Source organism: Bombina bombina, chromosome 5 (assembly GCF_027579735.1).
Source record: "Bombina bombina isolate aBomBom1 chromosome 5, aBomBom1.pri, whole genome shotgun sequence".
Taxonomy (NCBI): Eukaryota; Metazoa; Chordata; class Amphibia; order Anura; family Bombinatoridae; genus Bombina; species Bombina bombina.
The window spans coordinates 364,181,714-364,325,892 of record NC_069503.1 but is presented as its reverse complement, the minus strand read 5'-3'; the positions used below and the strand labels follow the sequence as shown (position 1 = coordinate 364,325,892).

General features: G+C 38.1%; 1 protein-coding gene across 1 annotated transcript; it reads right to left on the bottom strand.

Annotated features, from left to right (window-relative positions):
* Positions 1-37,380: 37,380 nt before the first annotated feature.
* On the bottom strand, positions 37,381-41,487 carry EVX1 (even-skipped homeobox 1). Its single transcript, XM_053713008.1, has 3 exons — positions 41,113-41,487; positions 38,993-39,231; positions 37,381-37,993 (listed from the first exon to the last, which is right to left on the bottom strand). The coding sequence occupies exons 1-3, from the start codon at positions 41,483-41,485 to the stop codon at positions 37,466-37,468; spliced, it is 1,140 nt and encodes a 379-aa protein (XP_053568983.1). The 5' UTR covers positions 41,486-41,487; the 3' UTR covers positions 37,381-37,465.
* Positions 41,488-144,179: the final 102,692 nt, after the last annotated feature.

Below are 144,179 nucleotides of genomic sequence, written 5' to 3'. Positions count from 1 at the left end.
AGAGTTGGGTAAATCATTTATAAAGCTCAATCCTGGTAAGATGCTACATATTTATGAGTATATTTGGGCATAGCTGGAACCAAATGTGTGGATGCAACCACTTCAGTGTATTATTATTATTTTTTAAGACAGAATTTCCAGAGAGGAGACTACCATAAGCCAACTTTTTTTATGATGCGCTTTGGAAACATAAAGTTCTTGGGAGGATGAGAAAAAATAGATATAAATTAGATATATCATGTTACTAGGAGGCACAGGGTTGTTACAAACATTTTCTTCTGTAGCAAACAGTGGAGAGACAGCATCTGCTTTGGTATTTTTACTGCCATGAATTTAGGAGTGTTTGAAGAGAAACCAAGGGAGTCCCATTAGTGTATTGGGGCAAGGTCATTCCAAGATTAAAGTTCTCCCTTAGATGTTGGATTAATTGTACATGATGGTCTTGTTCAGAGTGAAATGAGGATGTTTGCATAAATCAAAAGAGAGAAGCGCTCAACCTGGGAATGAACATGAGGAAGTTATATACTTATGTGCTGATTAAATTATTAAAATTTTAATGGAAATGTTATTTACATAGTGTTGGAAAACTGCTGGGACCTTAAATTACCTGAATGTAATCACTTGTAAATCTGGTTTTAAACAATTCTTTCCACTTATCTTCCTTTCTAACATGAATAAGATTATAGGTCCTTTATTGATCAAGTTTGTAAACAAACAGGTACAGCAGAGATAATAAAAAGTCCATGATAAATACAAAGAAATGCAGTGTCATAATCTTCCACCCTTCTTTTCCACGAAGAATATCACAGGTTCAGCAGGAGAAGGTTTAACAACTTTTCATGGTTCTCTTTAACTAATTGTTCCAAAGTTTCAATTTCTGGGTGCAGATAGTTTCTGCCTTTAGACTTGGAAGAAGATCAATGTGACAGTCATACGCACTATGGGGGGGGGGGGGGGGTTAGATTTCCGCCTTCTTTTTTTTAAAATCTTAGATACTTAGAGGGCAAGACTGGTAAGGTTTTCAACAAGGCTATGGGCAAGGAGCAATGAAATCTGAATAAGAGGCTTATACATCACCAAAACAGCTGTCACCCCAGGAAGGTAATTTACCCTAGGGCCATGAGTAAGTGGGTTTGTGTATTTGCAGCCATGAATACCTGAGAATAAGGGATATAGTAGGATATGTAACAAGGCTGGAACTTGTGTGTTCCAAGGGCAGTACTCCTACAATACATCTGAGTGGAACAGTCTATTATAGCAAAACTCTATGATTACAGAGTCCAGTCCTTGAACATTGATTGTAAACACTTTAAGTGGTTTGTATTTCTTGATAAAAGGGAAACCTAGACTCCTGGCAAACGTGAAGTCCATGAAAATTCCTCCTTCTGGTCCCAATGAAAAATCTTGACTAGTAGGATTTTTTTTTGTGAAATTAGAGGTTTTGGAAGATTTTTGTTTGAAGGGACACTCTAGACCCAATACATAATTTTGATTATTTATTGTTGAATACAAGAGAAGCATCCTGCAACTGGTCCCACATCTATAAGCTTGTAAGAAGTACATGAAACATTTAAATATTGTTTCTCCAATCACGATCGACTGATTTGTGCATGTGCAATTTGAAATAGCTGAAAAGTAATAAATGTGCACTGCCAAACTGTCATACAAGTAAACAGCTAACTGGACAAGAAGAAAGCTGTGGGCGAGCATGGCAGCCATTTTCGGTTGCTAACAAAACTATGATTGTTTCATGTTATAAGTTTCATGTACTTCTTAAAAACTTATAGATGTGGAACCTGTTGCAAGATGCTTGTCTGGTATATAACAATAAGTAATAAAGAATAAGTAACTTTAAACCCCTTACACGAGTTAAGCCCTGGATGTTCCTGTCCAGGTAAAGCAGTTTCTAAGCAGATGACACTTTAAGCCACAGTATAAACAAAGACTAGTCCATCTCAAATATTTAGCCATAAGCTGAATGGTGCTGACTTCCATGGGTTCATCATTGGTGCGAGGCAATTCATGCTAAGTTCTGGACTGAATCCTGGAGCTAAGTGTATCAGAATATTGCTTGTTTTACTGGTTCTGTCTTTCTCTAAGGCCTCAATTCTATAAAGATCCTTGGGCTGATGAGATTCTATAAGAATGCTCGCCAGCCATTCTATTTCCCTGGTGGAATGATGTAAAGCCATTTTTAACCATGAAATCAGGGTTTCTGCATTTTCCAAATTTTCCTGTGAGAAGGAGATGCATACATTACAAAAATGCACAATAAAATTTTAAATTTAAAAATCTTACAAAACAAATAATTGAACAGTTCACACAAAAAATACGAAGGAAAATGTTTTATTGTTAAGGTGCATCAAAATTCATAATGAAATTGTTCACCAAAAATCATATTTTATAAAAAAACTTGACATTTGTAGGTACAGGAATAAATCTTATTAATTATGCACAGCATAAATCGTAATTTAAGTACACTGTGCAAAAAAGCAAGAAATTTGTACTTAATAGTACAAAATACAAAGCGTAATTGTTTTTGTTTTTTTAAATACGCTGAACATGGGTGTTCCCTGGGTGTATATAAATTTTTCTCTCAAATCCCAGCGTAATTCTATAAACATTTTCTTACTAATTTTTATCACAAGTTAAAAAGTGATGAGTTTCCACCAAAATACTTAATAATTATTCTGAAAGAAAAACCTATGCAAACGAAAATGAAAGAAAATTTAAGGTACAGTGCACTGAAAACAGCGTAATTTGATATGTATTAAAGGACCAGTAAATACAGTAGATTTGCATAACCAACAAATGCATGATAAAAACACAATACAATAATACATTTTGTTCTGACAATTTTTAAAGTTATGTATATTTCCCTTCCTCCTCTATCATGTGACAGCCATCAGCCAATCATAAATGCATATACGTAGAATCTGTGAATTCTTGCACATGCTCAGTAGGAGCTGGTGGCTCAAAAAGTGTAAATCTATAAAGAATGTGCACATTTTGTTAATAAAAGTAAACTGGAAAGTTGATTAAAATTGCATGCTCTATCTGAATCATGAAAGTTTAATTTTGACTTGAGTGTCCCTTTAAGCATAATATTCACATGTTAAAACACACTGGTCTCCCCCTCTGTACTTCACCTTCCATAGCAAAAATTTACCTAGCAGAGAGCTCTCATTATTTGTATGGGAGATATCGGGCCACTCGCAGGGACAGCCTCTTTTTTATAGAATTCCATGAAGGCTGCACCTGTGAGTGTTGGTGTGGAAAACCACATCCTGTCTGGTGAAATTTTTAGAATGTGGGCCTTAGTATAGAGCATCCAACTTAATACATAGGTTAATAAAAGCTTGAAGTGACATTAGGACTTCCCAATACACAATCCTATGCTTGATCATTTCTGTTAGTCTGTTAGGCCTTTTCAAAATGCAGATGTCAAACCTTGCTCATTCCAATCCATTTATGCACCATTTATGGTCTTGAACTCAAAAACATACTGCCTTGGCAGAGGTCCAGAAGTAAGTCTTTAGCTGCAATTCCTTTTCCAGGCTTATCAAACACTGCTTGCTTTGCTATAAGCTGAATTGTGCCGGCTCCCATGGGTTCATCATTGGTTTGAGACAATTTGTGCTTAGTTCTGGATTGAATCTGGGAGCTAAGTGTACCAGAGTTTTGCTTGTTTTATAGGCTCTGTTTTTCTCCAAGTGTCGCTCCATACATTGAGTATCTAACTTAGGGCTAGATTACAAGTGGCGCTCTGTTGCAAGTGAGCAAAAAGCTCTTTGCATTACAAGTTGAAAGTAAATGTGTTTGCTTGAGCGCAATGGAATTTAATGCATGTTGGGATATTGCAACTTCCAAGCTCTGGTTGACCGTTATGCGAGTCAAAAAAGTTGCACAAAACACAACAAAAATATGCGCAACTTGTTGGGTGTTTTTTCTCCACACTTTTCGCACTCCATTGAAGTCTATGGCAGACTACGTTAACGCGGTCAGGATATTCCAAGTTTGTCTTTTTGAGCGTATCGGGTTATTGTTTGTGCGAAAACATTTTACTTTCAACTTGTAATATGCGTCCTACACGATGTGTGCAAAAAGCTTACTTCTAACATTGTTAACACGCAAATGCAAAATACAGCTACACTCGTAATCTAGCCCTTAATGCATATGTTGATAAATACTTCAAGTGACTCTAGGAACTTCACAATTTACAATCCTATGCTTGAGTCTTTCTGTTAGGCCTTTCAAAATTCAGATTTCAAACCTTGCTAATTCTAGTCCATCTCTGCAACTAGGGTCTTCAACTCAGAAGCACACTGCCTTAGCAGAGGTCTGGAAATTGGTTTTTGGCTGCTTACCCAGGCCTAACAAACACCGCTTGAAGGAAGGACAAAAAAGACACTGGTATTTGGATATTTTTACAGAGCTGTGGTTAGACAAAAAGAGTTGGAGAATGAGTAACAAATTTGAGAGTGGTCAGGCTCAGAGAGAGAGTTGGCAGCACATGGGCAATGTAGTCAGGCAATTTTGTGGGCACATTCAAAGCCGCTATATTGTTTTGGAGTTAAAGTGATGTTAAATGTTCCCCTTTGTCTAAACAGATCCGGAATTTTACCAATGTTTTAGATTAAGCTTAATTCTTCAGTTATAATGAAGAGGTGCTATAATTTACTTTTTTAATGTAGCACTGAAATTCAAATACCCGGCACGCTGGCTGCCGACTGCAAAGCTAGTTTTTTTGTTGAGCTAACATTTTTAAATATTCTTCTCTAGAGCGCTTATTGGAGATTATTTCAAACTGTTAGCACACCAAAAAAAAATTAGTTTTAAAGTGGGTGGCCGGAGTGCGGGGTATTTGAATTTCAGCACTACAAAAAAAATTAAAGCGCATCTTCTTTACAACTGATGAATTAAACTCCATCTAAAAATCTATAACATGATAATGTGGGCTTCCCCACATGCGTTACACCGGATGTGACGTAGGGGAACACACGTGGCAGCAGACAGAGATCTAAAGCGGCTGTATTCATGCAGAAAGATACAGCGTGGAACACAGCTCCTGTGTGGAACCAAATTGGCAGCAAGATATCCTCACAAATGGAAGGTCAGTCCGATACGTTGGCCGAGGTGCACTGGTAGCGGCGCAGGGAAACATCCAAATCGGCTGCCAATTCCCTGGGGAAAAAAACACTGCTCAGAAGCAATCCCAATTAGACGCTGACTTTGGTGGTGGCCATGATTGATACGGCTGGTACTTGGTACTTGGTAGAACTAACTGAAATTGCTGTTCCTCTTTCTCCCCTAAGGTCATGGGATTGTGTGTTTTACCAGGCGGTTTCATAGTGACGCACACTCTATTTGGTGCCATTTTGTGAAGCCAGGCTTGAATAAGAGAGCCTTCTGGAGTTGGAGTTTCAACTGTATCCAAGTGGGAAGTCCCTATTAGGCTTTATGTTTGCCCGACTGGCCAAGGGCAATATCCTGATGTGTCTTCAAGTTGTATTCCATTCAGCATTTACAAGTGAGTTAATACAAGTCTGAGTCCCTGGGAAGTGTTGAGAGAGAGGGCTTTGCCTATGAACTGTGAGTACAACATATAGCTTCAGTCAAGAAGTTACAACCTGGGAACCTGTATTTTATGGAAATTGCCCCTGCTGTAGCTGAACTAAATGTGCGTATACAGTGTGTATACAGTGTTATATTGTTCAGCCAGGTTTGCAACCTAAAGTCCTCTGAAAGAAAACGGGTCCTCATATTGACGAGAATATACAGTATGTAAGGGTCTAAGGTCCATAAGCAATACATTGGCAATTGTTTCTTGACTGTTTTGAAATCCCATGTTCTGAACTATCAAGTGGCATTCTACTATCTGCAACCCTCACTTCCTGGGTGCCCTCAGTGAAAATAACTTGTCTATAAAAATCTACAGTTAGCTAAAAGTTAAATATATGTTGAATCTTTTCTATAAAGACTCATATAGTATAAGTAAAAGTTCAATCACAGTTATACCTGAAGTGACTTTCAGTTTATCACCTGTTTTCTTGTTGTTCTCCCTTTTTTGTTTCACTTTTTCTCCCTTGCCTATAACGGGTGTATATAGTATGCATTAATCTATGTAAATAACCTGGGTAATTACCTATAAAGAAAGCCATATGTACTAAATGTGAAATAGAGTCAGCCCGCTAAGAAGAGTTGTGCATTGACATTCTGTATAAATTATTGCTGGCTGTACTATTGTGTTATTCTTCCCAGATTAGAAAATTTGTAAGCGTATTGTCCACTTATTTTTGCTGGCAAAATAGAGACTGTATGTCTATTTGATTACACACTGATGTTGGAAAACATTGCCTTAGAGAAGGATTAATAAAATTAGATATACTTAATGTTAATACTACGTAGAAATTATTTTAAATGTGATATCTACTAGAAAGTCTATTGTATTAGGGAATCAGTATTTCATGATAGCTTGAAATCCATCTCAATTTAACATTTCCTTGTTAATAGTTGGCTTAATAGTAAATATTTGGCTTAATAGTAAATGTAGAGTTCTGGTGAAATTTAGAGTATTATAAATTATTTTCTTTTTTTTTTGCACCTTCACATTTGAGTCATGCTATTCTCTCACGTTCCATCATTTTCCCTTTTTTTTTAGTCCACACTTCAATTTTTACCCTATTCAACTTCTCCATTTCACTTTCATGGGGCATCATACACAAACCCCACTCCACTAGTTGTTGTAACAATCTACACATCACTCCTCTTCCTTGGAAGCTTCCTCTTTTACACACCTTCTTTTCTTTCATGTAACTTGCAAGAGTCCATGAGCTAGTGAGGTATGGGATATACAATTCTACCAGGAAGGGCAAAGTTTCCCAAACCTCAAAATGCCTATAAATACACCCCTCACAACACCCACAATTAAATTTTACAAACTTTGCCTCCTATGGAGGTGGTGAAGTAAGTTTGTGCTTGATTTTCTACGTTGATATGCGCTTCTCAGCATTTTGAAGCCCGATTCCTCTTAGAGTACAGTGAATGTCAGAGGGATGTGAAGGGAGTATCACCTATTGAATGCAATGGTTTTCCCCGCAGGAAATCTATTTCATAGGTTCTCTGTTATCGGTCGTAGAGATTCATCTCCTACCTCCCTTTTTCAGATCGACGATATACTCTCATATTCCATTACCTCTACTGATAACTGTTTCAGTACTGGTTTGGCTAGCTGCTATATGTGGATGGGTGTCTTTCAGTAAGTATGTTTTCATTACTTAAGACACTCTCAGCTATGGTTTAGCACTTTATGTATTAATATAAAGTTCTAAATATATGTATTGTACTTATATTTGCCATGAGTCAGGTTATATATATTTCCTTTTGCAGACTAATCAGTTTCATATTTGGGAAAAAACATATTTAGGGAAATATTTTTCATACCTGGGGTATAGTCTTTTTTTTTCAAATTGATTGCTTTTTCATTAAATTTTAGCGGGCAAAATTAGGCTCACAAGATGCAAAATGCTGATGTTTATTGCGTCATTCTTGGCGTGAGAATTTTTTTGGCATGAAGGTACGTCTGGTGATGCAAGTTCGTCATTTCCGGCTTCTTAGTTGATGCCGAGTTCCTTGCACAAGGTTGCATCTGCAATGACGCGAGTGTGTCACTTCCGGATGTTGATAGCGCCAAAAAATTTCATTTTGCGTTGTGCATCATACTTGGCGCCAAATAATGTAATTATTTAAAACCCCATTCTTATGTGCCTCTTGCCTTTTCTATTCTATTTCAGAGGGCTATGCTGTTTGCATTTTTTTCCCATTTCGGAAATTTGATAATTTTGCTTTATATGTTGTTTTTTCTCTTACATTTGCAAGATGTCTCAATCTGATCCTGACTCAGAAACCACTGTTGGAACCCTGCTGCCTGATAACAGTTCTACCAAAGCTAAGTGTATCTGTAGCTGTGGTATGTAATAGTTGTCATGATAAGCTTTTACATGTAGAGAATGTATCCATCAGTAATAGTACAATGCCTGTTGTTCCTTCAACATCTAATGTACATGATATCCCTGTGAATATAAAAGATTTTGTTGCTGATGCGATTCAGAAGGCTTTGCCTGCTATCCCGCCTTCTAATAAACATAAAAGGTCTTTTAAAACTTCTCATAAAGTTGATGGCATTTCAAATGACTGGCAACATACTGAATTATCCTCCTCTGATGAGGATCTATCTGATTCAGAAGATCCTACCTCAGATATTGACACTGACAAATCTACTTATTTATTTTAAATGGAGTATATTCGTTCCTTGTTAAAAGAGGTGTTGATCACGTTGAATATTGAGGAAACTAGTCCTCTTGATACTAAAACTAGTAAACGTTTAAACTCTGTTTATAAACCTCCTGTGGTTACACCAGAGGTTTTTCCAGTTCCTGATGTTATTTCTGATATGATTTCTAAGGAATTGAATAGGCCTGGTACTTCTTTTATCCCTTCACCAAGGTTTAAAAAATTGTATCCTTTGCCAGCAGTTAGTTTGGAGTTATGGGAAAAGATCCCCAGAGTTGATGGGGCTATTTCTACTCTTGCCAAACGTACTACTATTCCTATGGAAGATAGTATTTCCTTTAAGGACGCTTTAGATAGGAAGCTTGAATCTTATCTAAGGAAAGCTTATTTATATTCTGGCTATCTTCTCAGGCCTGCCATTTCTATGGCTGATGTTGCAGCTGCATCAACTTTTTGGTTGGAAAGTTTAGCGCAACAGGAAACAGATCCTGATTCGTATGGCATTGTTCGCTTGCTTTAACATGCTATTCATTTTATCTGTGATGCCATTTTTTATATCATCAAAATTGATGTTAAATCTATGTATTTATCTATTTTAGCTACAAGAGCTTTGTGGCACAAATATTGGAATGCTGACATGGTATCTAAATCTAGATTACTATCTCTTTCTTTCCAAGGTAATAATTTATTTGGTTCTCAGTTGGATTCGTTTATTTCAACTGTCACTGGGGGGAAGGGAGTTTTTTTTGCCTCAGGATACAAGACCTAAGGGTAAATCTAAAGCTTCCAACCATTTTCGTTCCTTTCGACAAAATAAGGAACAGAAACCCAATCCTTCCCCCAAAGAATCTGGTTCCAATTGGAAACCTTCTTCAAGTTGGAATAAATCAAAGTTATTTAAAAAATCAAAGCCAGCCCCCAAGTCTGCATGAAGGTGCGGCCCTCAATTTATCTCAGCTGGTAGGGGGCAGATTAAGATGCTTCCAAAGTATTTGGGCAGATTCTGTTCAAAATCAATGGATTCAGAGTATTGTCTCTCAAGGGTACCGAATAGGATTCAGAGTAAAACCTCCTCACACATCCCAGCAAATCCAGTAAAGGCTCAGGCTTTTCTGAAGTGTGTTTCAGACCTGGAGCTTTCAGGGGTAATCATACCAGTTCCATTTCAGGAACAGGGTCTGGGGTTGTATTCAAATCTATTCATTGTCCCAAAGAAAGAAAATTCATTCAGGCCAGTTCTGGATCTAAATATTTTGAATTGTTTTGTAAGAGTGCCAACTTTCAAAATGGTGGCTATAAGGACTATTCTGCCTTTTGTTCAGCAAGGTCATTATATGTCCATGATAGACTTACAGGATGCATATCTTCATATTCCGATTCATCCAGACCACTATCAGTTTCTGAGATTCTCTTTTCCAGACAAGCATTACCAATTTGCCGCTCTTCCATTTGGCCTAGTGACAGCTCCAAGAATCTTTTCAAAGGTTCTCAGTGCCCTACTCTCTGTAATCAGAGAACAGGGTATTGCAGTGTTTCCTTATTTGGACAATATCTTGGTACTAGCTCAGTCTTTACATTCGGCAGAATCTCACACAAATCAACTAGTATTGTTTCTTCAAACACATGGTTGGAGGATCAATTTACCAAAAAGATCCTTGATTCTTCAGATATGGGTAACCTTTTTAGGTTTCCAGATAGACTGTATCCATGACTCTGTCTCTAACAGACAAGAGATGATTAAAATTGGTTTCAGCTTGTAGGAACCTTCAGTCTCAATCATTCCCTTCAGTAGCTTTGTGCATGGAAGTTTTAGGTCTCATGACTGCAGCATTGGACGCGATCCCCTTTGCTCATTTTCATATGAGACCTCTCCAGCTTTGTATGCTGAATCAATGGTGCAGGGATTATACAAAGATATCACAATTAATATCCTTAAATCCCAATGTTCGACTCTTTCTGACTTGGTGGTTAGATAACCATCGTATAGTTCAAGGGGCTTCTTTTGTTCGTCCATCCTGGACTGTGATCAGATGCAAGTCTTTCAGGTTGGGGAGCTGTCTGGGGATCTCTGACAGCACAAGGCATTTGGAAATCTCAAGAGGTGAGGTTACCAATCAATATTTAAGAACTCTGTGCTATTTTCAGGGCTCTTCAGGTTTTGCCTCTGTTGAAGAGAGAACCGTTAATTTGTTTTCAGACAGACAATATCACAACTGTGGCATATGTCAATCAGCAGGGTGGGACTCACAGTCCCCAAGCTATGAAAGAAGTATCTCGGATACTTTCTTGGGCGGAATCCAGCTCCTGTCTAATTTCTGTGGTTCATATCCCAGGTGTAGACAATTGGGAAGCGGATTATCTCAGCCGTCAGACTTTACATCCGGGGGAGTGGTCGCTTCATCCAGATGTGTTTTTTTCAGATTGTTCAGATGTGGGATCTTCCAGAAATAGATCTGATGGCTTCCCATCTAAAAAAGAAACTTCCCAGGTACCTGTCCAGGTCCAGGGATCCTCAGGCGGAGACAGTGGATGCTTCAGCAGTTCCTTGTTGTTACCAACGTGCTTATATCTTCCCACCTCTAGTTCTTCTTCCAAGAGTGATTTTCAAGACAATCATGGAACAATCGTTTGTAGACATGTGCATGTCGAAAAAATTTGGTTCGGTTTGGATCGATTCAGATTTTTTTGAAGTTCGGATCGATTCGAATTCGGAAAAATTTGAATCAATTCGGTTCGGATTCCTTTCGGATTTATTCGGATTCGAATAAATTCGGTTCGATCCGGTTCGGAAATTCGGAATTTTGGTAAGTATTAGGTGGGATGTGCTGTGTATTAGACTAGTATTATGTACTGTATATTAGGTGTAACCCATAGCAGAGTGATATAACCTAATATATTGTACAATACTAGTGTAATCCATGGACATCCAAATCTACCAAATAAATCCGAATAAATCCGAACTAATTCAGATTTATTCGGTAGATTCGGCACTATTTTAATTCGGAAATTCGAATAGTTCCGAATCCCGAATTTACCGAATTCGGCCAAATTTCCGAATCGATCCGAAACTAATCGCACATATCTAATCGTCTGTGTTGCTGGTAGATCCAGCATGGCCTCACAGGTTTTGGTATGCGGATTTTGTTCGGATGTCCAGTTGCCAACCTTGGCCACATCCTTTAAGACCAGGCCTTCTGTCTCAAGGTCCGTTTTTCCATCAGGATCTCAAATCATTAAATTTGAAGGTATGGAAATTGAATGCCTAGTGCTTAGTCATAGAGGTTTCTCTTAATCAGTGATTAATACTATGTTACAGGCTCGTAAATCTGTTTCTAGGAAGATTTATTATCGAGTTTGGAAGACTTATATTTCATGGTGTTCTTCTCATAAATTCTCCTGGCATTCTTTTAGAATTCCTAGAATTTTACAGTTTCTTCAAGATAGTTTGGATAAAGGTTTGTCTGCAAGTTCCTTGAAGGGACAAATCTCTGCTCCTTCTGTTTTATTTCACAGAAAGATTGCTAAGCTTCCTGATATTCACTGTTTTGTACAGGCTTTGGTCCGTATCAAGCCTGTCATGAAATCAATCTCTCCTCCGTGGAGTCTTAATTTGGTTTTGAAGGCTTTACAGGCTCCTTATTGCTTTCTTTGGACATTAAACTACTTTCTTGAAGTGTTGTTCCTTTTGGCAATCTCTTCTGCTAAAAGAGTTTCTGAATTATCTGATCTTTCTTGTGAATCTCCTTTTCTGATTTTCCATCAGGATAAGGCAGTTTTGTGGACTTCATTTAAATTTCTACCTAAAGTTGTGAATTCTAACAACATTAATAGAGAAAGTGTTGTTCCTTCTTTGTGTCCTAATCCTAAGAATTCTTTGGAGAGATCCTTACATTCTTTGGATGTTGTAAGTAAGAGCTTTGAAATATTATGTTGAAGCTAATAAAGACTTAATGAAGCCTTCTAGTCTATTTGTTGTCTTTTCTGGTTCTAGGAAAGGTCAGAAGGCTTCTGCTTTTGATTCATCAGGCTTATTTGGAGTCGGGTCAGGCCCCGCCTCAGAGAATTACAGCTCATTCTACTAGATCAGTCTCCACTTCATGGGCTTTTAAGAATGAAGCTTCAGTTGATCAGATTTTAAAAGCAGCAACTTTGTCTTCTTTGCATACATTTACTAAATTCTACCGTTTTGATGTATTTGCTTCTTCGGAAGCAGTTTTTGGTAGAAAAGTTCTTCAGGCAGCTGTTTCAGTTTGATTCCTCTGCTTATGTTTAAGTTTTTTCTTTTCATTTATGAGAATAAACTTATATTTTGGGTTGTGGATTAATTTTTTCAGTGGAAAATGGCTGTTGTTATTTTTATCCCTCCCTCTCTAGTGACTCTTCTGTGGAGTTCCACACCTTGGGTATTACTATCCTATACGTCACTAGCTCATGGACTCTTACCAATTACATGAAAGAAAACATAATTTATGTAAGCACTTACCTGATGAATTAGTTTCTTTCATATTGGCAAGAGTCCATGACACCCACCCTTTTTATGGTGGTTATGATTTTTGTATAAAGCACAATTTTTTCCAATTTCCTTTTTTTGATGCTTTTTACTCCTTTCTTTATCACCCCACTACTTGGCTATCCGTTAACTGAATTGTGGGTGTGGTGAGGGGTGTATTTATAGGCATTATTAGGTTTGGGAAACTTTGCCCCTCCTGGTAGGATTGTATATCCCATACGTCACTAGCTCATGGACTCTTGCCAATATGAAAGAAATGAATTTATCAGGTAAGTTCTTACATAAATTATGTTTTTTTTCATCCTTTTTTTTTTCTTCCATTTTATGGAGAGGTTTGTAACTTCACTTAACCCTAGATCACCAAATATGCCTCTGAAAGCCAAAGGCAATAAAGAGAGAGATAAAAAAAAAAGCCAAAATTAATATTAGTACATCTCAAGAAAGCTCTCTAGACCTTACGGACTCTTCCTTTTCCGCACCTGGTTCACAAAACTTGGCAAGGGAAATCTCCTATTTAGTAGCCCCACAATTTGGATTTTTAAAACAAGAATTAGAATGTATTTGCCCTCAACTTGATAATTTGACTCCAATTTTGTCTCTGGTAGCTGGCGATATACAGAAATTCAATAAAAGAGTGAGGTTGAAGCTCGAGTATCAGAAATAGAAGATAGAGCTAATTTACGTGACAAAGAAAATTTGCAACAAGATTCTCCAGTATTGAAACTACAGGCCACAATTGTTGAACTGGAGAATAAATCAAGAAGAAACAATTTACACTTTATTGGTAATACTGAATCGATTGACTCCTCTGGCTTTTATGATATCATATCTGAGAAATTGCCTGAACTGTTAGAAATGCCAAGTGAAAAAAACACAATAGGAGTGCAAAGAGCTCACAGGATTGGACAGATACAGAAGGTCCAAACAGCAAATCAGGTCTCAAGACCAGTAATAGCAAAACTGTTAAGTTATCAGGATAAGTTGGATATTCTGTTCCATTTAAAAAAAAAAGAAAAAAGAAATAAAGCTGGGAGAGAACAATATTCTTACATTCCAAGATTTTTCATATGAGACCTCTGTAAAAAGAAAAGAGATGGCTGGTATTTGTTCCAAAATAATAGAAACAGGTCTGATAGCATATACTATTTATCCTGCAATACTTACGGTTAAAAAAGAGGGTGAGACCCTCACATTTAATACTGTGAATGAAGCAAAACATTTTCTTAAAAATCTATAAAAGATTAGATACAGTATGTTGTCTGGTAGTTACTTGTGTGTTTTTTTGTTTTCTTCCCCCCTCTCTCACTATCTACAGGCAATGGGAATATATATTTTTTGGTGCTTAACATGGGCATAAGTAGAGTATGGATTACTTAAATTTGATTTCATGGAACATTAGGGGTATTGTAACACCAATAAAGAGGAAACTTATTTTAAAACACTTAGGCAGTCTGAAGTCACATGTGGCACTGTTGCAGGAGACCTATTTGAGAGCTAAAGAGATTTCAAAATTAAAAACAGGTTTGGTTGGGGAAGTAATCGCCACTGTGTGCCCCAAAAAGGAAAAGACGGGTAGCTATTCTCCTACATAAAGAACTCACCTATGAAATAATGAGAAAATATATAGATCCAGACGAGAGATATATCTTACTATCTATTTAAATAGGAAGTCAAACTTATTGGATATGTAACATATATGGTCCAAATACACCAGATAAATTATTCTGGGATAAAATCATTAAAAAACTTTCAGATTATATGAATGATACATTGATAATAGGAGGGGACTTTTTCACAGCTATCAATAGATAGATTAGATAAGAATAACAAATTTCATGGAAATCACTATAGAGGATTTAAAATCCTTAGAAAACTTAGAACATGCCTCAATTTAAAAGATATCTGGAGGAATCAAAACCCACATCAAAGAGAATACACATGTGAATCGAAGTCTAATAAATCTCTAGGATTGACATGTTTCTGATTAACAAAAAATGCTTGGTCATGACCTGAAATTCAAGATTAATTTTATTATAATATCAGACCACAAACCTATTTCATTAAATATCCCTCTACTCCCAATAATAAACCAATGAACTGCTTTTTTCTTCCCAAAATATTTGTTTACTAATATTAAGTTCATAAACTGGCTTGTTTTTGCTTGGCAACAATACAAAAATTTCAATCTAAATTCCATAGAAAAACCCGTATATATTGGGAAGCATACAAAACTGTGCTAAGAGGGGGAATAAAAGCCTATTTAAGTAAATGGGGGAAAAAAATACAATTAGCGAAACATTATGGAATGCTTATAATACATATTTAGTTAAGCCATTAAAACAGAATTGGGACAGATTTGTGAGGACAAAAAAAGAAAGAGAAATCCATCTAGCCCAGTCAACAACTCAAGATTCACTTTGGGCTAGGGCTACATTTTATAGATTAGGGAGGGGGTAAAATGGACAACTATTTAGCTAAAACGACTAAGCAGGTGAGAGGATCTAACATAATAGAGGTTATTGTCAATAAAGGAACAAGATATATAAAAAATGAACAAATCACCATACAATTTCTGGAATATTATAAAAATGTCTATAAAGATGACAAAATAGGTGAACAAAAAAAGAAAGTTTTGGGGTAGCTGTTCTCTTCCTCAAATAGATTCAGACAAGTTACAATACTTATATAGACCAATAGTGATTGACGAAGTGGATAAAGCAATCAAAGAGGCAAGCTTAAATAAAGCCCCTGGCCCAGATGGTCTCCCCTCCGAATATTATAAAATTCTTGCAGATCATATTAATGTCCCATTACTTGACATATTTTATTCTAATTATATTAAGAGGTGAAAAATCTCACATAAATTCACAAAATCTTATGTTACTCTAATCCAGTGTTTCCCAACCGCTGTCCTCAAGTACCACCAACAGTCCTGGTTTTCATTATAGCTGAACTAGAGCACAGGTGAAATAATCAGCTGATGGATGAGAGCAGGTGAGTTACTGATCAGCTGATTACTTCACCTGTGCGCTGGTTCAGCTATAATGAAAACCAAGACTGTTGGGGATACTTGAGGACCGTGGTTGGGAAACACTGCTCTAATCTGTAAAAAGAATAAAGATCCAGAAACTCTCCGCACGGGTCCTTTTCAGGGTATCGAGTGAATACTGAAAAGTCAGATGTCCTCTGGATAAATAAACAACCAAATTCCAGTTGCATATTTAAAGAAGCAAAATCCTACATTAAGTACTTAGGTATTAATATCTCTAGGCCACCAAAAAAATGTGTATGCACTCAATTATACAATAATTATTGGATATAGATATACAAGATAGGAGTGTCATCTTCACAGGAAGAATGGCTTAAGTGCGGCATAGAGATGTATTATGTAAACAAGTGTAAGATTATTTAGGTTACATACAGGGTCTGGCAGTATGTCTGACCATACCCAGATAGAGGTTATGATTTTTTTTTTTTATCAGTGGTAATCAATGATTACAAGAATACGTGCTTAGGAAGCTTAATACAATATAACAAAAGTGTATAAAGAGGTAACACTGTGTTAAAGTAGTGTACAGTGTCCTGAGGATAAATAAGTGGTTTGTGAAATAGAAAGTGACTAATCTTATAGTAAAAACATAATTAGCTACTTATGTATCAAAAAGTAACTTGTATCAAAAAGACAGAAGGAAGAGGAAGTCTTATAGCTACTTTTGTATAGAGGAGTGGCAATGTAAAAATTGCAACACTGTCTGTTGCAGATTGCTACATACGCTAACAAACATTCAGTGTTAAAGAGAGTAGTGAATCATACGTGCTGTAGGGAAAAAAAGGAGTGAAATTACGTGGTGTGTGAAGATTTCAATCTTTGCAATCCTTGCAGATTCAAGATGGAAGTACAATAAGCTATATGATGATTTACTAATAACCTTTTATTTGATGAAATATAAAATGAAATGTTATGTATCTCATATAAACATTTTATACATGGTTAAACGTATTAGAACATAATATCATATATTAACATACTAGAACATGTTAAAATGTGGTGACATATGAATGTTATATTAAAACATGTTACAGGGTAATTGCTGCAGCAATAAAAATGACTCAAAACGAATTATTGAGATAAAGAAAAATGAAAAAAATGAAGAAAAAAAAAAAAATGTTGGGGAATGCTGATGTAGAAATAAAAATGAAAAATGCAAAATAGCAAAAATGCCAAAAAGGCAAATGTGGGGAAAGAAAGCTCTGGATAAATTAGAAGTTTTTGGAAGTACTCCAAATGGTGGAGGTTTCTCTGTAGTGGAAAATCAGAAGAGGTTGAATCCAGATACCTAGAAAAAAACAAAAAATACAACTAAAAATCTACTAATAAAACAGGGCTCTAAATGGAAATGTGCTCACCGTGTGTCAGGTTGGTATGTCGAAATAGAGGGTCTGTGTGTTGTTTGATTACTCCAGATAAACTCACAAAATGGAATCAGGCTAGAACAGTCACATGCTTTAGATGCAGCCTTCCAAGAGCTATGATCACACATTGTTTGGGATTATGTCCAAAAATCAAGAAATTTTGGGTCATGATCAAGCATTAGATCTCTAAAATAATGAATTCCCCTATTCAGATTAATCTATCGAATATATTTTTTCTAAAGGGCCATGAAAAAGGACTCACTAATGTAAAATGTATGAAATTTAATTTTTTTCAAGTTGGAAATCTAAGAGATATCCAAGTTTTAAAAAAATTCAAGGAACTTGTCGAGGATAAAATGATAATTTTGAATAACAATTTGATGCTCAATATAATATAAAGACAGAGATTCCCACTTTTTATAAAAAATGGGGAGACCCCAGAGATACAGAAACCGATAATTTTGCCCTTCCTAGATACAATATACATACAGGAAGCTATCCTAAGAGGAGAGTTTGAGACTGCCTAAGCTTTATAAGAAAATCTTTAAGTGAGAGGGGAAGGGTGGGTAGGGGTTTTCCTCCTTTTTGCTGTTGTTGTTGTTTTGGTTTGTTTTTTCTTTGTTTTGTTTTATTTTATTTAAATTTATCCCAACAGTATACTTGGTCCAAGGAGTAAAATGTTATAATATATATATACTGTATATATATATATATATATATTAAAGATTTTTATTGAGGTTTGAAACATAATATAACAGACATGTGGAGTTTCGAATACTACGTTAATACAAAGAAACAAGAGCATATCAAATATATAGACAAAGATATAAAATCAGTCCATTACATCACAGATAAGTTTAAGCATGTACAAAGTAAACCTTGCATTTTCAATTTTTGTTTTTCATTGCATATGCATCCATAGTAAAACCTGGGTATAGGACTTATTTTCTAATATAAAGAGAAATAAAAGATGCATCGTGTGTACCCATAGTATTGTAAAAGATAAGTAGTAAACTGTGAAACATAATATATAAGAATTATAAATATAATTAGGAATATATATGAGTCACTTAAACCTGAGCATCTAGGTGGGGTATTATATTTAAGTGCGGTATATTTCAAGGGAAATTGTGCAATAAAAAATCTGGTCACAATTAAGAAGTGCCAGAGTTCTATAAAAAAAAGTAGGGGGTTGGTGTCCAGCTAATTAACAGGGTGAATATATACTTAGTAGACCTATTATCAAAAGGGTCACATATAAATTTAGTATAGTTCTAATATAATATGTAAAAGAACCATTATATGAAATAGAAAAAAAAGCTACTAAGATACTTATAAACGTTAACCTTGCCACCTGGGCACGGGCCCTGTACCCAAGGACAGGTAAACCATAGAAGAAGATAAATAATTCTGAATGATAAACCTAGTGAAACACTACTACTTGCGCTTAATCTACATATGCAATATTTCTAATTCCTTAGTAATGTAATAGGAGCGTGTCTTTGAAAATATGAGGAAATGTGCCGACAACTTATTGTTAAGTAATAAAAGTTAGCATGGGTAGCTCTATACCTTGATATGCCGAATTGTAGGACTCATGACAAAGAGTGAAACCCAGAACACATGCCTGTAATAACTAGTTGATAACATGTAAATGCTATTACTAAAAACAGTCATTGTTAACCTTTTTAAAGGAAGCAATTGCTGGCTAATAGGAATCAAGACAAACTCAAACTTAGGTTTAGCAACCAAATGCAATAAAATAAAAAGCCATTACAGGCTTTAAAGTCATAGGTATAAAAAAATGAGCATTAATGTGAGGAAGGTGTGTATACAACCCTTAGGGTTAACCTCAGAGTCTGATGGTAAATTGCTTATTTACAAGACATGACTATAGGGTACTGCTCATCTATGATAGGTAATAAAACAGATATAGACACATTTCAACCTATAAATGAATTGAGTACAAGGATGGCGGTACTGAACACATGGCAATAAACAATTTCGAGAGTAATTAATTTACCAAGCTATTTAAAGTTGCATTGTGTAGCTGGAGCCTTATCTATCTGAGAGACTGGAGTAATAGTGTGTATACTTATTAGAGGAGCTGAAACTGGACCATCATGGTGAACATTATGAGATAGTCTGAACACGGGTCACTTATATAACTTGGCCACAGCAGTCAAATAAGGTTTAACTCCTTGTTATAAAGAAAAAAGAGAGTATATAAACACAATAACCATATAGAAAAGTGCCCCTTTATACTATAATGTCAAGCAATTCAGTGATAAGATGGCAGGAAGGTTGTAAGCAAACCAGATAAACATTGAAGTGGGCATTGTATTCAGCTGGATTAACAACTAGCTACAACATAACTGAAGAGAAACATGAACCTGCAAAAGGAGGAATTTAGTTTACTTCTCCATGTAGATTATACACAATATTAGGCTATACAGGCAAGCATATTATTGGGTTCATACACTTTAATGGATGGGTCTTTAGTGTATTCCCACGGATCATGCTGCATGTAGGACACTTGAATAGCTTCTCAGCATAAAACAGGATAGAAACTGCTTAGGAGAGGTATCACACAGTGGGATAGTTGTCCTCAGTGGTTGCATAGTCATATCCAAGAACAATAAATATAATAATTAATATTTTCTAAATGTGTAACAGTAATGAATATGCATACATAGTACCAGCTATAACAAACATTCTAGGTAACAGTTAGAAGGAAAGTAAGTTCCTTACAGCTAGTAAGTCTATTAAATAACATATGAGCTAGAATATTTTTATGCTTGTCAGCCATAAAGGACATTTATAAAACCATTCAGCTTCTCAGATCAATGGACCTTCATAAGGACACAGTCTAAGGTATTTAAATAGCTGCTCTCATTCTAAAATTTAAAGGATTCCTGTCAGGAGTAAAAAAAAAAGTTACTCACAATACAGCTTATCAGGCATGTGTATGCTGTTAATGTGAGGAAACTAACTAGAGTGTCCAAAGCTTTTATCTCATGCCTGATTTGATTTGAAGCCTATGCCTAGTGTTTGAGGTAATCCAGGGGACTTCTGAGGGGCATGTAGCCATGTGGATCTGCTTCAGTTCATCTTCATGACGGGTGATGAAAAACAGAGTAGCTTCATCCCCGGATCTGTAAATATCTTTGCGGTATGGCTACTTCTGTGTACATCCATTTTATATCTCTCTCTATTTTGCAATCTCCACCACTTCAGCTAAATCCATATAGGAAGGTCGGGTCAACACCTCTGGAACTCCGGGCCCCGGCAGAGTCAGTCTGGTATGTAGTCCCAATCGAGTCGCATACAACATTAACTGCTATATTCACGTTAACTGGAGAGATGAGAGAAGTATTGCCATTTTTGGGATTGTTTGAATTCTCGATCGCCCCAAACATTCTGTGACATGTTGGGCTAATTGGGCAAAATGATCATCCAGCAGAGCCTTCAGTGCCTTTAATAACATTTGAGTAGGTAAGTCCATTTTTTTTTCATTTTGGCTCGATCATCGGCCTGCCAGAGGCCACTGTATTTGGCTAATTGGTAGGGCTGTTGAGTGTGTGGTAGGCCGCCACTGGAAGTCCAATAAGCTAAATCCCTTTATAGGTCAAAATATAAGATAATTTGGATATCATCTGGCAGAGTAGCTTTTTAGCTGTGCATTAGTATTATCTATAAAGTCGGATGTAGATTCAGTATGAAGATAGTTGGCAGATTATCCTCGATGTTTGAGCAGCTACTGATAATGCAGCCTAACATGGCCGCTGCCTGGACACGCCCCCCAATATTATTATATTTAATTTAGAAGTTTTCATCTTTTATAGCCAAAATGATCATTTGGTTGATTTATATTGTACTTATGTTATAGTCTAAGAAGAACCTGGGTGATTCACATTGCTTCTGTACATTCTGTACATTGCTATCAACATGTTTGTATTTATCTGGGACTTAGTCAAGACACCCTTGTCAGGGTTTTTTCCCTGTTGTGTTTGCCATGTGCTGCTGGCAGCCATTTTACTCACCTCTCTTCCTGACTATGGTGCATTGTGGGGGATGCTGCTCAATTCCTGCACTTCCTTTTATGGACAAACTGCTGTGCATCATCCATGTGAGACAGGATGCAGTCTCAGAATTGTGATGTCATCACTTATTATTTAAAGGGCCTCTGTTCAGTATGCTTTGCCTTTGCATTGTCTGAGACCTGTTTGTGAGAGATCCTGTGTATTACCTGGCTGCCTGACGTCCTTCCTGGTTCCTGATCCCTGACTTGTTCCCGACTCTGCTGTTTTCCTTGTTCCTTATTCCGGCTTGTCTGACTATTCGCTTTGGCTCCTGACTCGGCTCGTTTGACTACCAGTTCTGGTTTTGATTCCTGGCTTGTTATTTGACTTGTGGACTTTTTATTATTTTTTGCTATTAATAAAGGTGTGATTATTTTTGCACTTCTCGTCTTAGTCTGATTCCTGGCACCCTGACATTACGCAAAGGCCATGAATCATGATAGTGCTAATAATCCACCTTTACCTGCCATCATTTCCAGGATGGATGTACAGGATCACCGCTTGGATCAATTTGCACTAGCCCTGCAAACCCTGCTGACTCGCACTGCTCATTTGGACCAAAGTGTCCTGCAAGTTATGGCTGTTCCTGTTTCCGCTGCTGCACCTATGCCTACCAGGAGCATGTCCAGTTCTGCACCTCTACCTCAGCGATATGGAGGCGATCCTATTCAGTGCAGAGGGTTTTTGAACCAGGTGGGCATTTACGTTGAGATGTTACGTCAGGCGTTTCCCTCTGACAGAGCTAAGGTGGGATTTCTCATCTTGTTACTCACTGACACAGCTCTTGCCTGGGCTAATCTCTTGTGGCAGACTAATAAACCTGTGATTTCAAATTACCCTGAATTTGTGGCCTCCTTTCGAAGGGTATTTGATGTTCCGGCTCGCTCCTCCTCTGCTGCTAAACAACCCATGTCCATTCAGCAAGGTACAAGATCTGTTGCTCAGTATGCTATTGAGTTCCGTACGCTTGCCGCAGAGGTAGGTTGGAACAATGAAGCCCTTGTTGCCGCCTTCTTTCATGGGCTCTCTGATGCAATTAAAGATGAAGTTGCTGCCAGAGATTTACCAGAGGATCTCGAGGCATTGGTGTCTTTTTTGATCCTAATTGACATCAGACTCAGAGAGAGGCCCTCTTTCAAGGAGCGCTTGCGGAAGCCTCCTGTTCCATTGTCTCCTACGTGTTCGTTCCCACCCATACCTCCCTCTCCTCCCATGCCTCCTGGTCTCGAGTCACCAGGTACTGGAGAGGGCCTTTAGGAGGAGGGAGGGGCTCTGCCTCTATTGTGGGTTACAGGGCAACCTTTTGAGGTCTTGTCCTACACGGCCAGGAAACGCTCACACCTAAGGTCCTGTCGGGGGCAGACCTTGGGTGTTTTATCCTCGTCCCCGGAACCACTTAAGGAAAAACCTTGGGTCACGGTTGTCCTTTCCTGGGTGGACTCCTCCATAGTCACCCAGGCTCTTGTTGACTCCGGTGCTGCGGGCTATTTCATTGACAGTGCTTTTGTATCAAAGCACTCCATTCCTGTTTTGCCTCGGTCTGTTCCGCTTGTGTCAGGTACCTGTCAGCATGCATGTATCTTTAAGCAAACCTTATATAAGGCTACTCCTCCCCCTTCCACCTGCCAATTAATCCGTTTGAGATACTGAACAAGTTACCTTGACACAGCTACTCATTCTACTGGCTAAAGCTAAAATGTACTAACTTTCTGGATTATCTTTCCTGCACAACGTGTTGTGCCTCACCTACAATACCTCGCTATTCCAGGGTCACAGCCCAAACAGTAATTCACCCTTCAAACAACCAAGCAAGCTCCGTTACAAACTACGGTTCCTTCAGCTGTCACCTCTGATTTCCCGGCTTATAGCTCTGAGACCTACGGGCTGAATTTACACCTACGGCTTGTCAACTTCCAGCCGTTTACAAACTTTTACCGCTCCTGTTTGTTTGCCTCCTGTGTGTGCTCAGCATCTCCACAGCCTGTCAGCCGTTCCAGCGTCCTGATTGGACAGATCGCACACACCTCTACAGCCGCTGCTGCTGCAGCTACGAAGCACTCTCTCCCCACAGGCATACAGCTCTGACTTGCAACTCCTCCATTGTGGAACCTTACAGCTTGTAATACCCAAAGCACATTCTAGGATTTTATACTGCCTACTAAAAGAATTATACTGAATCATTCCTTGCTGCCTGATAATAATAAAAGGCATCCTCTGTTGCACTAGTGCGGTTTAGCCATTACATTACCGCCTCTCTTTGCCTTTTCCAGCTTACAAGGACTACCTAAACTACTCCTGTAACAAGTTAGCAGGAGTCTACCTAAAACTAAGCTTGTACTTCCACCTAAAACCTGGGACTGCAGTTGAGATCCACTATATAAGGAATTTTCCCTCCTCATAACCTAACAGCTTGCTATTGAGGCCATTGATGGTAGGCCCCTTCAGCCTACCATCAATGTCTTGTGCACTTCTTCGGTTTCTCAATTGCCAGAGGAGTACCAAGAGTTCCTAGACGTGTTTGACAAGGTGCGTGCTGGTACATTGCCTCCTCACCGGTCCTACGATTGTGCCATAGACCTGTAACCCGGAGCCATTCCTCCTCGGGGCCGGGTGTACCCTCTGTCTGTTGCAGAGAATTGTGCTATGGAGGAGTATGTTGCGATGCTCTGTCGCGGGGGATCATCCGCAAATCCTGCTCTCCTGCAGGGGCTAGCTTCTTCTTTGTGAAGAAAAAAAGGTGGCGAGTTAAGACCATGTATCGATTATAGGGGTCTTTATCGTCTTACCATTAAGAATGCTTACCCTATTCCGCTTATTACGAAACTCTTTGACCACCTCAAGGGAGCTACGGTCTTTACTAAACTTGATTTGAGAGGAGCGTACAATCTCGTTAGGATTAAGGAGGGCCACAAATGGAAAACAGCATTTAACACCAGGAGCGGACATTATGAGTATCTTGTAATGACCTTTGGCCTATGTAATGCTCCTGCTGTTTTTCAGGAATTTATTAATGATGTCCTACGAGATATGTTGCAACAGTGTGTTGTGGTGTACTTAGATGACATCCTCATACACTCACCCACACTTGAGGCTCATCGTTCTGATGTTACATGGGTTCTTCAGAGACTACGTGAGAACGGCCTGTTTTGTAAACTCGAGAAATGTGAGTTCCATCAGACTCAAGTAACCTTCCTAGGTTATGTTATCTCCGTTGCAGGGTTCTCCATGGATCCTGACAAGTTATCTGCAGTTCTGCAGTGGCCTCGCCCAGTTGGTCTTCGGTCTATTCAACATTTTTTGGGTTTTGCCAATTACTATAGAAAGTTTATTAAAAACTTTTCTTCCCTGGTCAAACCTATCACAGACATGACCTGTAAAGAGAATGATCCACTCCATTGGTCACCTACTGCCATTAAGGCCTTTGATAGTCTTAAGACTGCCTTTGCTGCCGCTCCAGTTCTGGCTCATCCTAACCCTGTCCTGCCTTTCGTTCTTGAGGTCGATGCGTCTGAGACTGGAGTAGGTGCCCTCTTGTTTCAACGTCCTACGCCTGACGGTTCCTTGCATCTGTGTGGTTTCTTCTCTAAGAAATTGTCTCCAGCTTAGTGCAATGATGAAATTGGCGACAGGGAATTACTGGCCATAATTTTGGCACTTAAGGAATGGAGGCATCTTCTCGAGGGTACTAGCGTGCCAGTGCTCATTCTTACTGATCACAAGAATTTAACTTATCTATCTGAAGCAAAACGTTTGTCGCCCCGACAGGCCAGATGGGCACTATTTTTGTCTCGGTTTAATTAGGTGGGTTTCCTACCTGCCTGGTAGTAAGAATGTTAGGGCTGATGCCCTCTCTCAACAATTTTCGAGTCTGTACCTACTCCTGTTATACTTCCTGACCATATTTTGGCTACCATACGAACTAATTTGACTTCTCTCTTGGGGGAGGAGATCCTGGCTGCACAAACCAATGCACCTCCTGAGAAACCTAGTGTTAAGTGTTTTGTTCCTGAGAATCTTCGAACTAAACTTTTGCACACTTACCACTATCCTAAAGCCGCAGGTCACCCAGGCAAGAACCAAATGATTTGGTCTGTCACTCGACAATTCTGGTGGCCAGGTCTTCATTCTGATGTTGCTGCGTATGTTGCCTCCAGCTCAGTTTGTGCACAGAATAAGACTCCTCGACGTCTTCCTGTGGGTCTTCTTCAACCTATTGCTAATGGTGAGCGTCCTTGGACACATCTTTCCATGGACTTCATTGTCGAGCTCCCTGTTTCCAATGGCAATACTGTTATCCTTATGGTGGATGACCATTTTTCTAAAATGTCACATTGCATTCCCTTGATTAAGCTGCCTACCGCTCAGGAGCTTGCTTCAATCTTTGCCCGGGAGGTCTTCCATTTACATGGGTTACCCAAGGAGATAGTGTCGGACTGGGGTAGCCAGTTTGTCTCCAGATTTTGTGCTCAAATGGGGATCCAGCTTTCCTTCTCCTCGGCATATCACCCTCAATCCAATGGGACTGCGGAACGGTCTAATCAAGCTCTGGAACAGTTCCTCCGTTGCTATGTCTCAGATCACCACAATAATTGGTCTGAACTGTTACCTTGGGCAGAGTTTGCTCGTAATAGTGCTATTAATGCTTCCTCCAAGATATCCCCGTTCATGGCGAATTATGGGTTTCAACCATCCTTGTTGCCCGATTCATTCATGTCTCAGGGTATTCTGGCTTTGGAGGAGCATCTCCAGCAACTCCGTTCCATGTGGGTGCAGATTCAGGATTGCCTTCATCGTTCTATGCAGCGCCAAAAGTTCCAGGCTGATCGTAGGCGTCTGCCCACACCTTCCTACCAGGTTGGTGAGAGAGTTTGGCTGTCCTCCCGCAACTTGAACCTTTATGTGCCTTCCAATAAATTGGCTGCCCGTTATGTTGGTCCTTTTCGAATACTCCGACAGGTTAATCCTGTGGCCTACGCTCTTGACCTTCCTCCTGCTATGCGCATCTCCAATGTTTTTCATGTCTCCCTCTTGAAACCATTGGTTTGTAATCGGTTTACCACTGTGTTGCCTCGTCCCCATCCTATCTTTGTTGACAACAATGAGGAGTATGAGGTCAGCAGCATTATTGACTCTCGTATGTCCAGGGGCCGTGTACAGTATTTGGTTCACTGGAGAGGCTACGGTCCGGAGGAGCGTTCTTGGGTTCCCTCCTCTGATGTTCATGCTCCCACCCTCCTCCGTGCCTTCCATGGCCGTTTCCCTAATAAGCCTTTTGTCCTCCCGCGGGGAGGGGTCGTTGAGGGGAGGGTACTGTCAGGGTTTTTTCCCTGTTGTGTTTGCCATGTGCTGCTGGCAGCCATTTTACTCATCTCTCTTCCTGGCTATGGTGCATTGTGGGGGATGCTGCTCAATTCCTGCACTTCCTTTTATGGCCAAACTGCTGTGCATCATCCATGTGAGACAGGATGCAGTCTCAGAATTGTGATGTCATTACTTATTATTTAAAGGGCCTCTGTTCAGTATGCTTTGCCTTTGCGTTGTCTGAGACCTGTTTGTGAGAGTTCCTGTGTATTACCTGGCTGCCTGACGTCCTTCCTGGTTCCTGATCCCTGGCTTGTTCCCGACTCTGCTGTTTTCCTTGTTCCTGATTTCGGCTCGTCTGACTATTCGCTTTGGCTCCTGACTCGGCTCGTCTGACTACCAGTTCTGGTTTTGATTCCTGGCTTGTTATTTGACTTGTGGACTTTTTATTATTTTTTGCTATTAATAAAGGTGTAATTATTTTTGCACTTCTTGTCTCAGTCTGATTCCTGGCACCCTGACAACCCTGTGAGGAGTATTTGAAAATGCAAATGTGAACTGCTATTTTGTTTACACTGTTGGAACATAAGTAAAGATTTAAAAAAAATAAAAAAATAAAAAATATATATATATATATATATATATATATATATATATATATATATATATATATATATATATATATATATATATATATATAATATTCCGGGTCTGTTTAGACAGAGGGGAAAGTTTACCATCACTTTCAGTGTTGAAAATTTGTGGTTTTTTTACATTTCCTGAAACACTGAAATAAATAACCTGACCTACAGAAAAAAAACCCTGCATTAATGTTTCTGAAATTTGGCATTTGAGCCATTTGAAAACAGAATTCCTGTGTTTAAGAAAAATTCCCCTTTACTGTTACTATCAGAGACTCTAGCTTGTTACTTCTTGCATTTACTGTATTCATTACACCCACATTTATTTATGTACTACTGAACTTTTATGTAGGCATTTGCCCAGGGACCCTGCACCCAGAATAGACATTTACCCTGGAGCCCTGTACCAGGAATATGCATTTACCCAGAGGCCCTCACGCCTTGAGCCCAGAATAGGCATTTGTTTAGGTGCACCGCACACAGAATAGGATTTATCCTGCTGTCCCAAACCTGGAATAAGCACCTGCCAAGTAGAAGATGGTTGGAGTGTCAAGAATACTTATTGTGAGGAGAAGGGAATAGAAGGGAGAAAAGGAGGCAGTGTAAAGTACTGCACGGAAGATGAGTTGTGTGTGAGAGTGAATAGGTAATGGTTTGTGGTATAAAAAAGCTGACACTTGGAGCAGAATCTTGTGAGAAATACTTAGTCTGTGTGGAACAGTGCCAGATTGGTCCATCAGGATACTGGGAGTTTTCCCAGTGGGCTGCCAGCACCGCAGGGCCACATCCTTTGGACAGGTAGGTCATGTATCAACCCTTGCACGCATTTGTAGTGCATTTATTTCAGATCACTCCCCTCCTGCTGAGGTTGTGGGGGCCTATGGGGCACATAAGTGGCCCATTAGAACAGAGGACTACGTTGGCAGGCAAGGTAAGGGGGTGGAGGCTGGGCGCGGTTGTGGAGGCTGAGCCCTGTATCAGGCTGTTCTTCAAAAATGTCCATGGCCGGTCTGATTTCACAGTCCAACCTTGGTGAGGAAAGGGTATTTGTTGGAGGGTATGAAAGAGATCTTGCCTTTGAGGGAGAGGTGTGCTGAGAGTGAAGTGATGTCATTGATGATGTCATGCAAAGCTCCCAAGGTGATGGGGGGGGGGGGGTAAATTCTAAATTGCCATGCTTCTCACTGTTTGATTGGGAACATAAACTCTGGCATTAATGTGCTGTACGTTTTTAGCTAATGTTTATTGGATATGTCTGTGTGCCTGGTGCAAAATCATTGCTACAAGTTTGTATAATGTAGTAGTTCTGCTTAACAGAAGTTTACACACCCTGCAAACAATACATATATAAATTATGCACATAGCAGTGCATACATATATCAATATACAATCATAGTTACCATTTTTAATTGTTAAAAAGTAAAGGAAAATTACTTGGTTATTTCTTCTATCTCTACCTTGATAAATGACCTCCCAAGAGAGGCCTGTGTGATATATTAGTTTTCTTGCATACCTCACTGTATATTTCTGTTGCATTATGCATTTTTCTGCATGTCATTCCATATTTTTATTACAGAGTGCTGTATCTAGGGCCTAAGAGCTTTGCATACAAATGCATGTCATATACATTTAATTATACATTCAGTATCTTGTTACAGATTTTGTGCTGGGTGAGCATAATACTGCTCTGTGTGAGCTGCACTAGAAGGTCCGTTAAGGCAACAAACCAGTTAACTCTTTCCTTCCAGAAGGATATAAAAGAGTATAATCACATTTTACTAAGCATATGTGAAGATTATTTTTATATAAAATGTACCTTCTTCTTTTATGGCAAGATCTTTATTATTATCTATAGTAAGCACAGGTGTATTTAAAGCAAAATCATATATCTCAGCAAACCAATATTATTGTAGCTATAATCATTTCTTTGAAAAAAGGAGAGAGAGAGAGAGAGAGAGAGAGAGAGAGAGAGAAAGAGAGAGAGATTAATATTTATTAAAATTAATATTTATTGTTCTGTTCATATGATGTGACTTATTTTACGTTGAAAATAGAGGAGCTTTGTAGACACCCAAACCACTGTCCGAAGCAGTTCAGCGCCATGCAAAAATTATTTTTGGGAGTGCAAAAAGAAAATAAGACAAACATAATATGATCAATGTAAATGTAATCAATCACATTTTTATCATTTTAAGTATCTAGTTAGATAATTAGCAGAGGCCATCCAGATTATGCCATGAAGGTCGTAGGACCCATTTTATTTATCTGAATTTAGTATTTGACAAATTAGATATTTTCCATTTTTGTCACCAAGCACATAACATCTGGAAGGTCGTGTTATCTGTCCTTTGAATGAGGAGCCTCTTCTCTTTTGCATGAGGGTGCATTCTAGATGTATGGATTTAATAGGTGCAAGTAAAGATGTGAAAAGTTTAGCTACACTACCCCCTCTATTATTACTAGAAATCTGGTGTGTAATAGATTATGAAATTAGAATTTGTACACAAACCAAGTGCCATCCCTAATGTTCAGTGAACCTTGTCTTTTAAAGGACCAGTAAATATAACAGATTTGCATAATCAACAAATGCATGATAAAAAAATGATTCAGTAGCACTTAATTTGAACTTCAAATGAGTAGTAGATTCTTTTTCTGACAAATTGTATTTAAGTTATGTCTATTTCCTCCACTCCTGTAGCATGCAACATTAGCCTATCACAAATGCATATACATATGTTCTGAGAATTCTTGCACATGCTCAGTAGGAGCTAGTAACTCAAAAAGTGTAAATATAAAAGATTATAAATATAAATGAAGACACAGCACCTCTGTATTCTTGGCAACCAAATGCTCTTTATTAGGGTGACACAGACATCCCCCAAAAAACATAGATGTTTTGGATCCCAATGAACCCTTAATCATGGGTTCATTGTGACCCAAAACGTTGTTTTTTTGGGGGATGTCACCCTAATAAAGAGCATTTGGTTGCAAAGAATACAGAGGTGCTGTGTCTTCATTCCTTTTATGTGGACTTCTAGATGGGTGAGCAGAGACCCTATCCTTTGACTACACTTGCACTCTGGTAAACATACTACAAGATGGTGCTGTACTCGTTTTCTCTAATTGATATCTTTTACTGTATCCCCATGCTCACACTTGACATATATCCAGGAGAGCTTTGCATTTATGTGGAAGCCCATGTTACCCTAGAATACAGATACAACTAAGATTCTGAGTGGATCATGATTTCAAACTGAAGGCTAGTAGATTCAGGAGTAATTTGGAAGCAATTCTTTACAGAAAGGGTGATCGATTCATGGAATATACTTCCATAAGACGTGATAATGACAATGTGGAGGACTTCATGAATACCTGGGATAACCATAAGGCTATCCTACTAACTAGATAAGTTTATACTTTTTGGAAATATTGGGCAGACTTCTTGGGCCTATGGTTCTTCTCTGCCGTCAAAATCTATCCACACCAAAGGTAAATGTAATAAAAGTATATTTACCAAGTGATTAAAAATTAGTTATCCAAAGTATTAGAACACATTAAAAATAATGTGATAACTTAAATAGGTTATATACTGCTGCCTCTATCACAAAGCCAGTGAGGGGCATGTAGTGTTGCTTAATGGCTTACTGATGGGGATAGAGTACAAATGACAAATGTATGTATACATATATATTAATACTTGCATTTCTGGCTGTAATATAGCAGCCTATTTGAATGCACTAATGATGGAGCGCTGTATACGTTTTACCTTGCATATCTGGCAGTAGATTGTCTTTGTGCAAGACCTGGGTCTGTGCATCCCAGGGGACACCAATTACATGCGCTAATTGGACAGCAATGCATCAAAGTCACTCCAGAGATTGACTCCGTAGAGCTCAAGAAATCTTACCCACCTTTTGTATTTGCCCTCCACACCGTATATATTTTGATAAGTAGTTATTGGAAATATATTATAATAAACCAAGAAACGTGTTGTAAAATAAGTGTTAGTTTTGAAGACTCCATACAGAATGCCATGGTGATCGTTCACTTTTAAACGATCATTTGAACATCTTGTTTTGATTATCGATGATAATCTTCTTAGTAGGCTCGATATTCTTAATTATGTATTCCTAACAGGATGCTTAATATTGTAGCAAAGTGGTCACACTTGAGCAAAGCTAGAAAATGTTATTGTGATACCCAGAAAAAATGTAAAAATGTCCTTATTCATTTACAACCCTTTTAAGTAGGTAAAAGATAAGGAGCTGGTTTAATCCGTGTTCTGCTAAATTTAATTGAATACATTTTGCCAACAGTGTGGAATGATTTTCATCAGAATCCAAATATAGCCAGATAGTATAGTGTTAATAATGTAGATTTTGTTTAAGAAAAATGATTACATGCGTATCTATATTCCAATATATATATGGGGAAGGTAGTTGCACCCCTAAAATGTTATAGATCCTTACTGGTAATGTGATATGAGGCATCGTCTAGAATAAATGTAAACAATTTTCACTATTATGTTTCCATATATGTGGGATGTGTATGAGTAGGTAGATATGCATATTGCAGATTAACAATGAAATGTGTTGTTGGTAATAATATGTATTACATATATCTGTGCCACTATATAAGAGTTTGTATAATCTCTATTAAAAAAATATTTTTTATTTTACAAAACAAATATTAATTGTTCCAAAATATGCCTATCCTTGGAAAGTAGATAGGTTATATAAAAGTGTAGTTAATAAAATGAAACCACGCTGTCAAATAATAAAAACAAATTATAAACCTGGTCATTTTGCACATTTTATTTTCTCTTCTTTACCTGAAGTAGGTAAATTTGTCCACATTTTAGTGATGTGTTTGTCCCATCTCAGGTATCTTTGGATAGGAAGAAGAATGTGCACACAGAATATCTATTATATTCTCTAAATAAGACGCTATTACATATTTGCCAATTGTTTTGATATATACTGTGCCTTACTGCCTTGTATACCCAACGCCCGTTATCTTCGTGTGGTACAGGTGCCATTACACAGCCTTATTACAGTTTGTAACTGTTAACATCAAAGACAATTATTTTATACATTTTTCTAAAAGATAAACATTGAAGTGTTTCATCCTTTACAGCTCCTAAAGACATTTGTTTCCCATTTCAGGCTAGTTCTCCTGTAAGTAATTGTTCCTGTTAACACAATACTTTTCACTGGTCTCTGATGCTCTATAAATAATACCGATTGAGATGTAAGGATATGACTTTCACAAGATTGGACAATTGATTAAATCTGTGACCTGCAATTGCGAATAATTTGGGGAGGCTATTTAAACAGATGAAGGCCTAAATTGCCTTGCTTGTATGTGAATTAATTTCTCATTCATCATCATTATAAAGTGATTGGTCTATTCAGGCTATTCCTTCTGCTAGAGCAAGACATGATTCAAATGAGTACAAAGTAAAATCACAAAGCTACATTTTTTTATTCTTTTTTTCTCTCTAAAATTCCGAGTAGCAGGTGCAAAAAATCTAAACAGATATTTAATGTCGGGTTATAATTTAAATATTAATATATAGTTTAAATATTGTGATATAAAACAGCTTAAAACTTGCTCTCAAAGAAAATGTTTTTTTTATTTTCTAGTTCAGTTTAAGTATAATTATAACTCTATGCAATATATATAATATAATATTTTAACTCTAGACAATATTAAATGTAATTAACATATGTCCCATTCACTAAAAATTGTAATATTGTTTAATTACTTTGAGTAATTAACAAATATTGATATTGATATACATAAATGTTTATGAGTAGGATTAGAATTGAATTTTATTATATTGCATTAATAGAAATTGGAAAGGGGATTCATTTTACTTATGACATTTCAAAATTTTGATAGTTCAATTAATTCCATTGAGTTCAGTCATTAATTACATTTCCATATTTCCTATACGAAAAATATTGTTACTTATTTCCCATATACTGAGTATGGTGTTAATATTATATAAAATAATTTTAGCAATGTTGCTAATAAAAGTTAATTTGCTATATTTTTTAGCGAAATATACACTTTGCATTCAGCATTAGATAGGAATAAATGTGTTTTATTTAATTGTAATATTGAAAATGTTATTTTATTTAACTCAACTGAAACTTAATTTGACATACTAGCAATTAAAATGTAACATTAATTTGTTCTTGGCACCCAAATATGAGGTCTTCTTAATAACTGAATAACATGGTTTACCTACTTATTGAATGGCTGTGGACATGTTTTTGGAACAATAATCCAGGATGTGTTCATTACACCATTGTAGCTTGCCAGGCTGGTGGGACCAGCTGACATATGGTAACGGGTGATTCCAGTGACTGCTCAACTTGAGTAAAATAATGTAACAAATCGAGCACAAGAATAATTGAAAACAAAGGGGACTGTCAGGTATCCAGATAGACAAATTGATAAAGGCCTAGTGCTTGTGATAGATGAAGCATTGGGGGCATGTGAGTAAAATGTGCATTTGCCAATACTTCTAAGTGCTGTTGGAATAACAAATCTTGGCCTGTTATAGCTCACACCATAAACACTTGATTCTGTATTACAGTGCATAGTGGATTTATCCTACAATGTGACATGATGGTGTCGAGGTAAACATAAGGGGGTTGACTGATAGCTCCACAAAATGACTTTTATGCGCACCGTGCAAATTTACTTAACCAGTGCTCTATTGGATGATGAATTATTAACCAGCTATCCAGATCCTCCCATTTATTCGGCTGTTAGCGTCAGCTTTATTCCGCACATGTACATTGCAATCAGTTTGGTCACACTTACAAGAACACAATTTAATAAGGCAATCAATCAACACGTTAACAACCAGGGACTGGATGTATGGACGAGAATTTGGCTGGATGTTAGCTTGTCCCCTAGGGAATTGCAGGGACCAACAACTTTCTTCTTTGCATTAATAAAGTAAAAAATACAAATATAGCCATATACTGAAATAATTTTACCAGGACACCTTTATATAAAACCAAGTTACCATCATATGCTGGAGATGCTCATTGTCTGTATCTGGAAATAATTAGAGGAATATAACTTCCAGCTCAGAGCTATTGTTCTCCTTTTAGCAGTTTCAGAATCTTAGCAATTGCTTTAAATTAAGTGACTCAAGCTGAATTTTAGTAATTAATTCTGCAGAAGCTGGAGCATTTCAAGAAGACCGAATATGGCTTTATAAATGGTTGGTATAAAATGTATTCCCACTTTTGGAGAAATATTGTATTATGTTCCGTTTGCTTTTGGAACGTTTGGTTCAATTACGCAGAAAATACAGTCAATTAAATCTGCTGATTGGACACAAGGGCTTATCATTGATCTTGTACTTTCCAATATTGCTTCAGACATCTCATTTTAAAGTTCTTGTTAAGCGCACATTTCAGGCATTAAGTCGCCCACCCCCTTAGTTACCTGCCATAACACATTTATCAGTAAGTCAGATTGCTATATATGATGACTTCTGCAAACGCTGTTGCATATACAATCATGAGGATTGTCTTGTTAGGTTCTTGTATATCTTTTTTTAACCACTTGTTCATCAGAATTGAACAGAGGTTTCAGAATCCGATCAACACTAAAAATTCGTGTTTATTATCAAATATATACATTTCTATACTTTTCCCGAAATGTAAGTAATAATATTTACATAATAAACTGAAGACTCGATAAAGATTATTAGAAAAAAAAGGTAATTGGCTAAATGGCATTTCAGTTCTCTCTGTAGCCTTTCCTACTTGAAGAAATCGTGTGTTTACAATATATATATATATATATATATATATATATATATATATATATATATATATATATATATATATATATATATATATATATATATATATATATATATATATATATATATTCTTTTGAATGAACTAACGATGATAAATATTATCTTTATTATATATTTGTCCAAATAAAAGATAACAGTGATTTCTCATGAGAATTATCACTTATTTGGCGTTAGATACACTGGAATAACACGGTAATCATATCTATCTTTCTATTTACCTCCCTATATCTGTCTAGCTATAGTTAAATATAAAAATACTGTGTGTGTATAGTGTTTATCTCTCTCTCTCTCTCTCTCTCTCTCTCTCTCTCTCTCTCTCTCTCTCTCTCTCTCTCTCTCTCTCTCTCTCTCTCTCTATATATATATATATATATATATATATATATATATATAAAATGTATATATATATAAAATGTATTATATGTGTGTGTGTGTATATATATATATATATATATATATATGTAAACTATTATACTATGTGTGTGTGTTTGTATATATATATATATATATATATATATATATATATATATATATATATATATATACATATAGTATACAGACCGCACTCGCTGGATTGTAGACAAAATGCTTTGCAGCTTTATTGTAGTGACGTTTCGGGGACAATCTCCCCTTCTTCACTACAATAAAGCTGCAAAGAATTTTGTCTTCAATCCAGCTAGTGCGGTCTGTATACTTTTTCTATTTTATTGCTTTACCCAGCACCCTGGTCGCTGATTAGCTAATGGTTTGTGAGAGAGAAGATGCCACCAATTGTTTTTTTATGTGTATATATATATATATATATATATATATATATATATATATATATATATATATATATATATATATATATATATATATATATATATGTGTGTGTGTGTGTGTGTGTGTGTGTGTGTATACATATTTCCCACTTTCCGTTATAAATTAATCTTAAAATGTTTCAGATGTAAACATATTATGCATGTCCCCATATGAACAGAGATATAAAACTGTGGAATATTATTCTGTATGGAAAAATGAATAAACTACCCAGGGGAATCATTGTAGTAGCTGTGACTGCAACTTAATCCTGTACATCCTTCATGCACATTATTAGAATATTGTGACAAGTGACAAACATGTGGCCATTATAATATGTTCATATTTTTATTGCGAATTGGTAACAGACATTGACAGTGTTTTGGACTGTGCTAGTTTAACAAACAAACTGAAGTGTTAAGCTATATCCACTCCTGATTTATAAGATATTTTTTTGAAATTTAAAGGCAAGATTTGTGTTTAATTTAGACATAAAAAATCCAGGTAGACATTTTTAAACTAGCCCCGCATGTGCAATAAGAGCAAACAAATATAAATAACGTAAAACATACAAAAATGTAAACAAAGTCCCTGAAAGGTCAATTTCAATTTGAAGATAACGAGAGAAAAAAACATATAGCAAAATCAGGACAGATATTTAAGAAACTAGAGCACTGGAAAGACATGAAATGAATACAGTGAGAATTTGTACTAATTTGCAGTGAGGTGTCTGTCTGTAGAGCTCTTCCTATAACATAATCCCTTCCCTAGGCGGCTTGTTAACGTTAGGCAGAAGATTTGCCCTCTGAAAAATCATTATACATTCAAAAATTCCTCCTTGTATATACATCACTTGATAGTTTCATCAGTGTGCGCATATTTCAGCAGCTGAGGATAAACCATTGTTAAAGGAAGTAAAAACTACCTAGCTCTTAATGTTAACCAAAAACCCAGTGTTTGATCTTCAGAAAAAGCAATAAGGAAATTCATAATTATTACATTCAGGTAAAAATAAATCTAATTTACATAAGTGTACAGTGAACGATTAAATGAAGCATCACACTGCATTATTCAGGTACAGAGTGTAGAATCATATTAAAATACACCCAAACATCTAATACTGTGTGCAGTTGCTTATTTGTTCCATTCCAACGGTGAAAATGCTGTTAAACAATGAACTTCCTCCTCTGAGATTGTACACATGACCTTTTTGTTCCTTCTGGCTTCAACACATTCAAGTATTTCAGATGGTTACACTTAGTCCTAGACATATATGTGCATAAGCATATTTGCACAGACCTCTTCCTCTTTCTCTGAAGCTTCACGCAGATGGATATAGGACACGCAATTGTTTAGAAAAGAAAATCTCTAGTAGTCTATTTCTAGTCTGAAAGAAGACTAGTAGTGTAAAAAACAACATTGTCTTTTCGTTTTTTTTAAGGATAAAATGTAAGCTGGGTTAAAGTAATAATATTTTTATAAGTCCAGAAAAAAAATATTTATTTAAATAAGACATTCAATTTGCAATAGTTTTACAATTGAAAATATGGCTATGATCAAGAACAACAATTTATCTGGTTAACTGGACTTCTTCTCTCTGGTCTAGAGTGACAGAAGATGATTTGCTTAGGACTGAAGGTGTAAAGGTGAGGAAGGAGTCTGTTCTGGAAGAGGATGAGCAATTAAATTCAGATCCTGCAGACCTCTGTGCGAGTCCACCTGTAGGGCTGGTATGACAGGCCAAACACGAACAAGGGTTGCTCCCAGCACTAAGTCCATGGGCAGGGGACGCGTAAAGAGATGGGTGCCTAAATGCACACAGTAGTTCTGGCCTGGGGTAAGGATGAGAGAGAACCCTAAATGTATCCAGAGGTCTCAGAGGGTTACTGAAAGGTGTGGCAGCTGAAGCCGAGCTAGCACCTAGGTTCATATGTGAGTAATAAGGAAGAGGCAAATGTGATGGGAAAGGATAAGGTAGGTTGCCAGTAGCTGCTGCGTGACTCATCATGTAAGTATAAAATGCAGGATCCGCAGGGTGAGGCCAGGTCATAGCCAGGCGCTGTCTCTTGTCCTTCATCCTGCGGTTCTGGAACCAAACCTAAAGACATAGATATGTTAGATATTAGACAATTAAAATAACAGAACTAAACACAAAATAATATTAGTTCTATGTTTATAACTTAAAAAACAAAGTAGAGATTATATGTTTGCTCGTAATGCAAACCCTTTGTTTTAACTAGGCCACTGGGTTTCAAACCTGTCCTCAGGCCTCTCTAACAGGCCACATTTTGAGGATATCTGAACTGGAGCACAGGTAAAATAATCAGATGATTAGTAACCAGGTTATTTACCTGCTCTCACCCAAGGTAACCCTGAAAACCTGGCCTGTTAGGGAGACATAAGGACAGGTTTGAAAACCACTGCACTACACCATGTAAAATAAAGACAGCACTAAAGCATAAGGTAATAGCTGCTGCCCATATGAGAGAAGTGAATTGTGCCCACAAACCCACACCACTTTATATGGTTTTGTTATAAAATCAGTGAATACAGACCATTGATAAAAAAAATCACCAGCAAGACAATGCATTTAAATAGATATAACAGTTATTTTATACCTAAAATGTATTATCTCAACATGTTAACAAACATTTATGTGAGAAATGTTAAGTTGTCCAGTTGAACATTATTTTGAATCTAATATAAAAACTCCAGAAGGACACACTGCTCATTGGCCAATAAGAACAACTAGGCGAACTTTATTGGTTAGGGACACACCCCACTCGACTGAACATTTTTTTTCAACCCATGAATATCTATAAGAAAACAGATATAAAATCTTGACATTTCTGTATACCAAGAAGGCCTTTCATTAAATGACATATATATATATATATATATATATATATATATATATATATATATATATATATATATATATATATATATATATATATATATATATATATATATCACCGATATGTTACAAAAAGTAAACATTTGTTGTTGCATTATGGTCTGTATTTCTGTTTGCTGTAGAGGCTCTGTACAGATGATGAGCCCCATCTCTAGCACAATGAGCTAACGGGCATTCTACCTTGATGGTGGTCTCTGGCAGGTTGAGGGCAGCAGCCAGTTCACATCTCCTTGGCCTTGACACATAGTTCTCCCTGTAGAATTCCTTTTCAAGCCGAGCTATCTGCTCCCTGGTAAAGGCTGTCCTGTATCTGCGCATCTGATCCCCAGCACAGGACATGGAGCTCTGGGATCCTCCACTTCCCTTTGATGAATCGTTCCCATTCACAGGGCTTCCCCCCATACCCTCTGAGCAGTGACCTGTGTACAGATGTCAAACACCAACATTACAGGGGAATATACATCAGGCACAATATTACATCAGGCACAATATACACCAGGCACAATATACACCAGGCACAATATACACAAGGCACAATATACACCAGGCACAATATACATCAGGCACATTATACACCAGGCACAATATACATCAGGCACAATATTACATCAGGCACATTATACACCAGGCACAATATACATCAGGCACATTATACACCAGGCACAGTATACATCAGGCACAATATTACATCAGGCACATTATACATCAGGCACATTATACACCAGGCACAATATACATCAGGCACAATATTACATCAGGCACATTATACACCAGGCACAATATACATCAGGCACATTATACACCAGGCACAATATACATCAGGCATAATATACTACATCAGGCACACACAATATACACCAGGCACAAAATACACCAGGCACATTATACACCAGGGACATGTACAAGGGGACAATAGCAACACCCAGATAACCTGCAATGCAATCCTTGTTGTCAACAAAGAGGTTACTAGAGACATGCAGGGCTTTTTATCACTTCCTTCAATATCTGAGTGTTTTTACAATTGCTTGGTTTTCAGTCTAGTTATATCATATTAGTAGCTCAGTCTGCTGTCCTGCTATATTCTGTGGGATTGTCATCTATAAAGTAAATTGCTCTTACATCTCTCTTGAACAATTAATTAAATTAATTAAACATTATTATCAGTTTATAAATATTACAAATAAATACAACGCTTATCCCATTCATATAGCAACATAACGCTAGAACAAGATGCTATATATATATATATATATATGTACTGACTATATATATATACATACACAGAGGATAATAGAAGCAAGGCTAGGGGAAAACTAAAGGCCCTACTGCTATATATATACAATTACTTGTAGTGTTTTGTTCTGATACTAAAGGGTTTTACATCCCAATGAACCCAAAGACAATTTCCGAGCTGGCGCCAGAGAGCCCTGAAAGTGAGAAGATCACTGGGACCTGTGAGTAACATTTTAAAGAGAGCCCGCACCTTGTCAGCCTAAGTCTGCTGCTCCATTGTCTTTGTGGTCACCTGGGCACTATCAGAGGCAGCAGCTTCCACAGCAAACTCTTTGATCTTAGACACAAGCTTAGGTGACAAACACTCCTACAGTGGTGACCCCAATAGCACATTATACATTTAATAGTTTAATCACTGAAGGAAACGTGGATCAATTGCTGTATGTGTATCACGTGTGTATGTAAATATATTAGAAAAAGGAATCCTGTATTGTATTTAAACGTAAAATGGAGCTAAATGTCATAACTGTCTCAGAAAACCACTGAGAAAATAATGCTTATTAATTATAGTAACATAGGATCATTTAAAAGTGCCCTGAGAAAAATAATATATATATATATATATATATATATATATATATATATATATATATATATATATATATATATATTTGTATATATATATGTATATTTGTATATTTATATATCTATGTATATATGTGTATATCTATGTATATTTGTACATATATGTATAAATGCTGTATTATTGTATGTGTGTATATATGTGTATATGTGTATATATATATATATATATATATATATATAAAAATAAATAAATAAAATTATATATATATGTGTATATGTATATGTGTGTGTGTGTGGTATAGACTGTTCATCTATATATCCATGTATTTTTGGATTGCAGAAAGTAGTAAAAAAGATTGCATATAAAATGAATACATATTACAGAAGCCAATGCATTTGTGAGGGTTGCCCGGCAGCTTTGTGCCAGGGTCACTGGCTGGTGCCTGGCACGTAACCTTGCCAGTGGGGTAGGAAGCAGGTACCTTTGTTGTGTGGGTAGTCAGCGCTGGCTGAAGTACAGTCCGGGGTGCAGCTCACTTCGATCTCTTCATAGAAATCCGACTCGGTGTCCGAGCTGCTGTGGTGCCCCTTGGCAGCGTCTGATGAGTGGGGTGGTGGAGAGCGCCGGAGCGCTGCTGACCTGTTGTCTGGTAACACTTCCACCTCCTCCTCTGATCTCTCCCTGGGTGTTAGGGCTCCAGCCCTGGGGCTCAGACAGCCTCTGGGAAGCATCTTATCCTGCGCTTCATGAATTGGGCTTCCCACTGCTTCAGACAAATTAGCCAGTCTCTTGCCAACCATAGTGGCAAGCTGCCCTCCCTCCAGGAACATGATCATGTCCTTTCTGCTTTCCATTGTAGATGTGATGGGGTCCACAGCAAGCCAGGGATGTAGTGCACAGGAGCAGCAGATGAGCAATAGGAGATATGTGGGTGACCCTGTGCTGCCTGCACTCCTCTGTGCTGCAATGGCTCTGGGAGGGATCACCATTGCCCTCTTCTTTCTAAGCTGTCATCCTTAATGGTGCAATCGTCATTACAGAACCACTGCTGACGCCACTCATTGATTGCTGCTGGATAAATAGGAACGTCAGCCACCTTCAAGATGAAAGGGAAGCCGGAGCTAATGGTTTATAGTACTGATACTCCACATCAACAAGGATCAGGAAGAAAGTGTGAACAAAGATAGGCATCTGGCAACAAACAGGGACACAGATACAGGGCTCTGCTCAAACTGTACCTCGGGGAACCCTGCTTGATAATTTAATAGCTTCCACTGCCTTTTATTTGATAATTAAGTAACCTTTTTAGTTTTCTCTGCCTTGTTCTATAATTGATCAGACGATTCATTTAACAGCATTTAAGTGTGAAGACTTCATTTTAAACATTTTCTTTTTTTTGCATGTGATACCTCAACTACAGAAAACAACACTGAATAGAACTCATTTTGATTAAAAAACATACTTCAAATATTTAATCGAATGTGTTTTTGTATATTTTATTTTCTGCAAATGTTTGTGTGATTATTGTTTTAATATTTTTATTTGTTTTAATGTGTAATATTTGTTTTAAATTCCAGGACTGTCTCTTCATAACTGGATTATATGGAGCAACTGGGCTTGCTACTGAATCTTCTGCATCTGAGGTAATGACCTAATGCTGACTATTAAATAAGTAGCAGATATATTTGTGCACCTTTTTGTTCCCAGAAAACCAAAATACAGAAAATATACAAACATAACAGCATATGGAGACTAAATACACAAATTATTTTCTTATTGCTCATACCAATGTATCAGCTCACATACAGATATTTTAAGAAAAAATGTTTTAATTTAGCTATGTTTAGCTATGTATATCAAGCAAATATTTTGCAGTTTGCCTAAGTCTATGGCTTATTTCAGAATTTTAGTAGACGTTATTATATACACTTTATATCAGCTAAACTAGTTTGTGTTTACATAGTAAATAGTAACAAAACATATACGTAATAAAAGAAGATTACACTAAGAACAAAGGTGTCTAAAGGAATAAAGTGCATCTAAACTGCAGGAAATCTTTTAAGGGACTCCTCAATAGTATTTTTGATGTCAAAATTGCAAGCAGTTGGCTAATATCTACCATCAATCTGAGAAAAATGTCTCTAGCAGATACTGAATATGTAACAATATGATTTTTTTTTTTCCTCTGGAGAGAGGAGAGTGTGAACTATAATGGTTTTTACAATTTCCAGCGGGGTGCCATCTGGAGTATGAGGAGGTTGGTCCTCAATTGATGAGCTGGAAGTAGCTATGATATCATATAATAATGAGAGCTCTAGAATTAGTGTGACAGTTAGACAAATACCAAAGGAAAATCACATAAACATAGACTTTATGCAAATTCAGGAGCTTTTCTAAGAGAAGCTTATTATCCACAACAGGTAAATGACAGGGCATTGAGTCAAACAGTAATTCCGTAAACACAATTACACTTTAGTGAAAACAGATTTTTGGCATAGAGTTGCAAAATAACCCCTTTCTTCCTAAATCGGGACTAGGTTACAGTATCAGTCAATTCTAGCACCTTTTTTGGAAGAGGACTGGATGTCTGGGCTTTTTCTTCAGACTAGTGACTCCATCCTTTATGTAAGCAGGTAAATTGCTTTAGGCTATTTTGTTCACATTATGCCAATTTAGCATTTAAAGCTACCCTCTGTGTACCAAATGCTACACTCTTGTTTCATAGAGCTTAGAATACTGGGTTAACCTCTTAGAACTTTGTGGTTTTCTTAGAATCTCATTTGAAAATTTGCGATTTACAAGGGAAGAAGTGCCATAATAAAATGCTTTTGCAGATAACTAACATATTCATAAAATAAATTAATAAATACATAGCTTCAATATATAATAAATATGGACTTCTTATAAATGATCTTGTATTTTTACAATTGAAGCTTTAACGGATGACACGTTTATATCCTATTTGTAAATATTATACAGTTAGTCCCATGACATTAATTAAGTGGTGTAATTGGTATAACAGAATGTAGAACATGTAACATCATCTGTTCCATTCCTGTTATTTTTGTGTTTCAAAACGATTTATTTCCCTTTAAAAGCAATAATGTGCAAATAATGGTACCCGACATAAAGGGCTTATTGTAGTTAAACTGGAAATAAAGCAATGTTTTAAGTATAAGGTTTAGTGGGGCAATGGCCAAAATGAAACAGCACTGATGCTAATTGGTTCAATTAAATGGAACTAGATGGCTCTGGGATTACCTGATTTGTGCATCTTGCTCACAATTGTTTACACATTTAGGGGTAATAGATGGACCGATAATATTACTAAGTGCACTCAACCACCGTTATAAAGCTGGTAGATTTGTTTTTATTACCTTGTGTAGTTAGTTTCAATTCTAACACTTACAACACAATGACTACGGATATATATATATATATATATATATATATATATATATATATATATAAAAATGTACACATATATGGGTACGTAAGTATCGAAACGTTAGAGGAATATGTATATAAATACTTTATTTAGGCATATAGAGTGACAGATAGACAGATAGTTAGATAAATAAATAGACTTTTCAATACAAACTATTAAAACAAAGTAGACAATTACATAAACTGTCACCCTTTTAGCAACATTTGCATTGTTATGTAATCCAGGGACAAATCCTTTTAAAATGTTTGTGTCTCCAGTGGCATTTAGAAACAAATATAAATTAACTCCTGCACTGATCAAGCAATCACTGTGTATTGTGTTGTAAGGTCAGAGATCTGATTCCTGCAGATATTTCTATATACTCAATATGTGGCCCTTTATCAGGATGGGTATATTTGCTGAAATATTTATGTTTATATTAGCATTTCTAAGTTTATCTTGTTCATAGTTTAAAGGAAAACCCCATGAAATACAATTTTGGACAGAATATTACTAAGTGATTCTTACAATAGTGTTGGGAACACTAACCAGTTTATAAGTATAGATAACTACATAGTGTGTGTAGCTATCATTGGCTATGTGTATCTTTATGGATGGTAAAATGGATGATTTTGTATATGAACCGAATAACCTAACTAAACCTCCATTGCATTGTATTTAAACATTGTATGGAAATATAGAGGTTTTTTTTTTGTTTAATTAGTTTCCTTAGAGAGCTAAGGAATTAAATTCTATTAACATAGAGTAATATGCACTGAATGAATTCTTACCATGTACTAATATAGTAAGCTTGTTCATCAAATATGTCTTAGCTTTGTTGCTATAAAAACCATACTTAGCTGATGGAGAGTGTAATTCATATCTCTATGTTTACGATATTAAAAAAACAGAGGTCAGCACTATACAAAGGTTTGGCTGCATATAGCATCAACCAGAGAAATATACCGTATAAATACATTTCAGAACAAGAAAAGGAATAGGGTCTATTATCTATTGCTCCACTATTGTTCTGCCACATGGAAAAGGGCAGGAAGACAGATACATTAGACAGAGTAAGACACTTTACTCGGCTTTTCTTCACTTTGGCTGCGGATCGGCCGAATTTTAGAAAATTTTTTTATTGGTGGAAACATTTGATGAACATCAGTTTTGTTGTAACAAGTGTTATCTGCATTTGAGAAAATAGTTATTAATATGTGTTTTAATTCAAATAATATTAAAAAATGATAAGGAAAAGAAACATGAAATGAAACTCAAAATGTATATTTTTTAAAGTAGTAGTGCACTACTGGGAGTTAGCTGAACAAATCGGATGAGCCAATGACAAGAAGCATATATATGCAGCAACAAATCTGTAGCTATATCCCAGTATTAAATTGCTACTTGATTTTCAATAAATGTCACCAAAAGAACAAAGCAAATTTGATGTAAACTGCATCGTTGTTTTAAATTGCCTGAAGGATGAATTTTGAAATTACTATCCCTTTAAAGGGAAATTGAATGTAAAGAGTGGAGCAAAGCAAGTGTTGTGCAAAAGGGGGGAGGCAGAGGAGTGTTGTGTGCAATATAAAGCATATAATGTATTAAATACCCGCATCCCTGTTCTCGGTGTAATGAAAAAAAAAAAAAAATCTTAAATAACTATTGCAAGACTTTGCCTGTTACCTTCACAATCTAGCTGTATGATGTTTAACACACCGTTTTGTGTGGAGAAGTGCATGCATTACTGGTTGGCTATATTGCAGGCCTGTGATCTTTGTTGTAAAATCTGCAGATCTCTGGCCTTACAAAACAATACACAGTGATTGCTTGAGAAGTGCAGGAGCTCATTTATATATATAGATGTAAATGGCGCATTTAAAGAGACATATGTCCCTGTACTACAAAATAATTCAAATATTACTAAAAGGGCGACAGTTTACTTACTTGTCTGGTTTATTGTATGTTTTTGCAATCAATGGTCTGTCACTGTAGTGAGAGGCAAAAAACTTTAATAATCAGAAGTTATATCCATAGGTACAGAGAGCAAGATATAGAAATATAGCTGCTGAACTACAAGGGAGAGCAGGTCTGTGTATCAGTGATTTTGTGTTACAGAAGTGAATGCACCAGTAACAGCAGAAATAATAATAAAGCGTCTGTATTCGTTATATAAGGGTATACCCATCCTATAGAAACACCTTACTATAAAGATATAGATAGAATGATAGAAAGATCACCCCTATAAACCAAGACTGTCTAGATGACTGAAATAAATCAGTAAACTGTTTATTTATATGTAAACATTGTGTATCATATAACTATTGGTGCAGTATTAGGATCCCAGAGCAATGGTTTTTTTTGTATAACAATGACAGGCGCTATAGATGAACAGATTGTAAAGACTGAGCTGTAATAGATAAAGCAGAGCACTTGTAGGAAACAGTTTTGTGCAGGGAATGGGGGTGATGATGCACCAAGGTTGTCAATAAGCCAGAAGATCTTTCCCCATATTCAGCAGCAGGAAAGAGTCTGTGAGTTGTAAATTGTGAGTGGTAGATGCGTCAATTTCTACGTAATAAAAACTTGCAAACATAAATGGCTAATGGAGGCATCAAGTGGTGAGTGGTTGTGCAAAAATTCTAGAGGCCCATATTTTGCTTTGGACAAAACGTTAATCGTATATTATATTCTTTATATGTCTCTTGTTTTTCTTGCACATTCAAATACGCTAATTCTTTTTACACCATTAGTGGTTAATACTGTTTAAATAATATATAAAATTACAGGAAATAAAAATAGTCCGATAGGGACAGAATTATCACCGGCTGCTAAAAACATCTCCCTCATTTTGTTGGACAATGCATTATTTTGTTCTCTGATTGATGGCAATACTGATTAAATATATACATATATATATAAAGATAAACATTAAAATAATTTCTTTATTGCAATTACAGATTATATATATATATATATATATATATATATATATATATATTTGTAATTGCAATAAAGAACTTAATTTAATGTATTTTTTACATAAATTATATAAATGGTTCTAGCCCAATCGGTTTGTTATTACCTGGAAGCTTAGACAATGTTAAAACAATGTATCACATTGATTTCAAGGACCACAACATTTCTATTAACCCTTTGTCTCTCAGGGGAATCGTGTATTATAGGTATTCCTGGCAAGCAAATTATATACTAAAGTCTAATTATAACCAAAGTAATTTCCCCCATTTTAAAACAATTCTGGATCTGCCTTCCTTATGTTACAGGTAATTTAAACTTCTGATCTGCCTTGTACTAAGGAACACATTTATGGGACCATCCTCTTCCCTGTGTGCTTATTTGTAGTGCTTTGCTTGTTATAATTTAGAGGTACCCCATATAAATTGTGCTTTCTGTACAAATTGTCCTTCTGACTCCATTGATTTACAAAACATAAATGGTGCATTGTTTGCCAGGAGTTCTATAATTCGGTCCACACCATAATCAAGGAACACATTTAGTAGAACCTTATTTCAAAAGCTCCAATCTCTGCATATTATTGGTAATACGGTTTAAATCTAAGCTAATAAATCCTTAATTTAAAGGGACATGACATTCAAAAATAAAGTTTCATGATGCATTAAGACCTTTTAATAAAACAAAAACATCAGTTTGCTTCTTTTCAGGGTTATTTGTATTGGTTACTTGCCCTCTTGTCTGTTTCGACGAGAACATACCTGGGTAGGTTCGGGTTGTGCATGTGCAGGTGTCTTGAACGTGATATATAGTAGCAGTGTTTGCAACAATGTATAGAACGGTTAAATAAAGAGATCCAGAGCAGTACTGTATAACCTTTTGGAAAGGAGCTACATTTCAACAATACATTTTTAATTGCATGCTCAGTCTGGATAAGGAAACTTTAATTTTGACTTCAGTGCCCTTTTAAGGTTGGCAATATTTATAGCAGGGGCGCATATTCTTTAGTGAGGTAGGGTCTAGTTTTTTTAAGTTTGATGTGTTTAATAATTATACACATGTTAAGCAAAAGTTAAAGTGACACTTAACCCAATTTTTTTCTTTCGTGATTCAGATAGAGCATGACATTTTAAGCAAATTTTTAATTTACTCCTATTATCAAATTTTCTTCATTCTCTTGGTATTTTTATTTGAGATGCAAGAATGTAAGTTTAGATGCCTGCCCATTTTTGGTGAAAAACTTGGGTTGTCCTTGCTGATTGGTGGATAAATTCATCCCCCAATAAAAAAAAGTTCTGTCCAAAGGTGTGAACCAAAGAAAAAAAACTTAGATGCCTTCTTTTTCAAATAAAGATAGCAAGAGTACGAAAAAAATGATAATAGGAGTAAATTAGAAAGTTGCTTAAAATTGCATGCTCTATCTGAATCAGGAAATAAAAAAATGGGTTCCCTTTAATGCGAGATTGCACAAAAAAATATTTTAACACATATACTAATATTCTTGTCTTGAATCGTCATTTTTAATCAAGACCACATGAGGAACAGAATATACTCATGCAAACCAGATGTTTAAATACATATTTAAATTGTGCCCATACAATATCTTCTGGGTGAGACAAAATGACGTCACACAACAGTCTGGTGTCATACCGGTGATGTAACTTGTGTGAACTTCCGATTTATAGGGAACACTATCAGTTACTTTATTAAAACCACGTCACCAAGATACATTTTATTTGAATGAATATTATTTTATAGTTATAACTGTATGCTAGCTACATATATCATCTGCCTTCCTGTTCTCTTCTCGTCTCAACACAATAATTAATTTCATATTTAAATATCAGATCATCACTTGGAGATGAGTAAATATATTAAAACAACCCCATAGAACAGCTATTAGTCTCTAAAAAATATGACAATTTATTACCTTATTTTGTTTAGCAAGACACACTTTTCTATCAAACTGCTTTTACCTCTCACACGTATGAAAGTCTCATATTACTCTATTTATATATAGAACATCTATTATTTACTGGCATCGTTTGCAAAGATTTATTCGACCTTACAATTATAATAAGAAATATATCAATTCATATTTCTATATAGGCCAACAACCTACCTTATTCTGGTACTGGAGCAATAGCTACTGCAGAATAAAACGGTGCACCCACCCTACAAAAATATGTATTTTAAAAGTTTCCTTCTATATAAAACTTTTCATAACTTCAGTGTTCAGCTTGCACTATAAAATTATCACGTTGTGTGAGCCCTTGTACATACTGTTCTGGTTTTATTACACAAACTTCTGGAATAATAAACTTAATACAATCGTCATTTCTGCAGCACAAAGGAGGGTAACACAGCTATTTTACTTTTTATGGATAATTCCTGAAATATGTAACTAGTACGTTATTACAAATTCATATTTATCCAAATGCTATATAAAACATCTAGAAATTCCTTACAGCATAACAATTCTAGAATAGTATACAGAATAAAAATGAATATTATTTGTTTGTATTTATATTGCTGGGGCTATAGATATATAAAACTAAATAAAAACAACAACAAACAACAAAAAAACAAGCAAACAAACATAATTGTCTAATTGTCCTGCAAGTGAATTGTGATAAAGTGGATTATATAAACCATTAGATTATTTTAATAAGTGTTTTATTTATGTATGTACAATATGTTCCTAGTCTCACAAAAAAAATGACAATTATATCTTCATTACTAAAATATGTTTAATTAAACATTTCCACTACAAATGACAGTCGTTATAAAATGTAATAACAAAAAAATAAAACTTTTATACAACGGCCAATAATTCAAGTGTAAAATAATAAAAGCAAAGCTATGACAATTCCTTGCCAAATATGTATGGATTTTACAACATTTCACATGACATCCGTGAGTTTCTTAAATTATAAATGAAGGTACAGCTTCTGTGTTCACGTGATTACTGAGTCTTATTATTATTTAGATGGTCTGATTATATTTTATTTATAAATTATGTTTAATAGATACATAGCTAGTGCGATGCTGCTTACAGAATACCCTGTGCATAGTGAATGTTAAATGAATTTAGTTTAAAACATTTAGGAACAAGTTAGAAAACTAAAGTTAGCCATATTTACATTCTATTAAAAATAAAAAGGTGTTTACTGTAATGCTTATATAGCAGGAAATAGGATTGTAACGTGTGATAAGAAACAAAGTTCTTGAATAAAAAATGTGCAGAACAATTAAGACACTCATTAAACAAGACGGGGAAATACACTGTACAAGAATGCTTAGAAGGTTATGGGAAATTCAGCTTCTATGTGAATATGATACCTTTGGCTGAACAAACAATTATACGTTGTTATGCAGTAACTTTCACCTCCACATCTTTTAAAAGCATATGGGAAGCTAAATTAACACCTATTCTTGTTTTTATGGAGGATCAACTAAAATAATCTAGATTTGCAAAGCATACAATACCTGTGTGCAGAGGGCTTGTTTGAGCCCTTCCCATGCTTTAAATTAACACCTTTGAATTGTGTGCAGTTAAACAGACCTTTTGGGCATAAAAGGCAAACAATCCTTGAACTTGCCAATTTTTCTAGTGCATTAAATGAGTTATGAGTGTTTGATAAAATAGCTTATTCCACACTTAGACAATGTATTTAACTCCCTGTATTTTGTAAGGCATAGCACAAGATGTAGCACCGATCAATTACTGTACCATATGAGACTTTACAAGTCTTAGTAGAAAGTAGTCATTAGGGGTAAAACAGCCATTTGCAGCTTATTTACTTTGTACTATTGGATAGTGGGATGAAGATGTCACATGGTATTCGCCTTGTTCTGTCAAAATATAAGTCTGAGGAATTTCCCATCAAGCAACTGAAAACAGTTTGTTTATAGATTTCATATTTGTCAGCTAATTTGGTGACTTGGCAGTGTTGTTAGTTTCCTAGAATGTGTCCTCAGTAAATTGTTTTAAAAGTAGCTTTTCCTACAATTGTGTTATTCACGTCTAATTGTAATAGTTTGTTCTGTCTTAAAGATGAGACATAGTTATGGCGATTACACTGCATCACTCTTTACCCTTCCTCCTCGTCCTTCTTTCTCCACCATGTTTTTTATCCTCTGTATCCAGTGCAAATCTCCACACCACTCACAGCTCAATCTCTATCACTGTGAATCACTTTAAAAAAGAAAAAAAAAGAAGAAAAACAATAATAATGACCAATAACCTCGATAACATAACGTGATACTTTTCATAGTAACGTTTATATTATGTCATCCATGAGTGCTTAATAAAATATGTAACATTAAGTGCAGAAAACAAGCAACTTAATACTTTATGTGAATAATGTCCCCATTATATTTCAGTTACAGCCATTCAAGACGTTTTAATCATATGTTAATAATTGCACATACTATTAGATACTCAGTTCAGTTTAACTTGGATCACTTGTAGCAGCGACTAATAAATAATATATACATTTCTAATTGTAGAAATTATACAATGAGTGTTAGTTGTGCATGATGTGTGTGTGGGGTATCTGTGTATGATGTGTCTGTGTGACCTTTTTGCACTCCATATTAAGAAACGACTACATTTCCAAAACATTAACACCCAACAAATTGACCTCAAAATTATTATTTCATGATTCAGATAGAGAAAACCATTTTTAGCAATATTCCAATTTACTTTTATCTAATTTGCTTCATTCTTTAAATATCCTTTGTTGAATAAATAGAAATGCACATGGTTTAGCCAATCACATGATTTATCTATGTGCAGCCACCTTGTAGCAGCAAATGAGCCTATTTATATGTTCCTTTTAACAAAGGATATCAACAGAATGAAGAAAATTAGATAATAGACGTACATTTGAAAATTGTTTAAAAATTGCATGCTCTATCATCTAAATCATAAAAAAATAGGTTTCATGTCTCTTTAAATGTAAAAATACGTCTCAATTACTCACTCCTTTGATAGATAGATTGAGTTTCAATGTATTATGCTAATTTAAAAGGTTAAAGAGAAAAATCTCTTTCTGTAAGATTTATTTTTTTACTATAAACAGAACCTTGAAAGAGAATTATTCTATGTTCCCTGCCCATAAATCATGCACAACCGTAAATGAATCTGTTGATATTTTGGTGTAAGACAAACTCTCCCCTGCATGTGTATGAGTACAGCACGTGACATCTAGACGCCTAGCAGTGCAAAACATAGACTTGTTTTTACCAGCAAGTAACTTCCTATTGTTATGTGATGACAAAAGTCACCAAATTGCTGTCTTCTTGCGCCCCCAGCCGCTGAGGATTAGCAGGAAGGACATCAGGTGAGGCTCTGTTCTCTAGGATCCCTGCAGGACCTGCAAATAAACCGTTAGTTAAAATAATATTTATTTACTCTGAATTATTTCCAAATGGGAACATGAATAAGACCATTATTTATAGAGTTTAAACATACAGAGCATCTCTGATGTCTGACAAGAAGTTCTTTGTACTATGAGCGAACTACACGATTCCCAGTTGTAAAGTAACACCCTTGTATCAAAGCCATTCGTCTATATAGTTTCCATTATACTGGTAACATTTAAAAACATGCAAACGAAATGTTTATAGAACAAGCAAACGTTTAAAATCCCAAGCATACAGTGAAACAGTATTGCTGTGACTTGATTTCTATGCATTTTTTTTGTATTTTTTTTTTATTTTATTTTTTAGTAAAGGTAGAGGTTTTTTTTTAAGTAATGTAATTTTTTGGTAATGCTATAATTTTTAATTTTAATAGTAATGTAAGTTTATTTTTTATTTATTTTTAAATAGTAATATAAAGTATTTTTATTTTAATAGTAATGTTAAAGGGACAGTCAAGTCCAAAAACTTTCATGCTTTAAAGGTAAGGTAATGTAATTTTAAACAACTTTCCAATTTACTTTTATCACCAATTTTGCATTGTTCTCTTGGTATTCTTAGTTGAAATATAATTCTAGGAGGTTCATATGCTAATTTCTTAAACCTTGAAGACCTCTAATCTGAATGCATTTTGACCACCAGAGGACATAAGTTCATGTGTTTCATAAAGATAACATTGAGCTCATGCACGTCAAGTTACCCTGGAGTGAGCACTGATTGGCTAAAAAGCAAGTCTGTCAAAATAACTGAAATAAGGGGGCAGTTTGCAGAGGCTTAGATACATTATAATTACAGAGGTAAAAAGTATATTTCTATAACTGTGTTGGTTATGCAAAACTGGGGAATGGGTAATAAAGGGATTATCTTTCTTTTTAAACAACAAACATTCTGGTGTTGACTGTCCCTTTAAGTTTTATTATTTTAGTAGTAATGTTAGGTTTTATCATTTTAAACGTTAGAGACACTCAAGTCAAAATACATTTTTATGATTCGGATAGAGCATGCGGTTTTAAGACACTTTACAATTTACTTCCATTATCAAATTTTGCACAGTCTTTTTATATTCACACTTTCTGAGGAACAAGATCCTACTGAGCATGTGCACAAGCTCACAGGGTATACGTATACTAGTCTGTGATTGGCTGACGTCTGTCACATGAATCAGGAAAATGGGACAAAAAATAAATTAGTCCGAAAAAATTTACTACTTATTTTAAATTCAGAGTTGATGTTAAATCGTTGTCTTTTTATTATGCACTTGTTAATTATGTAATTCTACTGCATTGAGTGGCCGTTTAAGATTTTTTTATTTTTATTTTACAGGTTAGTCTTTTTTTTTTTAAGGTAGTTAGTTTTTTTTGTTAAAGGTAGGGTTAGTTTATTTGGGGTTAACATAGGGGGTGTTAAAATAGTGGGTTATCTTGCGTTGGGGGGCTGGCAGTTTAAGGGTTAATAGTTTAAAAAATTACTTTGCGGTGGGGGGCTGGTAGTTTAGGGGTTAATAGTGTAGTGTTTTACTTTGTGGTGGGGGGCTGGTGGAGTAGGGGTTAATAGTGTAAAGAGGTAGTTTGCGATGTGGGGGTGGCGGTTTAGGGGTTTGTAGTGTAGTTTAATGCAACTGTTTCATCCGGACAAACCTTTCAGGTTGCGTAAAAAGATTGATCTGTATATGTGATTGTGTTTGTGTGATCGCATTTATTTTCAACTTATAATATGAGTGCATATTACCGCTCTACACTACCCATAGAAAACACGGGGAGCGTAAATTACCGCAAGTTGGCACAAACAAATTTGCTGTAATTTAAACAGTGCCCCACTTGTAATATGGATTTGAGTGTAAAGAACACTACAATCTTGCGATCGTGTTTACGCTTCTAGAGCTAATGATAGTGCTCCACTTGTAATCTGGCCCTTAGAGAGAGCAATTAGTTATTTGTAAGCAGTTTACAATGGATAAGTGGGAACACATTAAAGGGGAGAAAAATGTAGGCTAAACTGTCCCTTTAAATAAGGTAAAATTGCATAATCAAGACATGTATAATACAAAGATAATGCAATAAAACTTTACAATTCAAATGAGCAGTAGATTCTTTATTTTATAAAAGGTGCCTCATGTATTAGGGTAATAAAGTGTAAAGTAAGGAATAAGGATATTAACAAGTAAGGGATAAGGATATTAGTAGGGTCCAGCAACTCTTTTATATATATATATATATATATATATATATATATATATATATATATATATATATATATATAAAATTAAATATAAATAATTAAATAAATGTTGCTTCTTAAGTATAATATTAAAAGCCAGGGTCTAATATATTACATTAGGCTTTACAAATAGTGATATTTACAGTATATTTATGTATATATATTTATATGTGTATGTGTGTTTATGTATGTGTGTGTATGTATGTGTATACGTGTGATGTCACTATTTGTAAATTGAATATATTTGACCTTCCCTGTCTTTTTTATATTTTATGCACATGTAACAATTTTATATTTGTTGTAAAAGATAAATGTGCAATATACTCACAAAACATGCAAAGTAAAAATAAATGTGATAAAGATATGATATAAATTAAATATCCACTATTAAATAAAGTATATGCCCATAAAAGAAATTATTCTAAATCAAGTGATCCAGTGATCTAATTTGTCCTCAAAAACAAAAGAAACATAAAATAGCGTAATTCTGTATCATGATAAAAATCTGTGTTGCAATGAACGATTCACTACTCACATGAAGGGGAGCTATAATAAGCTCTATTAGATGCACACTCTTGCTTTTATACTGCTAGGTAAACAGTATCCCACAGCAGGTAAATATAACATTTATTATAAAAGCAAGTAAATATAACATTTGTTATAAAAGCATTAAAAAAATATAAAAATGTCAAATGCTCAGTGTGTATTGTTACGTCAGGGGCCAGTTGCGGTACAGTCCACAAACACTGTCCAGACACTGTGCTGAACTAACACAAACACATACTTGTGGTCAGGTAACCCATTGTCCAGCAGTCAAGATTTGATTTGCAGATGTGAAACAACAGGTGAACAGCTTTGAGTTAATCATGTGACAGCTTGTTGGATGTGCAGTACTAACCACCCATTGGTGCTTGTTACTTGTGAGTGTCCTTATTCCTTACTTTACACTTTATTATCCTTAAAGGGACATAAATCCAACATTTTCATTCCTTATTTAAATAGAGCATAACATTTTAAACAACTTTCCAATTTATTTCTATTATCTAATTTTCTTAGTTTTCTTGTTATCCTTTGTTGAAAAGCAGTTAGGTAAGTTCAGGAGTGTGCACAACTCTGCAGCGATATATGGCAGCAGTTTTGCAACAATGTTATACATTACCAGAGCACTACATGGGAGAAGTATGTCGAGTCACGTAGTGCTGCATAAATATGCACGCTACCTATGTAGATATCTCTTCAACAAAGAATAACATGAGGACAAAGCAAATTTTAATTTTATTTTTAAATTGTATTCTCTGTCTGAAAAATTGAAGAAAATAAATGTGGGGTTCATGTCCCTTTAAAGAACAATTAACTACAGTAGAATTGCATGATCAACCGATGCACAATAATACAAAAAAAAAAAACAATGAAAAAGTACTTAGAGGTAGATTTATTAAGGGTCGCTGTAGCGAATCATGTCCGCTCGACCTTGCTAAATGCCGACATTTATCATTGCACAATCATTTCTAGTTAAATGCTTGTGCAATGCCGCCCTCTGTTTACCGGCGCTAGCAGGGGCTGTCAATCATCGCAATCGGATCTGGATGATTTCAGTCCGCCACCTAAAAGGTGGCAGAGAAGTTAAGAAGCAGCGGTCTTACGACCACTGCTTCTTAACTTACATTTCAGGTGAGCCTGAAACCATGGTGGTAGGAAGCGGCATCGGCTGCTTAATATATCTACCCCATTGTCTGACTTTCAAATGAGTAGTATAGTTTTTTTGTGACAAATTTCAAAGTTACTTCCATTTTCCTTCCCCCTGTACCATGCTACAGCCATCAGCCAATCACAAAATGCATATATGTATACACTGTGAATTATTACACATGCTCAGTAGGAACTAGTGCCTTGGAAAATGTGCATATAAAGAGAGGGCATATTCTGATAGCAGAAGTTAATTGGAAAGTTGTTTAAAATTGTTTGCTTTATATCTGAATCATGAAAGTTTAATTTTGACTTTAGTGTCCCTTTAATACAATAATATAAGATGCCTTTTCTTTCTTTGCAGAATTCGATTCTAATCTTCTACACAGTGACCCTTGTCTGTTTGGAGAGTGCTGCCAAAGGTATATCTTGGAGTGGAAATGTGTTCTGGGAATTCAGATACTGTTTTCTGGGGCTGTTTACATATCTTACAAGCACTTCCTTTACAATACTGTATTTTGTTTTCTCACAAATTTCAGACAGACATCTGTAAACCATATTTCTAGGTCTAGTAGAGACAAAATAATTTTAAAGGGACATGATACTCAAAATCTTATCTTTTCTATCAAAAAGAAAATGTTTCAGAATGTACTCAAGCTTTATTTAAAAAACAAACAAGCAAACAAAATTTCTGGTTCTATATAAGCAAACTTTTTTTTTCCTGTTTGAGTTGTCCTTGTCAGCCAATGAGCAGTAGAGACCCAGGACTCAGTTTTAGGTCATCATGCACTTTTGGTTAGTTTCATCTTAAATTTAAAAACCTTTCACTTTAGCCCTTTTAAAAAAAAAGTAAACAAATATTTATTTCTTTAACTACTGCTCTTTTATCTCATATTAAAGTGAATGTAAATTTTGAAGCTAAAGTGCCCTGTTTTTAAAAATTAACAGCTCTTTTACAAGTTGAAAGTAAAAAGTTATTGCTTGAGCAAAAGCCTAAGGTGCGCTAACATCTGATCATGCAATTACGCTAACCCTCTTATCATACACTTCCATGAAATTTTAAAGGTTCATAAATAGGTAAAGAAAAATAAAATCAACAGTAGTAAGTATTATTGCATGCTTTTTCAGAATCATGAAACTTACATTTTTACTTTATTGGTCTTTTAATGTTTATTTCATTTTTGACACCTTTTATATCTACAAGATAGCTGGACTTTTGTTTGACTTTCTTTGGCGGAGTTTAAAGGACCACTCAATACAGTAGAATTGCATAATTAACAAGTGCATAATAACAGACAATGCAATAACACCAACTCTGAATAACAACTAACAACTAAGCAGTAGATTTTTTTTTCAAACAAATTTGCCCCCTCTATTTGCCAGCCCCCTGTATCATGTGACAGCCATCAGCCAGTCACAGAGAGGTATACATATACCTTATGAACTTGTGCACATGCTCAGTAGTAGCTGTTGCCTCAAAAAGTGTGCATATAAAAAGAATGTGCAAAATTTAATTATAGAAGTAAATTGGAAAGACTCTTAAAACTGAATGGTCTTTCTGAATCATGAAAGTTTAATTTTGACTTTAGTGTCCCTTTAATCAAATTCAAACTTTTCCCACACAAAATGGTTATAATATATAATATGTAAAGAGCACCTAAAACATAAGGCTAGGGTAGTAAAAGAAATCTATATTTATTGGACAGAGAACTATAAGATAAACAAATATAGTTAAACACATGGATCCATGTCATAACAATAAAATAACGCCTAGATTTAGAGTTTTGCGTTAGAAGGGGTGCGTTAGCTATGCGTGTTCCCCCCCCCCGCACCTTTTAAACAACGCTGGTATTTAGAGTTCTCTGAAGGGCTGCGTTAGGCTCCAAAAAGGGAGCATAGAGCATAATTTACCGCCACTTCAACTCTCAATACCAGCGTTGCTTACGGACGTGGCCAGCTTAAAAAATGTGCTTGTGCACGATATCCCCATAGGAAACAATGGGGCAGTTTGAGCTGGAAAAAACCTAACACCTGCAAAAAAACAGCGTTCAGCTCATAACGCAGCCCCATTGTTTCCTATGGGGAAACACTTCCTAAGTCTGCACCTAACACCCTAACATGAACCCCGAGTCTAAACACCTCTAACCTTACACTTATTAACCCCTAATCTGCGGGCCCCCGCTATCGCTGACCCCTGAATATTATTTTTAACCCCTAATCTGCCGCTCCGTACACCGCCGCAACCTACGTTATCCCTATGTACCCCTAATCTGCTGCCCCTAACACCGCCAACCCCTATATTATATTTATTACCCCCTAATCTGCCTCCCCCAACGTCGCCGCTACCTACCTACACTTATTAACCCCTAATCTGCCGACCGGACCTCACCAATACTATAATAAATGTATTAACCCCTAATCCGCCTCACTCCCAACTCAAAAACCCTATAATAAATAGTATTAACCCCTAATCTGCCCTCCCTAACATCACTGACACCTAACTTCAAGTATTAACCCCTAATCTGCCGACTGGACCTCGCCGCTACTATAATAAATGTATTAACCCCTAAAGCTAAGTCTAACCCTAACCCTAACACCCCCTAAGTTAAATATAATTTAAATCTAATGAAATAAAATAAATCTTATTAAATAAATTAATCCTATTTAAAGCTAAATACTTACCTGTAAAATAAACCCTAATATAGCTACAATATAACGAATAATTATATTGTAGCTAATTTAGGATTTATATTTATTTTACAGGCAACTTTGTATTTATTTTAACTAGGTGCAATAGCTATTAAATAGTTAATAACTATTTAATAGCTACCTAGTTAAAATAATTACAAATTTCCCTGTAAAATAAATCCTAACCTAAGTTACAATTAAACCTAACACTACACTATCAATAAATTAATTAAATAAACTACCTACAATTATCTACAATTAAATCAACTAAACTAAATTACAAAAAAAACAAACACTAAATTACAAAAAATAAAAAAAGATTACAAGAATTTTCAACTAATTACACCTACTCTAAGCCCCCTAAAAAAATAACAAAGCCCCCCAAAATAAAAAAAATGCCCTACTCTATTCTAAAATAAAAATTTAACAGCTCTTTTACCTTACCAGCCCTTAAAAGGGCCTTTTGCGGGGCATGCCCCAAAGAAATCAGCTCTTTTGCATTTAAATAAACATACAATACCCCCCCAACATTACAACCCACCACCCACATACCCCTAATCTAACCCAAACCCCCCTTAAAAAACCTAACACTAAGCCCTTGAAGATCTTCCTACCTTATCTTCACCACGCCGGGTATCACCGATCTGTCCAGAAGAGGGTCCAAAGTCTTCATCCTATCCGGCAAGAAGAAGTCCAGAAGAGGGTCCGAAGTCTTCATCCTATCCGGCAAGAAGAGGGCATCTGGACCGGTAGACATCTTCATCCAGGCGGCATCTTCTATCTTCTTCCATCCGGCGCGGAGCGGGACCATCTTGAAGCAGCCGACGCGGATCCATCCTCTTCTTCCGGCGACTCCCGACGAATGAAGGTAGGAAAAATCTGTTCCGATCAGCCAATAGAATGCGAGCTCAATCTGATTGGCTGATTGGATCAGCCAATCCGATTGAACTTGAATCTGATTGGCTGATTCAATCAGCCAATCAGATTTTTCCTACCTTAATTCCGATTGGCTGATAGAATCCTATCAGCCAACCGGAATTCAAGGGACGTCATCTTGGATGACGTCATTTAAAGGAACCTTCATTCGTCAGGAGTCGCCGGAAGAAGAGGATGGATCCACGTCGTCTGCTTCAAGATGGTCCCGCTCCGCGCCGGATGGAAGAAGAATGAAGATGCCGCCTGGTGAAGATGTCTACCGGTCCGGATGCCCTCTTCTTGCCGGATAGGATGAAGACTTCGGACCCTCTTCTGGACCTCTTCTTGCCGGATAGGATGAAGACTTCGGACCCTCTTCTGGATGGATCGGTGATACCCAGCGTGGTGAAGATAAGGTAGGAAGATCTGCAGGGGCTTAGTGTTAGGTTTTTTAAGGGGGGTTTGGGTTAGATTAGGGGCATGTGGGTGGTGGGTTGTAATGTGGTGGGGGGGGTATTGTATGTTTATTTAAATGCAAAAGAGCTGTTTTCTTTGGGGCATGCCCCGCAAAAGGACCTTTTTTTTTTTTTTTCAAATATTTTTTTATTGAAAACCGGTACTTTGACAGTTGTTCAAACTCATAATATCGTTACAACATGAGATATCAACATAAAACATTTCGCAATGATTATTGGCATATACAATCAAAGACCCAATTTTCTTGGGTATTTTCAAAATTATTAATAGCAGCATTGTTTGTAGGTTAAATTAAGAGAGTTGGGAACCAGTCCCAGAAAGAGGTAAAGAAGAAGAAGAGGAAGATGGTTAGTGGGATTAAGGAAAGAGGGGGATGGGTAAGTATCCTTGCCAGTTTACCCTATATGGTTAATGTTTTACAGGGAACTCACGGAACCTTTTAAATATTTTGCTCCCAAATAAGCTGGATATTCAATAACATATCTGGTTTTCCCTGGTAGCAATAGTGCATTTTCTCTAGCGTAAGAACATGATTAACCTCTGCCTTCCATTGGGCTATAGTGGGTTTCTCTTGTGTTTTCCATAGTCTAGGTATTAATCTTTTTGCACAGGTTATCATTAAAAGCAGAAGTTTTTTATGATAGAGACATGTAAGTTTCGGAATGTGGTTGAGGAGAACAATCTGCGGGGTAAGTGTAATATCCATGCCTAGGACTTTGTTTATGTGCCTTTCTACCTGGGGCCAGAAATCGTCTAAGCCCGGTCATGTCAACCAAATGTGGGTTAAGGTACCGTCATCTCCACATCTTCTCCAGCAACTGGATGAAGCTGTGGGGTAAATAACTCGTAAACGCTGGGGGGTTAAATACCACCTAGCTTGTATTTTTTAATTTAGTTCGGACATGATTAATGAGGTGGATGAGGTGTGGGTGTGGCGAAACCCACGTTTCCATGACTCAGTATCTAACTCTGCGTGTAGTTCGTCTGACCATCTCGTCAGATAGGTCGGGCGTTTCTCGGGGAAGGATCCTCTAAGGATTTTATATATCTGAGAAAGATGTGCTCTCGTGTTTTTCGGGTTAGTGCACAACTGTTCAAAATTAGTCATTGGTCTCAGAATTTCTATTTTATTTGGGCTGTGGTTTATTGCATGTCTGATTTGAAGATATGCATATCAGTTGTGGAATGGTGATCCTAAGTCTTCACTGAGTGAAAGTCTGTCCTTTACCTCTAAAGGTGTTGTTATTAAATAAATTGGCAGATTGAGTAAGAGCCTGTTGTCATTTGCATGGGTGAGTTGACTGTGTTTTAGAAAGATATGGTATCGTAGAATAGGGGTTAGAGGGGATATTGGTGTCGATATTCCTTTTATATGTGTGATCAATTCATCCCATACTGCTAGAGTTGTTTTAATATATTCATTATGTTGTATAATATGGGGTCTAGAGTCTCTAGGGATCCAGGGCATATCTCTCACGTGGCTAGTCTATGATAAGTGGCTCTCTATTTGTATCCATATATTAGAGGATGCAGAGTGGTTCCAAGCCACTAGTCTAGTTAAGTGTGTTGCTTTATAGTAATTCACTATATTCGGGACATTAAGGCCTCCATCTTCTTTGCTAAGGTACAATGTGTGTTGGGCAATTCTCAGGCGTTTATAAGACCAGATAAATGAATTTATCATCTTTTGCAGTGCATGCAGGTAATGTTTAGGTATAGTCATAGGTAGGGTTTGAAATAGATAAAGGTATTTGGGAACTATCATCATTTTCACTGTGTTAATCCGACCTAGCCATGATAGATGTCCCTGTCTGTGCCATGAGTCTAACAAATTCTTGATGTTGTTTTGAAGAGCAATGTAGTTATCTGAGAATAGTTTTTGAGTGTCTTTGGGAACTATTAAGCCTAAATATTTGAGTTTGTCTGTCAGTACAAATTTTGTTTGTTGTGATATGGACTGTAGTTCCTCGGATGTTAGATTAATTGGCATCAGCCCCGACTTTTCCATGTTGATGGAGAAGTTGGAGACTACTTTATATCTTTCCAATGTTTCTATGAGGGCCGGTAGGGATGTGCTTGGGGATTGCAATGTGAGGATCACATCATCAGCAAACAGGAGTCATTTCTGAACAATATCACCAAATTGCAATCCTTGAATATGCTGATTATCTCTAATTTGTATCGCCAGGATTTCAACTGTGAGTGCGAACAACAGAGGGGAAAGTGGGCATCCTTGGCGTGTGCCATTAGAAATAGGGAAAGGCTGCGAGATAGTGTTGTTTATTCTGACTTTAGCATTTGGGTTGTGGTAAAGGGCCTGTATTCTATTGATGAATCTTTCAGAAAAGCCAAATTTTGACAGGGTGTACCACATAAATTGCCAGTCCACCCTGTCAAATGCCTTCTCAGCATCAGTAGACAGCAAAATTAGTGGTGTATGGTTATAAGATGTGTAGTGTAGAGAGTGAAGCAATCTTATAGTATTATCCTTCGCCTCTCGCCCCCTAATGAAGCTCACTTGGTCTGGGTGTATGATATCGGGTAATATAGTGCTCATTAAGTTAGCCAGAATTTTTTTTTATTATTTTTTTAAAAAAAATATTTTTTATTGAGGTAATCAAACACTCATAAAACAGTTACAATTTGAAGGGCAACATCACAAACACAATAATGCAAGAGACAATGGATACATAGGTCAGTTCTTTAGTTAATAGGGAGTCACCTCATCTAGCCGGGTCAAAGTGTTACCCTTCAACACTATGCCTCATTTTATTACTATATCTGCAAAGTGTCCTCAAAGCGACAGAGATCCCCCCAAGGGATCTGGCAACTTAGGTGTAGTTGGGGACACAACATTAATACAATAATACAGTTTACTTACAGTCAATCAATAATTAGTAAGGGATTAAGCTCAGACAACTCTACTATGAATAGTATGCTTAAAGTGGTATCTTGGAATTACATAAGAGAGATCAAACAAGAGAGACAATAGTGTAGTTATTATGCACAAAAAATCTTCCTATCTCCTGACCAACATATTAGAGTTACATAAGCACAGAATCTGTAAGCAACACAATACATAACGTTAGACACATTAATTATTACCGTAGTAGGTCCGAAGAGCCTATTTACACTTATAGGAGGACAAACTTGAACATAGGCTCTATGAATAGGGCAGAGACTGTTAAACTCTGCCAAAAATGGTGCGGAGGATAAACTATTTATCCCTTGCCGCATAAAAGAGATAAGGGGGGGGGGCATGGGGCCAACCAAATCAAATGGCCGTCAGAGTTACATAGTCAACACTCGGGAATCTTATATAGTACTCTTCAATAAGCTGTGCCCACCCCCCTCTGTTGCACATTATAACTAGGAGGACCTGAAACTATCGTTGAGGGAATGGGTAACTAGGAGTATTTATCCAAATTTGGTAAAGAATATACTTATAAACCACCTGGATCCCTGGGGCTTCGCACTGGATCACGCCCAACAGAGACATCCAACTTAAATGCTTAATGACAAAATAGAGGTATATGAACTTTCTAGCACAGTCTCTAAGCTAGTCATATTTGGAGATATATTCTTCCATTCCCAATTGCATAGGATAGTAATAGAGATAAGGAACTTGAGAATCTGAAAAATGGCAAACAGGAGAGGTCCAGGGGAGAGGGAAGCCATCAGAGGGCTGGGTCTGGATAGTGGGTAGGAAAGTAAAAGGAAGGGAGGGAAAAGGGGAGGGAGGGACGAAGAAATGGGGGGAGGGAAGGGGAAGGGAAGAGGAGGGTAGGGGGGAGAGTAAGGAAGAGAGGATGGGGGGGAAGCTAGGAGAAAGGAAAGGAGGGGAGGTGTCACATAGAGTGTCGCAAACTCCAGGTTTAAATACAGTCAAAGATACAGTTTTAGATATCTTGAAGGTCACACAAGGAGATAAGGCACTGAGTAATCATGTAATCACATTGATTCCACCCCCATCCCCGTCCCCCCCAGCGACCAGCACTAGAATGACAACCAACAGTTCTTAATTGGCAAACAGGGGGGCCCAGGATGCAGGGAAGCTAACAGGGGGAATCGGATCCGGGATGTAATAAGGGCAGTAAAGGGGAGGGAGGGAGCTGAGGTAGGGAGTAAAAGAAGTGGAAGGGGGGGAGGGGTATAGGGGGATGGGGAAAAGGAAGTGGGAAAGGGAGAGTGAAGGCCAGGGATAGGGGAGAGAGGGGGGAAAGGGAAAAGGAAGGGAGGGGGAAAGAAGAGGGGGAAGAAAGGAAAGGGAAGGGAGGAGGGGAGGAGAAGGAAGGAGGGTAGGGAGGGGGAGGGTAAGGGAAGGGAGGGGGAAAAGGGAGGGGGTGGGGGGAGGAAGGGGAGAGGGGGAGAGGGAAGGGGGAAAGGGAAGGAGGGAGGGGGAAGGGGGGAAGGGGAGGGGCAGGGGAGAGGGAAGGTCCAAAGGAACTAGCAGAGTTGGGTGAGAAGCAGAAGAAGAGAGAATAAACCAGGACTCCAAGGCAATTTTGATAACTTAGAAATGACTAACAATCATGGGTGTAGATAACTGGCAGTCCTCAAAGTTGTTGATTACCACTTGTAAATATTAAACAGTAAACTAAGAACAAAGTAGCTGTCCAATAGTATGTTACCACTCCTTGAGCGGCAACATAATGCTTCTAACAGTCTTAGTCCGAGCATGGACCTGGTCAATAAACAGATGGACCAGATTTCAAGAATCCATGGCTTGATGCAGGGAAAAAGGGTCAATCTCTTCCAAACATGAAGGGGGGAATCATCTGACTGGATCTTGCCTGCCCGGATCCCAGGCCTGAGCCACCGCTCTCAATGGAGAGCCCAGCCTCCGTGGCCGGGGCGGATCAGTATCTGCGTTCTCAGCGGTAGATTCCAGAGCCTCAGCAGGTCATGAGCCTGTCTTGGAGTGAGGGCTGTGTGTTTGGGTGCCGTCTTTGGTAATGATTAGTTTGGTGGGGAACCCCCATCTGTAGCGGATTTGGTTCATTCTGAGGGCTCTTGTGACTTTATTGAAAGTTCTCCTTTGTTGGAGTGTGAAGGATGATAGATCTGGGAATAAGGCTACATCTTTAAATTGCTCTGGTAGCTGGGGTTGCCGCAAGGTAGCCCTTAGTAGCTTGTCTTTATATGTAAAGTAGTGTAATCTAGCTATGGTGGCCCTTGGTTTGTCCATAGGCAGGTTCTGCGGTCTGGCTGCTCTGTGAATTCTATCAATCTTAGTGTCAGCTTCCTCTGAGGGACCCAAGATATCTCTGAATAGTGCTTGGGCATATCTCTCCAGCTCCTGGGGGCCAACCGATTCAGGGATACCCCTAATTCTGACGTTATTCCGTCGGGAACGGTCTTCGAGGTCAGCCAATTTCGCTTCGAGTGAGGATACCTGATCAGCAAGGTTCTAAGTGTAGCTAACCCAGTTGGTATGGTCAGCTAACAGGTCCTCCTGTTTATGTTCAATGATGTCAGTTCGCTCATTAACTGAGACAATGTCTTTCCTCAAGTCGTCAAAAGACCTTTCTAATTTGTCGAATCGCTTTGCGAAAGATTGACTCTGTTGATCCAGGAGCTGCTTCATAGAGTCCATAGTGATCAGCCCATCCTGGGACCGCGAGGGCGGTGAACATCGAACTCTGGCCCTTCCCTCCGAGAGGGAGGGGGATATTGATCTTTCATCATCAGAGACCTCCGGGTTAGGGTCTCTTATGGGATGGAAATGGTCCCGGACTGTATGTTTTAAGGATTGAGATCCCTTCTGCTTTTTCCTGGCTTGTTGCGACATGTTAGAGTAAGCAATATGGTGGTGAGTGAGAATATCTTCAGGGAGGGGACAGGTCTGGAGTCACACTTGAGTATGTTTGGCACGTTTAAATTCTTACTTAGCTTCAGGGAGTGCCCCCCCTCAGGGATAATGCCACCACTGGGCTCAGTCGGTTGTTAGCCAGAATTTTGGCATAAATTTTCATATTTAAGTTTATGAGTGATATTGGCCTATAATTGCCTACTATGTCTCTGGATTTACCTGGTTTTGGGACTACTGTAATCAACGCTTCTAGAAGGGAACTAGGAAGGGTATTTTCATTGTCAATACCTGTGTAGAGTGATAGAAGATGAGGATTTATCTGTTTCTGTAATAGTTGATAGAATTTTGCTGTAAGGCCGTCTGGGCCCAGTGATTTGCTATTTGGCAGGGATTGTATAACTAAAGTGATATCACGGAGAGTGATAGGGGAATCTAATAGCTGTTTATCTTCTTTAGTAATGGACGGTGTATCTATAGTGGCTAAATATGTCTTTAGGTTTTCTGTCCTATCTGATGCTGTAGCGCCTGGTATGTTGTATAAAGTTGTGTAATAGGAGACAAATGTATTAGTAATCTCTTCGTTTGTGTGAATTTTCCTCCCCGTGTGCTCCCTGATTGTTTTAATAAAGTTGGAGATTCTACGTTTTTTCAGAGATCTGGCTAGAAGTCGCCCTGCTTTATTACTTTCTACAAAGAACCTAGATTTAGTAGTCATCGCCCTCATATGTGCTTTTTGTACAAGAAAGTTGTTAAGGTTTTCTCTTGCACATGTTACTTTAATAAGATTAGGGGCTTATATGGGGTCTGCTCTAAGTGCAGCTTCACATGCAGACAGTTCCTCAGTCAGCGAGGTGTATTGGGCCGAGTGTTTTTTGCGTTGTTGGGCATTATGTTTTATGATAACTCCTCGAATGTAACATTTATATGCCTCCCAGTTATTTGCGATGTATCCTCAGGTTTGTTTAGGGAAAAATATTCATCTGTGTGTTTCCTAATGTCCTCTACTGTTTCCTGGTCAGTAAGCAGATGGTCGTTCAATCTCCAGTTAAATGTGTTGCGCGGTTTATTGGACCATTTAAAGATAGTAGAGACCATGCTATGGTCAGACCAAGAAGTGTAAGTAATCTTTGAGTGCACAAGAGTGGAGAGGAGAGTTTGATCGCATAAAATGTAATCCAGTCTGGAGTAGGAGTGCTGTGGGTGCGAGAAAAAGGTGTAATCTCTTTTGTCTGTATGTACTATCCTCCATGTGTCAAAAAGGTTGATGCTTTGTAAGGCTATGCAGTTAGATTTGAGAGTGTTGTTTCGTATGTAAGATCTCCCAGTAGATGTGTCTAAGGTTGGATTTAAGGGGAAGTTGAGTTCTCCTCTGACAATAATCGGACCCTTAGCTATATCCAATATTATGTTGAGAAGAGGTTTATAAAAATGTGGAGTAGGTTTGTTTGGGGCGTAGATGCTAACTAGGGTTAATGGTGCACCATAGCAAAGTCCTACCAAAATTAGGATTCTACCTTCTTTGTCGGAGTGTTTCTGTAGTAATTCAAAATGAAAATTTCGTCTAAATGAAATGCTGACTCCATTTTTCTTATGTGTTCCGAACTGCAAAAATGTTGGTCATAGTATCTCTTAGACAATGTCGGCTCGTGATTTTTCTTAAAATGGGTCTCCTGAGTCATTATGATATCTATTTTTCTTTTGTAAAAGTCGTAAAATGCAATGGATCTTTTTTCTGCCGAGAGAAAACCTTTGACATTTTGTGTAGCTATGTGTAAAGTATCTGTTTTAGGATGAGTTACCTGTGTCATCTTAAAGCTTGATGTTTTATGCAGATAAGTTGGGTATTTAGTAGGAATCCACAAGGATACTGGGGAGTATTAGCTATATATCTATTTGCAGTATGGGGAAATACAGGTCTGAGGAGAAGTATTTATCTGTATGAAAGAGAGTTGGGTAAACTAAGAAGGAGGGGAGAGGTATAGTTTTGGGAATCAAGATTAGTATGGGTAGGAGTAAATATAGCTATAATAATATCTACTGTGTTAAACTAAATTACAATAGCAATTTTAATTATAATTTCTATTTCAATTTTAATTTGGGAGCTTTATTTTACAGACCGGGTGTTTGATTAGTAAGGGACTGTTTAAAAATTCCTCAATCAGCCTGTTAGTGGCCTATTATCTAAAGTAACACCTTTAATTAATATTGATCCATAAGAAGTAGACCATCATCAACTTTTGCGATGTGTCTAATGCAGCTCTCAGCTGCGCCTTTGAAATTATTCATATCTTGTTAAGTTATCTTCTGAAGAAAACATAAATTGATTTCTTTGTTTGCATAGTCCAGTAAGCTATGCTAGTTTTGCATTTAACTCTCTTGTAGGTCTGTGTATACCCAGCGGCTTCATGACACATATCCATTTCTAAAGTCAATAGAGATAGATCATGAGCTAAGGGCTAGTGGGGTTATTGCTGTGAGCTGCAGCTAGTACGAAAGCCCATCACTTAATAGAGTAGTCTTAATCAATATGAATCTAGAACAAGTGATAATGATAACAATATATTCATAACAGTATATTATAGTATAAACCAATTGTTACTTCTCAACGTATATAAATAGGAACATACACTTATTTATATTATTACATTTTAGAGTAATAGCAATAGGGAGTAATCACTGTTCTTGAAAGTTGTGATTATTTATCAATGGGCGATAGCTCACCCCCTCCAATCAGTAAAACTTAGGAAGAGGCCTAATCTATAGTTACTATGTGTAATGTTCGATAGACTAAAGTGTGTTAGAGGGGGGCTGGTCACAGGTATATTTTATATGAGTATCGTGGAACTGTTGTAGAGTAATAGGTAGACAGACCTGAATAATAACATTTAAACATATTGGTCGACATGTAGTAAATTAAACTCTACTAAGGTTATTAAGTGGCAATAAACTTGAATAACAATATTAAAACAAACTTTTCAACGACTAATGTATAAAACTCTGTTGTCTACTGAAGTGGGTTCATCTCCTCAATAGGAGAAAGTCTTTGTTTTTCTATTCATTCCACCTTTTTTCCAGTAGAAAATAGTCTTTCAATTTCCTCTAGAGAGGCCAGAAAGAAGTAGTATTATCTGGTCTCCAAAATATGGTTACTAGACATTGTAATAAACAATAATTATAAAGGAAACAATTAGGCAGTTATAGTTACTCATCCTGAAGTGTCTGTGTCTGCGCTGTCAGCATTAGCCTGGGTTATCTGTCGTCTTTTGAATTGCTTGTTGTTGGTATCAGGGCCTGGTCTTCTTTGAGACTTACGGTTATCTGACTTGTTTTGTTGTGCATGGGTAGATGGAATAGTTCCACTATCAGGTGGAGTGATGTTTAGCAAGTTACAGAATCTGTTAAGGTCTGCCAAAGTTGAGCATTCGATTTACTTTCCATTTTTCATGACTATGACTGAGGTAGGAAAACCCCATCGATACGGTATGTGTAATGTTCTCAAGTGTGATGTTAAGGGCTGAAAGTCTCTCCTTTTCTGCAGAGTTCTTTGAGAAAGGTCCTGAAATACCTCAATTTTGTGACCTTGGAAATTTATAGTTTGGCTCTTCCTCGCCACGTTATATATTTCTTCTTTTTGTCTGTAATTTTGGAAGTGGACCACAATGTCCCTAGGAGGCGAATCATCTGCTAGTTTTGGACGAAGTGCGCGGTGCGCTCTGTCTAGGGGAATCTCTTCGCAGTCTGGAGTGGTATTTCTCAGTACCTCATTAAATAGGGCCTGTAGATAATCTCTGATTTCGTGATTCATAACTGTTTCAGGTATTCCTCTAAAGCGAAGGTTCCCTGTTCTAGTACGGTTTTCCAAGTCATCAATTTTATCTTCCAGATCAGTTAGATGCTGGAGTTGTTGTGCTTGGTTGGTAGAAAGATGCGCTAGTTTTTGTGAGACAATATATTCGTGCTCCTCTAGAGTGTCTACTCTACGACTTAGCTCATTTATCTCTTTTTTGAGGTCTGCACACTCTTCTTTAATACAGGTTTTAACCTGATCAATCAGGGCCGCCATTGCTTGGTATGTGATCGGAGTGTCTTCTTCATGTGTCAGGATTATAGCTGGTCCTTCGTCCATTTTGGACTGATTGTTATCTTGGTCCGGATCTTCCTCTGTAGAATGCTGTAAACACTCAGCTTCCTTACATTTGGAATTTTGGTCTGGTTGTTTAAAGAAAGTGTGCACTGTGCTTTGGCTATTTTGTGATATCTTCTGTGGCCTGTCTTGGCGAAGATTTTTTCTTTGTGACGTTGTGATCTCTGCTTTTACTTGTTTATAGTAGTGAGTTTGTGGCGGTGGTTGACACTATACCTCCTGGGGTATTTTACCCTCACAGGGCGATTACGGGAAAGGGAAAAGGGGATATGACCCATCACCGTTTGGCGTGGCGGGAAAAGGGATGGAGATACGTGCCTGATAGATGTATAGCTCAAGTAGATCAGGTGGCAGTTATTGAACTATTTTGTGGTATTTATTTAGACTATAGCCTTTCTGCCTTAGAGTGCGTTATAATTGGTATCACTTTAGTAGCAGGACACTTTCAGTTCCATGTGTTGCGCCGCATTCAGCTAATAGGGCTTCTATATTGATAGTATGGCTAGCGTGTAGTAGGCCTTAAGTTCAGCTTGCAAGTGCGTCACAGTTTACTGTCCGAGATACAACTGACAATTGTATGCCCTTATGTCCTTGTATTAGCGTTAGTGATGTCTTTTCTCTGTGCCGGTAGATTTAGGCCTACAATAAGAGCTGTTTAGCAAATCCGGCCCCTGTGAACTATACCCACTGGGTTGTGTAATAGGAGATGGCAAGTTCAATTTTAGAGTGTGCCATGGTGGGTGACTACAAGTGGGGGTAATTATGACTTTCAGCAGCATTTACAGAATGCCCCTTAGTGTGGCCAGCCTGCTTAAAAATTAGGTGCGTAGTGCCATATATTCGGCTCGCATTGCTTACCCACCGCCACTTGCGCTGATCTGAGTGAGACTGCTTTTCTTTGCCCGTTTATAGGAATCGATGTGGTCTCGGGATGATGATGCCTGATGTTAAAGGCATCTGTTGCGGCTGTTCTTTTCCCTCGTTAGCTGTCGCAGGTTGGATAGCTGGTTTAGAAAACAGGGCCGTGTTGAGGGCCGTAAGCCTGGTGATGTCCGATATCGGTTAAAAGTTGTCCAGGAGAGAGATCATCCGGTTCTTGAATTAAGTGCTGTGGTGTTAGCTGTAGTTATCTACCAAAAGCTGCAGATTAACATTGGAATTTAGAGCTGTTAATGGCTTTAACACCCGGTCTGATCACTGAGCCTCAGTGAAGTGCAGCCATCATGGTCGGCTGCTCGCTCCGCCCCGTCCGCAAAAGGCCCTTTTAAGGGCTGGTAAGGTAAAAGAGCTGTTAAATTTTAATTTTAGAATAGGGTAGGGCATTTTTTTATTTTGGGGGGCTTTGTTATTTTTTTAGGGGGCTCAGAGTAGGTGTAATTAGTTTAAAATTCTTGTAATCTTTTTTTATAATTTAGTTTAGTTGATTTAATTGTTGATAATTGTAGGTAGTTTATTTAATTAATTTATTGATAGTATAGTGTTAGGTTTAATTGTAACTTAGGTTAGGATTTATTTTACAGGTAATTTTTTAATTATTTTAACTAAGTAGCTATTAAATAGTTATTAACTATTTAATAGCTATTGTACCTAGTTAAAATAAATACAAAGTTGCCTGTAAAATAAATATAAATCTTAAAATAGCTACAATATAATTATTCGTTATATTGTAGCTATATTAGGGTTTATTTTACAGGTAAGTATTTAGCTTTAAATAGGATTAATTTATTTAATAAGATTTATTTTATTTCATTAGATTTAAATTATATTTAACTTAGGGGGTGTTAGGGTTAGGGTTAGACTTAGCTTTAGGGGTTAATACATTTATTATAGTAGCGGCGAGGTCCAGTCGGCAGATTAGGGGTTAATACTTGAAGTTAGGTGTCGGTGATGTTAGGGAGGGCAGATTAGGGGTTTTTGAGTTGGGAGTGAGGCGGATTAGGGGTTAATACATTTATTATAGTAGCGGTGAGGTCCGGTCGGCAGATTAGGGGTTAATAAGTGTAGGTAGGTAGCGGCGACGTTGGGGGGGCAGATTAGGGGGTAATAAATATTATGTAGGTGTCTGCGATGTTAGGGGCAGGAGATTAGTTGTACATAGGGATAATGTAGTTTGCTGCGGTGTGCGGTCGGCAGATTAGGGGTTAATTTTTTTTAATAGAGTGGCGGTGATGTGGGGGGACCTCGGTTTAGGGGTACATAGGTAGTTTATGGGTGTTAGTGTACTTTAGAGCACAGTAGTTAAGAGCTTTATGAACCGGTGTTAGCCCATAAAGCTCCTAACTCCTGACTTTTTTCTGCGGCTGGAGTCTTGTCGTTAGAGTTCTAACGCTCACTTCAGCCAAGACTAAATACCAGCGTTAGAAAGATCCCATTGAAAAGATAGGATACGCAATTGACGTAAGGGGATCTGCGGTATGGAAAAGTTGCGGCTGGAAAGTGAGCGTTAGACCCTTTCCTGACTCTAAATACCAGCGGGCGGCCAAAACCAGCGTTAGGACCCCCTAACACTGGTTTGGACGGCTAACGTTGAACTCTAAATCTAGGCGTATGTAAGTTAATAACAATAGTAAATAGAGGTGCGATTTAGATGGCTTCCTAAGGAAGAGAATGACATAGTCTATAGCTGATAAGGTGCACCTTATGTAATGAATCCCAGAATAAATCCTTTAAGTTCCTAGAAAGTGTTCCAGTGAAGTTAATACTGTGGATGTGTGTTCCAAAATAAATAAATAAATAAATGAGTGAAAACAATCAGTGAAGTGTAAAAGTTAATAAAAAAAATGAAAATTCTCCTCTTTTTTTTTTTGATCGACTTTTACACTGACATCTTCACTGATTGTTTTCACTCATTTATTTTTTATTTTTTTCTTGTTTTTGGAACACACATCCACAGTATTAACTTCACTGGAACACTTTCTAGGATCTTAAAGGATTTATTCTGGGATTCATTACATAAGGTGCACCTTACCAGCTTTAGAGTGTGTCATTCTCTTCCTTAGGAAGCCATCTAAATCGCACCTCTACTTAGTATTTTTATTAACTCACATATTTTATTGTTGTATTTTATTGTTATGACATGGATCCATGTGTTTAACTATATTTGTTTATCTTATAGTTCTCTGTCCAATAAATATAGATTGCTTTTACTACCCTAGCCTTATGTTTTAGGTGCTCTTTACATATTATATTATATATTACTATCCCAAGGTTTGCTAGTAAACATTTTGTACAAGAGCTATAGGGGCCCTCCTCCAGTGTTTAGTCTTCCACACCTATTGATATACCCTCACAAAACGGTTTTCAGGTCACAGCTTTATGAATAGACCTTTGTATATTCACTTTGTGTATTTACCTGCTAAAGGGCCACTATAGTCTAAATTAAAGTTTCATAATTCTGAGAAAACATGCAATTTAAATTAAAAAATCTTTCTAATATACTCCCATTATCAAATTGTGCACATTCTTTTTGTATACACAGTTTCTGAGTCTCCAGGTCCTAATGAGCATGTGCAAAAATGCACAGTATATAGATATGTGTTTGTGATTGGCTGATGGTCACATGATACAAGGAGAGGGAACATTGGATTAACTTTCAAATTTGCCAGAAAATCTGCTCTTTTCAAATTCCAAGTAAGTGCTGTTGCATTGTCTTTTTGTTATGTATGTGACATGTATTGAATTCTACTATGGTTAGTGGTCCTTAAACTTAGTTTATCTTTTAATTCTTTTATCCAAATATACAATTTGCTTTTTAAAAAAAATATCTTTATTAGTCAACAAATCTCAGACTGTTGCACAATTAGTATAACATATTAGAAAAAAGACCATATGGCTGCCACTTGTCTCTTCTAACATCAGCAATGACGAAAACGGCATCCTCCAACCCCAGGGGAATCATTGCCTGAGGCAACGCCGTGATTGGAGGAAGCCGGATTCGTCCGTCCTGACGTATGTAGTGACGAGCGGCAGGAGGGGGAATCACTTCTACGGCTTCAAGAAGAAAAGGTATTTTAACAAAACCGTGAAATGTAAACTTTCATAAATGAAAGTGCCCCTGTTTTTAATAGTATATTTAAAAACTGGCACTCATTCTTGAAAGTTGACATTCACTTTAAACACTTTTGAGATGGTAATATAAAATGATAAATCATATTTATTAAAAATAACTCTGGAATACACTTTCATTATTTATTTTGTCTCATTTTCCTGTAATTCCATTCTGAAATTATGAGTTTTTCAGTTCCTGCTAGAAATGGAAGTGCAGAACACTGTTATATACCACACAGCTATTGACTGCACACTCTAGTGACCTATTTATAACTGTCCCTAATAGGGCACGGCAGAGAAGGTAACCTTAGTTACAACATGACAGCTCCCATTGCTTTATAGACACTAAACTGTATATTTATTTTGTCAATATTTTAACAGCTAATACAATTTTAAAAATACATTTCCATGTTATTCTTAAACTAATCATTTCTTCGAATGCATCATTCTATCTAGCATTCATTTAGTGTTTAGTGTCCCTTTAGGTTAGTTTCTTTCATGCAAGAGATCCATGATCTATTACTCCTGGGTGGTATTATGAGTCTGACCAAAAGTGAGCGGTACAGCCTCTCCTGTTAAGCCTGGTACCGCATCTGAAAGTCAGTAGTTAAGAGTGCTAAAAAGTACACTAACACACATAAACAACCTATTAACCCCTAAACCGAGGCCCTCCCACATCGCAAACACTAAAATAAATATTTTAACCTCTAATCTGTGGAACCGGACATCACCGCCACTAAAATAAACATATTAACCCCTAAACTGCCGAACTCCTGCCTCTCAAACATTAGTTAAATATTATTAACCCCTATTCTGCCGTCCTTAACATTGCCGCCACCTACCTACATTTATTAACCCCTAATCTGCCGCCCCAACGTCGCCGCCACTATAATAAAGTTATTAACCCCTAAACCGAAGTCTAACCCTAACAACCCCTAACTTAAATATAATTACAATAAATCTAAATAAAATTAATACAATTAACTAAATTATTCCTATTTAAAACTAAATACTTACCTATAAAATAATATAAAATAAACCATAAGCTAGCTACAATATAACTAATAGTTACATTGTAGCTAGCTTAGGGTTTATTTTTATTTTACAGGCAACTTTGTATTTATTTTAACTAGGTACAATAGTTATTAAATAGTTATTAACTATTTAATAACTACCTAGTTAAAATAAAGACAAATGTACCTGTAAAATAAAACCTAACCTAAGTTACAATTACACCTAACACTACACTACAATTAAATTAATTACCTAAATTCAATACAATTAAATAAAATTATCTAAAGTACAAACCCCCCCCCACTAAATTACAGAAAATAATAAAGAAATTACAAGATTTTTAAACTAATTATACCTATTTTAATCCCCCTAACAAAATTAAAAAGCCCCCCAAAATAAAACAAAAGCCCTACACTACACTAAATTAGAAATAGCCCTTAAAAGGGCCTTTTGCTGGGCATTGCCCCAAAGTAATCAGCTCTTTTACCTGTAAAAAAAAATTACAATTCCCCCCCAACATTAAAACCCACCACCCACACCACCAACCCTACTCTAAAACCCACCCAATCCCCCCTTAAAAAAAAACCTAACACTAACCCCTCTAAGATCACCCTACCGGGAGACGTCTTCACCCAACCGGGCAGAAGTGGACCTTCAGACGGGCAGAAGTCTTCATCCAACTGGGCAGAAGTGGTCCTCCAGATGGGCAGAAGTCTTCATCCAGATGGCATCTTCTATCTTTATCCATCCAGCACGGAGCGGGTTTATCTTCAAGACATCTGACGCGGAGCATCCTCTTCATCCGATGGCCGACTACTGAATGAAGGTTCCTTTAAATGACGTCATCCAAGATGGCGTCCCTTCAATTCCGATTGGCTGATCCACTCAGCCAATAGGATTTTTTCTATCTTAAGCCCGATTGGCTGATAGAATTCTATCAGCCAATCGGAATTGAAGGGACGCCATCTTGGATGACATCATTTAAAGGAACCTTCATTCAGTCATCGGCTGTCGGATGAAGAGGATGCTCCACGTCGGATGTCTTGAAGATGGACCGCTCCGCGCCAGATGGATGAAGATAGAAGATGGACGAAGACTTCTGCCCGCCTGGAGGACCACTTCTGCCCAGTTGGATGAAGGCTTCTGCCCATCTGGAGGTCCACTTCTGCCCGGTTGGGTGAAGATGTCTCCCGGTAGGGTGATCTTCAAAGGGTTAGTGTTAGATTTTTTTAAGGGGGGATTGGGTGGGTTTTAGAATAGGATTGGTTGTGTGGGTGGTGGGTTTTATTGTTGTGGGGAGGAATTGTAATTTTTTTTACAGGTAAAAGAGCTGATTACTTTGGGGCAATGCCCGCATAAGGCCCTTTTAGGGACTGTTTGTAATTTAGTGTAGGGTAGGGCTTTTTTTTATTTAGCGGGGCTTTTTTATTTTGTTAGGGGGATTAGAGTAGGTGTAATTTGTTTAACAATCTTGTAATTTCTTTATTATTTTCTGTAATTTAGTGGGGTTTTTTTTTCGTACTTTAGATAATTTTATTTAATTGTAATTAATTGTATTTAATTTAGGTAATTAATTTAATTGTAGTGTAGTGTTAGGTGTAATTGTAACTTAGGTTAGGTTTTATTTTACAGGTAAATTTGTCTTTATTTTAACTAGGTAGTTATTAAATACTTAATAACTATTTAATAACTATTTTACCTAGTTAAAATAAATACAAAGTTGACTGTAAAATAAAAATAAACCCTATGATAGCTACAATGTAACTATTAGTTATATTGTAGCTATCTTAGGGTTTATTTTATAGGTAAGTATTTAGTTTTAAATAGGAATAATTTAGTTAATTGTAGTAATTTTATTTAGATTTATTGTAATTATATTTAAGTTAGGGGGTGTTAGGGTTAGACTTAGGTTTAAGGGTTAATACATTTAGTATAGTGGTGGCGACGTTGGGGTCGGCAGATTAGGGGTTAATAAGTATAGCTAGGTGGCGGCAACATTGGGGGCAGCAGATTAGAGGTTAATAAATAAAATGTAGGTGTCAGCGATGTTGGGGGGCAGCAGATTAGGGGTTCATAAGTATAATGTAGGTGGCGGCGGTGTCTGGAGCGGCAATGTCGGGGGCGGCAGATTAGGGGTTAATAAGTGTAATATTAGGGGTGTTTAGACTCGGGGTTCATGTTAGGGTGTTAGGTGTAGACATAAAATGTGTTTCCCCATAGGAATCAATGGGGCTGCATTAGGAGCTTTACGCTGCTTTTTTTGCAGGTGTTAGGTTTTTTTCAGCTGGTTCTCCCCCATTGATTGCTATGGGGAAATCGTGCACGAGTAAATTTTAGCAGCTCACTGCTAACATAAGCAGCGCTGGTATTGAGGTGAGATGTGGAGCAAAATTTTGCTCTTCGCTCACTTTTTTTGCGGCTAACGCCGGGTTTGTAAAAGCCATAATACCAGCGATTTCTGTAAGTGAGCGGTGAGCATAAACTGCTTGTTAGCACCACACAGCCTCTAACGCAGAACTCGTAATCTAGGTGTTAGTTTCTATAAAGCAATGGGCACCAGAATGTTTGAACTAGTTTTCTATTTATCTCTGTGCAAACAAAGCTGCGCGGATACTTTTTAGTTAATGCTATGTTCCACACAGCCTTGTTTGGGCAGTCTCTTTTTCCTCAGAGCTCTGGTTAACTGTTTCTGGAAACAAAAAAGTGTCACAAAACACATCAAAATACAATATGAAGTACAGTTACTTTGTGCTGCCTGCTTTTTATCTGTCCCTAATTGTCATTAGCAGGAAAGATAGATAAGGGGAAAATATAAGTTTAAACATGGTGGTGCCCATTACTTTATAGAGACTTTATAGAGAATTTAGTAAACCAACAATTTTTAGAGTTAAATTACAGGAAAAGGGGACAAAATAAATAATTCAATTATATTGTAATTTATTTTTAACTACACATATTTAAAAGGGACATAAAAACTAAATTTTTCTTTCATGATTCAGACAGAGAATACAATTGTAAAAGTTTTCCTATTTACTTCTATTATAAAATTTGTGTTGTTCTCTTGTTATTCTTTGTTGAAGAGACATCTAGATAAGTAGTGTACACATGCCTTGAGCTCTACATGACAGAAAAGAGTGCTGCCATCTAGTGCTCTTGCTAATGTATAACATTGTTGCAAAACTGCTGCCATATAGTTCAGCAGACACGTGCACACTCCTGAGCTTACATCCCTAAATTTTCAGCAAAGGATAAAAAGAAAAGAAAGAAAATTTGATAATAGAAGTAAAATGGAAAGTTGTTTAAAATTGTATGTTTTATCTGAATCATAAAAGAAAACATGTGGGTTTTATGTCCCTTTAAACATTTTGGGCCAGAGCAGGAGTGGCGCTCTAACAGTTACACTTGAGCAAAAAGGGTTTTATTGTGGGTGTTGCTGCTTGATTTACAAGTTGAAAGTAAACGCGATCACTTGAGTGCAATTGAAGTTAATGTGGGTGGTATAACGCTTCCTCAGAGCTCTAGTTAACTGTTTTGTGAAACAAAAAAGTGTCACAAAATACATCAAAAATACATTACAAAGTACAGTTACACTCATGTAAAACATATTAGAAATATTTTGCATATTATTCAGAAATTTTGGCAAAAAGGTGGACAGGATATCCTATCGGAGGCCTTCCTATTATCGTTAGATGCGGAGAAGGCCTTCGATAGGATTAAATGGAATCACTTATTTTATACTATGGAGAAGGGAAATATAAAAGGGAAATTTCTTGAGTTTATCAAGTCAGTTTATACTCCGACAGATGCATATATATGTATAAATGGATACACATCTACACCGATTCAATTATATAGAGGTACTCGTCAGGGATGCCCCCTTTCCTCTGCTCCTATTTAATTTAGCATTGGAACCACTTATACATCTTCTTAAAAAAAGTTCACCAGGTATCATGATTGAGAATACATATTTACAGATGGCCCTATTTGTGGATGATCTATTACCCTTTGTATCAGATCCTGAGTCACATATAGGACAGATTATGGAGTTCATTTTCCTATTTGGAGATAGTTCTGGATATAAGATAAATATGAAGAAATCTCAGATATTATGGCTATATAAAAAAAGTAAGGAAAAAAAATATATTTTTGAGGAGGTAGAAGAGTGCATGACATACCTAGGAATAAAAATATCACACAATCCCGGTAGAATATATAAGCTTAACTTTCCACCATTAATTAAAAATATAATTAAAGATCTTAAAACATGGCAGAATTTAAATTTAAACTTGACGGGTAGAGTTCATGTAATTAAAATGTCTATTCTTCCCAGATTATTATACCCTATACATATGCTACCATTAAGAATACCTAGTAAAGATATTAAATTATTAAATACAGCAATAAGGAACTTTACGTGGAAAGGAAATAAGTCAAGAATTAGTATTTCCAAAATGCGAATGCCCGCAAATAAAACAGGATGGGGTATGCCAAATATAAAATACTATAACTGGGCAGCACTTGCAAGATATAATATTGAGTGGATAACAGGTAAAGAAAAGTATACTAATATGAAATTGATTATGCCCATGTCAATATCCTACTCACATGCAGAAACCACTGAAATCCCTAAAAATATTAAAACTCACATTGTTTATCATGATTGTCTATCAATATGGAAGGTCATCAATAGATGTTTTGGGATAAATTATAAATATTCAAGATATATTCAAATTACAGGAAATCCCAAAATTTCCAATGGGCAATTACTATCCTTTTCAGAATTGGAATAATGTTGGGATCTATAAAATAGGTGATTTATATCAAGAAAATAGTACAAGTATATACTCTATCCTAGAGATCTCTGAAAAATACCAAGTCGAAATTAAAAATTACTTCTACTATTTTCAGATTGAATCATATATAAAAAAAGGTTATGAGAGATTCATTAATTGATCGCACAAGAAACACAATAACAGAACTATGTGAAAGCTATGAAAAATGGAATCATAAGATAACCAATACATATAATAAACTAATTGCTAGGGTCACTGAGGAAAATATCCCAAAGATAATTAAAAAATGCCATCAGTTAATGGACATAGAAAATACTAAGGAACAATTATACCATAGTGTAAAAATTGTAAAACAAATCACACTGGCAAGCGATATGAGGGAATCACAGCATAGACTCTTACATAATGACTATATCACAATAACTAAAAGGAGTAGATGGACAAAGGAAGATAGTCCAACCTGCCCAAAATGCTTATACCCACTCCATAATCTATCTCATTACTTTTGGGACAGTCTAAAAATATATCAATACTGGGCCCAGGTATCATTTTGGATATCTAAGATACTTAAATTGAAGTATAAAATAGATGAATAGGCAATTTTCCTATTACAAACACCAAATATCAAGAAATCTCAAAACAAACTATTTATCGCAATGGTTATAGTAATAGTAAGAAAGACAATTACAAAATTGTGGATTGAAAAAGAAATCTCCATCTATAGAGGTACTCAAGAAAGCTATTTGGCAACAGTTAATAAAAGAGAAGTATGATACATTAAGAGACACTATAGGGAGAAAACAGCAATTTATAAATAAATGGGAACAGTATATTCAAACATTGAACAAGGAAGCCCAAAACATAATATATAACGGCCTAAAATAATTAATGTATTATTGCTTAACTTAATACGATTGATAATAACAAAAAATTTAAATGTCCTGTTTTAACTTGAAACTATATGATTGCAGTCTTTATTGGATATGCTTATATGAATTTGTACAACACAGATAATGGGAATCTATATTCTATAATAAGAGCTATAAAAACCTGAAGATACTTGAATGGTGTCATATACAGAATGTCTGATATATATCTGTATTTTTTAATGTTTATATCTATCTAAATAAAATAATTTAAAAAAATACATTACAAAGAACAGTTACATTCATGACAACACTGTCTAATAAAAATTATTAAAAATAATTGCACAAAAAAGTTATAAGGGCTCAAAGATATGTGGTCTCAGGCGTTAGAAAAAAAAAAGGCAGGCAGATGACTTTATCATTGAGATACATACATATACATGCCTAAATATGTATATGTATGTGCACATATATATATATATATATATATATATATAGAACAATTCTTATTAAATGAAGGGTACTCTCAGCGTTTTTAGCATTTGCAAAACAAAGATATTTATTTCCAATATCAACAAATCTTCATAGTCGACATTTCGACTGTTTCCTGTTTGGTGAGCACGGCTATATGCCGATATGAGATGTTTGTCTTGAGGAAGGCTTCTGTGAAAGCCGAAACGCCGATTATGAAGATTTGTTGATATTGGAAATAAATATCTTTGTTTTGCAAATGCTAAAAACCCTGAGAGTGCCCTTCATTCAATAAGAATTGTTCTATATGTTCCTTTAAGGACTGCACCCAGGTGTGTGAGAATTAACCAAGGTTGAAGTGCTGGAACACCTGCTATTTCTAATATATATATATATATATATATATATATATATATATATATATATATATATATATATATATATATATATAAATATATATATATATATATAAATATATATATATATATATAAATATATATATATATATATATATATACACATACTAGTCCTAAAGTCAGTGCACACGGGCCAATGTTTTTAAATACCATGCTTCCAACCCTTGCTTCCTCTCTCTCCCCCTCTCTTTTGCACTCTCTCTCTCCCCCCTCTCTTTTGAGCTCTCTCTCTCCCCCTTTTGCTCTCTCTCTCTCTCTCCCCCTCTTCTGCTCTCTCCCCCCCTGTTTTGCTCTCTCTCTCTCTCTCTCGCTTGCTTTTGCTACCTCCCCTTCTTTTGCTCTCTCCCCCTATTTTGCTCTCTCCCCCTATTTTGCTCTCTCCCCCCTCTTTTGCTCTCTCTCTCTCCTCCTCTTTTGCTCCCCCCCTCTTTTGCTCTCTCTCTCCCCTCTCTTTTGCTCTCTCGCTCCCCTCCCCCCTCTTTTGCTCTCTCTCTCCACCTCCCCCCTCTTTTGCTCTCTCTCTCTCCCCCTCTTTTGCTCTCGCTCTTTCTACCCCTCTTTTGTGCTCTCTCCCCCTCTTTTGCGCTCTCTCTCCCCCCTCTCTTTTGCTCTCTCTCCCCCTCTCTTTTGCTCTCTCTCTCTCTCCCCCTCTCTTTTGCTCTCTCTCTCCCCCTCTCTTTTGCCCCCCCTCTTTTGCTCTCTCTCTCCCCCTCTCTTTTGCGCTCTCTCCCCCTCTCTTTTGCTCTCTCCCTCTCTTTTGCTCTCTCTCCTCTCTTTTGCTCCCTCTCCCCTCTCTTCTGCTCTCTATCTCTCTTTCTCTTTACCCCTCTCCTTTGCTCGCTTTCTCTCTTTCCCCCTCTCTTTTGCTCTTTCCCTCCTCTCTTTTGGTCTCTCCCCCCCTCTCTTTTGGTCTCTCTCTCCCCCTCCTCTCTCCCCCCTCTTGTGCTCTCTCTCTCCCCCCTCTTTTGCTCTCTCCCCCCTCTTTTGCTCTCTCTCCCCTTCTTCTCCTCTCTCTCACTCCTCTTTTGCTCTCTCTCTCTCCCCCTCTTTTGCTCTCTCTCCCCCCTCTTTTTCTCTCTCTCTCTCCCCCCTCTTTTGCTCTCTCTCCCCCCTCTTTTGCTCTCTCTCTCCCCCCTCTCTTTTGCAGGCTCTTTCTATTGTACTGCATATGATCTTTGGACTTATTGCACCCAAAATTGTTACTATATTTTGATACAACATTATTTTACTACAAAATTACATAAGGAGTTGATGTATACTGACATCAGTTTGGGACTTTCTTGTTTTAAAACTTCTTTCTTCACTGTTTACGCAATGGACACAGGATCATTGGCTGCTGCATCTGCAGCTGGGATACACAACTGTGATGAAGACAATGTTAATACTGATGTGTTTGTCTTTCCTGAAGAGGATGCGGAAAGAATTTGTGCCACGACTGATATTTGTGAACTAAGGGGAGATATACCCATCAATATTTATCACAAACTACTCAACCTGAGGAAATGCAAGGTAGATTTTAACTTACATGCTGTTTACTTATCTAATTATCACAAACACAAATTAATACCTAGGGGTTTTAGAGTAAGTAACGTATCCACACTGGGCAGGTCTAATCCTGAATTCTGCAGAAAATGGTGTTGTATATTAAAGAAGTGTTCCTATGATTTGATCCTACTCACTATTGAGGAGGTTAGCCGATTAGAAAGGAAGATGCAGGTTGAAATTGACATCATCAAAACTAGCTGCTGCCAAGTTTTAGTTGCGGACAAATCCGAGGATTGGGTCACTAAACTAGAGGGTTTAGTTACTAAATATAACAATAAGTTACTCAACTTTAAAAATAGGAAGTTAACTACTGTAGAGAATGATTACCGTGAAAAAAGAACTTCCTATGGGAGGAGCGCTGTGGAAGCTGTGCGCGCTCTAGCTCTCTTGTTTGTAGAGCTGTTCATCACCAACAGATACCCAGCCACAGAGCCTCATTGTTGGGGGAAAACATATACCCTGCCTGGGGACATTAAAGTGGCATAAGGAAGTATACTATACCCTTACAGGCTAGTTGGACCTAGCCGCAAACACAGAACCGAGGCGGAAAAGATTATGGAAATCAGCAGAACAGGCTATTATTTGCCGGATACACTACAGCAGAAGACAAGAGAAAGATAGTAGCGGACAAAAGGAACAAGCCATATTTGAAGTTGCTGGCAGAGGATTCTGATTCGGGTGAGAGGTGTCCCACCCGGGACAGGGAGCTTGGTTTCAGCAGCTAAGTGGCAAGACAGTCGGGAGAGAGCCCTGGAAGAACGCAGTAACACCCCACAAGCAAACTGCAAGTGACCAGTAAGGCATACTTACCTGGCTTAAAGAAAGAAGTTGTCCTGTGGAAGCAACAGAGATTGGAGTTACCTTACCCCCCTCCGTAAGTCGGCACAGACCAGTGATGTCACATCTGTGAGCCGGAGAGCGTGCAAGGAGTCGGCGTCCGGATGCAATAGTCTGTAGGATCTCTGAGGCTCCTAGTGAAGCACACAGACCGAGGACTTCCTTGGAGAGAGAGCTCCCTGAAAAGAGTAAGCACACAATCTAAGCCGTGAAGATATCGGGGGTAAGTACCATTACAAAAATATTGAACAGCCGATAAAAAGAGAATTATTGAATTGCAGCTGAAGGGCCTTTTCCCACACGCACAGGGGGTTTCTTTTGTCAGACGGTAAAAAGTTAATTCTGGTGATATAAGAAAGACTGGTTGTGATACCGGCAAAAAAGATAGCAATCTAAATTTAGAAAAATCTAAGCATTTAACGCTGTTGCCTGATCTGTGTTCTGTCAAATTAGTGTTTGCTAAAACCCATTATTCCATCAGGGGCTACGGAGCTACTGTTTTTTAAACAGTTACAGTCTATATCACTTGCTTACTTAAACGGAGCTACCGTTTTTTAGACAGTAACAGTCTATATCACTTGCTTACTTAAAAGGATAAGTCCCAAGGCTGAAGATCAGTGGAAGCATATTAATTTGTACCTGGATAAGGTGGACATTTGATACGGTTTTTTGTTCATTAAAGGGGTATCATAAACCAATTAATGCAGAAATAGAACTCATAATAGGAATTTGGGGGTATTCAAAGAAAATTGATGGGCAGTAGTCCAAGACCCAAAGAGTTGGTAACATAAGAGGGAGGAGTTACCCTGTTTAACCCCGACAAGAGAGTCACAAGCAATGTCCTATTTGCTGAAAAACCAGACCTAACACGCACAACCAAAATTTGTTTATTTAGATATAAGTCTGGAAAAGTGACTTCAATGAGACTCAACACAGGCTATACACTCTGAGTCATCCTGTGTAATACAAAATCTGACTTGTCTAAGTTAAATAGTTCATGGTTTAAAATGTATTATAACTCACCCAAGGTTGTTCTTATATAATTGTTTATTGTATTTGGAAGGAGTGGATTTCACAAAGAAGGTTGTAATTAAGTGCCTGCAACCAGTGAAGAGACAAAATATCAATTAGAGATAGAAGGTGCCAGGAATTGATTATATCTAAAAATTAAAGATCTTGGATCTTCTGGTTTCTTTTCATAAGTAAACTGTGTTTTTTCTTTTTGTTTTTTCTGCACGGTTCCGTAATACAGTTGAAGGGGAAAATTTATATAAGTGTATATTGTATCTAGAAAGAGTGGAGTCTACATAGAAGGCTTCATAACCTGTATTTAGTTCAGAGATAAAATGTTAATTAGAGACAGAAGGTGTTAGGAAGCTATTTCACTCAAAACCAAAGAACCAGGATCTTTTGGTTTCCTTATATAGATAAATTGTGTTTTTTTGTTTCTGCACTGCTTTTTTTTTTTTTTTTTTTTTGCTGCTGCTAGAAAGATGGGAGTCTTTGTATGATTACAGTACAAGTATTTATTCAGACCCAGAAAATTTCAGAGAGTGTATACCTTGTTTGCATACAGATATCCGCATATGCTTATAAAATGAATAGATGTTTGGGTTTATAGATATAGAGACACTCATACATGTATGTAAGGTGAATAGAGCACGTATTTTTAGGATTGTGTTGTTTTTGCGTATATTGTACCCGCATAGGTGCCCATAAAGGTCTATAGGTCAAAAGGCCATAGGTCTTGATTTTGCATTGATAATTAAATATATTTTTAAGCCATTGACTGGTAATAGAGGTGTATTGCCCTGAACGCACTTGATCCTGTCTGATCTCGGAAGTTAAGCAGGGCGCAGTAGTGCACTAAAAATCTGCCATATATAGAAGTGTATAAAAGGCTAAAAGTGAGAAAGTATTTACATAAAAGAGCAGAAGAGAGTGTAGAATACAGTCTTAGGTCTAAAAAAACCCAGGAATATATAAATAAAGCCAATAGAACACTCAAAGCTTATGGAAAAATACATGACAAGTGTGAAAAACAGATTCCCAGCCATGCCCCTAAAAAAAGACAAAAAACAGAAACCCCTGCAGGAGCCCTGCCCAGATATAAATCCAGAGAGTCTGGGTAGAAATTCAGAGGTACAGATGACAATAAATCAGCTAGCAGATCTAATATTGCCACAATTCGAGTTGGTAAAGAAAGAGATAACAGATCTTTCCCAGGAAGTTAGACAATTCTCAATAAGAATCACAGAAGTAGAGTCCAGGGTATCAGACCTGGAAGATAAAGTTAATGTGCAGGATACAAATATGACTAAATATGCTGAGAAAATCAAGTTATTACAACTTAAGGTGAAGATTTGGAGGATAGATACCACCGTAATAATATTCGTGTGGTAGGGCTTCCAGAAACCAAAGAATTTGAGGATTTATTAACATTTGGAGCCAGTACACTTCCTAAATTGTTGGGGTTCAGATAGAAAAAGGTGTTTTACAAGTAGAAAGAGCACATAAAATACAGGGAGTGCAGAATTATTAGGCAAAAGAGTATTTTGACCACATCATCCTCTTTATGCATGTTGTCTTACTCCAAGCTGTATAGGCTCGAAAGCCTACTACCAATTAAGCATATTAGGTGATGTGCATCTCTGTAATGAGAAGGGGTGTGGTCTAATGACATCAACACCCTATATCAGGTGTGCATAATTATTAGGCAACTTCCTTTCCTTTGGCAAAATGGGTCAAAAGAAGGACTTGACAGGCTCAGAAAAGTCAAAAATAGTGAGATATCTTGCAGAGGGATGCCGCACTCTTAAAATTGCAAAGCTTCTGAAGCGTGATCATCGAACAATCAAGCGTTTCATTCAAAATAGTCAACAGGGTTGCAAGAAGCGTGTGGAAAAACCAAGGCGCAAAATAACTGCCCATGAACTGAGAAAAGTCAAGCGTGCAGCTGCTAAGATGCCACTTGCCACCAGTTTGGCCATATTTCAGAGCTGCAACATCACTGGAGTGCCCAAAAGCACAAGGTGTGCAATACTCAGAGACATGGCCAAGGTAAGAAAGGCTGAAAGACGACCACCACTGAACAAGACACTTAAGCTGAAACGTCAAGACTGGGCCAAGAAATATCTCTAAGGTTTTATGGACTGATGAATTGAGAGTGAGTCTTGATGGGCCAGATGGATGGGCCCGTGGCTGGATTGGTAAAGGGCAGAGAGCTCCAGTCCGACTCAGACGCCAGCAAGGTGGAGGTGGAGTACTGGTTTGGGCTGGTATCATCAAAGATGAGCTTGTGGGGCCTTTTCGGGTTGAGGATGCAGTCAAGCTCAACTCCCAGTCCTACTGCCAGTTTCTGGAAGACACCTTCTTCAAGCAGTGGTACAGGAAGAAGTCTGCATCCTTCAAGAAAAACATGATTTTCATGCAGGACAATGCTCCATCACACGCGTCCATGTACTCCACAGCGTGGCTGGCAAGAAAGGGTATAAAAGAAGAAAATCTAATGACAGATATAAAAGAAGAAAATCTATTTCAGATATAATCCTTTCAGATCATGCGATTATAAGTTTGAAGATCTGGGCAGACACAAATATAGGACGGGGGTGAACACATTCTGCTTTCCAGCTTATATGAGTAAAAACATACATTTTGTAAACTGGTTAAAGACAAGATGACAAGAGTATTGCTCACAAAATATAGAGTACAGAAACAAAACAGAAATTTTTTGGGAGGGAGGGAAATGACTCGTAAAAGGAGAGCGAGAGAGACGCAACTAGCGAATCAACTAAGAAATGCATATGATAAATATTTAAAGAGTCCAAATCAGGGCACGTGGAGTAAATAAATACTATCCAAGATAGAAAGAGAGGATTTCTTGAAAGAAAAATGGGCAGGGGAAGATCTTAAAGTCAGGGCCATGTATCAAGGCTACCAGGGGGTTTCTGCAAAGCACCTGGCAAAGATTACAAAATTCCGGAAAAAGAAAAATTTAATATCAGCAATCAGAGAAGGTAAAATAATCCATACTAAACCATTAGAAATTAAAGAGGCATTTTATAGATATTATCAGAGTATATATGCCAGTGGAGAGATAATTAAAGGAGTCAAGGATCAGTTTTGGGACAGAATCACAATCCTCCGTATAGCTGAAGATGAGTTAAAACAAATTAATGCTGTGATTACTGAGTCAGAGATAGCAAAGGTAATTCAAAAGGTGAAAACAGGTAAAGCACCAGGTCCAGATGGCCTATCAATTGAATTTTATAAAATATTAGCTGATACAGTAGTAGGAACACTGGAGAAATTATATAATGATTACTATCAAAGAAAAGCACTGAATTCACCTTATTTTTCTGACTCAGTGATAACTCTTATTTTCATAAGAAAGGGAAAAGTGTTGAGGAATTATCTTCTTATCTCCCAATCTCCCTGTTAAATCAGGATTATAAAATACTCATGTCAGTGATAGCGGAAAGACTTAAAAAAGTAGTGGGCAATCTGATACATACAGACCAGGCAGGTTTCATCCCGAGCAGAAACTCAGTGCGCAACATGAGAAGGGTTCTAACAATGCTGGATTTTTTTCATCGGGTCAACCAGGACGGCAGAGCAGAACATAATGATAATACGGATAGAGATTTAGCATTAGTCACAGTGGACGCAGAAAAAGCTTTTGACTCTTTGAATGGGACCACCTGATAACTACACTTGAAAATTTTGGTTTTTCAGGCTGACTGGTTGACCTGATCAAATTGATCTATAACAAACCAAGATCGCAACTCCTGGTGAATGGGGAGCTCTCACAACATATAATTTTAGAAAAAGGAACGCGTCAAGCCCGCTATCACCGTTACTATTTAATCTAGCTTTGGAGCCTCTGCAATATACATCAGGAAAGCAATACAACCAGTATATTTGGGCAGGGAGAGCGCATTGATTTCACTCTATGCAGACGATATTCTTTTATTTCTACAGAATACAGCAGAAAGCATTCCAAGATTTATGGAAATTATAGCGGAGTTTAGTTCATTATCAGGCTATAAAATTAATCCTACTAAGTCTGAGCTGCTATGGGTAAGCAAAACAAGGGTAAGCATAAAACATATCTTTAGAGAAGTTAAAACTATTAATTACCTAGGGATCAAGATAAGCAGAAACCCCAGTGAGTGGTATCATTTAAACTACAGTGAATTTTTCGATAATATTCAAACAGATTTAAATAAATGGAGTTTATATTATCTGTCACTATTGGCTAGGTATATGTTAATAAAAACAATTTTATTCCCTAAGCTCCTATTCCTCTTACAAAACTTACCTATTTTTATAACTAAAAATGATATTGATAGATATAATAAAGCATGTACCTCTTTTATTTGGGGGAAAAAGAAACCACCAATATCAATGGAGAAACTGAGCAATACAAAACAATTTGGAGGGTTCCCAATACCCAACATCAAGTATTACAACCATGTTGCGCTGATTAAATTCAGACTAGACTGGTTGACCAAGGCAGAACATGCAACGTATTATAAACTAGAAACAGAGTTGATTACTCCATTTAGTTTACAAGCTATATTGCATTGCCCGTATAAGAAATTACCATATAATGTGAGCACTATGCCAACGTTTGCAAATATTATTCGGGCATGGCAACAAACTTTGCAGGTTAATAGGCCAAGAATTTCAGGTGTCCCCCTATTTACCTATTATCGGCTGTGTGGACTTCCCCCCAGGGCACAATAATAGACTATTTCAGGAGTGGAGAGAAAAAGGGCTAAGTCAATTTGTACAGTTAAAAGAAGAGGGAGAAGGGAAGACTCAGACTTTTCAGAGTTTGGCAGAGCAATATAATCTCCCAGCCAAAAATTTCTATGCATATTTGCAAGCGCGTCATTATGTTGAGAAATATAATAGAGAGGTGATAGCAGAATGGGGGCAAGAACAAATAGTCGAGGGCCTAAAGCTATATCAAGCTGGGAAATGGTCAATTTCTTGGTGGTATCAAAAAATATTGAGGATCAAAGGACAAGAGCATATGAATCAGGCCAGGGATAAATTCATAAAATATTTTGATACGATACAAGCAGCAGATATCATAGAAAGCATAAAATTGTCAGCCGAAGCAACTAACTGTATTAACTGGAGAGATTCGCAATGTAAAATAATTAATAATTTTTACCTGACCCCAGCAAGACTAGCAAAAGGGTCTACATCCAAGTCCGGGAATTGTTTCAAATGTGTGTTATCAAATGCAAATTTATTACATTGTTTTTGGAGCTGTCCTAAAGTCAGACAATACTGGGCAAAGATTCAATACTGGTTAAATAGACACCTTAAAGCTAGAATAGAACTGTAGCCGTTTCAAATATTTTTCCTAAAATATACAGAGAATACTGGCGACAGATATCTTACAAATTTAGTCATATTGGTGGCACGAAGTCTCTTGTTTAAAAAATGGAAACAAAAAGAAATTCCAAGTATTAGAGAGTTCGTAAATGTTATCAAAACTCAGATGATAGTAGAAAGGCAGAATTTGAAGGCTGGATCAGATAAGCAATATAGAAGTTACTTTATAAAATGGAAAAGTTTTATAAGTTCCTGGCCCTTGGTGTTGCAGCGACAATTCTTGGAGCCATTTCAGAATGCAGTACCATTTCTAAATCTTGTAGTATCAGGAGTCTTACCCACACAGTGGTTAACAGAGAGGGACAGGTAAGAGGGTATAAACGATCTAAAACATTAAGAGCAAGTCAAAATACTCTGAGAGGACGGAGAAAGGTAGAAGGGAGGATTAAATATAATTTTAATTATTTTTTTTCCTCTCTCCCCCTCCCCCGTGGGCACCCCCCCACCCCACTCCATGTACCTCTGGGAGTGGGGGAGATGGCGTTTTATAGTACAAGTATGCACTGGATGTTTACTTTAGCTAACCATTTTAAGGAAGGAAGACTTTTTCTTAGAAAACGTTATAGGCCGTTGAATAAATAAGTCAAAGAGGGCAATTTAATTCAAAGAATTACGGAATTATACACACAGATTTTTGTCAATGGGGAAAATTTCGGTGGCGCAGAGATTGGTCATATTAATCAAAGGTAATTATAGGAACTGGAATAATGAGTTATGTGTAAAAGTAAGACTGAACTCAGTCTCAGTTTGGTAGACTGCCAGGTCCGAGTCATACTTTGAGTTAGCTGAGTCGTTGTTTTGTTTCAAAATATTAAAAGTGCAGACTACCCTAGAATATTTGATTTGAAGAATTATGTTTCAGTAAAATGCCCAAGAAATGTACATTGCCTCTTGTTTTGATCAATGGATGCTTTTTTTCTTTATTTTATTTTTGTTGTATGTTTATGTTTGTGTTATGGAAATTCAATAAAAAAAAAATAATAAAAAAAATAGTAGACAATACAGACCAAGACAACGTACCTACAGAAATAAAACAACTGTTGACACCATTGACACCAGTGGAGGAGACTCCTCTGATGGTGATGTAGTGAGCACACACACAGACAATAGAGATGCACGTAGTGGTATCATTACCAGATCCTCTAACAAACCACCATTGACACAGTCAAAAAATGGGGACGGCCCTATATCAGATGAGGGGGGCACAAAGAAAAAAGCCAACAATGCCAAAAAACGACAGACATAGCCTTTAACCTTAGCACTAGACCACTTACTGATAATGAAAACTGCCTTCTTAATAGGGGACTTAATAGGGGACTTTAGTTTATTCCTACACCTAAAAAAACATCTATTGATATACACAGGTTTCAGAGACAACTTAACATTAAGGAACACTTTAAGGATGGTGTGCCTATATCCAGCAAAAGCAGGTTTAAGCCCCTGTCTAAATTTGATCCCCAGACCACTAGTCCCTGTATTAAGAGTTTTACACATTTGCTTCGGAATGATTGTAAAGCAAAAATTAACAAACACACTTTTTCCAATTTACCAACAGATGAACGTAAAGCATTGGTTTCTTTGGCTAATGACCACACTATAGTCATACGTCCAGCAGATAAGGGTGGGGCTATAGTAGTCCAAGATTACAGTGATTATAGACTCAAAGCAATTAGACAGTTGACAGATAGTCAGACTTATAGGAGGCTTCCATCTAATACTACCCAAATATTTAAAGCGTCTATTGATCAAACACTGTTTTGGGGTTTTTCAAGCACATTGTATATCTCAAAATGAATTTGACTATTTGACTACATCCTTCCCTCAAGTACCGGTATTATACCTTCTCCCAAAAATACATAAGAGTCTTGTCAATCCCCCAGACAGGCCAATTGTTTCTGCTAGGGGTTCAATTTTTTCAGGTATTGCTGAGTATATTGATTTCCATCTTCAGCCAGTCATACACAACTCTTTTACTATTTACAAGATTCAACAGCAATGATTCTTAATCTTCAACAACATACAACACTTCATTCTGATGACATTTTGCTGACCATGGATGTTGACAGTCTCTATACAGTCATCCCACATGTGGGTGGACTGGAGACTGTCAGATCCATGGTAAAGGATTCCACCATTGAAGTTCATGATTGAGCTCATGGAACATTACCTCAAGAAAAATTATTTTAGGTTTGAAAGAGAGTATTATCTCCAGCTATCAGGTACGGCCATGGGGTCAAATATGGCACCCACATATGCCAATCTATACATGCTTAGTTACGCGCTCACCATCATGAAACCCCTATTACATCCATGTATTTCATTTTATACCCGGTACATTGATGATTTGTTTTTAATATGCACAGGGACAGCAGCACAGTTACTCCAGTGGGTCTCTGAGTTGAATCACACCGACTCTCCCATTAGATTCAAGTTGGAGTACAGTGCACATAGTGTGCACTTTTTAGATCTCAATATTTTTAAAGTTGAATTAGATGGGGAGTGCCGGTTCGGCACATCCATTTACACCAAATCTACAGATAGGAACTCACTTTTACTATCTTCAAGCTGTCATCCAAATCATCAAAAGTTGGGCATTATCTCCTTGCAGTTGACAAGCGTAGTACGGAATAATTCTGAACCGCAAATCCTCCAACATCCAACAGCAGTTAGATACTCTGTGCATTAAATTGCAGGCGAGAGGGTATTCATCAGAAGACATAGAGGTGGCAAGAAGTAGGTTGGAATATCATTCTCAAGGGGCCCTACTTAATAAGAAAAGTGATCAGAAAAATTCACTGACTCCAACTTTGAATTTTGTCACAACATTTAAACCTGAACATACCCATATTACTGAGGCAGTTCAGAAATGCTGGGATGTATTACAGACGGACAGTAGCCTGTCAAATTGGAGACAAAGACCCCCACAAATGGTTTACAGATGAACTAGGAATATCCGTGACATCTTGGTCAAAAGTGACCCCAAGAAATCCTATCAGAAGAATACATGGCTCAAATCTGTAAAGAAAGGATGCTTCAAATGTGGGGACTGCATTACCTGTAATGGGATGCTGATGGGATCTACATTCCAGCACCCACATTCCAATCGACGGTACAAAATCCAACACATTATCATGTAACAGCACATATGTGGTTTATGTCCTGATTTGTCCTTGTTCCTTGTTTTATGTGGGGAAAACCATCACTACTTGCCGAGAAAGGATGGCCAACCACAGACATGCCATTAGGGAGGCGATCAAGAAGGGGTCTTCAAACTAGCCAGTGGCACACCATTTTTCCCAGTTAAAACACAATGTCTCCAGTCTAAGGACTATGATCATAGATCATATACCACCCCTGATTAGAGGTGGGGACCATGGAAGACGTCTATTACAGCTGGAGACAAGATGGATTTATACCCTAGATACGGTTGAACCTAAGGGCCTCAACGTTCATTTGGATTATGGCCCCTTCAATGGATAAACACTGCTCTTTAAATCTTGCAGCAATTTGACTGTCAGACACTGTCAACCTCTCTGCATGTCTAAATTAACTTAATACCTTTTTCGGCAGTCTGTAATAATCTGATTGGCTGATGTCGCCAATCCCCTTTTCCTGCTTCCCCATCTTCTATGGACTTTAAAGGGACAGTCTACACCAGAATTTGTATTGTTTAAAAAGATAGATAATCCCTTTATTACCCATTCCCCAGTTTTACATAACCAACACAGTTATAATAATACATGTTTTACCTCTGTAATTACCTTGTATCTAAGCCCATGCAGACTCTCCTTTGTCTCAGTGCTTTTGACAGACATGCAGTTTAGCCAATCAGTGCAGACTCCTAAATAACTCCACGGGAGTGAGCACAATGTTATCTATATTACACACATGAACTAGTACTGTCTAACTGTGAAAAACTTTCAAAATGCTCTGAGCTAAGAGGCGGTTTTTAACGGTTTCAAAATCAGTTTGAGCCTACCTAGGTTTAGCTTTTGAAAAATACCACCAAGGGAACAAACAAATTTAATGATAAAAGTCAATTTGAAAGTTGTTTAAAATTGCAAGCCCTATCTGAATCATGAAAGTTTAATTTTGACTAGACTGTCCCTTTAAGATTATATTCCTAATATCCCTCTCGATTTGCTTTACACATTGCATATATTGCATGCTGACATATGCATATGTTTATTTTTTGTCCATTGCGCACAGTGATATTTTGTATTATCTTTTTTAAATTGATGCTACAGCTAATAACAACGGTATACCAGGACTCTTAGCCTGTCATGCGAAGCATCATGTATGCTAATTAGCCATGTGCCTGACCCGATGTTCTATGATGGTTGTTTATGCTGATGACGGTGTAATTTGCAACAATGATAGCTCACACAATGGACCTGAAGGGGTGTGGCCTTCGATCTCCAGAACAGAGCTTTTTCTATTGGGCACACTAAGGACACACAGGGTATATAAGGCTTTAGCGTCTGAGGTTTTTAACAGACTTCCGGATGTCAGGTTATTTCATCTGCCTGATGCACAAGGGAATCCATTTGAAAAAGGTGCCAGTCAGGCACCGAAACTTCATGGACTTTTTATCTTTTGATATGCTTCAGTAATAGCTAAGTTTTATATGGAATATCCAGTGCAGTGAGTGCTGTTTTTCTATGCAAGACTGTGTTTAGCCCTAATAAGCACCCTGGTGGTTGTCTTCTCAAAATAGAGGATTGGAGTGCAGGCCCTTTCTATTGTACTATATATATAGAATTAGTTATTAGATAGAAATCCCATATAAACTTCATATAGAGTGCTTTGTTATATAGTAGGTATAAAGCACTAATGGATGATAGACGTCGTAGTCAAAGTGAAAGAGTTTATAAAGTCACTTCAATTGAAAAATCAAAAAAATATATACATTTTCATTGATACACTGTAGAACCGATTAGATAACAACTTGATAATACAGGTCCCTTTGGGAGTCTACTCCTTCACCTCAATCCTATGAGGTAAACGCTGCGCAGTGTAAGGGGAATCCCTTGGGATCACAGATGAAAGTTTTCACTCGATGTCTTTATAACCCGCTGCTTCTCTTCAAAAATCGTCTCCAGGTGTATAAGGCATAGAAACAAAAAGAAAGCAAATAATAGTGCAACCCTGTATCGAATCGTCACACAATTTATTACAATACAAGATATATGCTTACAATAAAGGACCTCAATAGAATATGAGGTAATTAAAAACAAGTAATGCCTTATATGACATGAGAAGTACAATGTTGTCCTTATTTTGAAGAGAGCACTATCTGCAAACGTATAGAAAGTGTCCTTATATATATGTGTGTGTGCTTTGGCGCCCTTTACAGTCAGTTAGATGAACATGTAGAAGTATATTTATGCAATATTCATATTTAATAAAGTGTTAAACTGTGTATTTACTGTAAATATTTCACATTCCAATGTTCTGCACATAGCAGAATATGTTCTAACTATTTATAAATAAATATTCCTATATATATATCTATGCCTATATACACAGTAGGTATTGATACACATTGTACCACAATTTTATATGAAATATGTAGAAATATTTATTTATGAATAAATAGAACATATTCTGCTATGTGAAGAATACGTTAAGGCTATATCCTAACTTTGGTGCTTAATGCACAAGCAAAAACTTTATTATTCTCACCTCTGCAGTCCCCACCTCCTATTTCCCATCCTTCTACCCATCTAGATTGTAAGTTCCCACGGGAACAGGGCCCTCAATTCCCCTTGTATTTGTCTGTAAAATTTTGTCTTTTATTGTATTGTTTCACTGTTGTACTTTCTTGTACCCATGGACAGCGCTGCGGAACCTGTTAGTGCTTTATAAATAAAGAATAATAATAACTTGTACTACGAGCGCTACCCATAGCATGCAAAAAGCTTACTTCTAGTGGTGGTAGCACATTAGCTGGAGCGTTAAATACTGCTCCACCTGTAATCTGGCCCTTTATAATTATACATTTTATATGACAATCTCAAATTGTTTAATTTTCCTTAACTCTTAAATATTCCTTAATGCCCACAATGTCATAATAGGATATGGAGATGTGTCTCTCATCTTGCCATTTGCTTAATATTTTTTTGTAAGAAGCACTATTCAAAGTCATAAACAATTAATCTATATAAGTGTGATGAAATAAGATCCTTTGTTCACTAAGATGCAAAGTCTGTGTGCTTTGGTCACATCCCTGGTAAGTAAATTCTCTGAAAGAAACGTCAGAATATAGTGCCGGCATTGAAAGTAGGCAAATTTATCACTGCCAGGTAAGTTGCATCTTTCTTGAATATCTTTAAAGGGAAGAATTTACAGGTTGCAAAAGCTGTGATATAGCTGTACGTCCCTGACATTGTCAATTCTGGAAAGTCTCTGTAGTGAATACTGGCAATAAATTAGGAATCCATTGAATAGGTTTATTCTCCCTAGCCAAGGCTCTCAATGGGTTCCTGTAAAGAATGTGCTGCTTGATATGTGCACTAAGAGACGATATTTGGCATGTGGTAAGTATGCTGGATATATAGAATGCAATATATCTTGTTTAATGGGGGTACACTGAAATAATTCAAACCCACTAGCAAGTCAACCAAAAGTTTGGTATTGCCAAGGTAATCTTGCTAATCCTCTGCCAAATAAAACCAGTAAAAGATTCTGACATGGATTTGATATCTCTTTGAGTAGTATTAACAGGAATTTATGTAATGGATTATGTTATTTTGGGGGGCACAACCATCTTAAGGAGTTGTATTCTATCCAAGAGGGTGAGATCTTCAATATGTTTGTTTTCTCAAAATGTAACAAATATAAACCCTAGGGGTTAACGTATTTAAATATCTGTATATTTAAAGGTGCAATCTTAAGCTTAGTCCCACTTAAGGAAATATCACTGGTATTCTGCAACCACATCACCTTGGACTTGTCAACATTTGTAACCTAAGGTCCCAAAATCTATCTATGATATTAAGTAAATTAGGAATGTTCATTGAGGGATTTCCAATATAACTTAAGAGGTCATCTGCGTAAAGTGACAAATGATGAATATTAAACTTTATACCCTCTCTATTCTGCCTGAAGTAACAAGCTAGCTGCTCTATGGCCAAGTTGAGCAGGAGTGGCGACAATGGATAGCCCTGCTTGGTCCCCTCTCAAATGTGATTGAAGACGATAACCCTTCTTTGATAATGATGAAATCTAAAGGCTGTTAGCTGGATTAAACAAGCAGCGGATGCTGCTGAATCCGCCTGAAGTTTCTGGCTCGGTGGGAATTAAAGTTAAGACGCAGCGGTCGGAAGACCGCTGCTTCTTAACTTCTCCCCACCTTTTTGGTGTCGGACAGCAATCATCCCGATCCGATCCGGTCGGGATTATTGACACCCTAATTTGCCACAAATGTGCAGGTCGTGGCATTGCACAAGCATTTCTCAAGAAGTGTCTGTGTAAAGTTAAATGCCTTCAGTCCCTGGTCCATTTGTCTAGTTGGGATTCTGACAAATGACTAAATGGGTAAAAATTTGGATGAATATATGTTCATACAAAGCCAAATGCACATGTGATACTAAGCCACTGGATATCGGTTGAACCCATATGCGCAAATTGACAAAATTCCCACTTTCAGAAAACAACTTTACCAAATAATCGCTCAGCAAAAAAATTGTTTTTTATAAAAGAAAAGTTCTCAACAAACAGAAATACATGCAAATAAATCCTGTAAAATGTATAGTTTGAGCTTAGGGGTATTGCAAATTACATAAATGTCTTAAGTCTTTCCCTTTGCATTTCATCTCTGTTTGGTAGTTCTTTATCTCTTCTTATAAATAATGGCTTACATTCCAAATCGGATGATTCACTTCTTTTCATTGTTTCTGAGCTATTCCAATTAATCTTTTTAAGGTATATTTCTATCATACATATGAATCTGCACTATTTAAACATGTTAACAACATTAAAGGGTTATGCTAAAGCTGTTTATTTTGATCTTGCAGCTAACAAAAGTTGCATCTGAGTCTAAGGGATAATAAACACTAAACAAATGCTAGATAGACTGATGCATTTATAGAAAAGATTAGTCTGAAAATAACATGTTGATGTATTTTTTAAAGTTTTATTTGCGGTTTAAATATTGACAAACTAAGTGTAAAGTTTTAGGCCTAGATTTGGAGTTCGGCGGTAGCCGTCAAAACCAGCGTTAGAGGCTCCTAACGCTGGTTTTGGGCTACCGCTGGTATTTGGAGTCAGTGATTAAAGGGTCTAACGCTCACTTTTCAGCCGCGACTTTTCCATACCGCAGATCCCCCTACGCCATTTGCGTAGCCTATCTTTTCAATGGGATCTTTCTAACGCTGGTATTTAGAGTCGTTTCTGAAGTGAGCGTTAGAGCTCTAACGACAAAATTCCAGCCGCCTGAAAATAGCAGGAGTTAAGAGCTTTCTGGCTAACGCCGGTTCATAAAGCTCTTAACTACTGTACCCTAAAGTACACTAACACCCATAAACTACCTATGTACCCCTAAACCGAGGTCCCTCCACATCGCCGCCACTCGATTTAAATTTTTAACCCCTAATCTGCCGACCGCCACCTACGTTATACTTATGTACCCCTAATCTGCTGCCCCTAACCCCGCCGACCCCTGTATTATATTTCTTAACCCCTAACTTGCCCCCCACAACGTCGCCGCCAGCTACTTAAAATAATTAACCCCTAATCTTCCGACCGCAAATCGCCGCCACCTACGTTATCCCTATGTACCCCTAATCTGCTGCCCTAACACCGCCGACCCCTATATTATATTTATTAACCCCTAATCTGCCCCCCTCAATGTCGCCGACACCTGCCTACACTTATTAACCCCTAATCTGCCGAGCGGACCTGAGCGCTACTATAATAAAGTTATGAACCCCTAACCCGCCTCACTAACCCTATCATAAATAGTATTAACCCCTAATCTGCCCTCCCTAACATCGCCGACACCTAACTTCAATTATTAACCCCTAATCTGCCGACCGGAGCTCACCGCTATTCTAATAAATGTATTAACCCCTAAAGCTAAGTCTAACCCTAACACTAACACCCCCCTAAGTTAAATATAATTTTTATCTAACGAAATAAATTAACTCTTATTAAATAAATGATTCCTATTTAAAGCTAAATACTTACCTGTAAAATACATCCTAATATAGCTACAATATAAATTATAATTATATTATAGCTATTTTAGGATTAATATTTATTTTACAGGCAACTTTGTAATTATTTTAACCAGGTACAATAGCTATTAAATAGTTAAGAACTATTTAATAGTTACCTAGTTAAAATAATAACAAATTTACCTGTAAAATAAATCCTAACCTAAGATATAATTAAACCTAACACTACCCTATCAATAAAATAATTAAATAAACTACCTACAATTACCTACAATTAACCTAACACTACACTATCAATAAATTAATTAAACACAATTGCTACAAATAAATACAATTAAATAAACTAGCTAAAGTACAAAAAATAAAAAAGAACTAAGTTACAGAAAATAAAAAAATATTTACAAACATAATAAAAATATTACAACAATTTTAAACTAATTACACCTACTCTAAGCCCCCTAATAAAATAACAAAGACCCCCAAAATAAAAAATTCCCTACCCTATTCTAAATTAAAAAAGTTACAAGCTCTTTTACCTTACCAGCCCTGAACAGGGCCCTTTGCGGGGCATGCCCCAAGAATTTCAGCTCTTTTGCCTGTAAAAGAATAAATACAATACCCCCCCCCCCCAACATTACAACCCACCACCCACATACCCCTAATCTAACCCAAACCCCCCTTAAATAAACCTAACACTAAGCCCCTGAAGATCTTCCTACCTTGTCTTCACCATACCAGGTTCACCGATCCGTCCTGAAGAGCTCCTCCGATGTCCTGATCCAAGCCCAAGCGGGGGCTGAAGAGGTCCATGATCCGGTCAAAGTCTTCATCCAAGCGGGGCAGAAGAGGATCTTCCATCCGATTGAAGTCATCATCCAGGCGGCATCTTCTATGGTCTTCCATCCGGAGCGAAGCGGCAGGATCCTGAAGACCTCCAGCGCGGAACATCCATCCGGACCGACGACTGAACGACGAATGACTGTTCCTTTAAGGGACGTCATCCAAGATGGCGTCCCTCGAATTCCGATTGGCTGATAGGATTCTATCAGCCAATCGGAATTAAGGTAGGAATTTTCTGATTGGCTGATGGAATCAGCCAATCAGAATCAAGTTCAATCCGATTGGCTGATCCAATCAGCCAATCAGATTGAGCTCGCATTCTATTGGCTGTTCCGATCAGATCTGATTGGATCGGCCAATCGGATTGAACTAGATTCTGATTGGCTGATTCCATCAGCCAATCAGAAAATTCCTACCTTAATTCCGATTGGCTGATAGAATCCTATCAGCCAATCGGAATTCGAGGGACGCCATCTTGGATGACATCCCTTAAAGGAACAGTCATTCGTCGTTCAGGATGGATGTTCCGCGCTGGAGGTCTTCAGGATCCTGCCGCTTCGCTCCGGATGGAAGACCATAGAAGATGCCGCCTGGATGATGACTTCAATCGGATGGAAGATCCTCTTCTGCCCCGCTTGGATGAAGACTTTGACCGGATCATGGACCTCTTCAGCCCCCGCTTGGGCTTGGATCAGGACATCGGAGGAGCTCTTCAGGACGGATCGGTGAACCTGGTATGGTGAAGACAAGGTAGGAAGATCTTCAGGGGCTTAGTGTTAGGTTTATTTAAGGGGGGTTTGGGTTAGATTAGGGGTATGTGGGTGGTGGGTTGTAATGTTGGGGGGGGGTATTGTATTTATTCTTTTACAGGCAAAAGAGCTGAAATTCTTGGGGCATGCCCCGCAAAGGGCCCTGTTCAGGGCTGGTAAGGTAAAAGAGCTTGTAACTTTTTTAATTTAGAATAGGGTAGGGAATTTTTTATTTTGGGGGGCTTTGTTATTTTATTAGGGGGCTTAGAGTAGGTGTAATTAGTTTAAAATTGTTGTAATATTTTTATTATGTTTGTAAATATTTTTTTACTTTCTGTAACTTAGTTCTTTTTTATTTTTTGTACTTTAGCTAGTTTATTTAATTGTATTTATTTGTAGCAATTGTGTTTAATTAATTTATTGATAGTGTAGTGTTAGGTTAATTGTAGGTAATTGTAGGTAGTTTATTTAATTATTTTATTGATAGTCTAGTGTTAGGTTTAATTATATCTTAGGTTAGGATTTATTTTACAGGTAAATTTGTTATTATTTTAACTAGGTAACTATTAAATAGTTCTTAACTATTTAATAGCTATTGTACCTGGTTAAAATAATTACAAAGTTGCCTGTAAAATAAATATTAATCCTAAAATAGCTATAATATAATTATAATTTATATTGTAGCTATATTAGGATTTATTTTACAGGTAAGTATTTAGCTTTAAATAGGAATCATTTATTTAATAAGAGTTAATTTATTTCGTTAGATAAAAATTATATTTAACTTAGGGGGGTGTTAGTGTTAGGGTTAGACTTAGCTTTAGGGGTTAATACATTTATTAGAATAGCGGTGAGCTCCGGTCGTCAGATTAGGGGTTAATAATTGAAGTTAGGTGTCGGCGATGTTAGGGAGGGCAGATTAGGGGTTAATACTATTTATAATAGGGTTAGTGAGGCGGGTTAGGGGTTAAAAACTTTATTATAGTAGCGCTCAGGTCCGCTCGGCAGATTAGGGGTTAATAAGTGTAGGCAGGTGTCGGCGACGTTGAGGGGGGCAGATTAGGGGTTAATAAATATAATATAGGGGTCGGCAATTTTAGGGCAGCAGATTAGGGGTACATAGGGATAACGTAGGTGGCGGCGGTTTACGGAGCGGCAGATTAGGGGTTAAAAAAAATATGCAGGGGTCAGCGATAGCGGGGGCGGCAGATTAGGGGTTAATAAGTGTAAGGTTAGGGGTGTTTAGACTCGGGGTACATGTTAGAGTGTTAGGTGCAGACGTAGGAAGTGTTTCCCCATAGGAAACAATGGGGCTGCGTTAGGAGCTGAACGCTGCTTTTTTGCAGGTGTTAGGTTTTTTTCCAGCTCAAACAGCCCCATTGTTTCCTATGGGAGAATCGTGCACGAGCACGTTTTTGAGGCCGGCCGCGTCCGTAAGCAACTCTGGTATCGAGAGTTGCATTTGCGGAAAAAATGCTCTACGCTCCTTTTTTGGAGCCTAACGCAGCATTTGATTAAACTCTCGATACCAGAGTTAAATTTATGGTGCGGCCAGAAAAAAGCCAGCGGAGCGTTAACAGCCCTTTTACCGCCGAACTCCAAATCTAGGCCTTAGTGTCTATAAAACAATGGGGCTGCCATGTTGTAACTTAAGTTACCTTCTCTGCTGTGGCTGATTAGGGACAGTTATAAATAGGTCACTAGAGTGTGCAGCTAATGGCAGTGTGGAATATAACAGTGTTCTGCATTTCTATTTCTAACAGGATTTCAGAAATGAATTACAGGAAAAGGGAACAAAATAAATAATTAAAGTACTGTATATTGCCAGGCTTTTTTTTAATTTTTTACGATTTATCATTTTATCTTACCATCTCACAGTGTTTAATGTCCCTTTAACAACTGATTTTTCACTACCTTATTAGCAATAGTAAAATTGCTTTGTTGATGGCATTCCTCCCAAATATAAAAAACAAGAAAAATATTTCAGCTTAGGAACATCCATTTTTATAAAACAAACAAACAGAAAACTGTAATAGATTTTAAAAATCCCTCTCTTAACAAAACAAAAAATCCTTATTGCAACAAAATACAAAAAAAATACTCTATAGTCCCTTTCAAGGACTTACGTGGGTGTGTAAGGAACATGGTGTCTCAATTCCTGTGATCTGAGAAGCTCTGAACAGGACCTCTGAATCTGAGCATTCCCTGACACCAAATTTCTCTCTCAAACCTCACTGCACTGCATTACCCATTGCCAACACCGCTCAGAGAATGCTGTGAAGGTGCCTAAGTTATTGCACCCATGGAGGCAAAGAAGTTGTGGATAAGACCATCAGATCACTTACCCAGGGGGTGTACTACATTTGTCTGGTATTGATAGCATTTGATAACCACGGATCTGCTAAAAGTAGTCATCTTGGTGCAGACACAGTAAACTGGAGAGTGTTCTACTGAGTGATGTGAAAAAAATAAAGATATGCAGTGAAAACTGATGTAAACTTGATAATTTATCAGACAGCCTTTGCCGATATAATTTATGCATGAGTAATGAAGGACAAAGAATTTCAGATTTGGAAGACAAACAATCTCGTGGACCTTTCACAGCTGCACTCTTGGATGTTAGAGAACCCTGATTGGTCTAGTAGGAATACATTGAGTGGTGAGATTTCTAGAGGTAGTGGAGATTTTGTAATTTTTAAAGTTTTTTTCAACTACGTTATTGTATTTCTTACATATGCCTGTGGTAGAAAGAGCACACCTTACAAGAGTTGAAAGGAAGAGTCACAGCTGAAAGATCAGCCAGACATATCAACTGTAAATTACATACAGCTAGATTACGAGTTTTGCGTTACGGTTTTAACTCAGAAAAAATGGCCATTTCAGCATAAAATCAGTAACACAGCCATTACGAGTCTTGTCGATATAGCTATACCACAAGCATTTTAGCCTGTAACGCAATGTCAATTCCGCACTCAAACAACGTTTTTGCATGGGATTTCCATTGTGCCGGTATTACAGGTTGTGCGGTGAGGCTTAAATGCTTGCGTTACAGCCTATACCGAAACGATCCATACCGCCATCTGAGAGCAGCAGTTATGTAACTAAACTGTTACAAAGTGAACTAACACCAATAAACTACCTATTAACGCCTAAACCGCCACCCTCCCGCATCGCAAACACTATATTAAACTTATTAACCCTTGATCTTCCGCCCGTCCACATCCCCGCCAGTATAATAAAGTTATTAACCCCTATTCCGCCGCTCTCCGACACAGCCGTCACTAACTAAACCTATTAACCCCTAAACCACCAGCCCCCCACATTGCCACTACTAAATAAACCTATTAACCCATAAACCGCGAGCCCCCCCACATCGCCACTAATAAATTAAACTATTAACCCCTAAACCTATCACCCCCTAACTTTAAATTAAAATTACAGTATCCCTATCTTAAAATAAATAAAAACTTACCTGTGAAATTAAAAAACCTAAGTTTAAACTAACAATTAACCTAACATAACTATTATACTAAACTATTATAATAAAATTAAAATAACTACCAATTAAAAAAGCTAAATGGCACATTAAAAAAAAACCTAACACTACTAAAACAATTTAATTCTAAAATTACAAAACATTAAAAATACTAAATTACAAAAAATAAGAAACATTAAATTACGAAAAATAATAAAAGAAATTATCAAAAATAAAAACAATTACACCTAATCTAATAGCTCTATAAAAAAAAAAATCCCCCTGAAAAAAAAAAAAAAATCCCCAGCCTACAATAAACTACCAATAGCCCTTAAAAGGGCCTTTTGTAGGGCATTGCCCTAAAGAAATCAGCTCTTTTACCTGGAAAAAAATACAAAGACCCCCAACAGTAAAACCCACCACCCAACCAACCCCCCAAAATAAAAAAACCTAACTCTAACTAAAACCTAAGCTACCCATTGCCCTGAAAAGGGCATTTGTATGGGCATTGCCCTTAAAAGGGGCATTCAGCTCTTTTACATTGTCCTGAAAAGGGCATTCAGCTCTTTATTTTAAAAAAAAAAACCTAATCTAAAAAAAAAACCCTCCAAAAAAGTTAAAAAAAAAAAAAAAACGTAAAACTAACTCCTAAAGATCCACTCACAGTTTCTGAAGTCCGGACATCCATCCTCATCCAGGGGGAGAGAAGTCTTCAACCAGGCGGAGAGAAGTCTTTATCCAGGTGGCATCTTCTATCTTCATCTTTGCGGCATCTTCTATCTTCATCCCAATGGCGTCCTTTGTATTCCTATTTACTGATTTGATTCTTGAAATTCAAATCAGCCAATAGGATGAGAGCTAATGAAATTCTATTGGCTATTCAAATCAGCCAATATAATTTCAGTAGCTCTCATCCTATTGGCTGATTTGAACATTTAGATCTTAATGCAGTCGGGTTAGTGCACATGAAAAGTTAGTAATCTTAAAGGGACATGAAACCCAATTTTTTTTCTTTTATGATTTAGAAAGAGCATGCAATTTAAATGTTTTTTTTTACTTCTCTTATCTAATTTTCTTAAGTCTCTTGATATCTTTCGTTTAAAAGCATATCTAAATAGACTTAGTGGCTGCATATAGATACTTTGTGTTACTGGCTCACCCATGTGCATCACTATTTATTCAACAAAGGATATCTGAAGGATTAAGCAAATTAAATAATAGATGTAAACTGGAATTTTGTTTAAAATTGTATTCTCTATCTGAATCATGAAAGAAACATTTTGCGTTTCATGTCCCTTTAATGTGCGTTGTTGAAATATTGTATATTTAATATTTAAAAAAATTAAAACTATTAAACATACTGTAAATTATATAGATATATTCTATGTGCTATTTAGAATATTTTATAGTATGTTTATTAATTTTTAATTAATAAGTTTAATTGTATACAGGTATACCTCACTTTACAGCGCTTCACTTTACAGCGATTCGCTAATACAGCGCTTTGTGGAGCTGAAGTTCAAACTCCAAGGATTTTGAAACAGTGCTGTAATCATTGTGAGATTGCGAGAAAAGTGACAGGCACCATTTTGTTATGCTTAGTTCACTCTGTTAACAGCATTGCAGTGCAATCTGTGTCTCAGTGCTATAGTCTGGCAAATTTTACTACAGTAATTGTCACTATTTTACAGGTACAGTATTTATTGAATACTAATTGAATACTTGCTGTGCTAGTGTTAAACTAAACGTAGTGCTATTACACCCCTAATATATGTTAGTTCAAACATGTTTTTAAGATTTTAAACACTGAAAAGAAAGCTAAAACTGCCTTGTTTCACTTTAAGGCGGTTTTCACTTTACAGCGGGGCTCCGGTCCCTAACCCGCTGTATGAGCGGGGTATACCTGTATATATATGTATATATATATATATATATGTATATATATATATATATATATACATATATACAGTATATATATATAATATATATATATATATATATATATATATAATCTTTATTTATTGGAAGGTACACACACTGTATAAAACAAAGATAGGAAGCTCAGGTCTAATGCATTGGGAAAGGGGCATTCCATGCCTTTTCTATTCAAAAAGTGAACATTGATTTCATGTTGGTCTGTGGCAGGGGTCAAGTCCTACAAAACAAAAAGTGTGGGAACTCACCAAGACTTCCAACCCCTCACAATTAATATTGTTTTATACACATACACACTGTATTTATATGATATAATCTATACACTTTGGTTAATTAAAGCAAATTAAATAAAATGAAGGGTTGAATGGCTGCCTTTGGGCCTGAGACTCCTCCTCTGTCACAGAGTCTCATCCACTTAAGGTGCAATATTCCTATTTCTGCAGAGACTAGCTAAATAACCCCAGAGCAAGCCACACAGAAATGTAAGCACCATGTGTTCCACACATTGCGGAGTGATCACACAGCAGGAAGACTGACAGACTTGTATTTAGTGTATTGTAGGAAGTGTTACTGCCCATTACTAGAGGATCTCACTATCTCTCTAACCAGACTGAGCTCCTCCCACCAAAAGTAGCAGTGTTCACTGAAGTGTTTCTGTTCTCTGTCCAGAGGGAACTTAGTTCCACCAGCAAATATAGTGCAGGAACTCCGTTCCCATTTGTTCCCACTGGACTTGACCCCTGGTCTGTGGCTAATTGTCTCTCCCTCCTAGCCTTATAGAACATGTTGATTTGGTTGGTGTGACTAGTTGGGAAGTGGGCATTCCAAGTCTTTTTGGTGTAAAATTTGTTGATCCGAACAGTCATTTGGCCATGAATTTCAAATATTTGGTTTGTTGTCTCCCTCCTAGCATTGAGGATCAGGTACATTTGATTATTGTTTATTTTGGATGTTCTGGGCCTTGTTTTTGCACAGAATGTTTTACACTACCCTTATGGAACAGAGAAATATTGTTAATATGGTTACTTGGTAAGCAGGCATTCCAGGCTCTTCAATTCTGGTATGTGTTTATGGTGATACAAAAAAGACAAATTGGCACTACAATAATATTAGTAACTAAATAGATTGAGGAAATAAAAAAAAAAGAATATCTCCTTTAGACAAGAAATCCCACCCTACGACCTGAAGCAAAGGGTCCTGTTATTGGCCAGGAATAATTGGAGGGTGGGGACCCAGTCCCTCTCCAGAAGCGAGAGTTCATTTGTTTGGGCATTAGCTGAACATTTGGTTGCCTGCTGTGGAGCTAATATATTGTATATTAAACAATTGACTTTTTGTTTGCTAATACTGGGGGTAGTCTCTAGTTTATTATACTTTAGATGGTTTTATTGTATTTAAATGTTATACTTTAATAATAACCAAAACTCATTTATGCATGTTTATAATGCTTTCTATGTCTAAAATACTCTTCTTCTTCTTATTATTATTATCGATTATTTGTAGAGCGCCAACAGATTCCGCAGTGCTATAAACATAGGCAGTATACAAGGAAACATTTATAGGGATCAGATGGGAAGAGTGCCCTGCCAAGAGTTGCTATTGTAGTCAGCTCTAAAGAAGGTGATCTACAAACAGCATGGCTCTTAGGCTTACATGCTAAGGGGGTTAAAGTGGATAGCAATGGAGGAAAGGAACTGGTATAAAGAAAGGTTAGTGTAGGTTGTATGCATTCCTGAACAGTAAGTCTTTAGGGAGCACTTGAAGCTTATACAACTAGGGGAGAGTCTTGTAGAGTGAGGCAGAGAGTTCCACAAGATGGGAACCAGTCTGGAGAAGTCCTGTAAACGGGAGTGTGAGGAGGTAACAAGAGAGGAGGAGGGTAGGAGGTCATGAGCAGGGTGAAGGGGACAGGAGGGATAGTATCTGGAGACAAGGTCTGAGATATATGGGGGAGCAGTGCAGTTAAGGGCTTTCTATGTTAGAGTAAGAATCTACTAGAGAGGTGCAGTAGACGAAGAGCAACGTGTAAGAAAGATGAGCCTGGCAGAGGCTTTCCTTATGGATTGTAAAGGAGCTAGGCAGCAGCTGGGGAGACCAGAGAAGAAAGAGTTGCAGTAATCGTGCCGAGAAAGGATGAGAGAGTGGACTTAAATCTTAGTTGTGTCTTGTGTAAGGAAATGTCTAATTTTAGAGATGTTTTCAGGTGGAAGCGGCAGGATTTAGCCAAAGACTGAATGTGAGGAGTGAAAGAAATATCTTAGTCAAGTGTGACCCCAAGACATCGGGCATGCGGAGTAAGGGTAATGATTGAGTTGTCAACAGTTATAGAGAGATTGGGAGTGGAGATTTTGGAAGAAGGGGGGAAATAAGGAGCTCAGTTTTAGAGAGATTTAGCTTGAGGTAGTGAGAGGACATCCATAAAGAGATGTGTGAAAGACAGTTAGTGACACGGGGTTGGCAAGGAAGGAGATAGGTCTGGTGCAGAGAAGTAGATTTGGGTGTCGTCGGCATACAAATGATATTGGAACCCGTGGGACTTTATTAGGGAACCTAATAATGACATGTAGATTGAGAAGCGAAGGGGACCGAGGACAGAGCCTTACAGTACCCCAACAGAAAGTGGTGAGGAGGTAGAGGAGGCCCCAGAGAAGGCTACACTAAAGGTACGGTTTGACAGGTAGGAAGAGAACCACGAGAGAGCTGTGTCACAAATGCCAAAGGATTGAAGGGTTTGGAGCCAAAGAGGTTGGTCAACAGTATCAGACGCTCCGGACAGATCAAGGAGGATAAGCAGAGAGAAGTGGCCTTTTGATTTTGCTGTAAGTAGGTCATTGGTAACCTTAACGATAGCTGTCTCTGTGGAGTGATGGGGATGAAATCCAGATTGCAGTGGGTCAAGGAGGGAGTTTAATGTAAGGAAATGGGATAGGCGTGCACATACTAGCTTTTTGAGAAGCTTTGAGGCAAGCGGGAGTAGGGAAATAGGACGATAGTTGGATGGGGAGGTTGGATCAAGAGAACGTTTTTTGAAGATTGGTGTGACAAGTGCATGTTTCAGAGATGAGGGAAATATACCAGTGCTAAAGGAAGGGATTGAAAATGTGTGTGAGTATAGGGGAATGGGTAAAAGAGGGGGAGGGGAGTAGTTGTGAGGGGATAGGGTCAAGGGGACAGGTAGTGAGGTGAGAGCACAGTATAAGTGCATAAACTTCTTCCTCAGTAACAGGGGAGAAATAATTTATGGCTATGTGGGTTGTGGTTGATTGCGAGCATTTTAGGGGGTGAGAGAATGGAAGTATGTTGAGAGCTGATTTAATTTCTGATGAAGCCGATTTTGTTATTGAAGTGGCTGGCAAAGTCTTGAGCTGACAGAGAGGTTGTTTTAGGGGATGGGGGTTGGCGGAGAAGAGTATTAAAAGTGGAGAACAGATGTTTTGGGTTTGAAGAAAGATTAGAGATAAGAGTAGAGAAGTAATGTTGCCTATAGAGATTAAGGGCAGAATAGGAGTTCAAAATTAACTTGTAATGAAGGAAATCAGCTGAACTCCAGTATTTGCTTCAGTGCCACTCAGCAGTATGGGAACATCTGCATAGGTACCATTTCAGAGGAGTATGACAGGGCTGAGGTTGAGTGTGTGATTTCCGAGCTATGGTAAGACGGGCCATATTGTCAAGGACGGATGTAAGGGTAGAGTTAGTATAGTGGCAGATAGATTGGTCAGGGAAGTAAAAGGAGGAGATGGATGAGAGAAGAGGTTCGAGGGAATTACCAAGCTGTTGCTGATCTAATGACATAATGCTTCTGTGAAGTTTGGTGTGAGGAGTAGAAAGAGGGAGAGTTGTAGGGAGGGATGAAATGTTGCAAGTGAGGAGATGGTGGTCAGAAAGAGGAAAAAGAGAGTTTGTGAAGTTCTAAATAGTGCATCGATAGCTAAAGATTAGTTCAAGGGAGTGACCATCTTTGTTAGTGGGAGAGTTAGTCCATTGTGACAAAACCAAATAGGAAGTGAGTTACAGAAGTTGTTTTGCAGAGGAGGCAGTGGATTGTCAAGAGGGATGTTGAAATCATTAAGAATGAGGGCAGGGGTGTCTGAGGAAAGGAATTAAGGTAGCCTGACAGCCAAGTGATATAGAAATTGAGTTGAGGAGCCAGGGGGTCAGTATATGACTGCAACACGTATAGAGAGGGGGGAGAATAAGCAAATTATGTGGTTTTCGAATGAGGGAAGAGATGGGATGTATTTGTTGAAAGGTACAACAAGAGGAAAGTAAAATACCTACATCACCTTCTTGTCTGTTACCAGACCTAGGAATGTGGATGAAGTGGAGACCCACATGTGACAGAGCAGCAGTGGATGTTATGTCTAGGGGAGAGAGCCAGGTTTCTGTTAGAGCCAGAAGGTTGAGGTAGTGGGAGATAAAGAGGTCATGTATAGAAGTGAGCTTGTTGCAAACAGAGCGAGAGTTCCAGAGTGCACAAGTGAAAGGGGTAGTGCCTTTAGATTCAAGAGGAATGTGAGTAAGGTTACCAGAGTTTTGTTTTCTGAGTCTATGGAACGGTACACATGGATGTGCATGGCTAGGAGGTTGTTGGGGACCCGGTTTAGGGGAGATGTCACCAGCATCTAGTATGAGCAAGAGGTAGAGTGACATGAGATGAGATACAGATTTGCATTATTGAGACTGTTTTTGAGACAAGGTGCAGGGGGGAGAGAGAATGTCTAGGAATAGATAAAGTTAATGAGTACAAAAGTATGGTGAGTTTAAGAGAGATGAGCTAATGAACAGTGCAGGTGGTGAGGGGGAGTAATTGAATAAAGTAGTTAGTTATAGAGACAAGAGGTAGCAAAAAGGAAGATGAAGATATTGAGCATTTTTCCAAAAGTGGGAACCAATTAAACACATAAGATACAGTATTACAGCAGCACTTGCATAAGGAAAAAATGAGATACATAAAACACAAAATTACAAGAGTATTTGCCTTATGTCTTGCCCCTTGCCCAAGCCTTGTTCAATTCTTGTTTAATTCTTATCTTTATGCATCACTTATAAAATGTTCACTGTAGAAATGTGAAATTATGCTGTTGTAACAATGCACAGCCCAAGCAATGCACCCCCAAATCAGTGTGAAATATATACAGGCAGGGCAGTCAGCTGGGTCCACTAAATTATGTTGGTTGCTAAATCAAAGACAATTTAAAGGCCAATTGGAATGTTAGATTCTGGTCTGGTCAAGGTTAGATAAGTTAAGTAAACAGACAGTAAAATTTGGAGGAGGTTGAAGCTCTGGTAGACAGCTTATAAATTTAAAATTAATAGCAAGTATTGATAAGGATTGAACATCACATGGCAATTAACAAAACTTTAGAAGTAAGAGACTGGGAATAACATTACAATAAATGCAGGACTTATTTCTAACAACCTAAAATCATGTGCTCAATATATATATAAACATACCAAAAAGAGTTACAGGAGAGGAAAAAAACACCAAAGTGCAGTGAAAAGTTTGCAATTTGATAGGGACTCTATTCACATACTAAAGAGAGTTACAGGAGAGGAAAAAACACAAGAGTGCAGTGAAAAGTTTGCAGATTGATAGGGACTCTATTCACATACCAACAAGAGTTACAGGAGAGGAAAATACACCACAGTGCAGTGAAAAGTTTGCAGATTGATAGGGACACTTCTGGAGAGTCTTCAATTTGACTTGTTTTATGGTCGGTCCTGTAATGCTTGTGGGATTCTCCTCTATCAGAACGAACTTGGCCAGTATTCTTGTTATGCCGGCGTCGAGCCGGAATGATAGGGAATATCCCAGAGCAGAGAAAGTTAGTAAGATGAGGAAGGCAGCACTCACTACAGGCAGGACAGTCCCCAGCAGCAACTGCAGAGCAGTCCAAGGACAAACCACTAGAATGGTCAGGCAGGCAGGGTTTGGCAACAGCAAAGCAGTCCAAGGGCACACCACTAGAATGGTCAGGCAGGCAGGATTTGACAACAGTAAAGCATTCCAAGGGCACACCACTAGAATGTTCAGGCAGTCAGGGTTCGCAACAAAGAGGCAATCCAGAACAACAGGATTTAATAAGCAGAGTAGTCAGACAGGCAGGGTTCAGCAGCAGTATATCAATCCAGCAACTCAGGGGTTAAACAGGCAGAGTAGACAGACATGCAGAGTTCAGGAGCAGTATATCAATCCAGCAATTCAGGGGTATAACAGCAGAGTAGTGAGACAGGCAGGGTTCAAACACATTAAGGCAATACTGTAGTAACGATCTATCACAATCAGGAGCACACAAAGTAACACCTATTCTTGGGCAGTTATAGATCGTTATTGAGGGACCCACATAGTCACAGGATTCGCGCCACAGGAATCCAGGCCAGCATCTGAAAGAGAGGAGCGTGCCGTGATGACGTCAGCGCCACACGCATCCGGACCCGACACAGCCCCTGGCAAAGAGCAGGGAAGGAGACGCCGTGCCCCTAGAAATGGCTAGAGCGGCGCAGGATGACATATCCCCCTTCTCAAGGCTTCCCTCTGGGAACCAGAGCCGGCCTCAAAGGATGATCAGCATGGAATCTGGAGACCAAAGATGGAGCATGCACATCGCGGGCAGAGACCCAGGAACGATCTTCCACAGAGTAACCCTTCCAGTGTATTAGATACTGCAGTTGTCTGCACCTGTATATGGAGTCCAGGATCTTAGCTACCTCATATTCAGGGTCACTATGGACTAGGAGAGGGGGAGAAGGAGCTCAAAGCTGTGTATATCTTTTCTAGATGTAAGGCTTGAATAGTAAGATGTGGAAGACTGGGTGTATGCGCAGGGTTTTGGGTAAGGCCACTTTGTAGGCAACAGGAGACAATCTTTTCAGGACCTTGAAAGGGTCGATAAACCTATTCACCAATTTGTGACAGGGTTGACATAGACGAATATGTTGAGTAGAGACCCAAACACGTTCACCCATTGGGATGGCACGTACAGAAGCTCTATGACGATCAGCAAACTTTTTATATCGGGAGACAGCTGAATGTAGCTGAGAAAGAATATGTTGCCAATGAGTGGTGAGTCCAGTGACGTGTAGGTCTGCAGCAGGAACCCCAGTGTACTGAGCAGAGAGAGGGAAGACACAAGGTTGATACTCTGCTGTGGCTTGAAATGGAAACGTTTAATAGAAGAGTGCCAATTAGTGTTTCTTGCAAGCTCAGCTAGGGGTAACAACTCAGACCAGTTGGTATGGCGAGCGTTGACAAAGGCTCTAAGATAGGCTTCAAGATACTGGTTTACTCTCTCAGTTAGTCCATTGGTCTGAGGATGGTAGCCAGAAGACAAGGAAACAGTGGTTCCAATCAAGTTACAAAAGGCTCTCCAAAAGGTAGAGATGAACTGTGGACCTCTGTCAGAAACAATATTCACAGGAATGCCATGAAGATGTACCACATGCAAGAGAAAAAGAGACAATAATTCTTGGGCAGAAGGCAGTTGGTTAGGGGTACAAAATGAGCCAGTCTGGATAAATGATCCACCACAAACCAGATAACTGTATGGTAGTCAGAAGGAGGAAGGTCCACAATGAAGTCCATTGTTAAGTGTGTCCATGGTTGTTTGGGAATGGACAATGGTTGGAGCAAGCCAGGAGGCAAGCATCAGGAAATTTTGTTGGCAGCACAAATTGTGCAGGCTTTCACATAATCCTGAGCGTCAGACTTCATAGTAGGCCACCATACGTGTTGGGAAAGACGCTTAAAAGTCCTAGTCAAACCAGGATGTACTGAGAGTTTACTATAATGAGCCTAGGATAGTACAGGGGTGCATAGGTTCAGAGGTTCAAAGAGGATATTGGAGGCCACAGGGGCTCCAGGAGGTTTACTAGACTGGGCATGTTGCAATCTTTGCAGAAGGGTGGTATTTAGTTGAGCAACCACACAGGAGGGAGGTATGATGTGTTCAATATGAGCTTCAGAGGAGTCACTTGAGTGGGGGAACTGACAGGAAAGGGCATCTGCCTTCTTGTTCTTGGTCCCAGGAAGATAAGAGACCACAAAGTTAAAACGGGAAAAGAACATGGCCCACCTGGCCTGTCGAGGATTGAATCAATGAGCAGTCTCTAGGTAAGTCAGATTCTTGTGGTCAGTGAGAATCTGAATGGGATTGGAGGTGCCCTCTAACCAATGACGCCATTCAGTCAAAGCATCACAATGGCTAATAGTTCATGATTACCCACATCATAATTCCTATCAGCAGGAGTAAAGTGTTTAGAGAAACAGGCTACAGGGTGTGACTTGGAAGTCAAAGGATCACTTTTGGTAAGAACTGCTCCAGCCCCTATCTTGGAGGCATCAACCTCTAAAGTGAACTGTAGGTCTGGATCAGGGTGGCGGAGCACATGAGCTGAACACAAAGCCTTTTTCAGACAAGAGAAGGCATTTATGGCTGCAGGAGGCCAATGTTTACAGTCTTTGTTCTGTTTTGTCAATTCAGTGAGAGGAGCGACTATTTGAGGAAAGTTCTTTATAAACTTGCGGTAATAATTGGAGAGCCCCAAGAACCTTTGTAATTCCTTCTAAGAAATAGGTTGAGGCCATTCTAGAACTGCAGTGAGTTTAGCAGGATCCATGGCAAAACCCTCCTTCAGAATGATGTAACCAAGGAATTGGATTTGAACTTGATCAAACTCACTCTTTTCTAGCTTGGCTACTAAAGAATTGTCTCTGAGACATAGAAGCATCTGTCTCACATGCTTCTCTAAAGTGGAAGAGAAAACAAAGATATCATTCAGATAGATGATGACAGTGCAGTTAAGGAGGTCATGGAATACATTGTTGACAAATGCCTGGAAGACTGCAGGGGTGTTACACAGCCCAAAGTGCATTACAAGGTATTCAAAATGCCCATATCTTGTGTCGAAGGCGGTCTTCCATTTGTGGCATGGAAAGATGGGAATCAGATTGTATGCCCCACGTAAGTCCAATTTGGTGAAAAAGCGAGCATCCTGAAGTGAGTCATACAGTTTGGTGATCAATGGTATGAAATAGCGATTCTTGATTTTTATGTTATTCAAGGCCCTGTAGTCGATGCAGGCTCTGAGCCCACCATCATTTTTACTGACAAAAAAAAGCCTACCCCAGCAGGAGAGGAGGAACAGCGAACAAAACCTTTAGCTAGGTTCTCTTGGATGTACTCCTCCATAGATTTGGTTTCAGCCTTGGAGAGGGTATAAGTCCTCCCTTTAGGAAGTGGGGCTCCAGAAAAGAGGTCAATCTAAGGACGACGTTGGCTGTTTTTTTCTCAAACACATCTGCAAAGTCCTTGTATACTGAAGGAAAGTTGGAAGGAGTCTGTATACTGGCTATGGGAATGCAGAGCAGAGGAGTAACTTTAGCAAGGCAGGGGTGGAAACAGGAGGCACCCCAGGAGGCCAGTTGTCCCTCAGCCCAGTCAAACTGTGGATTGTGTACCTGAAACCAAGGAAGACCAAGGATGACAGGCTGTGCTGGGGAATGAATGACCTCAAACTGCAGCTGTTCGGTATGAAGGACTCCCACAGTCAGGGTCAGGGGTGCTTACTCAAAATAGATCAAGTCTGAACCAAGGGGGGTGCCATCCAGAGTAGTTATTTTGAGACAATGTATTTTCCTGCAAAGAAGGCAAGCCAGCTTCAATCATAAAACAGTCATCCAGGAAGTTTCCAGCTGCCCCTGAATCTATGAAGGCTTGAGTGTGGACAGTATTCTGAAGTAAGGTAAGGGTAACAGGTACCAGAATCCGAGAGGAGTAAGGGGATTTAGTAGAGATCATGCTTAGAGGTACCCCTGTGTTATCCCTAAGCATTGGCTTTTCCTGGCCAAATGTCACAGTCCTTTAGTTGGTGGGAGTTAGATCCACAATAAAAGCATAATCTCAGTCTCCTTCTACTCTGTCATTCAGACTCTGTAGGGTTGAAGGAGGAGAGATCCATAAGTTCCTCCACTGAGGTAAAAGAAGCTGCTGAAGGGGTAGAGGATACTGCCAAAACCAGACAAACAGGAGGATGTGAGGGAAGGACCCTCGTTGTTCTGTCTCTCTCGGCTTGTCACTCCTGAAAGCAAGAGTCCAGACTCATACAAAGTGTTATAAAGTAATCCAAAGAATTTTGATGCGTTCATGCAGACCCCTCCTAAAGGCTGCCTTGAGAGCACTGCCATCCCAAGTGGTTTCAAGTACCAAGGTATGAAACTCAATGGCGAATTGTGCCACAGTTCTTTTGCCCTGGCATAGATCCAGGAGAGAATATTCTGCAGCAGAGGTACGGCCAAAAGCCCCAAACACAGAAGATAAAGCAGAAATGAAATCATCAGCATCATGCAGGAGTGGAGCGTTCTGTTCCAAAAGGGGAGAGACCCAGGCTAGGGCCTTGTCTTTCAGTAAGGAAATTATAAAGGTGACCCTTGATGGTGAGACTGAAAGGTGTGAGAATCATTGCGGAAGTGCAGCCTGCATTGGTTAAGAAAGCCCATGCAATGCGCAATCAGTAGTACCTTCATACTTGTCAGGCAAAGGTATCTGGGGTATACTTCCAGAAGCAGAGGAAGAAGTCACAGTATCAGGAGTAGGGACTGGTGGTGAAACAACAAGAGTGGTATTCCTCGCTGTAACTAGTAAGGAGAGTTGACCGGTAATAGCCTCTAGCTTGGAATCCATATTCTTCAACTGTGTGGTATGGGTTCCACACATCTGTCCCTGAAGATAAACAGCTTGTGCCACCTCCTCTGGCTCCACAGCCCAAGTATAATGTAATGCTCGTGGGATACTCCTCTATCAGACAGTAAAGCAGTCCAAGGGCACACCACTAGGATGGTCAGGCAGGCAGGGTTCGGCAACAAGAGGCAATCCAGAACAACAGGGTTTAATAAGCAAAGTAGTCAGACAGGCAGGGTTTAGCACCAGTATATCAATCCAGCAAATTAGGCGTTAAACAGGAAGAGTAGTCAGACAGGCAGGGTTAAGCAGCAGTATATCAATCCAGCAATTAAGGGGTTGAACTGGCAGAGTAGTCAGACAGGCAGAGTTCAGCAGGAGTATATCAATCCAGCAATTCAGTGGTATAACAGGCAGAGTAGTCAGGCAGGGTTCAAACACATTAAGGCAATACTGTAGTAACGATCTATCACACCCAGGAGCACACAAAGTAACACCTATACTTGGGCAGTGATAAATCGTTATTGAGGGACCCACATAGGCGCAGGATTCACACCACAGGAATTCAGACCGGCATCTGAGAGAGAGGACCGTGTGGCGATGACGTTAGCGTGGCACGCATCTGGACCCAACACAGCCCCTGGCAATGAGCAGGAAAGGAGATGCCATGCCCCTAGCAATGGCTACTTGCGGCACGGCATGACAGGTCCATCCTGTTCTGTTCTGGCTTCTAACCATGGGTCAAGTCCTACAAAAACCCCCTTACAATTAATATTGTTTTATACACACACATACACTGTATTTATATGATTATAATCTATACACTCTGGTTAATTAATGCAAATTAAAACTAATGAAGGGCTGAATGGTTGCCTTTGGGCCTGATGATATTTGGATTTATCCTACTACAATATGTTTCACAAATACCTTTAATTGTATTTTATGTGTACAAATGTATTTTTCTGGCAAACTTCATCCCAGCTATCTCTAAAAGGAATGTGATTAAGAGAGAAAGCAAGAAACTGGAAGGACATGCCTCTTCGCTGCTTGATGAGCACATTTATTCTTTGGTGAAACACTGAACTTTTTTTAAAAACATCTTTAAAATAACTAAACTAGACACACATGAATGTCTGTTGTTTAATGTCAAGATCCAGCGATTCAATTCTTTGTTTTCAACTCACATGGTGCATAACCAACTTAGCTTCAGTTCCTCACACCCTCCTTCCTCCCACTCCTTCCTTTCCAGCACGGACTGAGGTCTCTTTGTCTGACAGTGACCCCAGACTCATCCTCTGTCACAGTCTCACCTACTTATGGTGCATTAGTCCTATTTCTGCTGAGGGGAGCAAAATAATCCCATAGCATGCCACACAGAAGTGTAAGCACCATGTGTTCCACACAGTGCAGGGTAATTACACAGCAGGACTGCTGACAGGCTTGTATTTAGTGCATTGTAGGAAGTGTTACTGCCCATTACTAGAGGATCTCACTATCCCTCTAACCAGACTGTGCTCCAGCTCCTCCCACCAGCAGCAGCAGTGTTTACTGAAGTGTTTTCATTCTCTATCCAGGGGGAACTTAGTTCCGCCTGCAAAAATAGTGCAGGAACTCTGTTCCCATGCGTTCCTGCTGGATTTCACCCCTGCTTTTAACCTGTTCAGATTATGGTGGTAAATCTGTCATATCTTAGATAGAGGAGAAAAGATAGGATTTGTGGGAGTGGCTTTAGCAACATTATTAAGGAGAAGGTGGGAGAAAGACAAGGGGTACTTTTTGTAGCACAAGAAAGTTAAAACAATTAATACAAACATGAACACTGGAAGAATTGTGGTTGGTTATTGAAATGCACAAAATCTTTGAAATGAAAGAATTTAATTGTCCCTCCATTTTTCAAATAACCTTTTACATTAATATTCTGTTGTTGATTGGGTGTCTGTTTAATCTAATTCCCACAAGGGTGCAGTGTTTAATGTTCAAATGTCTCTTCAGTCAGCAGAAGCCAGTGAAATATATAACATCTATTACATTGTACTAATAATATACAACAGCATATGGAACATTAAACTTCTGGGTACAACAGTGGCATGATTACAGCTCACCCTGCTATTCATTTTCTCATATACTTGCAGCTCTCTTTAAGCCATTCTTTTATTTTAACCCATTACAGAAGTCATTGGTAAAGCTCTGGATCTTTCTACTGGGTGCCGCCATCTTGTAGCGCACATATTGTTCCATCTTGTGATAGAAGTAGTAAGGTGGCACAGATCAGTGACATTTCCAGCTTTTTGATAGCTGTACTTGTACTTTATCTTAGCTTGAACAATAGAAAGAGGAAGTTTTACATGTTTGCACTTCTTTTACACAGTTTAAAAGTTACATAACAAATATTATAAAAGCACTCAGGAATAATATGGAGTAATTCAGCCAGTGCAAAAATATACAGTTACAACTCTGTATTGTACATGCTTAACTGAAGTGCATGATACAACTTGTCAAGAAGACAACTCCAAGATGGCGGTTTCCTTTGTGAAGATGCTGAACTTTACTAACCAGTACTTGTAAAGCGTGCAAAAATGTACAGTTACAACTCTGTATTGTACATGCTTAACTGAAGTGCATGATACAACTTGTCAAGAAGACAACTCCAAGATGGTGGTTTCCTTTGTGAAGATGCTGAACTTTACTAACCAGTACTTGTAAAGCGTAAAAGACAACTGATTTGAAGAGAGCTGCAGACACAGGAGGAAAAAGTATAGTGAGTAGTAACCATGCTACTTAGTAGTTTAATGTCCCTTTAATGTGCTTTTCATTATTATAGCATATTGAATTAAAGGGCCATGATACCCAAATGTTGAAACACTTGAAAGTGATGCAGCATAACTGTAAAAAAGCTGACTAGAAAATATAACCTGAACATCTCTATGTAAAAAAGAAAGATATTTTACCTCAAAATGTCCTAAGTATTCACACTCCACTGTAAAAGACTTTAAGTAGTGTGATGAGAGCAGGATGTGATGTCACTAATATGTGGGCAGGGCTTAGGTCCGGTGTCTGTGTCGCAGTTAGTTTAGTACAATCAACCTGACTAGATGTGTATTGTTATGCTCTGCAATAAAATAGAGTTGTACCATCATTGCTGTGTCCTGCATATGTCCTGCATCTCATGACATGGTGTCAGAAGTTCTGGACTGCGCTTCTGTTCCTGATCGATTGCAATGTCAAAGTTTACCCCACCTGAGCCTTTTGACTTTTCTCAGCCTGCAGCTTGGCCCACATGGCGTCAGCGGTTTCAGCGCTTCAGGATTGCATCCAAACTGAACAAGGAGAGTGGTGAAGTACAAGTTAATTCTCTTTTATACTCCATGGGGAAAGATGTAGAGCCAGTGTTCAATGCTTTTACTTTCCAAGAAGGGGAAGAAGTTAACTTTGATATAGTTATGGATAAACTCAGTGCCCACTTTGTGCCTAAAAGAAATGTGATTCATGAGAGAGCTTGTTTTCACAAACGTAATCAGCGTGTGGGAGAATCTGTGGAGTCATTTGTGCGCAGCCTGTATGAATTAGCTGAATTCTGTGAGTTTGGTGTTGCTAAAGAAGAGCAAATCAGAGACAGAATAGTTATTGGAATTGCAGATGCTGAAGTCTCCCTGAAGCTGCAGTTAGAGCCTGATTTAACGTTAGACGGGGCTATTAGGATGGCCCGCCAGAGTGAACTGGTGAAAAAGCAAAGTGCTGATCTGAGGTCTGAGAGTATTGTGGATGAAGTGCAACAGTCTAGGAAAATTACTAGTGAAAGGCACAGTGTGAGCGGTAGATCTAAAGTACTGGAAAGGCCTAGAAGTGGATGGGCGCAACATGGCCGATGCACACGGTGCTACCGGGCTCATGATCAGAGTGCTATATGCCCGGCCAGAGATAAAAGATGCAGAAAATGTGACAGAATAGGCCATTTTGAAGTGGTGTGTAAAACTGAATACATTAAGGAGATGCAGGTGGACAGTGACCAGGAGGGTCAGGAAGTGTCTTTTGTGGGGTCTGTTGTGGAACGGACAAGCTCAGAGGAAGATTGGAAAGTTACTTTTACTGTAATGGGAGCCAAAGTTGATTTTAAGATTGACACAGGAGCAGATATCACTGTAATGTCTTTTGCTGAATTCATGAAACTGCATCGACAGCCCCAGCTGGCGAAGGTTACTACAAATGTCCATAGTCCTGGTGGCCGTATTGATTGTGTGGGGAAATTTCTTGCCAGCTGTGAGTACAAACAAAGGAAGTTCACCATGTGGGTGCATGTGATCCGAGGTCAGTGTGTTAACAGTTTATTGAGCAGAAAAGCAGCTTGTGACTTGGGCCTCGTGGCCAGAGTGAATGAGATCTCTGAAGATATGTTTGGCGAGTTGGGCCTACTGAACTGCAAACCTGTCCGTATAGCACTTAAAAGTGACGCAGTCCCATACAGTATTTCTACTCCTCGTAGAATTCCGTTCCCGCTCATGCCTCAAGTGGAGAAAGAGCTCATGCGCATGAAGTCTATGGGGGTTATTGAAGAGGTTGTTGAAGCAACTGATTGGTGTGCCCCTATTGTTCCAGTTGCAAAGAAAAACGGAAAGGTGCGCATCTGTGTGGACCTGAAAAGGTTGAATGAGGCGGTGAAGAGGGAGAGATTTGTGCTGCCGACATTGGAAGATATAGCCCCGAAGTTGGCTGGGGCGAAGTTCTTTTCCACATTAGATGCTTCTAGCAGCTTTTGGCAGATCCCCCTGGATCCAAAGTGCCGCAGACTGACTACCTTTATCACACCGGTAGGTCGGTTCTGCTTCTGCAGACTCCCCTTTGGGATATCCTCCGCTCCTGAAATCTTTCAAAGGGAAATGAGTTCTCTCCTGAGTGGCCACGTGGGCACAGCGGTCGTCATGGACGACATTCTAGTGTATGGGTCTACAGTGGAGGAGCATGATCAGCGTTTGAGTTGTGTGCTGCAGGCTATCAAAGAGTCTGGGCTGAAGCTGAATAAAGAAAAATGTCATTTTAGGAAAACTGAATTATGCTACTTTGGGCATATCATCAACGGGGATGGCATCAAGCCGGACCCCGAGAAAATTCGGGCTATTGAACAGATGAAAAGCCCTTCTGATGTACATGAGCTGAGACAGATATTGGGCCTTGTAAATTACGTGGGCAAGTTTCTTCCAGATTTATCTACAGTTTTACACCCTATCACAGAGTTGCTTAAGAAAGATGTTGCCTGGGTCTGGGGACCCTCACAAGAAAAAGCGTTCATGCATGCCAAGTCCCTGCTGGGGTCTGCCCCAGTGCTGGGGTTCTACGGCCCTTCAAAAAAGACTGTGGTTAGTGCTGATGCAAGCAGTTATGGGTTGGGGGCTGCACTCCTGCAGCTGAATGACAACAAACTACAGCCCATCGCCTACTGAGTCAAAATATGCTCAAATTGAGAAAGAGTGCCTGGCTGCAGTTTGGGCCTGTGAGCGCTTTCAGCGTTATCTAGTTGGTTTGGAGAAATTTAGTCTGGAAACTGACCACAAACCGCTAGTCCCTCTAATCAATTCTTATGACATTGACAAAACACCCTTGAGATGCCAGAGACTTTTAATGAGACTGCTCAGGTTCAATGTTCAGGCAGTGCATGTGCCGGGGAAACAACTGGTTGTGGCAGATACACTATCCAGGCTCCCGCTGGCTGCTGCTGAAGAATCCTCCACGGAATCGGATGTGAAGGTGTATGTTGATTCAGTCCTGGCCTCTAAGTCCATTACTTCAAGGAAGAGATAAAGAAAGAGACATACTTGGACACAGATCTGCAAGAAGTTATAAGGTACATAAAGGAAGGCTGGCCCGAGAGCCGGGCAGCCTGGATGTCTTTAAATGCTTACCAGCCAGAGAGGTCACAGCTCACGGAGCTGGAGGGGTTGGTGCTGTTCCAAGACCGCATTGTAATTCCTGTCAGCATGAGGAAGGAGATGTCAAACAGGATTCACGATGGCCACTTAGGCATTACAAAGTGCAGAGAAAGGGCAGCTACAGCTGTGTGGTGGCCTGGGATCAGCTCCGACATTGCAAATCACGTGTCTAAATGTGCCTTTTGCCGGGAACGCCGGCCTACTCAGAGAAGGGAGCCCTTGATGTCTACTCCGCTGCCTGCGGGGCCGTGGCAGAAAATAGCTGCTGATTTGTGTGAACTGTACGGGAAAAAGTTTCTTGTTGTGATTGACTACTATTCCAGGTATTTGGAAATTGCTCCCCTGAATGATATCACAAGTCAGGCCGTTATCATTCGCCTGAAGAGCTTGTTCGCCCGCTGGGGCATTCCAATGGAGCTGGTGAGTGATAATGGTATGCAGTTCGCTTCAGTGCTTTCAGCAGGGAATATGATTTTGTACATTCCACGTCAAGTCCACATTATCCGCAGGCCAACGGAATGGCTGAAAGGGCAGTTCAAACAACAAAATTCATTCTAAAGCAATCTGGGCCATACCTAGCCCTCTTGTCATTACAGGGCGACGCCCATTCAAGCCACCGGGTTTAGCCCGGCACAGCTGATGCTAGGACGCCAGATTCGCACCATTTTACCCTCAGTGGGTGTCTTCAAGCCGCCTGGCCCTGTTCCTCGGGATGAAGTCCTTAGGAGGGATGAAGAGGCCAAAAAGGGTTATCGTTTCTAAGAGAGGTGCCTTCCCCTCAGCAAGATCACAGCGGGGATATATCTTTGCCTCCAGCAGACTCTTGTTCACCATCTTCTGTATCAGAGGACAGTTCATGCAAAGTTACATCAAGCGGAAGAGTGGTGAAACTTCCGGCCCGATACAGGGACTGACTTTAGCTAGAACAGTGACCGGAAGTATGGGCAGAATAATCCCATGGTCACTGTGGACTAGGGTAGTCTATCCCGATGTCCAAGTCAGGATGTAATTTATTTGTTCATGTTTTCTTATCTATCTGTTTTTATAATGTTCAAAAACAAAAATGTTGTTGTATACCCTGTTGGTGTACCTTGTTATTTTTCATATGCAAATGTATGCTTTGCCTTTGAAAAGGGGGAAGATGTGATGAGAGCAGGATGTGATGTCACTAGTATGTGGGCGGGGCTTAGGTCCGGTGTCTGTGTCGCAGTTAGTTTAGTACAATCAACCTGACTAGATGTGTATTGTTATGCTCTGCAATAAAATAGAGTTGTACCATCATTGCTGTGTCCTGCATATGTCCTGCATCTCATGACAAGTAGCCAATCAATATGCCTGTCCCTGGACTTGCAAGGGAGTGTGCCTTATGTGCACTCATGGTATTTCCCTATTTAGTTTATGGAAGTTTACTATGAAATCTCATGAGATCACAGAGTAAAAGAGTTCTGAAGAGGATTGGCTGCTGTTCATTTCTTATTTTTTTTTTACCTGCATTTGTGCAGTAACTGAAAGATAACTTTTTACACAGCACTTAAATTGTGAGGTAAATTATCTTCCATTTTTACATAGCGATGTTTAGGTGATATTTTCTAGTCAGCTTTTTACAGTTATACTGCATCATTTTTAAGTGATTTAGCATTTGAGTATTATGTCCCTTTAAACCAATTTTATGCAACATTTTAAATTAATATTTTACACTTATCAGAGCACATATGTATCATGTATTTTAGCAGAACACTATTTACTGAAGTGAAGAATAATTCTTAAAGGTAAAGATGTATATATTGTCTAGCAAACGCATGGAAAAAAACTGGTTGTGTCAGTTTGCATTATGGTGTACAATAATTTGTGTAGTTACATATACGTTTATGTTAAATACAAAACACATGGGCAAACTAGTTTCACACATACACACATATATATATATATATATATATATATATATATATATATATATACACAACATTTGTTTTTTTCACCTTACAAAAAGTTTAAATCCACATCTGGGAGTGCTGCCAATATGACCCAGTAATTACACAAACAATAAGGTATCAGCGCACATCCATTTTCAAAAGCACAACATATTTTTTGAACTGCTGCAAAAAATTGCCTGCAAATACATCAAGAGACAACTATTCTTTTTAAATAATATTGGGAACTTAGTCACACAATATGGCCATATTTTGCTTAGCTATATATATATACACACACATAGTATAGGTGTGTATAGATGTACAAATATATATTTATAGATATACTTTCTATGTGTGAATGTGTGTATGTATAAATATACATATATATACACACACAGTATGGACATATATATTTGTGTGTGTGTGTGTGTGTGTGTGTGTATATATATATATATATATATATATATATATATATATATATATATATATATATATATTTATACACATTTAAATTTAAACAAATCTGGAAGTGGGTACAATGCCAGTGTAACAGCAACAGAGAATTTTGTAACCCCAGACAAGCCTGGATGCTGTCCCAGGTGCATACGTGCAAATAATATTGTCATATAATTTTGTGTCAACATGTGTCATATTATAACTTACAAACACATAATTGCAGGTACAAATGAACAGTAAAATTATATTTTTGGTTGCATAGCTTAATAGTTCTATTTAAGCTGTAATGCTATTGCAAACAGGACAGAAGGGGTGTTCAATTGGTCAAGGCCGCAGAAATAGAAAAATCCCAAATCATGTGAAAACCTATGAAAAAAGAAAAAAAAATCAGGTAAACTGATATAGTATCGACAAGGGTTTTATTGAAGGCATCCATTGAGAATTAAAAACATATGATCAATTTGTTTACTAAAAGACTGTTTTATAAAACCCATACAAAACACTTAAAAGGAAAACACCTTGTAATTACAAGAAGTTTATGTTGTGTTGCTATAGAATAACATATCAGCCAAGTCTAAACATTTTTAAAACAAATTAACATCCTTTTTACTGCAGTTATTTTTCAAAAGCCAAACTCTACCTATCGTTTGCCTTATTAGAGGAGCCAAGCTAGGCTTCAGTCCGCACACAACAAGGCTAGACACTGTCATAAAGTTAGTATAAAGTACATTATTTTGCTTTTGTTATTCAATAAATTCAATTAGGGAAACAAATGTATTAGGGTGCATTTTAAGTTCAGAGAATTAGAAATTGCTAAATTTTCAGAGCTAAGTTACAAAAAGAGGAACTCAGACTACTTTTCCCAGCAACCCGTACGGTGCATCAGGTGGGTGGTCTTGACCAATCCATGTGCAGTATGCAAGAAAAAAGAAAATCCTGGCACTCCAGGGGTAAGGTAAGAAAAACAACAATTTTATTGAAAAACAAATTTAAAGTCCAAACATGCAGGGATATGTACTTTTTTTCAATAAAATTGTTGTTTTTATTCCCATACCCCCGTTGTGCCACAATTTTCATTTTACTTTAAAAAAAGTCCCGCCCAGTTCCCTATAAAAAAAATGATTTTTTTTATTATTGCAGAAAACAAAAAATTCTTTATTTTAAATTTTTTTTTTTTTTTTTTACTACCGGTCCCAATTGCACTGCAGGCATTTTGTGGAGAGAGAGTCTTATTTACCTCCATGGTGGTCCGATCCAATTCCTAGAGCTTCTGAAAGTGATTACTAGGCACGGGAAGCCTAATAAAACTGCACATGTGTTCTCTGTGTAGAGAGGGATATTGGAAGCTGCTGGTTCTTTGAGAAGCAGATCTGCGTGCTGTGGCTCAGACAGTGGCTGTCGGGAGTTGGAGATTAGCCGCTTACTAAAGAGAGTCAGTCAGTGCATGAGCTGCTCTGTGCAAACAAGTCAGAGCAAGGAAAAACTTTTTGAGGTGACCGTGTGGACTGTTTGGGGCTGCTGTGGCGACGTGGGCCTGCTGTGGCGACGTGGGCCTACAGTGGCAACGTAGTCCTGCTTTCAGCCACTGCTCATAAGCTGAGCCTGAGGAGGCCCAAACTGCAGCAGAGGAGTCGCACTGTGACCTGTCTGATAAGGCAGGCTGTACAACAGGCTGGAGAAGGATTTATTTTCATTTGGACACAGCATTGAAAACATTCCAAATGATCTGAAGTAGTTTGTGTCGTCTATCTAGAACTTTTCTTTCTAGCTACTGGCACAGAAAGTTCTAGTTCTTGTTTGAGAGTCTGCAGGATATTATTGTTATGTGTAAAACTTGATTGTCAGTTCCTTGGCTCTGGTCATAATTGTATAAGGTTACTTTTAGTAATGCATCAAATACAGAAAAAGAGAAGAATAAAGAGAGCACCCAATCCAGACAAAAATAAACTATTAAACATAAATATGATAATATCAATTGAATAAAATCCACAGAACAAGTCTTTTTATGACTGTGGTTCTTCAGTCCAAGGATCTCCTTGTGTAAGATGTTTGCCATCCTTCAGATACAGGAATCTCTAGAAAACTATAGAAAACAATGGCAACAAATGGTCTAGCTCAGACTCAGCAAGGAAAATAACAAGTGTAATAACCACTCACAAGTGATGCGCACCCCCAGGTGCTTAGCCACGGACTGGAACCTCTCATCATCCAACAGACTGGAGCCACATGATACTGGATCCTGAAAATGTCTTGGTTTCTTTTAGGTGCAATAAATCCACAGAAAGTATCGAACAGCAAGTGTGAAGGTTAAACATTTTTTTTATTAAAATAAATAAAAATAGTAACACATTTCTCTGCCCCCTTGGGCTGTTTCATCAGTCTTATACATATCCACACTTGCTATATATAGAGAAATTAACCACTTCTAGAGGGATGCTGGAAAGCATAAATACCTGTGTATTATCGCGACAGGATAACCCCCCCCCTTAGGGGTGTGTTTAACAGAGCATTCACAAATCACAGTCTTTTGCATACAAATGGAAATGAACACTAAACAGAAATAAAATACAATCTATAAATAGATGATATTTCTTTTTTTTTAAAGAAAATGTAACAACATACCGTACATAATTAGTAGCAAATGATGAATGGTTACATATAAAATGTAATAAACTATAGTTGCAGTTCCCTTTGTCTGCCCCATATCATATAAAAAACAATCCCAATCTGAATTTGTAATACATGATACTAAAATCTATTTTAAAAATATGCCTGTCGTAAGATAATAGCAATTAAATGGATAGTAAACCCCAAAATTTTCTTTTATGATTCAGATAGAACATACAATTTTAAACAACTTTCCAATTTAATTCTATTATCAAATTTTCTTCATTCTCTTGTTTTCCATTGCTGAAGGGACAGCATTGCTCTACTGACAGGAAGCTGAAAATGTCTATTTAGCCAATCACAAGAGACAAATGTGTGCAGGCACCAATTAGCAGCAGCTCCCACTAGTGTATGTTAAGTGCGTATTCATTTGGGGTGCGTTAGCTATGCGTGATTTTTTTTGGCCGCACCTTTTAAATACCGCTGGTATTTAGAGTTCACAGAATGGCTGCGTTTTCAGTGCGTTGGGCTCCAAAAAGGGAGTGTAGAGCATAATTTACCGCCACTGCAACTCTCAATACCAGCGGTGCTTACGGACGTGGCCAGCTTCAAAAACGTGCTCGTGCACAATTCCCCCATAGGAAACAATGGGACAGTTTGAGCTGAAAAGAAAAACCTGCAAAAAAAGCAGCGTTCAGCTCCTAACGCAGCCCCATTGTTTCCTATAGGGAAACACTCTCTAAGTCTGCACCTAACACCCTAACATGTACCCCGAGTCTAAACACCCCTAGCCTTACACTTATTAACCCCTAATCTGCCGCCCCCGCTATCACTGACCCCTGCATATTATTTTTAACCCCTAATCTGCCGCTCCGTACACCGCCGCAACCTACATTATAGTTATGTACTCCTAATCTGCTGCCCCTATATTATATTTATTAACCCCTAATCTGCCCCCCAAAACGTTGCCGCCAGCTACCTACAATTATTAACCCCTAATCTGCCGACCGAACCTCACCGCTACTATAATAAATATATTAACCCCTAATCCGCCTCACTCCCGCCTCAATAACCCTATAAGAAATAGTATTAACCCCTAATCTGCCATCCCTAACATCGCCGACACCTAACTTCAATTATTAACCCCTAATCTGCCGACCGGACCTCGCCGCTATTCTAATAAATGTATTAACCCCTAAAGCTAAGTCTAACCTTAACCCTAAAACCCCCCTAAGTTAAATATAATTTTATTCTAACGAAATAAATTAACTCTTATTAAATAAATGATTCCTATTTAAAGCTAAATACTTACCTGTAAAATAAATCCTAATATAGCTACAATATAAATTATAATTATATTGTAGCTATTTTAGGATTTATATTTATTTTACAGGCAACTTTGTATTTATTTTAACCAGGTACAATAGCTATTAAATAGTTAATAACTATTTAATAGCTTTCATACAAGGAGTGGAGGTGATAAAGTCACTTCCACGAAAGAATGCGGATATAGCACTCACTGTCTTAACCTCCTTTGTGGCTTCAACTTCCAGAGTATAAAACTTAACTTTTATTTATTTAGCTAAAATAATTGGAGAAGGGGGAAAAAAGGGGAAACATAAACAATTAAAAACCTAAGATAGAGTAGTCCTGTATAGATTCTGTTATATACAGTAATTATGTAAATAGGCCTTTGGGGTACGATAGCCCAAATAATAGTATTACAGTATAATCTATACAAAAATCGGTGTGGCACACCGGCTCAATTGAATAAAGCTGTATTGCTGTTGTCTAGATTGTTGTAACACTACCCAATGGGGAATTACTTCAGCTCAGCTGAGTTAGAAATTGTGGGTATTCAGCAATAGCAAAGATATCCCATACAACAAATAATCAGTTTAATGCTGACATAATATTTTTATATATACATATTGCTGTCATCCATATTATGAGGTTGTTATTTATTTGAAATGATCAATCACATATAGGATAATCTACACAAAAATTTGCTAGATTTGTATGGGTTGTCCAGTGTGGGAAACAATACTTATGTTATAGTGTTGGGCTTCTTCTATTCTCTAAGATACCAGAGATAATATAACTGCCAGTTTTAAGGTTCAGTTATTCATTATTGTATCAGTGTAAATCATTTGATACCGACAGAGTTATTACTGCTGTTGTCTATCCATTCACTCACTTTATTATTTACTTATCGTAGGGTTAATGTCAAGTAAATTTGTTTATTTGCATTATAATGTCCTAATACCACTTATGTAATCACATTTGACCCTCTGGTCTGAAATGGTTTTGTGTTGAGAATAAGCTGAAATTTAGTATTATCAAGCTATTATAGTTTCAGGCTTAAATGTAGCCTCTTGAATCTATATTCTTAATTTGTTTCCTAATAGCTGAGTATGCATTGAGGAAGTACTAAGTATTTCATATTGTCACATCAGTATAGTGGTTTGGTATTAGATATAACTGCACAAGGTAACTTTATTTATGTGCAGCAGAAATCGTGTTACTGTGCTGTTCATGTGCAAGCCCCACTAAAGTGTTATATACTATCACTGGTTGTCGGCGTAATTAGACCAGCATATTTTGGTGCGGTAATACCACTACAAAGTGTTTAATATTTGGGTACAGTTTATTGCACTAGTTGTAGTTCCTAAAGTTCATTGAGCATTAACGGTAATGCTTGCAGTATTGTATAGCACCTACAGTGGGTGTTATAGTGAGTTAGAGTTCACTAAGTTATAGTTCAATTGTCATAGGTAATATCCCTTTAATAAGATCACAGTCAGTGTTCAAATATATAGTTTTGTTACAGAAGTAAAGCGTAATGTAGTTAAATTTAGTTTTTTAGGCAGCAACAGTGTACCTGCCAGAAAATCGCTACTTGTGACTCAGTGCCCTGTTAATATGTACACTTTAGCTCACTTCTGTAATATAGTTAGGTACTATTATGAATGCTGTTTTATTGTTCTCAAAATAGTATTGAGCTGCCGGAAGGCAGTATCTTCTGTTAGACTGCTGTTTGTGAATCTATCTCTCTATTCTTTGCATGATTTTTACAGTAATTTCATATACTTTAGGTTTTACTGGTACCCTAAATTAGCCCAGTTACTCGCATACATGCCCCATATTAGATATAGCCGTATTTTATCTTTCAACCTATAACATATTACTGATTACGCTATAAAGATGTCATGAATTTGAGCTTGTGTTGTAAGCGATATTAGTCAGTGGATGTCCCTCTAAGTATTGTGTCCTAAGTGGTGTACCACGCTGACACCCTAATGATCCAAGTATGAACAAAAAATGGAGAAATAAAATCCATAATAAATCTACCTTTGTACCGCAAAATGTAAATGCCCCACAATTGGACATATTCAATGAGATGGTCTGCAATGAGATTACCAGTTTGAATATACCTCCCAAAATCAATAATCTAACCTACAAAGAGAGACAAGCACTGCAAGAGATGCAACAATGGGATGAAGTTGTCATCAGAAATTCAGATAAGGGCGGTAACATTGTAATTTGGCCCCTCACACTATATTTAAAAGAAGTACACAAACAACTTAAAGATACAAGTTGCTATGTGAAACTGTTCAATAACCCAACAACCAATATCCACAAGAAATATAATAAACTGATCACGGAGGCTGCATATGAAGGGGTTATCAATGAAAAAGAGAAAAAATACCTTAATGTAACTAAACCAAAGACCGCAACATTCTATCTAATACCAAAGATTCACAAGAATCAAGAAACCCCACCAGGAAGACCTATTGTGTCCGGTATAGGATGCCTTACTGAAAGAGCAAGCGAATATATAGACTTTCGCCTAAGAGATTATGTTACAGAGCTCCCCTCATACGTTCAAGATACCATGCAGGTCCTTCAGAGGTTAAATAATATCTCTTTGAACAAATCAACATGGCTGGTAACCACGGATGTTGAGTCATTGTATACATCAATTCAACATAAAGATGGTTTACAAGCAGTTCGATACTTCTTAGAACAAAAATCTGAAGAGGGAAAATCACATGATGACTTCATCCTTAACCTACTTGAATTTGTACTAACCAACAACACATTCATTTTTGACAACCAACACTATCTACAGGTCCGGGGCACTGCCATGGGCACAGCCTGTGCCCCGACCTATGCTAATCTCTTTTTAGGATGGTGGGAGGCAGAAGAAGTGTTCTCTGATATAAACAACATATACACAGACCTTATACCCATGTGGATAAGGTATATAGATGACATCTTTTTCATCTGGGAAGGAACCCAAGAGGAACTTCTGACATTCTTAAGCATATTGAACAGGAACAACTTAAACATAAAACTTACGCATGAAGCAAGTCAAAGTGAAATAAATTTCTTAGACCTCACTATTATGTGGGTGGTGGGTTGGAATTCGAGGGACGCCATCTTGGATGACGTCCCTTAAAGGAACCTTCATTCGTCGTCTAGTCGTCGGAAGAAGAGGATGGATCCGCGCTGGAGGTCTTGAAGATCAGCCGCTCATCATCGGATGGAAGAACATAGAAGATGCCGCCTGGATTAAGATGTTTGCCGGTCCGGATGTCCTCTTCTGCCCACTTGGATCAAGACTTCAGCCAGAGGATGGATGTCTTCAGCCCCCCGCTTGGGCTTGGATCAAGACTTTGGAGGCTCTTCTGGACAGATCGGGACCCGGTGTGGTGAAGACAAGGTAGGTAGATCTTCAGGGGCTTAGTGTTAGGTTTATTTAAGGGGGGTTTGGGTTAGATTAGGGGTATGTGGGTGGTGGGTTGTAATGTTGGGGGGGGTATTGTATGTTTTTTTTTTACAGGCAAAAGAGCTGAATTCTTTGGGGCATGCCCCGCAAAGGGCCCTTTTAAGGGCTGGTAAGGTAAAAGAGCTTTTCTATTTTAATTTTAGAATAGGGTAGGGCATTTTTTTTATTTTGGGGGGCTTTGTTATTTTATTAGGGGGCTTAGAGTAGGTGTAATTAGTTTAAAATTGTTGTAATATTTTTGTAATGTTTGTAAATATTTTTTTATTTTTTGTAACTTAGTTCTTTTTTCTTTTTTGTACTTTAGTTAGTTTATTTAATTGTATTTATTTGTAGGTATTGTATTTAATTAATGTATTGATAGTGTAGTGTTAGGTTTAATTGTAGATAATTGTAGGTATTTTATTTAATTAATTTATTGATACAGTAGTGTTAGGTTTAATTGTAGATAATTGTAGGCATTTTATTTAATTAATTTATTGATAGTGTAGTGTTAGGTTTAATTGTAACTTAGGTTAGGATTTATTTTACAGGTAATTTTGTAATTATTTTAACTAGGTAGCTATTAAATAGTTCTTAACTATTTAATAGCTACTGTACCTGGTTAAAATAATTACTTAGTTGCCTGTAAAATAAATATTAATCCTAAAATAGCTACAATATAATTATAATTTATATTGTAGCTATATTAGGGTTTATTTTACAGGGAAGTATTTAGCTTTAAATAGGAATAATTTATTTAATAAGAGTTAATTTATTTCATTAGATTTAAATTATATTTAATTTAGGGGGGTGTTAGGGTTAGGGTTAGAATTAGCTTTAGGGGTTAAAAAATTTATTAGAGTAGCGGTGAGGTCCGGCCGGCAGATTAGGGGTTAATACTTGAAGTTAGGTGTCGGCGATGTTAGGGAGGGAAGATTAGGGGTTAATACTATTTATTATAGGGTTATTGAGGCGGGAGTGAGGCGGATTAGGGGTTAATACATTTATTATAGTAGCGGTAAGGTCCAGTCAGCAGATTAGGGGTTAATAAGTGTAGGCAGGTGGAGGCGACGTTGGGGGCAGCAGATTAGGGGTTAATAAATATAATATAGGGGTCGGCGGTATTAGGGGCAGCAGATTAGGGGTACATAGGGATAACGTAGGTGGCGGCAGGTGTGTGGTCGGCAGATTAGGGGTTAAAATTTTTTAATAGAGTGGCGGCGATGTGGGGGGCCTCGGTTTAGGGGTACATAGGAAGTTTATGGGTGTTAGTGTACTTTAGAGCACAGTAGCTAAGAGCTTTATGAACCGGCGTTAGCCCAGAAAGCTCTTAACTCCTGACTTTTTGCTGCGGCTGGAGTTTTGTCGTTAGATTTCTAACGCTCACTTCAGCCACAACTCTAAATACCAGCTTTAGAAAGATCCCATTGAAAAGATAGGATACGCAATTGACGTAAGGGGATCTGCGGTATGGAAAAGTTGCGGCTGGAAAGTGAGCGTTAGACCCTTTCCTGACTGACTCCAAATACCAGCGGGCGGTAAAAACCAGCATTAGGAGCCTCTGACGCTGGTTTTGACGGCTACCGCCAAACTCTAAATCTAGGCGTTAGAGAACAAAGCACATTTGAAAATAGAAGTGAATTTAAAAGTGTCTTAGAATGACATGCTCTATCTTAAAGTGAATGTAAAGTCAAGCTCAATGCTAAACACTGCTTAAAAACTGACCTTAAAATACTGCCACTTTAATTCATCATTTTTTAGCAAACTTCTAATTACCTATTATTTGAGCTTTATTTCATTATGATCGTCATCTCAATCCTCCGCCCGCCATCTTGGATTAATGATTGACATTTTAGGCTCGCTTGTGTCAACCAATAATCCGATCACCCACGGGGGGGGACCAAACCCCTTTCGGCTACGTCACGCGTATGTAATGCGCCTGCGTTTGGAAGCCGTCGTCTCACAGAGCTCTCATGCACGTTCACATGCGCTATTACACTTTTATGGGACTTAGTCATTTTAGCAGCAATTTACAAAGCGCTTGGTAAGTAAGTACACAACGCATGTGTTGTGGATAGCAAAGCCGGGAGCGCACATTGACACTATGTATACAGCGGGTGGGACTGCTGTATACATTACAGGGAATTAAATCCGGAAGTTGCGGGTGGGAGGAGCTGCTACCTAAAACGGAGCAAATTTGGTAATGAAAATATAACCTTTATTTTGCTTTTTTTTTTTTTAAATAAAGTGGCGGTTTTCTTTATTAACTGGAAAGCAATAATAAAATTGGTTAAAATAAGACAAAATTGACATTCACTTTAATCATGCAAGTTTAATTTTGACTTTTTCTATCCCTTTAAGTAGCATCCTAAAAATAGCACTCACATTTAGTTAATACTAAGGGGCCAAATTATCAAGCTCCGTATGGAGCTTGATGCCCCCGTATCTGCTTGAGCCTTCAGGCTCGCCGAAAACAGAAGTTATAAAGCAGCGGTCTAAAGACTGCTGCTCCATAACCTGTCCTCCTGCTCTGAGGCCGCGGACATCAATCCGCTCGATCCTATAAGATCAGGCTGATTGACACTCCCTGCTAGCGGTCGATCGGCTGCGAATCTGCAGGAGGCGGTATTGCACCAGCAGTCACAAGAACTGCTGGTGCAATGATAAATGCCGACAGAGTATGCTGTCGGCATTTATTGATGTGCAGCGGACATGATGCACTACATCATATCATGTCCATGTTAAATATACCCCTTTGGGATTAATTACAAAATATTGCTCAATTTTGTTTTCTGCAGAACAATGTAATTTTATTGTTTTGATGCAAGCACAATAAAGAGCTTTCAGGTGTTTTTGAAGCTAAAAATGTCTCACCAATCACAATCCTTTTTCTCAATACTTTTCAACAGGTTTTTGAGACCATTTTACACTTTTTTAGACACCTAAACGAATTTGATAAAGTCTGGAAATTACCTTTTTGACATATTTACAAGTGTTCAAAGACAATTTTGAATAATTCTATTATGTTACACATGTGCAATAAACTCTGATATGGTCACATACAACAATTTAAAGCTGTATTTGTGTATTAAGGTCTACTGATCACTACTGTATAGTCCATATGCAGTGAGCAACTCACAATATGTGATATCCTGTACAGCTAACGTACGGCTAGATTTAGAGTTTTGTCGGTAAGGACCCGCGTAGCTGACGCCGGCTTTTTTCTGGCCGCACCATAAAAATAACTCTGGTATTGAGAGTCCACATAAAGGCTGCGTTAGGCTCCAAAAAAGGAGCGTAGAGCATATTTAACGCAGCTTCAACTCTCGATACCAGAGTTGCTTACGCAAGCGGCCAGCCTCAAAAACGTGCTCGTGCACGATTCCCCCATAGGAAACAATGGGGCTGTTTGAGCTGAAAAAAAAAACCTAACACCTGCAAAAAAGCCGCGTTCAGCTCCTAACGCAGCCCCATTGTTTGCTATGCGTAAACACTTCCTACGTCTGCACCTAACACTCTAACATGTACCCCGAGTCTAAACACCCCTAACCTTACACTTATTAACCCCTATTCTGCCGCCCCCGCTATCGCTGACCCCTGCATATTATTATTAACCCCTAATCTACCGCTCCGGACACCGTCGCTACTTACATTATCCCTATGTACCCCTAATCTGCTGCCCTAACATCGCCGACCCCTATATTATATTTATTAACCCCTAATCTGCCCCCCACAATGTCACCTCCACCTGCCTACACTTATTAACCCCTAATCTGCCGAGCGGACCTGAGCGCTACTGTAATAAAGTTATTAACCCCTAATCCGCCTCACTAACCCTATAATAAATAGTATTAACCCCTAATCTGCCCTCCCTAACATCGCCGACACCTAACTTCAATTATTAACCCCTAATCTGCCGACCGGAGCTCACCGCTATTCTAATAAATGTATTAACCCCTAAAGCTAAGTCTAACCCTAACACTAACACCCCCCTAAGTTAAATATAATTTACATCTAACGAAATTAATTAACTCTTATTAAATAAATTATTCCTATTTAAAGCTAAATACTTACCTGTAAAATAAATCCTAATATAGCTACAATATAAATTATAATTACATTGTAGCTATTTTAGGATTAATATTTATTTTACAGGCAACTTTGTAATTATTTTAACCAGGTACAATAGCTATTAAATAGTTAAGAACTATTTAATAGTTACCTAGTTAAAATAATTACAAAATTACCTGTCAAATAAATCCTCAACTAAGTTACAATTAAACCTAACACTATACTATCATTAAATTAATTAAATAAAATACCTACAATTACCTACAATTAAACCTAACACTACACTATCAATACATTAATTAAATACAATTCCTACAAATAACTACAATGAAATAAACTAACTAAAGTACAAAAAATAAAAAAGAACTAAGTTGCAAAAAATAAAAAAATATCTACAAACATAAGAAAAATATTACAACAATTTTAAACTAATTACACCTACTCTAAGCCCCCTAATAAAACAACAAAGCCCCCCAAAATAAAAAATGCCCTACCCTATTCTAAATTACTAAAGTTAAAAGCTCTTTTACCTTACCAGCCCTGAACAGGGCCCTTTTGCGGGGCATGCCCCAAGAAGTTCAGCTCTTTTGCCTGTAAAAAAAACATACAATACCCCCCCCAACATTACAACCCACCACCCACATACCCCTAATCTATCCCAAACCCCCCTTAAATAAACCTAACACTAAGCCCCTGAAGATCTTCCTACCTTGTCTTCACCATACCAGGTTCACCGATCTGTCCTGAAGAGCTCCTCCGATGTCCTGATCCAAGCCCAAGTGGGGGGCTGAAGATGTCCATGATCCGGTAGAAGTCTTCATCCAAGCGGGGCAGAAGAGGTCTTCCATCCGATTGAAGTCTTCATCCAGGCGGCATCTTCTATTGACATCCATCTGGAACGGAGCTGCAGCATCCTGAAGACCTCCGACGCGGAACATCCATCCTGGCCGACGACTGAACGACGAATGATGGTTCCTTTAAATGACGTCATCCAAGATGGCGTCCCTCGAATTCCGATTGGCTGATAGGATTCTATCAGCCAATCGGAATTAAGGTAGGAATATTCTGATTGGCTAATGGAAGCAGCCAATCAGAATCAAGTTCAATCCGATTGGCTGATCCAATCAGCCAATCAGATTGAGCTCGCATTCTATTGGCTGTTCCGATCAGCCAATAGAATGCGAGCTAAATCTGATTGGCTGATTCCATCAGCCAATCAGAATATTCCTACCTTAATTCCGATTGGCTGATAGAATCCTATCAGCCAATCGGAATTCGAGGGACGCCATCTTGGATGACGTCATTTAAAGGAACCGTCATTCATCGTTCAGTCGTCGGCCAGGATTGATGTTCCGCGTCGGAGGTCTTCAGGATGCTGCCGCTCCGTTCCAGATGGATGTCGATAGAAGATGCCGCCTGGATGAAGACTTCAATCGGATGGAAGACCTCTTCTGCCCCGCTTGGATGAAGACTTCTACCGGATCATGGACATCTTCAGCCCCCCGCTTGGGCTTGGATCAGGACATCGGAGGAGCTCTTCAGGACCGATCGGTGAACCTGGTATGGTGAAGACAAGGTAGGAAGATCTTCAGGGGCTTAGTGTTAGGTTTATTTAAGGGGGGTTTGGGTTAGATTAGGGGTATGTGGGTGGTGGGTTGTAATGTTGGGGGGGTATTGTATGTTTTTTTTACAGGCAAAAGAGCTGAACTTCTTGGGGCATGCCCCGCAAAAGGGCCCTGTTCAGGGCTGGTAAGGTAAAAGAGCTTTTAACTTTAGTAATTTAGAATAGGGTAGGGCATTTTTTATTTTGGGGGGCTTTGTTGTTTTATTAGGGGGCTTAGAGAAGGTGTAATTAGTTTAAAATTGTTGTAATATTTTTCTTATGTTTGTAGATATTTTTTTATTTTTTGTAACTTAGTTCTTTTTTATTTTTTGTACTTTAGTTAGTTTATTTCATTGTAGTTATTTGTAGGTTTTGTATTTAATTAATGTATTGATAGTGTAGTGTTAGGTTTAATTATAGGTAATTGTAGGTATTGTATTTAATTAATTTATTGATAGTGTAGTGTTAGGTTTAATTGTAGGTAATTGTAGGTATTTTATTTAATTAATTTAATGATAGTATAGTGTTAGGTTTAATTGTAACTTAGGTTAGGATTTATTTGACAGGTAATTTTGTAATTATTTTAACTAGGTAACTATTAAATAGTTCTTAACTATTTAATAGCTATTGTACCTGGTTAAAATAATTACAAAGTTGCCTGTAAAATAAATATTAATCCTAAAATAGCTACAATGTAATTATAATTTATATTGTAGCTATATTAGGATTTATTTTACAGGTAAGTATTTAGCTTTAAATAGGAATAATTTATTTAATAAGAGTTAATTAATTTAGTTAGATGTAAATTATATTTAACTTAGGGGGGGTGTTAGTGTTAGGGTTAGACTTAGCTTTGGGGGTTAATACATTTATTAGAATAGCGGTGAGCTCCGGTCGGCAGATTAGGGGTTAATAATTGAAGTTAGGTGTCGGCGATGTTAGGGAGGGCAGATTAGGGGTTAATACTATTTTTTATAGGGTTAGTGAGGCGGATTAGGGGTTAATAACTTTATTATAGTAGCGCTCAGGTCCGCTCGGCAGATTAGGGGTTAATAAGTGTAGGCAGGTGGAGGCGACGTTGTGGGGGGCAGATTAGGGGTTAATAAATATAATATAGGGGTCGGCGTTGTTAGGGGCAGCAGATTAGGGGTACATAAGGATAACGTAGGTGGCGGCGCTTTGCAGTCAGCAGATTAGGGGTTAATAAGTGTAGGTAGCTGGCGGCGACGTTGTGGGGGCAGGTTAGGGGTTACTAAATATAATATAGGGGTCGGCGGTGTTAGGGGCAGCAGATTAGGGGTACACAAGGATAACGTAGTTGGCGGTTGGCAGATTAGGGGTTAAAAAAATTTAATCGAGTGTCGGCGATGTGGGGGGACCTCGGTTTAGGGGTACATAGGTAGTTTATGGGTGTTAGTGTACTTTAGAGTACAGTAGTTAAGAGCTTTATGAACCGGCGTTAGCCCAGAAAGCTCTTAACTACTGACTTTTTTCCTGCGGCTGGAGTTTTGTCGTTAGAGTTCTAACGCTCACTTCAGCCACGACTCTAAATACCGGAGTTAGAAAAATCCCATTGAAAAGATAGGATACGCAATTTACGTAAGGGGATCTGCGGTATGGAAAAGTTGCGGCTGAAAAGTGAGCGTTTGACCCTTTTTTGAGCGACTCCAAATACCAGAGTTAGCCTAAAACCAGCGTTAGGAGCCTCTAACGCTGGTTTTCACGGCTAACGCCAAACTCCAAATCTAGGCCATGGTTTGCAGGGAACGTGAGAAAATTTAAATCCTAATCATAAAATTTAGAAATTGCTTGTAGCAATCGCATTTTTTTTTTAAATTCATGCTCACATTTTCATCATCTTTATATGCTGGATTTCAATAATCAATTGCATATTTGTTTGCCTTCTGTCTTCGAGACTAAGATCTTTTGCAGGTTATTTTTTAAAAATGAGAAGGCGTAAAAAACGTGTTTTGATTAATCGAGATTTCCAATATCCATATTCAATAAAGAAACCCAAGCAGGCTGATAAAGTAAATATAGCTTTTAGTAGCGCTATTAAAATACATGAGCAGTGCAGAGCAGAATAAAAATTCCGACAGATCAAGATCTGTTTGATCTGCTAGAATTTTTTTTTCAGATCTTCACTACTCATGTAATTTAATTGAGCTAATAAAAATATAGTTTATGCTTACCTGATAAATTTATTTCTCTTGTGGTTTATCCAGTCCACGGATCATCCATTACTTGTGGGATATTCTCATTCCTAACAGGAAGTTGCAAGAGGACACCCACAGCAGAGCTGTCTATATAGCTCCTCCCCTAACTGCCATATCCAGTCATTCGACCGAAAACAAGCAGAGAAAGGAGAAACCATAGGGTGCAGTGGTGACTGTAGTTTAAAGTTAAAAAATACCTGCCTTAAAATGACAGGGCGGGCCGTGGACTGGATACACCACAAGAGAAATAAATTTATCAGGTAAGCATAAATTATGTTTTCTCTTGTAAGGTGTATCCAGTCCACGGATCATTCATTACTTGTGGGATACCAATACCAAAGCTAAAGTACACGGATGAAGGGAAGGACAAGGCAGGTACCACTGCCTGTAAAACCTTTCTCCCAAAAATAGCCTCCGAAGAAGCAAAAGTATCAAATTTGTAGAATTTTGAAAAAGTATGAAGCGAAGACCAAGTTGCCGCCTTGCAAATCTGTTCAACAGAAGCCTGATTTTTAAAGGCCCATGTGGAAGCCACAGCTCTAGTAAAATGAGCTGTAATCCTTTCTGGAGGCTGCTGGCCAGCAGTCTCATAGGCTAAGCGGATTATGCTTCTTAGCCAAAAAGAAAGAGAGGTTGCCGAAGCCTTTTGACCTCTCCTCTGTCCAGAGTAGACAACAAACAAAGCAGATGTTTGACGAAAAACTTTAGTAGCTTGTAAGTAAAACTTTAATGCACGAACCATGTCCAAATTGTGTAATAGACGTTCCTTCTTTGAAGAAGGATTAGGACACAAAGATGGAACAACAATCTCTTGATTGATATTCTTATTAGACACCACCTTAGGTAAAAACCCAGGTTTGGTACGCAGGACTACCTTATCCGCATGGAGGATCAGATAAGGAGAATCACATTGTAAGGCAGATAACTCGGAGACTCTACGAGCCAAGGAAATAGCTACCAAAACCAGAACTTTCCAAGATAAAAGTTTGATATCTATGGAATGAAGAGGTTCAAACGGAACTCCTTGAAGAACTTTAAGAACCAGATTTAAACTCCATGGTGGAGCAACAGGTTTAAACACAGGCTTGATTCTAACTAAAGCCTGACAAAATGCCTGAACGTCTGGAACATCTGCCAGACGCTTGTGCAAAAGAATAGACAGGGCAGAAATCTGTCCCTTTAAGGAACTAGCCGACAATCTTTTTTCCAAACCTTCTTGGAGAAAGGATAATATCCTGGGAATCCTGACCTTACTCCATGAGTAACCCTTGGATTCACACCAATAAAGATATTTACGCCATATCTTATGGTAAATTTTCCTGGTGACAGGCTTTCGTGTCTGTATTAAGGTATCAATGACTGACTCGTAGAAGCCACGCTTTGATAACATCAAGCGTTTAATCTCCAGGCAGTCCGTCTCAGAGAAATTAGATTTGGATGATTGAAAGGACCTTGTAGTAGAAGGTCTTGTCTTAACGGAAGAGTCCAAGGTGGAAAGGATGACATGTCCACTAGATCTGCATACCAAGTCCTGCGTGGCCACGCAGGCGCTATCAAGATCACCAATGCTCTCTCCTGCTTGATCTTGGCAATCAGACGAGGGAGCAGAGGAAATGGTGGAAACACATAAGCCAGGTTGAAAGACCAGGGCGCTGCTAGAGCATCTATCAGCGTCGCCTTGGGATCCCTGGACCTGGATCCGTAACAAGGATGCTTGGCGTTCTGGTGAGACGCCATGAGATCCAGTTCTGGTTTGCCCCAATGATAAATCAATTGTGCAAACACCTCCGGATGGAGTTCCCACTCCCCCGGATGAAAAGTCTGACGACTTAGAAAATCCGCCTCCCAGTTCTCTACACCTGGGATATGGATAGCTGATAGGTGGCAAGAGTGAATATCTGCCCAGCGAATTATCTTTGAGACTTCTAACATCGCTAGGGAACTCCTTGTTCCCCCTTGATGGTTGATGTAAGCCACAGTCGTGATGTTGTCCAACTGAAATCTGATGAACCTCAGTGTTGCTAACTGAGGCCAAGCCTGAAGAGCATTGAATATCGCTCTCAGTTCCAGAATATTTATTGGAAGGAGTGACTCCTCCTGAATCCACGATCCCTGAGCCTTCAGGGAGTTCCAGACTGCACCCCAACCTAGAAGGCTGGCATCTGTCATTACAATTGTCCAATCTGGCCTGCGAAAGGTCATACCTTTGGACAGATGGACCCGAGATAGCCACCTGGTCTCTTGATCCAGATTTAGTAGAGGGGACAAATCTGTGTAATCCCAATTCCACTGACTAAGCATGCAGAGTTGCAGCGGTCTGAGATGTAGGCGTGCAAACGGCACTATGTCCATTGCCGCTACCATTAAGCCGATTACTTCCATGCACTGAGCCACCGAAGGGCGAGGAATGGAATAAAGAACACAGCAGGAATTTAGAAGTTTTGATAACCTGGACTCTGTCAGGTAAATTTTCATTTCTACAGAATCTATCAGAGTCCCTAGGAAGGAAACTCTTGGAGGGGGGATAGAGAACTCTTTTCCTCATTAACCTTCCACCCATGCGACCTCAGAAATGCCAACACTATGTCCGTATGAGACTTGGCAATTTGGAAGTTTGACGTCTGAATCAGGATGTCATCTAAATAAGGGGCCACTGCTATGCCCTGCGGCCTTAGGACCGCCAGAAGCGACCCCAGAACCTTCGTAAAAATTCTTGGGGCTGTAGCTAACCCAAAGGGAAGAGCTACAAACTGGTAATGCCTGTCTAGGAAGGCAAACCTGAGAAACTGATGATGATCTTTGTGCATCGGAATGTGAAGATAAGCATCCTTTAAATCCACTGTAGTCATGTATTGACCCTCCTGGATCATAGGTAGGATGGTACGAATAGTCTCCATCTTGAATGATGGAACTCTGAGGAATTTGTTTAAGATCTTTAGATCCAAAATTGGTCTGAAGGTTCCCTCT

Excerpts from the sequence above, each read along its gene's own strand:
- EVX1 (XM_053713008.1), bottom strand. The coding sequence starts at position 41,485 with ATGGAAAGCAGAAAGGACATGATCATGTTCCTGGAGGGAGGGCAGCTT. Across the intron at positions 39,232-41,112 it reads TGACTACCCACACAACAAAG|GTCACTGCTCAGAGGGTATG; the intron begins GTACCTGCTTCC and ends ATCTGTACACAG. Across the intron at positions 37,994-38,992 it reads TGCCAGAGACCACCATCAAG|GTTTGGTTCCAGAACCGCAG; the intron begins GTAGAATGCCCG and ends CTATGTCTTTAG.